Source organism: Desmodus rotundus, chromosome 6 (genome assembly GCF_022682495.2).
Source record: "Desmodus rotundus isolate HL8 chromosome 6, HLdesRot8A.1, whole genome shotgun sequence".
Taxonomy (NCBI): Eukaryota; Metazoa; Chordata; class Mammalia; order Chiroptera; family Phyllostomidae; genus Desmodus; species Desmodus rotundus.
The window spans coordinates 71,802,831-71,947,009 of NC_071392.1; the positions used below are offsets into that span (position 1 = coordinate 71,802,831).

Genomic DNA, 144,179 nt, shown 5'->3' on the forward strand with positions numbered 1-144,179 from the left:
CTCCATTTAGTTAGCTCTTTTTCTGGAGTTTTGATCTCTTCTCTCATTTGGGCCATGTTTCTTTGTCTCCTTGTTTTGGCCGTTGCCCTGTGTTTGTTTCTTTGTATTAGGTAGGGCTGCTTTGACACTGTGCCTTGGTAGTGTTTGCCTAAATTTTTAAAGAATACCTCAGCTGAAAAATAGAAATACAAGAAAACAGTATGCTTGTTTTATTAGTTTCCCCCCTTATCACAGAGAGTAGGAACATATTATGAAGATTATCATAATGCTAAGAGAGATTACTTTTCTCAAGCTGCTTAAGAAAAACACCTTAATTCTGCTAGGGTTTCTCCTCATCTAAGCATAGTAAAATGAGTGAGTAAAGTAACAAAAATGTGTTTATGCTTTAGTCTGAATATGAGTTCATACATGATCCTCACAGGATTCTGAAAAGTACAGATGGGTTCAAAAATGCACAACTGTTAGCATTCGGACTGGTTCTGCCTGTAATTTTTGGCCTGTGTATGACTGTGAGGGGAGGGACTGTCTTTGTTTATGCTGCTTTCCCAGTTTTCATCACAGTGTTCACAAAATGTGCTTGTTGAATAAATGTGTGTACACACACACTCAGTGGGGTCAGAGTGCATGAACGTTGGGCCTGGAATTCGTTTGCTGACTCCAGGTTGGTGAGAGGTGCACCAAGCAGCCTCATCTTTTAGCCCGGCCTACCCTTCCAAACTTCTTCGAGGCTGGTGCCACACCACTGCAGTCTGTGAGCGGTGATCTTTGGAGTTGTGCAATGCGGTCCTTTTATTCTTGTTCTTGGAAACCCTGAAGTCCTCTATCTTCAAGAAAATGCCACTTAAGATTTTATACTGACTTTAATTATTTGTAACATCATAAAGTATGTCTTTCTTCCAGACTTATTTGCATTTTATGAAAGCCTAATTCCAAACAAGTGAAGCTCTTCCTAGGGAGGTTCAACCTCTTACAAGGTGATGTTTTCGCAGAGAGGAACTTCTGTTAGACAGCCAGTGACTAAGGCAAGAACGAAGTGGACATTAACTTCTGGAAATCACTGATCTATTTAGAGTGGATTGGGGTAGTCCTGCTACAAATGGCTTCCTTGTAAGGGCAGTAACTGAACTGCGCCATGTGATTTAACCTCCTCTGCCATGACCCTTCAGGTGTACTCTGGTTCTGAAAGATGTGTGTTGTCGCTGTCTGAGGATAACCAAGCATTGCATCATGAAGGCAGGAATACGTGGAAGCCAGGTTTCAGTAAATTTTAAGTACCTAGTATGTGTTATCTCTGTAAGAATCAAATCTTATTTTCTGAGGCAGATAAATTCTGATGTGTCACATGCTTTTTTTGTGATCCTAGAGTAGAAAGTAATTTTGCACATTCAGTATTGGAAATCCAATGCTTTCGAATAGGTGTCAGCTATGGCCCGCAGAACCATAAAATAAGCATTAAAATATCTCACCAATTATCCTGACATAAAAATGCATTTTGATTTGCATTTAGATTTAACTAAAACCACAGGGATTTGATACTACTGGTGTATTACATCATTATTCTTTGTTTAAATCTCTATAATAATGAGACAAGTACATGGAATCATACAGCTCATTCCAAAATTAAATCCTACCAAATATTAAGAAGAAACTTTCTTGATGACTGAAAAACAACTGATGGCTAGTGAATAACTTACTAAATATAACCACTCTTGAGTGACATAAGCATTGGGAAATTCATTGATTTGTATTTTAGTTTTAAGTGATTGAAATGAAACTGAAGAGACTATACAGATTACATTGCAAAAAATTTCCCCATAATATTTACATAAGACTTTTTCTTCTTTTCCATCAGTGTTTTAGAGCCGTGTTTTTAATCAAATATTTTTTTTTTCTCAGTGCTTGCACACTGCACTGTTTTCAGATTCATCTCCTTGCCACTTAGTCAAGCTATTCCCTATTTCAAAATGAATAACAGCCCTGCTGGTACATGACTGCTGTTTATCTTGAGTTTACTTTTCTGTATTTTTCATAATAAGAATGAAGTAGTGAGAAAATGGGATTTGAAATAATGAAACTATCCAAGATAACCAACCACCTTAGGAGAGAGTTCTTTGGTCAGTTGATCCAGTGATAGGGCCCCATTCCATGCCCACTTCTGTGATGGCCTCAGCAGACTGGGCCTGAAATGACCCGGAGTGAGCAGTTGTTTCCCTGGCCACCACTGCGGCACAGCTTGCTGGGGCGATGAGTATAAGGATGAATAAACTCCAAATCTTCTTTTAAACAGAATAGCAATAAAGATTAGTTTTTGTTACCAAAGTATAATAGTATATAATCCTTTATGGGGGTGTCCTATGTGCCAAGTTCTAAGTGTTTTACATATCTTATTTCATTGAATACATCTTGCATCCCCTCCATGGTTCTCTGAGGACTCTGAATATTCTCAATTTTCAGGAGAGGTTAACAACTTGCTTGACGTCAAACAAGTAGTTTGGACTGCAGACAGGTCGAAGCCATGCATTTTTTCTTTTTTAAATGCCGCATAATGCTTTATTGTTTCTAAATTGTCCACAGCATGGGAGAGGGTGGTTAAAAGGATGCTTAGTGGTAGCAGGGAAAGGGTTAAGCAGAAGTCAGACACCAGGGGGGTGCAGAGGAGTCCTTCCAAGGTCTCTGGGCTCTAAAGGCTCCTAGTCATTTTAGAGGGTGAGCTTGTCAGATACTTGCCCAGCCCTGCCCAGGGGGCTGGCCAGCCTGCAGAAGTTAACCAGGTGGTCACTTGTTTTCTTGATGAATTTCACTTCTTCATCCAGAAGTGGTTCTCCAGGTCAGAGAAATGAGGGTCTGTGTGGGCAGAACCCAGGGCCAGCAGGTCCAAAGGGCTTGGGTCAGGTTCTTCTCCAGGACCTGGGTGGCCTCCCTGGCATCCTGAGGTCTAACCCACTCATCTTGGACGGCTTCTGCACGTCCTGTAAGAGGGAATAGCCGCCAGGCTGGTTTTGCGTCTTCAAGAGACACTGGGCACCTTCACATTTCTCTTGGAAGAAGTGCCGCATGCTCTCCAGAGCCACATTGTCAGGGTGGAAACAATTGTAGAAGCCCTGGGAGAGGTGGGTGTAGGAGGCCCGCTGATGCAGGCTGACCAGGCGGTTGACAGTGGCCTCCACCTCAGTGGAATAATTCAGATGAATTTGGAAGCTCACGGTTCTCCAGCAATAAGGATTTAAGCTCGAAAATCCATGTTGGCTGGTCTTAGGGCTGAGGATGGCTTGAGATGTTTCCAAAGGTGGCCACTGGAAAAGAAGTCAGAGGGTGCTCGGGGGCTGGAAGAAGGGGCAGTTCTGGGTCTGTTCCATCCAAACACTGTTGAAGCAAGAGGCTGATCAAGGGTCTGCCACAGGCACTGCTGATTCCGTGCAGTCTTGACCAAGAGCCCAGAGGGATGCCCCAGCATCTCATGCTTTAAAGCTCCCTCCCCAGGTGATTATACTATGAAGCCAGGGTTTAAGAATCATTGTCTGCTTCAGATTCTAGATTAAGGCACTTCAGTTCAAATGGGCCAGGCAGGTGAAATTCATGAAGCAGGCAGATACAGTCCCCACACTTTGAACAGTTTCTAAAATAAGGGTTCTGAATCTTTTAGCTAAAAGGAGTCATCAGGGGAGATTACTAAAAATGCAAATTACTGAGCCTGAGCTCCACGCATGCACTGTTCAATCTGCATCAAAAATTCCCAGGTTTTATTTTTAAGTGCAAATTTCTGGGTCCTGGAAATCATTTTAAGGGCTAATATCACTTCAGGTGCTCTAAAGTCACTTAATTAGGTACTAATACCTTATTATTAGGTACTAATAAATTCTAGAATTCTCAGATTTTGAGGCTGGACTCTTAAATATTTTATTCATTCCAGAGATATTACTGAGCACCTATTATATGCCAGGAATTCAGGCACTAGGTAAACAGCAGTAATCAAATCAAACTCCCTGCCTCTAAGGAGCTCATGCTCTGTTGGAGGAGGAAACATACTATGAACATATAGGTCAGGTGGGTAAGTGCAAGGGAGGAAATATGTCAGGGGTCAGGCACAACAAAGTGTGATGGGGTAGACTGGTTTTTTAAATATGGTCAGGGGTGGCCCTTTTGATGGTGACTTTGGTACAGAGGATGTGAGGGAGTGAGCCCAGGAACTTGGAAGAGCTCAACCAAAGTAACATCAAGTACAAAGTCCTTGCAGGGAGAGTTTGCCTGCAAGGCTGAAAAAGCAAGGACACCAGTGTGTGGAGAGGAGTGAGAGGACGAAAGTGATAGTAACGGAAGTCAGAGAGGCAGTAAAGAAACCAATCACATCGGGTAGTGAAGGCCACGGTCTCATTCTGTGTGACATTAGAAAACATTGGAAAATGGCAGTATCTGTTGTACCCTTGCATGGATCAGCCTGGCTGTTGTACGGAGGACATACTGTGTGGGGCAACTGTGGAAGCAGGAAGGTCAGTTAGAGAGCTGCAGTTCTTCTGGTCCTGGCAGAAGTTGGCAGTGAGGCCAGCACAGTAGCAGAGGGGTGGTAAGAAGCAGGCCAATTCTGGGAATATTTTAAAGAGCAAGCCATAAAGATTTCTCAACTGGGCTGTGAATGAAGGGAATGAAGGATGACAGGATCTAATGTTAGGGCATTCAGAGTTTAGCCAGTCTGGTGTCAGTAAAATGCTCTCCCAGCAAAGTCCCAGGTGGGCACTGGCGTGAACCTTGTTTACTTAGGATAGAGCAACACCTTCCCTGGAGCACTGATCTCCCAAATGACTGTGACTCATTAAAACCCTCTTCCTGCCCGACCGGAGACACTGAATCCAAGGCACTTTTTATTTCATTACCTGTACTAGAAAAGGTAAGAAGAGTTCATTTTCTCAGTGATATTTATATCATAGGGAATTGACTTTTTAATTTGCTCCTGTTGTAATTCACTAAGGCTTTTCTAATAATTCTTGCATATGCTTTAATCATTAATAAAACCAAAACAAAAAAAGTACTTCAAATAAGAGTCAAAGGTGGACAGCCAACTGAACATTCCCGTGCTCCGTTTCCTCCACCTTCTGATCTTCTCTCTCACCATTCTGGATCAAGTTTTTGCATTTTCACATAACTATTACTAATCACAAAAATCACTGTTATTTAGTGTGCTTAATCTAAAAATTCACATTGTTACTCCTTATTGAGATAAAATGTTTTTATCTTCTAATAACATAACTTTTATTTAATAAAAGTAATGTAACCTCTTGCATTTTCATGTATAATGCTTCATTCAAAGTCTGTAGCATCCCATAGGCTACAAATATTGACTTGTTTTAACACTCCTTTTGATTTTTTAAATTTGTCTCCTGTCTTCTTGCCCTATTTCTAAAGGTTGTGTCTTATGTGTCTTTTATTGTAAACACCAAATTCTTTTCTGGAGAGACGCTGATGAATAATGAATGCAAATGTATTAGTAAACTTCTAAATACCTATTTTGTACTCTGTATTCTTTATCTTAACCTCCATTTAAGCTTTGATCATTGTACAGAAATATTTGTCAATTATTTCAGTATTTAAGAACAAGTTTATCATTCTAGAACCTTATCTAATGGAGAATAAAATTAGCACACAGAATTTCCTATCCAATCAGATGAAACCACAAGCATGCCTATCTACTACAAGCTATGTTTGTACCTGACTCCGCAAGTTAATAACTTAGACTTTTTAAAATGTGTTACCTTTTCTATGTACTGTTATAGAAGCTTGGGACAGAAAGTCATATAAGATGCTGTTAAACTAGGCAAAAGATTTTAAATTTTAGAAAGACTTTACCCTACAATAGAGGACAAATGTCAGCTGAGGAACAGTTCTATGAAATGACAAATTGGCTTTATCTGGGAGTTCATATTTCAAAAAGGAAAATCATTCTAAGGGTACAGAAAAAAGGGATACATTTGAACTTTAAGATTATACATGTAAAGTTACTTGTTTAGAAAATGCAACACTTGATGGAGTATTTTATGAATAGATGATAAAAATATTTTCAATAAACACGTACTCCAAATCATCAAGATATTATGAATAGATGAAGTAAAACTTTTCACACAAGTTAAAAATGTCTTTTTTTGGCTGTTGTGGATTAGGCTGTCAAGTAAACTACAATACAGTATCCTGCAAAGTGAACGCAAAGCAGGGAATAAAAGCAAGCAACACACACACACACACACGCACTACCAATGTGCCCTTGTGGCCTAGATTTCAAGGGGAAAAAACAGAAATTCATTAAGACATTGCCATCATCTAAAAATAGCGGAGGAGTTTCTGAACTACCCATATTACACCAACGGGCTCATCTGAGAGCTCCCATATACATTGATGCATTATCCTTATCATGTAATTGATGCCTAACACTTCTCAACCCATCAAATGCAGTTCTGAATGGACAGGACATTAATCTCCATGTAAGATGATCATCACTTTGAAACCTGAAGTGATCTCAAATTTCCTAACAGCTTAAATGACAATACTGCAGGGAAAAATAATACATGGTGTACTGATTCATTTCCTGACTGCCAAAAGAAGATCGTATCTCACATAACTGAACACGCTGGTGAGCTCCTGCTTAGTGAGTTCCGATGCTATTTCCAAGTACCAGAGGGAGGAGATCATCATGTCCAGATTTCACTAGCTGACTAGTTCTCTGCTTTCCAGGAGTAGCACGAGGCTTAGACACTATCCAGAGATCCTGAGGGGACTGCATGGGAATATTTTTATTTCCCTTAAACTGATGTTCTAGTAATTTCCATGTGACATCGTCACCTTCACAGAGCATGAATTTCATGGTGAAAAGTACTACAGAGGGCATTTTCCCTTCTTACAGTGACATAATTCTTTTCACAGTGAGTTCTTTAAAGTATGAAAGAGTATTTCAAGATAACTATGTCATGGCAGATTTTTAATCTGTATTAGGAAGTTTGGACAGGCTGTCAAAATTCTCATCACCTGAAAACCTCAGAAAATATTGTGAAATCTAGATCCCAGGGGCTCCAGATTTATTTAAAGGGAAAATAACACCAGATAAAATACAGACTAAAATAATAATAATAATATAGTATTACAAGTAACTATAAGGTACTAACGTTAACAAAAGAGGTAACAGGAATAAATTCTTACAAAAATGTATTGGCACAGTAAGAAATAGAACACTTAAATAAAGGAAAATAAAACCATGAGGAGTTCTGGCCAAGATGGAGGCATAGGTAGATATACTTCACCTCTTCACACAACCAAAGGAAAGAAACCAATTTAAAAACAACACCCCCCTCCCACCCCAGAATGGCCAGAAAATTGAACTGTATGGATGCCCGACAACCAAGGAGTTACAGAAGAAACATTCATCCAGACTGGTAGGAGGGGTGGAGGCGGGCAGCCAGGGCAGAGAGGATGCACAGCAAGGCAGCGGCTGGCAGGCCAGGTGGTCCCACATTTGCATGTGGGTAAACTGGGAGGAACAACAGGGAAGTGAGACAGACCATGCAACCCAGGGTTCCAGCGTGGGGAAAAGGAAGCCTCAGAACCCTTGGCTACAAAAACCTCTGGGGGTTATGGTGGCAGGAGAGACTGCCAGTCTCTTCAAGCTGGGTGAAGAGCAAGTGGCATTGTTCCTGCTCTGACCCTGCCCCCACATATAGTACCACAACGCAACAAACTGGGTTTCCCCACCCTGGGGAATATCTAAGGCTCTGCCCCTCACTATGTGACAGGTGTGCCGAGATAAAGAAATATGGCATAAATGAAAGAATAGACCAAAACTCCAGAAAAAGAGCTAAGCAATGAAGAGACAGCCAACCTATTGGATGCAGAGTTCAAAACACTGGTAATCAGGATGCTCACAGAAATGATTGAGTATGGCTGCAAAATAAAGGAAGAAGTGAAGGCTATACAAAGTGAAATAAAGAAAAACATACAGGGAATCAGCAGTGAAGGGAAGGAAACTGAGACTCAAATCAACGATTAGGAACAGAAGGAAGAAATAAACATTCAACCAGAACAGAATGAAAAAACAAGAATTCAAAAAAATAAGGACAGGCTTAGGAACCTCTGAAACAACTTTAAACATTCCAACATTAGAATCATAGAGATGCCAGGAGGAGAAGAAGAGCAAGAAATTGAAAACTTTTTTGAAAACCAAAAGGAGAACTTCCCCAATATGGCAAAGGAAATAAGACTTTCAGGAAGTCCAGGAAGCTCAGAGAATCCCAAAGAAGTTGGACCCAAGGAAGCAAACACCAAGGCACATAATAATTAAGTTGCCCAGGATTAAAGATAAGGAATCTTAAAAACAGCAATAGAAAAGCAGAGAGTTACCTACAAAGGAGTCCCCATAAGACTTTCAGCTGATTTCTCAAAAGAAAACTTGTAGGCAAGAAGGGGCTGGGAAGCAGTATTCAAAGTCATGAAAAGCAAGGACCTACATCCAAGATTACTGTATCCAGCAAAGCTATGATTTAGAATGGAAGGTCAGATAAAGTGATTCCCAGATAAGGTCCAGTTAAAGGAGTTCATCACCACCAGCCCTTATTATATGAAATGTTTAAGGGACTTATTTAAGAAAAAGATAAAAAATATGAACAGTGAAATGACAACAAACTCACAACTATCAACTACTGGACCTACCCCCCCCCTCCAAAAAAAAAAAACGAACTAAGCAAACAACTATTCAGGAGCAGAATCACAGAAATGGACATAACATGGAGGAAGATCAGTGGGGAGGGAGAGAGGGGAGAAAGGGGGAAAAGGTACAGGGTATAAGAAGCATAATTGGTAGGTACAAAATGAGGAATGGAGAAGTGAACTTATATGTATGATCCATAGACATGAACTAAGGAGTGGGGAATACAGCAGAGAGGCGGTCTCAGGTGGAGAGGCAAAAAGGGGAAAAAAAGAATGGGACAACTGTAATAGCATAATCAATAAAATATACTTTAAAAAAGTACAAAAATAGAAAGTGAAATAGAATCCCTCACTAAAAACTTCCTTATGCTGTGTAATTACAAACAAGTTTCTCCATCCGTTTATTGACATTAAAAAATGCCAATTCTATAAAGTGAAAAAAGCAAGTTGCAGAAATATATTTATAGACTGATGTTTTTGAAGTATATAAACACATATATTTACATGTCTGTAAGAAAACAGTTGAGAAAACTATTTGTAGTACGATGCTATTTTTAAAACCTTTTTTTTTTATAGTGACATACTAGACACCAGACTGTGAAACGTACTTTCTCCTCTGGGGTGCTACTTAGAAACAGTAATGAATTCAACTTTACATAGTTTACGCTGTTTCAAATTCTTGGAAGTCCATGATACTTTTATTAGAATGGGGACAGACTCATAGATGGAGAGTAGGATGGCAGCTGAGGGTGGTTGGTTAGGAGTGGAGGGATTGAGACAAAAGGACAAAGACCTCATGGACGTGGACATCAATGTGGTGACTGCTGGGGGTGGACGGGGGGGGGGAGTTTAAGGGGATTAAAAGTTAATGGAAAAAAACACAATAAAGATTAAAATAAATACAAAAAAGAGAAATTTTTTTTAAAAAAACAGTCAAAATTGGTGGATTTTTGTACAGCCATTTTAATATTGAAGATGGGAGAAAAATAAGCAACATTTTCAGCATAGTATGCTTTATTATTTCAAGAAAGGTAAAAACACAACTGAAATTAAAAAAAAAAAGATTTAAAAAGATCTGTGGAGTGTATGGAGAAGGTGCTGTGACTGATCAAATGTGTCAAAAGTGGTTCGGAAATTTTCATGCTGGAAATTTCTCACTAGACAATGCTCCATGGTTGGGCAGACCAGTTGAAGTTGGAATCAATCAAATTGAGACATGAATTGAGAACAATCAATGTTATATCACTCGGGGGAGAGCCGACATACTCTAGATTTCCAAATCAATAAAGTTATTGGTGAAAATGAAAAAGTATTCTGTATAAAAGAAAATTTTAATGAAATGCATGGTCAAATTCAAGCCACTGAAATAATCAGAAGAATCTAGCTTTCCCCATATACCAAGGAAAGCTTACAGAAAGTGTAGAAGAGAATTGGTTGGCCTGAGTCACAAGTAGTGACAAAGTCATGCCCTGACTTTGGCAACAGAATGGCAGTCAGCTGGGAAGTGAGCTGGGCGGAGATTATCGCCCGTTTCTGTGACCTGCACGTAGTTACAACACAGGATCCGCACTGATTTGCACACTGGGCAGCCAGTGAGTGCCCTACTGTGTGAAGGCTGCTTTCCCAGGTGGACAGGGATGTATTCAACTTCTTCAATTCCATCAACACCAGTCTATGTTCACTTAGAAACAACCCCCAACATACACCATGCCCAGCAGTAGAAAATAAAAAACGGGGAATGGCGCACTGCACCTGGGCACGTAGAGTTCCCTCTGAAAAAGCAGTGTGATGAGGGCAGCCACAGAAAGAGCCTGCCAGCGGTGCAGACTTCATCACCAGGTGGACACAGACACATGTGCCTTCTACATAAAGAACAGTGCAGGCGGTTACAGAACAACGCAGGAGTGTCTAAAACAGGGGGTGCTGCAGGGACTGGAAACCGAGGAAGAGGCTTTACAAACACTACTTTCTTCAATCAGGTAGTGGAGATATGACAGACTACAGTATTCACGTGGACAACAGAGGGAACAGAGCTCGAATCTGGGCACAGTAAACTACCATCGAGTTGCTGCTTCAGAAACAGGATTCTATTACTCTGGGGTCCTGGTGAGGGCAAGGCGCATACACCACCAGTGAGTAAACACTAGTGTTGATGTAACTCATCTTGTTCAAAACTGAAGTTAAAAAACAAAACAAATGATGACAATGTGGGGGTTTACAGAAAAAGGGGAACAAAAGAGAAGTAGCCTATCATCATGAAGATTCACACGAAGAGCTTCCCTTTACTACTCTGGACTCAGCACAGCCTGACGCTGTGAGTCTGCTGTCCCGTGTGGCCCCTGCTCTTCTAGACTGGGCGCTTCCTGAGGAAGAGAAAATGTCTCTCCTCTTGGTGATCCAAGCATAACAGCAATGCTGAAACATATCTGTTCTATTTCAGGTTTTTAAAAGATTTCCTTGAATATGTTTTGAACCAAGACTTTAAATCCCCAAAACATCAGCATCAGTCTTTTCTCATTATCTCAAACGAGGTGATAATTCAGTGATGGGGAGGGGGGTAGTTCGATCTGGAAATATGCTAACATACTTAGGAACTAGAACTTAAGATTTATTACAAGCAGAGGAAATCAGACATTCAATTCTTTTTACCATCAAGCTGTTAAAAGCCTTTTGGTTAGTATAAGAAAACACATGAATGACTCTTACTTCCAATGTTACTTCAGATATTTAAGGCAGGACTCATTTGCAGAAAGCCACATGCTCACTTTGGCTCCAGAATCCTGCAGTGGTGAAGAGTGGAATCTCTGAACAGAGAGTGCCGCCTAGTACTTAATAATTGCATGAATTTAGACAAGTCAACTCATCAATCAAGACTCACGGAGGCTCTGACCAGGAAAATGGGTTGTTGTGGAACTCCAATACTTCTTAGGTACCTAGTGTGTACACAGTCCTAAATACCTGCTATCATGATATACCTGCTTTGATTCTCTTCCTCAAATCATGCCTCAGCTCAAATAAACAAATGAAACAGATGAACTGTGTGCCTTTATTCACAATTGAACTAGAAAGATCTGCTTCTCTCGGTCTCTAGCAAAGAACATACATAAATCTCCATATATATATACAGAAACATAGAAGTATTTTTATAAAACTGAATATTCATGATTTTAAATTTGACATGCTGTCAGGTAAAAAATGGACTATATACTGAATTAACATCTCATTTAATGCTCTACCTAAAATATATTTTACATAAGACTATTAAAAAAAAGGATAATGTAAGTCACTAACACTATAAATCTGACCACTTCATTAAGTTGAGGTGGAATGGAATAATTTCTAATATCATGAAGAGAAATAAGCACTCAAAGCATATAATTCTGGTCCAAAAAAACGGCTCAACTGGTAAATGTCAGCAGCCAAGGAAAGCAATTCTACCACTTCCACTTAAAGTACACTATAGCTCACTTGAACAAGCATTTCTTTCTTAATTGTAATCTTCTTTATTAAATATTTTATTTATTTTTAGAGAAGGGGGAAGGGAGGGATAGAGAGAGGGAGAGAAACAACCATCATTTACCTCTCAGACACGCCCCAACCCAAGACTAAACCCGTAACCCAGGCATGTGCGTCCTGACCGTGAATCGAATGAGCAAACTTTTGATTTTCAGAAGGACGCCCAGCCGAGCCACACTGGTCAGGGCTGGAACAAGCATTTCCTTGATGAGTATTTGTTTAAGTAGATCCCTCTGCACAAAGACAAAACAAAAGAAAACCACTAGCCACTCCATACCTTGCACTCAGTCAAAGCTCAGAGATTTAAGGCAAGGACATCTTCTAAACCCATAGTCATGCCAAAATCATCAACATTGCAGATATAAAAATCTAGGCAAGAGAAGCTCAACCAGGGAAGATGGATGGCAGAGAAATCAGTGGCAAAAGCAACAGGGAAGGTGATTTTAGTGTATGGTAACAAAACAGCTTCTCTGAAAGGAACAAAGAGTAAACAAAAACAGTCTTTATTTATTCAACCTTTCTTTCTTTTAGAACCCCAGCAGCCATTGTATTGGATATTTTTGTGCAACAGGAACATTTTTAACTTACAAGAAGGTGTTAAAGTAACACACTGTCCATTAAAAAAAATTTAAATAGTGGTTAAAATGGAAAACGAACTATTGAGCTAAATCTTTTATGTGTTTTATGGCAATCTCATAGAAAATAGTAAGGATTTCAAAAATTACAATATTTACATATGCTAAGTTGAATGTCAACATTAGATAACATCATCTGCGACTGTGGTGTCAAAAATCTGATAGCAAATTTGCTGCTCCGTCCCACTTGTGACATTATAGGACTTGATGAAGCATTCCAACCATGGATATGTATCTACAATCCAAAAGAAAACGTTATTTAACCATTAAAATTAAATAAATAACTCTGGTATATCTAAGCATAATACTTAGCTAGAAAAATTAACACTTACTTTGAAGCTTGAAAAGTAAATAAATACACTTACCAAATGTAACATGATCTACATTTCCAAATTATACTGGATTCATGTTATTGTTTCACAGCAATTCTGACCAATTTGAATTTTTTCTTAACAATAGGAAAAAGTAATTAAATGTGGGGTTTTCAGAATGTTGGATAGTGGAGATAGTAAGCTACCTCATTTCCAATTTTTTTTTCCTTTTTTTCCTGCTAATTGCTTACTGATCTCCCTATTTTACTTATTTTTTTTTCTCTGGTTGACTGCAAAGAAACTGATCCTGAAGTTCGAATGAGCTGAACCCCTTCCATTTGTCAAGGTGAAACTACAGGGACCAAGTACTGAGTCAAAGCAAAGCTGGCAGCCATAGATGCCATTTCTAAGCTCTGCTTACGACCACAGTAAATCTATCACATTTATAACATCTAGAGAAGTTTCTTAATGTTTCTTTTCTTCATGTTTGAGTTTAAAAGGCATTTAACCTCGTCCTCAATATCAGCAAGGGTCAAACAAGACAGACACTCTCCTACACCGCTGGCAGAACTGTAAATAGGTGAAACATTCTTGAAAAGCAATTTTGCAGAATGTATCAAAAGTCTACCAGGGCTGTGCTTTTTCCATACGACACTTTTATTTCTAGAAGTCTAGCCAAAAGAATCCAAATAGCCAACAAAAATTAAAACTGATATTAAACAAAAGTATGTAAGTTAAACTTTGTTACAGATGTATAAAAACTACCTTTTTAGAATGGTTATGAAATGCCTGGATTGACCAGGGGAAAATAAAGCCTAATTAAAAATAACCTATAAAAGTTAAACTAACAGTTAAATATGCAGCTGGTAAAATCTGTTACTGATGAAAAATTGTTAGAAGAGTCAAACTATTTTAATCTAATTTAGATTCACAAGTCTCAGCATAAGTTCAGACAGTGGGCACAGAAGGAAAACAGAGGGGAGCAGGTGAAATCTATATACAATCTGACCTGAAGGGCGGTGGATGAATAAATGTTACACAGAAAACGACTAAAGCTGCCAAAAATAATTACTACAATAAAAAATCGTAAAATCTGAAACTAGTTAATAATGAATAGAAAATTCATCAATGAACTAAACTAGCTAAATGGAGCTTGTTATAGAAAACGTTTCTGATCAACATTTCATCCCTGTTAATTTCAAATGTTATTATACATAAACATAGTATCAAATGTGCTTGTGATCAAAGCTGCTTACCCTTTATTATATTTCAAAATGTTAAAAAAATCTTTTCATTTCAGGAATTATGATTCATACCCATTTTATTCCTTCCACTGTTTAAACCAAAGGTAGATTATACAGTAATCTAATACTAATTAGCAATTTATTTGGATTCATATTTCAAAGTTTTCATACCTCTAAAAGTCTATAGATTAGATATAAACTAGGTGCTATTTTAAAAAAAACAATGAATAGAATTAATTAAATATTACTGCCTACCAATTTTTACTCCTGGAGGGCAAAACATATTCATGATCACGTCCATACTTTCCTGAAGGTAATCGTTGGTTAGGATTTCTGATGCTGGAATATGGAAGAACTTGTCCTTAAAAATAGTATAGAAGAATGATATTAATCTTTTATTAAAATTATAATTAATACAAAAGTAAAGGGGTGGGCAAAAGTAGCTTTACAATTGCGTGGTGACATTCTTTTGAGTTAATAAAACTATTGTAATAGTCATAACCTATGTGTCTTTTTCAATACAAACCTCTGTAAACCTACTTTTGCCCACCTGTGTATTTTAATACTATCTAATTAAATTACCTAGGCTACGTCACTCTATATCAAGATTACAAAATTCATAAACTGCTAGTCTGAACTGTAACATCTGATTTACTACTTTAATTTAAAAACATCTTTGAGACACATGGACAAAATCAAGGGGGAGGGAGGAGGGTTCAGCTGGGGTGGGGTGGAGGGATGGGGAGAAAAGGCACACAACTGTAACTGAATAACAATACAAAATTAAAATTAAAAAAAAATCTTTGAGATATAAAGTCAAGTTAAACTGCTTTGACTTAGTGATGACAAAAATAATGATCATAAAACAGTGAGGCTTACTATTCTCTTGATACACATATGTTGAGTACCTGCGATGTATGTGTTAAATTTAAGAGTATAACATAGTTTTTTTCCTTCTACTAGATTATAGGGAGAAAAGGGATTTGGCTTGCTTTGTTCACTGCTGCATCTTTATCACAAAGAATAGTGCCTGGCACATAGATGGTGCTCATTAATCACTTCATACCTGGAGAGTCCTTGTTTGCCTGGGGACATTGGGTCACACTGGGTAGTTTAACAATGTGACTTGGAGTAGGGAGTTTGCATCCTGTAGCCTGACCTCTGGGAGGGGCTGAAGACTGAGATCAGTTACATGTACATTCAACCATGACTACACGATAGAGCTCCAGTAAAAACCCTGGACACCCAGGTGCAGTGGAGTTTCCCTGGTTGGCAATACTTTATGTGTGTGGTCACACACTGTTGCCAGGGAAGTAACGTTGTCTTCTTCTCTACAAAAGAGGACAAATGAAAGTGCCACACTTGAAACTTTCCTGGACTCTGCCCTCTGCACGTCTTCCCTTGGATGATTTTAATCTGTATTCTATAGCTGTAATAAACTGTAATGGTGAGTATAATGACTTTCAGTAAGTTCTGTGAGTCTTTCCAGTGAATTATCAAAACTAAGGGTAGTCTTGGGGACCTCTGAACTTGCAATTGGTGTCTGAATAAGGATGGTTTTGGGAATCCCCAAACTTGGAATGTCGTCAGAAATAAGGGTAGCCTTGTGGAAAGCTCCCTGGCTTCATCCCATGTAACTATCACCCTATCAGAGTAACTTTGTTCCCTCTAATATGAGGGAACAAATAACATGAGACGGCTCACCAAGCCTACTGAAATGCTGATAGCTCACGTGTAGAGCGTGTGGCCATACCTCTCTGCCTTTAGCTCCTGGAACACAATTTCTGTGTGGTATAAAAATGACTCTCTCCTAAAATTCCTGTTCCTCAATTTTTCATTATTCAGATATTAAGATTTACGTACAGTATAATATCAAAAGAGACATAAACACAATTTAAGATCTACACACTCATATTTTGTTTTTCTAAGGTGCCTTAATTCTTCTTAGTAATAAAGTAGGTATGAATATATTAACATTCAAAAATTTATTTTTAGCTAAAAATATTCTCACTACCTCTGTTACTTACAGAATCCATGAGGTAAGCTTCCAATACTCCTGTTCCATCATCAAGAGTAAATGTCATCACAAACACATGCTGAAGGGGTACAATACCCAATACTAGTTTAGAAAAAAAGATTAAACTGTATGAATCTTCTGTTCCTTGTAATCAAAGTAAAGTAAAAATTGTTTTTGGGTAGTATGTACCTGTTAATTGTTAATTTTGTCTATTAAAGTAATTTAAGAGAGAAAGAAAAACTTATACATATGCTTTTTTGTTCCCTAATAGTAACATACTAAGCTCATCTTAGCAGGTTCACTTTGGAACATTACACTGTACCTACACAGAGGCAAAACCCATAAACAGCTGCATCTTTTTTGATTAACTATTAATATATCTTTAAAATGAGTACATCTTGATAGAAAACATAAAAACTGATTTATGAAATATAATACACTGAATGTTGGTCTTATGAAAGACAAAATTAAAATACCAGAGTGCTCTAAAAAATGGCATGCAGTTCAATATTTATGATTATGTAACACGTCTCTGCCCTTTGTAATGTAAGTATAGGGATCACTTATTTTTAAAGAAATACTATCCAGCTGAATGGACAAAAATGTCAGAATCTGGGACTTCATAATTTGGTAAGATGAGAAAAAAGGAAGAATTTAAAGAGATAATATATCATTTGAAAATTTATGTTAAGTGAACATCTTTGTGTTTGGAAATGGAAGACATTCAATATGTTTATAGAAGGGAGTATTTTTTCCATTTGTGGAATCAATATTTAAACAAACTAATACGGGGGCAAGTAAGAAGAGTAAATTAGGGCATAAAGATATGACAGAAATTGTTAATACAGAGAATTGATTTTTAGAATTTAAGAGGTCTCAATAGGTTAAAACTATGAGCTAAAACCAAAAAATATGATCGTAACACCTACTCCGAGGGACCACACAGATAGACAGATAACTACATTTGGAATAGGATAAGGAGACCAAGCTGGAGAGCGAAAAGCTCATGTGAAAGTAACCTGGAACTTTATTGGCCCACAAACAAAATAGGAGACAGCAGTATCATATAGCCGAATTAAAAGAAAAGGAAAGCAAAACCAAGCATACAGATTAATATCAACAGGTTCTTGGAACTGCAGTGAAACAACATGTAATGAAACCAATTTTACCAGACGTTAATTAATAGAAACAAGAGTTAAGTTCCCAAGGCATCTTATCAGTGTTATAATAAAGTGACACTGAACAAAACGAAATGGCATTATTCAAGAACCTGCTGTGCGATGAAATTTTCAGGCTAGTAGAAACAGTGTGTCCAATTTTAGGGAAATAGAAGTTTTGCTCATATTCTGAGTTGGCCAATATTTGCAGCCCTATTTCCAGATTTAATGGCAAACTTAGGGGAAAACACTGGTAATGTGAAATGTTTACTATAGAGGAGAAATAAAATACGTGTAAGGAACATGGGAAAGTAAGTACCAAAGGAAGTGAGATGCCTGCTTGGAGAAATAAGGACGGAATGCAGGTTCAACAGATATCCTCGAAGGCATAAATCTGCTGACCTTGCAGAAGAGGGAACAGATAGACTCTAATTCTAGCAAACAGAATGTGGCCCAGGATAAAGTTATAGATAGGCAGAGATTGCCTCACGATTAAAACTTCCTAAAAATTAAGGGAATTTGTTGTTGCAACGTAATGAGTCCCCTGTCACTGAATGAGTTTTAAGGCAAGGCTAGGTGACCAGTCAAGATTGTGATATGAAAAGATTCTTGTTCCAGCTAAAAGACTTGTATTGGGTAAAAAGTTGTAATTGCTATTTCTAAACCTCTGAAATCCCACAGTACTATGAAGTGGAGAGATTTTTCAGAAGCTGTACTTGTGATTAATGCTGAAATAAATTAAAGAACATTAAAATATCAGTAAAGATTAAAAGACACTGGCAAGTGTTTGAAAGTCTCCAAATATTTTAAACATTTACTTTATAGTTTTACTACAGTGACTGTGAATGGTTTTGCATAAGGAAAATTAAACTTTTCTCTGGTTTTACTAGAGGCACAAATATTCAAATATAATCAGTGAAATCACCTTACACAAAGACAGTTGAGATTACAGGACACAGACATTTAGCTAACCTTCTGCCACAGAAGAAGGAATCCATAATGTTTTATCCACTAGGTTATTTAGATTTTGTATTGGTCTCAAGGTAGAACACTTTTTACATCTGAAATTAATAAAACAATAAAATATTTTAAAATAATTTATCATAACTCATTTGACATTATAGCTTATTTTTGCTGTTCAAATATGCACGGTTTAGAAGTAAATTAAACATAATACTACCTCCTATACTGTAATATGCATATTACTAACAGAATTATTTTAAAAAATAAGCTTTTTACAATAGAAGCAATTAAAAAGAGTATAGTTCAGGATAAACACCATTAAATTGAGAGCAAGAGAGAGGTTTCAGGTCCAGATTATTAATTAATTTGGCTGATTTCCTTATTTGGTCATGAAAAAGTTTAAACAGATAATCTCTAAGAACTTTTATTTATGGGTCTGTGAACAGTAAGTAATAGCCAAGGTCTTAATTCAACATGGCTACTATGAGGACATTTTTCTGACTAAAGAAGGTAGTTCTAGCAATATTTGGGGTAAAATATTCAGTGAGCACATATTTAGAGGTTTATAGTGTATGATGCCTAATACTATAGATACTCTTCATAATATAAATCAATTTAAAACTATACAGTATACTAAAATATACATTATTTAGTATAGGTATTTTGATTTACTTATATACAAAAACATTTTAAGCAAATTTTTAAATACATAACATCATAATGTTTACGAGATAATAGAATATATACTTAAATAACTATATAAAAGTCAATATTCAAGAGGTTCATGCAGACTCCTTTTCGTTTGCATTCTGGGGAAAAATAGAGGGTAACTATAACAAATGGTATCCTTTCCCATTCTTCAAACACATCTAAATTTTTTTTAAACAGAAAAAGGTAATTAAAGGAAGTTATTATTGTCTTTAAAAAGGCAATATTAACTTTAGACATTAATAAAGCAAGCATACAAACTAAAAATTAATATACAAATTAAAAATTACAGGTAACAAATACAAATTAAATAGAGAATTCATAACTTCCGAAGTAGTAAAAAAAGGAGAAAATTAAAAGTATTTGTTACATCATTTTATTTTCATTGTATTTTTCCATTACCAAGAACATTTTTTTTATAAATCAATTCCACACCAGACTGAAGAAAAAAGTAAGCAAAATAATAATGAAAAATAAAGAAGAGGTAACAGTAACAGTATGTGAAAAACAACATAAAATGTAGAAATAAAACCTAGCTGTATCAGAAATTAACACACTTTAAACTCATCTATTTAAAAACCACTAAAACCTAGGTATTTATTCATGAGACTTATTAAAATACAACAGCAAATGAACATGAAAGCAAAGGGATGAGGATGAGAATAGGATACTATTCTTTTGGTTCGTAAGCGATTGCGAACCAACCCCCCCCCAACAAATTCTAATACAATAATAAAAAATAAAAAGAAAACCCTTAGGGCAAAAAAACATGATTAGAGATAAAGTGATTACAAAAGAATATACCAAATAACCAATTCACCAGGAGATGAAATGCTGAGCCTACACAAACCAGCCGAGAGCCTCCAGATACATCAAGCTCACACTCACCGAATAAAAAGGTCACAGACCCACAATCACAGGGGACATTAAGCACACTCTCTAAGAAGTGAGTAAACAGTTAAAGTTACAAAGGAAAATAAAAGTTTTGAGCATGATTTGTAAGCCTGTCTAATGAAAATAACTAAACACTAATAAACACTAAACATGACTATTAAAGAATATATATTCTTTAAAAATTTATGAAACTTAATCAAAATCTGAACAGACATATTCTAGGATAAAGCAGCTAAACAAATCTCAAAAAATCATTATGAAATGAATCACAGTATTTGGTTAAAAAGTCATCTAACCAAAATGCAAACAAAAATATAGCAACTGAAATGTATGTGTAAAAATTTGAAAAGAATTCATGGGCCAAAGATATCATAATGCAAATTATGAAACATTTAGCAGTGACAAGAAAAGCACTACATACCAGTCTTGGGTTAAAGCCATGGCTAATTTTTGAGGGGAAAATTATAGACTTACATATAAATATTAAAAATATATTAAAGTTAATGAATTAAGGTAAGTTCAATGAAAAACATTTGAAAAAGAAAATCCAAGGAAACCCAATGAAAGTAAAGGAAGAAAATAAAAATAAGAACAATGAAAAACAACACAGAGCAACAACAAAAACAAAAGTTTGTTCAAACGGAAGGAAAAGGAGATTTTATCCCCACTGCCTCCTTCCAAACATAAAACTGTTTCTAGAACCCAGTATGTTCTGATCTGTTCCAATTACTCAGTGGCAACTAATTTGTAACTTTGTGCCACAGAAATTCTGAAATTCAGTCACTTTTACTAGGATGTGGCTTTCAACCTTTCTCTGTAAGTAATAGCTAAATCCTCATGAAAGAAAACAAATTATAATTAGTTCCTCAGGCAGCCTTATATCTAGCACATTGTAGGTATTCAAAATAATGCTGTCAAAACAATAGGTATATTTATTTATTTAAACATAAATTAAAATAATAAAAATATAAATAAGTAAAATAAATAAATCTAGTACATAGAAATTGGGACTCAATAAGTATCCACTGACAATACAGTAACAAGTGGGATAAAAGTAATTAAAGTAAAAATTACTCTTAGAGCGTGTTTAATCCCGAAGGTTCCCAGAACTAAAAACACACCCGTAGTGATGCACTTTATCTTGTATGAGGAACGGTGCTGACAGGTCAGACAGTTCCAGGTCCTCGTGGCCAGACCTCACGGGAATCACACTGTGAAACTTGTTGGCAAGTTTGTGGATCTCACTGAGTGTGCCGCCTATTAAACCGGAACAAATGACCCTTCAGGTTAGTACAAATACAATGCAGGCAAAATAAAGTGCCTGTCAAATAACACGTGAGGTACAGTAAAAGACTAAACTGACAGAAAAAGACAAAGCCGTGAATTTAGAGACTTAATATGTTTATACATTTATTGTGAAAGTAATGATTTGTAAATTCAGGATCCTACACACTGATAAAAGAAACCACTACCCCAAAATGCTGAGACTTGAGCTAATTATAAGGCTTGTGAAATTTTAACCATCTTCTTAAATTTATACAAGATGCTCTTTATGTCAGGAACACGATAGTTCAAAGAACAAAAGAATAGAGTTGTGAGGCAAAGAATGACAGCATTCTCATTAAATCAGCTATGTACCACTAACATCTAGGCAAGTTTAGTCTGAGTTTGAAATAAATCTTTTAAACTTTCAGGTCAACACTAAAGTTAAGTATATATGCAAATGAATTCATGTATAGTGTTTGTTCATTTTTCTGGGGAAAACCATCCCAATTACCCCAATTCTGTGACAGAGTGGGCATGAAGACAGCACGCCCAGTGGTGTACCGTTACTACACGGCAGCGTTATCTGGACGACTCAAACCTACTGGTACCTTTTCTGCTGTACTTTTTATTTATACTGATAATTCTTCCTCTCCAGGGGAAGCGAATATGATTTATAAAAGTACTTTGGTGTATTTCCTAAAATTTGTATACCATTTGTAACATTAAAATTGCATTGTGAGGGGGATGCACTTCTAGCACAGCAGACCAAGGACATCCAAAAATACACTTTTCCAGAAAAGGAAAAGCACTGGCAAAATTTGTCAAACTCAACTTTTTCACAACTCTAGGAATTAACCTAAGGCTCCCAACAATCCAAAGATATTTTTTTTTTTTAAAGTGAATGAATACATTTTGGTAAGAACAGCAGCTGTGTGGTATTTTAACTTGGTTCCCACCCCTCTTTCTGTGGCTCTGGGACAACTGGAAATCCCACTTCTGCCACGCCTCACTGCAGTTCGATCATACCCTTGGGTTCGTTAGGGGATAGCACTCAGAAACCTAATAAAATAGAATATTACATTTTGATGTAACCCAGTGCTTTTAAATTTTAAAGTGCTTTCACATACACTTTCATTAAAAATCTCTAGATGAAATATTGTGTTGGGTGTACTTAATTATTCAATAAATATTTACTGAGGGCCAGTCATATACCAGGTATACCACGCCAGGTGCTTAAGACGCATACATTAAAATAAACATGGATACTGTCCTTAGCGAGCTTAATAAGAAAACAATTCTATAAACAGACAGATAAAACACAAATATAATACCAAAAGTGCTCTATGGAGGTTTATACAGTATGTAGTCTTAAGAACCAGTCAAATCTGCCTGCTGAATAAGAAAAAAGTGCTTCTTACGTACAGGTGCTCATTAAATATTACACATGAATTGCTAAAGAAAAGAAATGATCAAGTTTACTTCTGAAGATGTACTAGAGCAGAAATTCTCAAGAGAATAGCGATGTAATGGCAAAAAGTCACAAAGAAACAAACAGGGTTTAGGAACTGCCACCAGTTCAGTAAGGCTGGAGGATGGGATGCCGATTGTAGGAGATGAGACTTAATGTTTTGGGGATGACTGGTAATTAAAGATAGGGTCAAGAGCTAATGAGACTTTTTAATTCAAGCTTCTCTGTACCCTCAAGGTCAATTTGGCTTCAGCACAGAATTCTGTGGGAGGCAGCATAACACAGGACGGCCCTAAGGCACATGTGACATCCTCCTAGTTGGCCCTACAAGGGCAGTTCTTATAAAACCTCATAGGACCACAGCTCTGTTTTATTTTTACAGTCTACAAATACTCTTACTCCGTATTTTTTTTAGACTTTTTTGTTTATTTATTCTTAGAGAGGGGAGGGGAGGGAGAAAGAGAGGGAGAGAAACATCAATGTGTGGCTGCCTTTTGAGTGTCCTCTATTGGAGGCTTGGCCCACAATCCATGCTTGAGTCCTGACTGGGAATCAAACCTGTGACCTTTCGATTCGCTGGCTGGTGCTAAATCTATTGAGCCACACCAGCCAGGACTCTTACTCCATTTTTTGTATGCGTGTGTCTGTGTGTTTTTGTTTTTAAATCTATTTCCTTGTAGATTAAAATATTGCTAAGGAAATAAGACATCACACTTCACTCATCAAAGTGGCCATTATTTTTAAAGTGCTAGTATACGATGACAAGGGTAAGGGAAAGGATAATCTCATAGGCTGCTAAAGCATATGCAGACTAGGATAACTTTACTAAAAAGGAATTGGGCAACATTTACTTAATTTCTTGTGTTCCCACAATTACACTTCACCCAAAGGGTAGATACGTTCATCACAGGGTTACAATTCAATTCCACTACTTAACACCTATATTGGGAAAGGCATGGGAAAAAAATCTGTGGCACCATACATTACATAAAAATAAAAAGTGGAAAAGCAATGCAAAAATAAATATGAATCAAAATTTTATTTTTAAAAAACATGTCAAATTATCTTATTTCAATGGTCCCTTCCTTGATTTAGATAGCAATAGATGGTATCTAGCCCTGGCAGGGTTGCTCAGTTGGTTGGAGCATCATCCCATATACCAAAAGGTTGTGGGTTCTATTCCCAGTCCGGGCACACACACTGATTGTAGGTTCCATCCTCAATCAGGTCACTACTGGAGGCAACCAATCAATGTTTCCCTCTCACATCAACACTGTCTGCCTGCCTGTCTCTTCCTCTCTCTCTTTTCCTCTCTAAAATCAATAAACATGGAAGAACCAAGATGGCGGCATAGGTAGACACACTGTGCCTCCTCCCACAACCAGAACTGACAGAAAATTGAACGGCAAGGAAGTCCCACACCAAGGAGATAAAAAATAAACATTCATCCAGACCGGTAGGAGGGGCGGAGATGGGCACCAGGGCGGAGAGGACTCACATGGCCGTGGCGGGACCAAGACTGGCAGAGTGTGGGACGAACAGGGCAGGCAGTCTGACTACTAGCAGACCCTGCGGCCCCACATTCGCGCACAGATAAACCGGACAAATGGTGGGGACCAAAGCAGACGGCGCAACCCAGGGCTCCAGCTCGGGGAAATAAAGCCTCAAATCTCTGATTGAAAATGGCCGTGGGGGTTGGGGCGGCAGCAGGAGAAACTCCCAGCCTCACAGGAGAGGTCGTTGGAGAGACCCACAGGGGCCTACAGTGTGCACAAGCCCACCCACTTGGGAACCAGCAGCAGGGGGCCCAGTTTGATTGTGGGTAGCAGAGGGAGTGATTGAAATCCGGCAGAGAGTGGAGCAAGCGCCATTACTCCCTCTCGGCCCCTCCCCCACGTACAGCATCACAGCGCAGTGACCAGCGTTACCCTGCCCCAGTGGACACCTAAGGCTCTGCCCCTTTAAGTAACAGACGCTCCAAGACAAAAAAAAAAAAAAAAAAAAAAAAGGCCCAAATGATAGAACACTTCAAAGCTCCAGAAATAGTTCAACTAAGCAGTGAACAGATAGCCAACCTATCAGATGCACAGTTCAAAACACTGGTAATCAAGAAGCTCACAGAATTGGTTGAATTTGGTCGAAAACTAGATGAAAAAATGAAGGCTATGCTAAGAGAGACAAAGGAAAATGTACAGGGAACCAATAGTGAGGCGAAGGAAACTGGGACTCACATCAATGGTGTGGACCAGAAGGAAGAAAGAAACATCCAACCAGAAAAGAATGAAGAAACAAGAATTCGGAAAAATGAGGAGAGGCTTAGGAACCTCCAGGACATCTTGAAACGTTCCAACATCCGAATTATAGGGGTGCCAGAAGGAGAAGAGGAAGAACAAAAAATTGAAAACTTATTTGAACAAATAATGAAGGAGAACTTCCCTCATCTGGCCAAGGAAATAGACTTCCAGGAAGTCCAGGAAGCTCAGAGAGTCCCAAAGAAGCTGGACCCAAGGAGGAACACACCAAGGCACAGCATAATTACATTAGCCAAGATGAAAGAGAAGGAGAGAATCTTAGAAGCAGCAAGAGAAAAGGAGACAGTTACCTACAAAGGACTTCCCATAAGACTGTCAGCTGATTTCTCCAAAGAGACCTTACAGGCAAGAAGGGGCTGGAAAGAAGTATTTGAAGTCATGAAAGGGAAGGACCTACATCCAAGATTGCTCTATCCAGCAAAGCTATCATTTAGAATGAAAGGGAAGATAAAGTGCTTCTCAGATAAGGTCAAGTTAAAGGAGTTCATCCTCACCAAGCCCTTATTATATGAAATGTTAAAGGGAGTTAGCTAAGAAAAAGAAGATAAAAAATATGAACAGTAAAAATGACAGCAAACTCACAGTTATTAACAACCACACCTAGAACAAAAACAAAAGCAAACTAAGCAAACAACTAGAACAGGAACAGAACCACAGAAATGGAGATCACATGGAGGGTTATCAACAGGGGAGGGGGAGAGGGGCGAAAGGTACATAGAATAAGTAGCATAAATGATAGTTGGAAAATAGAAAGGGGGAGGGTAAGAATAGTGTAGGAAATGTAGAAGCCAAAGAACTTATAAGTATGACCCATGGACATGAACTATAGGGGGGGAATGTGGGAGGGAAGGGGTGGGCAGGATGGAGTGGAGTGGGGGGGTAATGAGACAACTGTAATAGCATAATCAATAAGTATATTTAAAAAAAATCAATAAACATATCCTTTGGTGAGGATTAAAAAAAAAGTGTTATCTATTTCATTCTACTTTTATGGAACAACAGTGACATCCAGTGGTCAAGATAACAACAAGTATTCATCACAAGCAGTCTTAATTATTCCTCAGTTTGATAATCAGCTTGGATCTGATTAAGATTACATGCAAAAAGCCAACAAAATGAACAAATGCACACTACTTAGTTTAATGTACAATTTCAAAATGTCACTGAGATAAATTTATGTATGTGTGCATATGTTTGATTCTTGTTGTTATAGATAATATATTCCATGTTACAAAATTTAACAATATTTTGACTTTACGTGTCCAAGGTTGCCCCTAAAATATATTTAACAATACTCAGAAAAAGACATAAGCAAAGCTGTAATCTAATACAACAGTAACTTAAATATCTTACCTTCTATCAAAATTAGACAGTCGTTTGAAAGTGGGAGAATACCATTGTTTTTCACAAAATGAATAGCTACTTTTCGTTCTCCCTGATCTTTAGTTGTCCAGACTTTCGAATCATATAATGGTGTATTTTGTAGTTTCATATCTGGAGTTTTAACTGCATTCTCTTGCAAAATTCGATCCAAATCACCTTCATGTGGAACTTCCTGCCTAAAACCATCATCAATGAAATAATACAAAATCTTAGAAATCCAATTTTACAAACTACAATTACAAAATTGTTTATATGCTGATGAGCCAACTACTTAAAAGACTCTTATTCAATAGTAAGATATTTGTATTTCAGGGCTAAGTAGTTCCCTCTCAATAACTGTATTAACCATCAGCAACTTCCTTGCTGGGTTTGGTGACATTGAGGTTACTAATTGTAATTATTTCTAGCACCCATTGCCCTCTTCTGTAAGGAGCGCTGAACTTTCCGGTAGAACAAGAAAATGCAGCAGCACCCCCCCCCACACCCCGACTTCTCTCCAGTGAACAGCAACTTACCACCTAAGTAATCTCACTGTCCGGACCATCTATGTTACAAACCAGTTCCTCTTAAAACGGCATATGGTAAAGCACCATAGAGTAGAAGTTGCATGATCTGGGTGATCTGTGAAACTTTAGGTAACACCTCTTAACCTTTCTGAGGCAATTTCCTTATTTGTTCAAAAAAAATGATTATAGAGGTTTTGTCTCACAAAGTTATGAGATTTTACAGCATCTGACAAAACTATAATTTGACAATACTTCTTTACCTAAAATCTGTATTTTTCACTCCAACTACCACTGTAAATTAAAATAAGAGTCCCTCCTTTTATTTAAGGAGATTTGGTGATCAAAAATCTCCACAAACAGTAGCATACTGAGATTTTAGAGGGGGTACATGTATATTAGTGCACACAGAAACATAAACACAACATATGAGCACACAAATATAATGGAGATTTGTATACTGGAGTGGGCAAAAGTAGGTTTACAGTGGTGAGTACACAAGTTTATTATTACTGTGGTATATTAATTGCCATATTATTAATTGGCATATTAATTGGCATATTATTTTTGTATTACAACTGTAAACCTACTTTTGCCCATGCCTGTTTTTAAACACTATATGTTTAGAGGAAAGACTGTGGAGCTAATAAGTATGCATTCATTCTAATGTCTTATAAATTTATATATTTATGTATTAGTTGATATTTAGAATAAAAACTTTGAGGTACTGAGAAATTCTCGATTACTAGCAAGAATTTAAATTATATTTACTATATTGTAATTAAGCAGGACAGAAATACTCATATTTCCAACAAGGCTTTCTTCTGTTTTTTCTGGAATGATTTTTATTATACAACTTCTTTTAGAAAGTTAGTAAGTTTCCATTCTTATTTTATTTTTTATTTTTATTTTTTTCCATCACCATTTATCCCTTCTATATACTCTTCTACCTCCTCTCACCCCCATTCCTGCCCGCAATCACCACACTGTTTTCCAACAAAGCTTTCTATATCACTTAATTCAAAATTTCAACTAACCAGAAGTCTTTTCTAATTTAGGAATTTTAGTTATTTTGGCTATTCAAGGTCTTTTTTGGCTCCACACAAATCTGATGATTTTTTGCTCTATTTCATTTTAAAAATATCATTGGATAAATACTGTATGATCTCACTTGTAAGTGGAACCTAATCAACAAAACAAACAAGTGAGCAAAATAGAACCAGAAACGTGGATACAAAGAACAAGCTGACAGACCAGAGGGGAGGAGGGAGAGGGACAACAGTGGGAAAATGGGGAAGGGGCAAGCAACGGGACACGAATAGAGGATTCATGGGCATGGTCAATGGGGGACTGACTATGGTAGTGGGGGAGGGATGGGGCAGGGGAGAGCAATGGGGGAAAAAGGTGGGCCAATTATAACTGAACAACAATAAATTTAAAAAAAAAGAAAAAAATGTCATTGGGATTTTGATGGGGATTACATTAAATCTGTATATTACTTTGGGTAAAATGGACATTTTAACAATACTGACTCTTCCAATCCATGAATGTGGGCTATCTTTCCAATCCACTGAGTCTTCTTCAATCTCTTTTAACAATGCTGTGCAGTTTCCAGCATATAGGTCCTTCACATCCTTTGTTAAGTTTATCCCTAGGTATTTTACTCTTTTTTTGTTGCAATTGGAAAAGAAATTGTTTTCCCCATTTCTTTTTCTGAAATTTAATTATTATTAACATACAGGAGTGCAGCAGATTTCTGTACATTGAATTTTGTGTGCTGCAACTTTCCTCTATTTGTTTATTGTTTCTACAGTTTTTTGGTGGAGTCTTTTGGGTATTTTTACATGAAAAAAATCATGAAAACCGCATAATCTTAGTAACCAATGAAACCCCGAAAAATTTAATTTAAAGAAAGAATTTTAGTTATTAATGGTTTATTTTTAAGAATGCTTTTTGTGACAAACATGCAAGCCTTCCCAAATAATTTCATAGTTTATTATTTGTTTGCATTTACCAGAGCTACTAAATTGAGTTCCATTTTAAAAATAGACCCTCCTTTTATTTATTATAGCTAAGAAATATCAGAAAGATTTACTTTCTAATAATTTAATATTTTCTTAAAAATGTTACCATTCTATCAAAATATAATACATAAAATCACAATGTGTTCATTGCTAGGACTCAAACTGACACATATAAAACATATATACACAAATACTATGAAGTGAACCTTGTTTTATTACAGAAAACACTTACAGTGAATGACATTTAGGACAATGAAGTTTAACAGACTGGAAGAGTCTCCTGGGCTTGTATGACCTCAGTTTTGCTCGGATGCGATACTGATGAGGAGCTTTTTGCTTCAATATAGCACATATTGGGGTGTTCTCCAAATACTGATGGTCTGTAAGTACTACAAAAAGAATTTTTAGATTAAGGTACAATAATCTACAAGAAGAGTAAGTACATTCATGACATGAATCCCCTTGAAAATTTATACAATAAAGTCCAATCAAGTTGTACTGTCAACCTTATTAATATTTTGCCACATTTATCATCGTCTCCATCTGCCTTTATCTTCGCCTCTCTCCACACTTATGTAAACCTTACAGATACATAATTCATTTACATGTGCATGTATGTGTATACACATATACACATGTATATATGAATCATTTGGGAATTATTTCCAGACATCATGCCCCTTTATCCCTAAATATTTTAGCGTGTATGTCATTTAGCAAGAAATTTCATTGACATAATACAGTACAACTTTCAACATCAGAATTTTTAATATTGATGTAATATTATCACTGAATCAACAGACTTTAATCAAATTTCTCCAACTGTTCTCATAATGTTCTTATTCTTCATTTTATTTCCAGGTTAAGGATCCCATCCTGAACCCTGTATTTCATTGGCTTTTCCTGTCCCTTTGGACTCCTTTCATGCAGAAGGGCTCCTCAGCTCTTCTTTGTTTTTCATGATATTGATGTATCTGAGAGGCCACTTACTTGAGTGTTCCTGGCTTTGCTCGTGAAAAGATACAAATTATGTACTTTTGGCAGGGACAGTATATAAATGGTATTGTGGTCTTCTCAGTGTATCCCCCAGAGGCATTGGCTTTCATTCCTGGGGATGTTACCTCTGCTCAGTTGGTTAACATGGCGTTCAAGAAATTTCTCCAATATACACTTATTTTCTCCCCTTTTTAACTAATAAGAGAGTAACTGGGAAAATATAAATATCCCCACCTTGTTAAACATTAAAGATCCTGCTAGTTTAGGACACATTGGTGTTTCACAACTAAATAAATTATTACTATTAGGGTTGCAAAATGGTGTTTTTTCCCTAACTTCATCATTGCTTTTACATGTATTAGTTGCCATTTTATTTTAATAAGAGCTTTCCATTCAAATTCATTTATTCATTTGTTTTGTTCTTTTACTTACTATCCACACAAAATAACGGATTGCTACATTATTCCATATACTAGTTCTATCCCATCACTAGTATTTTTCATTTTCATGCTTAATTTGTACAAGATTTGATATGTTCCATTGTTAACTGCGGATTTCTTTTCTCTCTGGCACAAGATACTCCAGAACCCTGGAGTCTCCTATTCTTCCTAGGGACTCGGATTCCTTTTAAGGGGAAATATTATTTATAAACCAAGATCTAAGCACTGAGTGTGTTCACTGCCGTGGGTACCACTGTTTCTATGGCCTGCTGTTGATAGAGCTAGGACACACATGCACACACGTTCATACCATACTTACAGACATCACCTGCGTATAATATATGTAGGAGTATGTATGTGAGTGAATACACATACACAAATACACATCTGTATCTATTTTTGCATCTATCTGTAAAACCATGAATTCACACTGACACCTCCAATTCCAATACAATACCACAAACTTCTTTCTTCTGGCCTTCCCACATTTCACAGTTATATATCCTTTCTCCAATAATGAAAAAAATATTTTATAGTAGTATATTATAGAGCATTAAGAGACTTGTGCTTAAAATTTGTTTTTAATTTTTAAATCTTAGCTGAATTGAGAGAAAGAGGGCATGTGATAAATTAACATCATTGTTAACATTAAATTACAGTTTTGGGGCATATTGTACGGAGCTGTTTTATGGATGCTCCTAAATGCACAATGTGAACTGATTAAAATTAATGTCATATTAAGATATTTTACATTCACTAAAAATAAGCCCCACTGTGCTATTAAATAGTATATGTTTTATAAACCTTACAGCTATCTAACTTTAAATACATATTTAATGTAAAAACGTATCTTTCTGGGTTCCGTTTTATGTGAATTAGAATGAGGTAAAGGAATAAAAGAAATATCAATATATGAGTATTTCTGTGCTCACGGATATCTGCTTTCAGTATCTCATGGAAATGAATTAGTTGATATGTGTAAGAACAGGCTGTATATGCTCACTACTGTGCTCGTATTTCAAAAATGAAACATGGTCTTACTTGTCGCTGACAGCTGTTGACATCTCTCTATCTCATACAATGACACTGACCCGGAGCCTACAGGAGGTAGAAGGTAAAGGGAATTATACAGTTTTAAATCTATTAAAATTCAATGTTGTACTGAAAACTATAAAACATTGCTGAAAAACTGAAAATGATCTAAACAAATAGAAAAATATGCCACATTAAGGGATGGGAAGGCTCAATATTGTTAAGATATCAATTCTTCCTCAAATAATCTACAGATTCAATATTACCCTAATCAAAATTGCAGAGAGTTAACTGCAGAAAGACACAAGCAGATTCTATCACTTAGGTGGAAATGCAAGAATCTAGAATCAATCTTGACAAAGAACGAAATTGGAGGACTTATAAACCATGACTTAAAGACAGTATGGTACTAATTAGTGAACATCAAGTTAGTTAATGATGCTCATTCTGAAATGTGTAGGAGGTATACTTATATCTACAACTTACTTGAAATGAATTAAAAAAAGATACAATAGATTGGTAGACAAAGAGAGGTAAGTAAGAGAGCACACAGAGTAAAAGGCCAATTGGAGAAACAGGTGATGAGTATGTGAGCGTTCACTGTAGAACTGTTTTAACTTTTCTGTATGTTTGAAAATTTCTATCATTTTGGAAAAATAAAATGTGAAGGAAATAAAAGACAGAGGAAGACAAAATAATAAACTTAGTAAATTTAATAGGATGACTTGATGAACACCATAAAATAGAATTTTACTTTAACAAGAAAGCGAAAGTAGTGAGCAGGGCAGTAAGTTTTAATAATGCTTTCTAAAATGAAGAATTTAACACTTTAGAGAGTATCCATATTGTAATTACTTTACCTTACATTCTATTATATAGACATACAATAGTATATTATGTTTTTATCGGCTCTGGGGCATTATATGCAAACACATACATTATTTGTCTTTCTCAACACGACTAATACACTGCATAAGAATCTACAGCAAGAGATCATGAATGGACATGTGAAGCTGGCGAAGAATAGTTTCAATGAATCTGATTACTTAACACGTGCCATTCTTCATAAAGTGACAACAATGGCAAAAACTTTAAAATTAGTCAAATAATGAGAAAATACGTGTAAAATATATACACAGTCTCCTATAAACAGATAAACAAAAAGATAAAGAACATGACAGAAAATCAAGAGTTGACAATTCAAAGGAGTAAAAAGAGCCGATAAATATATAAAATTTTTAAGTTTTTAAGTTCATGGGGAAATTAAATATCACTTTTTGCCTGCCAGTTTCTTAAAAATTACATATATTGTTAACCTCCACTGCGCTGTCAGGGAAGGACATTCTCCCACAATGCTATCTGCATATGAATCCTATGACATTTTGGCATATGATTTGGCATAATTTATAAAAACACAAATGTGCTTACCCTCTTATCCATCAACCTCACTTTTAGGAGTTTGTTTTAGAGAAGTAAAATCACGAAAGTACAACTGTTCAAGGACTTTTAGTAAAGCACTATTTGTAAGAACAAAACACTGGAAATAACCGGATATGTCTATCACATGGAAAATGGCAGAATTAACAACATTAGATTCTTATTATAAAATACAATGCAATTATTAAAAGAGTAAGTTTGAGCTATATAAATACCCCAGAAAGAGGTTTATGAAATGCAACTGGTATAGGAGGGCTCCATTTTTGTAAAAATTTTAAACAGAGGGAAAAAGCCTATCTGTTTATGTACTAGGATACATATTTGTATAAACATGAAGGCTTTGAAGGAATCACACTACACTATTAACATTAACTCAGGAAGTGGGCCTAACGGCACAGGAAAACTACGTGACTCGATATTATGACTTGTATTACTTTTGTAATTTAAAATTAATTTTAAAGTCCTTTTAAAAGGAGGAAAGAGATTTCAAAGTGTAATTACTAATTATACTATCTCCAAATGATCGTCAATTGAGCTAAATTGGCCCCCTAATGGTTGTGCAAGTAATCATAGCTCAGGCTAAAATGCCATCATCAAGGTGCTAGCAAATGTGGAGAGTTTTGGCAGAAAGAAAGAAGGAATAAATTTAAAATATATGCAAAAAAAAATTTAAATAGCCTGCACTGGAATCTGACTGTCTTTGCCATCAGTTAAAAGCGAAGTAACCTAGGGCAAATTATATGACATCCAACCCTGCTTCACCCAAAGCCTCAGTTTCCTTTCTGTAAAAAGAAGAAAAGAGTGTCAGCCTCATAGGAGTGCTGTTAGGATTAAATAATAATGCATGTAGGCACTTACTAAGTGTCTACCAAGCCATACATGTTAATTTAGTGCTTACGCTTACTGGTATGGAAAGACAGTAAAATGATTCTGGACCATAGCAGAGGAATTAGACTCTAAAATACAACACATATACAAGATAAAAACACAACATAGATTCTGGGTCCTAGAATGTACAGAGAGCTGTTAAGATAAAGTGGTAAAAAAAAAAAATCTTACAAACTCAGAGTTTTAAAGTTTAGAAATTTGAACAGTCACCTATTCAGGTGGACAATAACATAAATGTATAACCAAGTGTTTATTAATATCTTATAACCAGATATTTGATTAACTCAATGAAGTCTGGAAATCATGTATGCATCTAAGATATACGATGAAAAAAATTCTTAGGCTGTTTGAAATAAAGCAGCAAAAACAACCTTTGCTCCTTTTAGATACTAACATACAAAAAAATAGTTGCCTAAGGAATTAATACAGATTTCAAATTAATGAATAAACAGATACGCACATATATACATAAACACATATGCAAAAAATATTATATATATATCACAAATCAAGTAATCCCTATTACCCCTATTTGAAAAAAAAAAAGAAAATCTAATTATACAATTAAGGGAGGGACAATGTGTACCTTTTTGCATAGGCAAAGATAAAGATTTAGTTTGTTCCTTTACAATGAAACGGGTTTAACAAAAGACAAGAGACAGAGATAGGAAGATATTAAAATGGAAAATTAATGATGATAAAGCCATCTTACTTGGCAGAAATTAAGTCAATGTTAAAAATCGTCCTTACTTGTTGGAACGCTGTCCTCACATTCTGATTGACATATCCCATCTGAACACTGATTGGCTGTCAAACCTGCACATTCTAAAACCCTACAATTGAAAGAATAGAAGTTCAAACTGCATAAAGCAAAGTCAATACAGTCAATTTAGTTTTATGCACAGAAATCAAGAACTCACTAAAATTGTATAAAAGATTCTGTTTGTGTGTACGCATTCCTCGGTAAAAGGTCTATATACCTGGAGTTCCAAGGGCTCCCAAAATTTAAAAAAACCCTGAGTTTAGAAAGATACAAGTGTAACAGTGGGATGATGAAATACTGTGGACAAAAATAAGTTGGTAATTTAATGGATTACATTCTCCTAACAACCTCACTCTAGATTCAAGAAGTAAAATATCATGCTGCTATATGTTACAATATGGGGAAGTAGTGAAACTGATGTAAGATTATTAAAATAGACTGTTAAAATAGCTAATTTAATTGGCTTTAGTCACTGGTTTCAATATATTAAAATTTAGAAAATATCTGTGTCATTTCAATATACTGAAAGAAATATTTTCTATATTTCTTTTTTTTAATTTTCTATATTTCTTTGAAGATAGGTGGAAGATATATTTTTCTTTCCTTAGAATACTGATAAAAAAGTTTCTGTACACAGAGACCCTAGAAATACATAGGGGAAAAGAACTGCATGTATAGTAAGATTTAAGATAATATTTACTCTCTGGAAACATCTGAATGTTTAAAAAATATGATACCATAAACACTTCAGTTACCTATTTCATCAGCAACAGGCACTTTAGAAAGGCCAATATTATCTTTCACGGCAGGATCACGTATGTTTGGAATGCTAGATATGTACCGAGTTTTCCAACCTTCAGCTAAGCTCCAGCTTCTCCTCTTTGTTGCTGTCGCCGGGGAATGTGGCAAATGGCAGACCAGCATGAGTGCAAGAACAGTCCTGAGTACGTAAGCGGAGACCTTAGACTACATCCCTAGCTCTGCTACTATTTAGCTGTTTGAACCTACAATCACTTGATTTCTTTCATTTGGTTGATCTCACTAAAAACAAAATGAATAATGCCACAGAAGGCTGTGAGGATCAATTACAAGGAACCTCTTAGACCCCCCTTGCCATCCCAGAACAATCTTATCTTGAAAATCAGTTTAATTAACACTTTATTTACACTTTTGAAATAGGTATATAAGCAGCTTACTTTTTCAGTTGATCAACATCGGAGTTGCTTTCCAGCAAGACTCTGATCCCCCGACCGTAACTGGTGCCTCCATGGAGATGAAACTCCAGAGCTAATGATGTCGACTGGTTTGCTGAATTCACTGACTGAAGTTTCGTATGCAGGCTATAAATTCTAAGGAAGCTTCCAACCTAAAAAGAAATTATTATCTTTTTCAGAAAATGGAGAAAAATCAAACAAATGCTGGTACTAAAAACATTTAACAACTGTATGGGGTACAGCCCAACGACGAGGGGCGCGGACCAATCAGAAAAGATACTGGTGTGGTACACTGGTGGGGTGTGTACTGAGTATCAACCCCAAAGACACTGCACCAAAACCAAGATGGGTGTGTGTACACAAAAACATATTCGAAAGTGAGACATGTTTCTACTTCAGAGATCCTAAAATATGAAATAAGATTCAGCCCTAGATTTGGAAAAATACAGCAGTTAAGAAATCCACGACCTAAATCAAGTCGAAGCCCTCTATTTGATTCATAACTTTGATTAAGGTTTCTGAAAATAACTTGTGTTAACTACTTTAAGGCAATATTTAATTAAATATGATCACTAAAACTCTCATTATAAGATTAGAAAATAATTTAAAATCTGCTACATATCAAAACAATACATCCCACATTTATCTACCAGTTTATGAAAACTTTTATAAAAAACAATTTGTGTCTGTACATTATAATGTGAACACGTTCTGTGACTTCAAATATAGGATTAAACTATAGTTTTGAACTAAATGTTCTATAGTTAATATCTATAGTTAATTTTCACTAAACTTAATCTTAAAAATACCTTTAGTTATAAAGTATTTAATATGCTTTTAATGTACATGACTTAAAATGAGGCAAATGGAGATTGTTTATCAAAGAAATTGACACCTACTCAAAAGAAGAAGCTATATAACCTGAATCACATTTATTTTTATGAAGAGTTATAAACAAAATGAGTTACTAAATAGAAATGTTAATTTATTTGCATAAGGCAGCACTCTTCACTGCTGATGAGTGTGGGAATACAATTCTCTTTTTTCCCTTCAAGGCCAGAAATGAGTTAACAGTGGGAGATTCTATGCAACAGCAAGCTATACAAGGGGGAATACAAAAAAGATGAGATAATAAACCAACCTCCCACCTCTGCTTATTGCTGTTTCAGTTAATTGTATTTCTCCTCGCCACTCTCTGGATTTGACGGAGGAGAGAAGTGGGAGGAAAAAAGTAAAGGGGAATAATCCACACTCCCAGATGCTACTCATCTTCATTCTCAAGGGTCTTTTCCCGCCCAATCAAGGATTTTGTGAGGGGAGCTAAGGCAGTTATTAGTGTTTTCTTCTCTGACTTCTTCCCTAACAGCTACATCATGGAAGGGAACAGGGTGGTCAGAGAAGGAAAACACACACACACACACACACACACACACACACACACACTCAAAGACAAAACTGATTTTCCTCACAGTATCCAAAGTAAGAAACTAAAAGAAAATATAAAACAGTCTACTTCCTTTTACTTTTACCTGACTTTTCTGGACATTTACTGTAATTGGTGATTCTTTTATACAGAATATACAGAATACAGCCATACAGTACATGTAAGTCCCACAAAGGACTTCAAGAAGGCATAACCCAAGGAGGGAGATATCATATTCACAAATAAAAAGCTTCACCATTATGAAGATAATTTCCCCTTAATTAATCTTAAAAGTCAGTGGAATTTTGATCAAAATCTCCAGTGTCTTTCATTAAATTTGAAAAGCTCCTCTGAAATGTATATGAAAGTAAACAGTGAATGCAATCTCGAAGACTAAACTGGGAGTGGGGCCTTGACTTAGGGAATATCATTTAAAAATAAGGTACAATAATTAAGACAGTCTGGTATTAATGCAGACACATGTATGAATATAAATGAAGTCTAAAAATATAATGTCAAAGAACAAAGCATGTTACAGAATGATACATATATGATATACATTTTCAGGCAAAAGTACATAAAATATAATAAACATGGGTATACATACCTACATATTAGAATATGTAGAAAAAGGATATTGGGGGGCAAAAAATGAGAATATGCAGAAGTACAAAAAAGGTTCAGTATGTAGAGTTTTATTTCTTAATAATCAAAAGTACCTAAAATAAGTGTGGCAAAAACATTGAGAAATGTTAAATGTGAATGCCAAGCACATCAATGTTTATTACAGTATCTTCTCTACTATTGCATTTCAAAATAAAACAAAATTTAAAGGCCAAGAGAGAATTTATTTATGTAAATAGGCTATGAAGATAATGAATTGTTATTTCCAGAAATTCCTTTTGGAGGCCCGACTGTATATTTTCAAGCATGTTAAATATGCCAGGAAATATGCCAGATACTGTATTATACCAGACAAATACTGCTTAGCCTTGTTGGTAATGCCAGATTCCAGAAATACAAGGAGGGAGTCTTAACCACACAATTATAAAAACTACTTTAAAAATTGTTACAAAAGCCCATTTCAATGCAGAAACATTAAAAATAAAGTAAGGCAAATACGGGTATTAAGAAATCACTCGCCCTTTAGAAATAATTTAAAGATTCCACATAAACTCTCATGAATTTCACTTTATGTTTAATATTTTTAAAGACCTCTACATGTCCAAAAAGAACAAGTCAAATTATAGCTCTTGGGTCACTAAAGGTGAAACATAATTATTATCACATGTTTTATAATTACTTTTAAGTTGTGTCAGGATAAGACTGGGGAATGAAAATACACCGCTTTAACCTCTAGACAAAAGGTTTTGTGTGTCTGTGTGTAAAACATTTCAGCAAGGAGAAAACTTAAAAGCAAGATTTAGGAAAAACGTTACAGGCAACTTTGGCTGTAAAATGTATTACATGTATGTCAATTATATTTACTTCATAATTGCCTTAACTGTTCTTTATATTAAAAAAAACACATTTTTTCCTGTTCCTGCACAATAAAAATATGTTCTATGTATTTTGGTAAAATAATGCAATTTTAAACAGCTGTCTTCAAGTGCTGATAGGAATTTATTTGTATCACTGCCATCTGCCTCCGGGGCATCTTAAATTAATATGAAACGGTTGAGATAGAGGTTGTCTCAGAAAAATAAAATGTGATGTTCATGTACATTAGAAAGCCTCCAGTTATATTACTTTTACACAGAGAAAATCCTTTTAATTTTTCTATTACGTTGCAGATATGTCCTATCTTTAGAAAAAAATTAGGCACTCTGTATTTTAATTGTGTGCTCACAGCACCCTCTAGTGGGTGAGGTGAAGCAGACAAAAAGGGAGATGGAAAAAATCCTGAACAAAAGAAATCACAGGACTCACTGACTCACTCATTTACCAGGAGGTATTATTTACTTCACCCTACTGCACGGAAAGCACTGTGCTGGCCGCTGTTCAGGAGTTGGGTAGGGAAATCAGGACAAGCTAAGGGAACAAAAAGACATATAGAAGCAACACAGGGAAAGGGCATTAAATAGTGAACGTAGATCTAAAATGTAAATCTTTTTCACTTATAAAAGAAACCTACATTTTTAAAAGACTTTGGAACTAGCTTCAACATTACTTCAAAATAAACTAGTCAATATAGATAAAAATCAGGGAAAAACATCGAAGATATACCTTCAACAGTCACCTTTCTCGAATGTGTCAGGACGCGTGCTCGCACACAGGCAGAAAGAAGTAAGAAAGTGCAGTTATCGCCTTCCCAGATCCTAACTTCAAACTAATTTATTGATTTGGGTTTATTTAACACAATGTATAAATGGAAATATTTCCTCCTCCAAGTACATGTATTTGCAAAGGAAAACTGGGTACTAAAATTCAGTTGTAAAAAACTGCAATTAACTTTTAGTTTCCTTCCTATAAGTACGTTGTATAATTTCCTATAAGTAAGCTGTATAACTAACTCCCTAAAGGTGGGACGGATCTATTTGCAATAAAGAAAATCATTTCTTTATACTGGTTAAAAAAATTGGCTCTGGAAACAGACAGTGTAGATTCAAATTCTGGTTTCACCCAAGTAGCTGTGAATTCTTGGGCTTAACCTCTGAGTGTCTGTTTTCTCATTCATAAAATGGGGGTGATGCTAGTTCCTACTGCACAGGATCATGCTAAATACAGATGAAAGGCTTAACAAATGCTACTATTATTATTGTTATTATTAATGATGTCGTTCTTTGCTAGAAAGAGTATTTGCAATTAAGATAAAATAAAATGAAAAACATTCCTTAAAATATTACTAAGCAAAAAGTACCATATGTAAGCAGTGTACTTTTACCTAAAACTATATCCCCAAAACAGTGCACAGTACATGTACACAAATGAAGACACAATATGATAGAAGTGGATTAATAATTTCTTAAACTAATAAGTACAAAGACTAGATTTTTATCAAGACAAAAATTAACAACGCTTAATGCTTAAATTTACAAATATATTATAAATCATGTCATTGTAAAGCAACACAATATCTTACACAATAAATTTTCTTTATTTTCATAGTATAACTGTGTACACATTTAAGATATTCAGGAAGTGTTCTTTTAAAAAGCTGTTCAAGCCATTGTATTTTAATGCACACGATTTATTTTGAACATGTATTTTACAAATTAAAAAATAAAGGAAATACAAATTTAGAGTTAATTTCTAGACCTCAAATATCATGTATAAATGCGATTATGCCCCAATCTATAAAAATAAAAAATAGCAAACAGCTTGCTACTCAACATCACCTTCAGAGATTTTGCCACTTGAACATGGTTATCATAGACTAAGATGTCTACTGTCAGATTCTGCAGCCGGTGGATGTGACTTAAATCGCCGTGAAAAACAAGGTCTTGAATTAAGACTCTCCAGGACGGATACGGTGGCCGGGTACCATCCCACACCTGCCACAGAGAGGAGAGCAAAGTTTAATCACCTTTTATAAATCTGTGGAGGCTGAGAGAGTTTTATTTGCTGAAAATAAAACTTAAAAGTAAATATCTGCTAAACTTTAAATATGATGTATATACTTTTCTGATTGTAAAAGGCCTGCATATGGACATGTAATATGGAAAATGTAAAGAAAAATGATCAAATTACTAAGACCATAGAAAAAATGTTAACACATTGTTGAACTTTATCTTTTTTCTTCTGTATTTTTTTTTAAAACTGGCATTATATTCTGCTTTTTTGTTTCTTAACATATTGTTGAGCAACTTATCAGGGAATTTAAATATTCTTCTACAATAGGATTTTCAGTGGCTTCATATTATTTTATGGTATTGATACAAACAAATTTATTGAACTAATAATCCCTTTATTGGTCATTTGAGTAGTTTTAAATCTTTCATGCTATTTTAAATAACTTAGTAATTATCATCTTGTGTATAAACTTTTATGAGTATTTCTGCTAATATTCTAAAGTATAAATTTCTAACTTTGAGGAATGTTCAGTTTGTTCTGATTTGGGAAAGGCCTTTAAAAGTACAGCTAGGAGTATTTTGCTTATGAATACAAATGAATAAACATCATGGGTTCCAGAAAAGGAGGTGTGCTGAATCGCTACGGAAGGTGTTCAGGAACAGGGGCACAGGAGAAGTATGTGTGCACCACCCCATCCTCAAGACATGAGCCAGCCGCACTGTGCTAGGGTTTGCAGAGATGACCTGGGCTATGTTGCTCTGTAAAAGCGTATGACAAGACACTTGGGATGAGGTGAGAATGCCTCTGCTTATCAGAAGTTCGGCTGGACAAAAGAAAACAGGCTATTTGGATTTTAAAAAACCACTACATTTTTATAGAGAAGGTGTCTGCCAGTGTCAGATTATGGAGGAAAAAATATTGAATGATGGTGACATTGCTAAGTTACAAATAAATAATTAGGAGTTTGGGTCACTCATTCTGTTCCCTAAATAATTCAAAGAACCCATACAATTACTTTGGGAGCAGTAATATCATATGTCACAAAGATTTTTCTCCACTTGGAATTTGTTCTCTGACTGTTTTTGTGACTTTAAAATGGCTTTACAGACCAATCCACAGTCTTTGGAAGGAGGGAATGAGTGGGCCATGTTGTTATATTGCTTTTTATGTTCCAGTTTTAACTGCCTAAGAATTAAGACTTTTAAAAAATCTTTCTTCACCAATTTGAAATGTTATTTTTAACATGTATTGAATTACTGTAGATATAATACAAGACCGTTCCTGAGGTTCCTAATCTTTTCCATTGGTCAGTCTTACTATAGCTTTAATTATTGTAATTGCATAATATGTCTTAATATCTGACATGGACCTCCCACTTAGTTTTCTTTGGTAAGCCTTTCCTGCTTTATTCCTGATCATTTAATGTTTCTAATAAACTTTAGAATTATAATGAATTAAAAAAACCAAGAATGTGGCTTTAATTAAAATTGAATTTTATTTGTAGACACTTAAGGAAAAAAATCAAAAATCTTTCAGTACTGTAAGTTTTCTTTATAGCTCCTCAATAAAATTTTGTAGTTTTCTTCACAGAAATTCAGGTATTTCTTGCGTGAACTTTCTTATTTTATAGTCACTGAGACTTTGCAAGATCTTTTGTTCAATTATCTGTTCTATTTATTATCGATATGTAGGAGAACCATATTTTACTAATGTTTTAAACTAGTTAGCTCACTGAATAATTTTATTTATCCAGCTTTTCAGTTAATTGTTGGGGTTTTTATATGTTGAGTACTAACTTTTTCCTTCTCATGTCTTTTTCTTATCTTCGTGAATTCCCCAAGACTTCCTGAACATTTTATTTTACTTATTTTTTTAGATTTAGCAGGATGAACAACATTTTATAACAGAGAAATAGTGGCTCTTCTGCCTTGTTTCTGGCATTACTGACTCCAGAATTCAAGCATTAAATATTGTCTACTTACCATGTGACAGAAATGGTTTACTAAGTTAAGAAGGCATACTGCTATTTTAAAAAAATGTTTATCCTATTACAGTTGTCTCACTTTTTCCTCCTTTGCCCCCATCGCCCCAGCCCTACCTTCCCATAGTCAATCCCACACCACTGTGCACCTCCACGGATGACTCGTGTATGTTTTGTCTAATCCATTCACCTTATTTCAACCAGACCTACACCCTCCCATCCCCTCTTATAGCTATTAGTCTATTCTTTGTTGTTGTGTCTCTGATTCTATTTTACTCGTTAGTTTATTTTGTTCCTCAGATTCCAGTTATAAGTGAGATCATATGGTATTTGTCTTTCATTGCCTGGCTTGTTTCATGTAGCATAATGCTCTCCAGTTCCATTCATGCTATTGCAAAAGGTTAGAATTCATTCTTTTTTACTGTTGTGCAGTATTCCATTGTGTAAATAAAATATATCACAGATTTCTTCATCCACTCATCCACTGATGAGTGCTTAGGCTGATTCCAAATCTTGGCTACTGTAACAAACACTGCTATGAACATAGCAGTGAACATAGGGGTGCATAAATTCTTTTGAATTGGTGTTTCAGAATTCTTTGGATATGAACAAACATTTATATCAGTAGCAATCAGAGAGATGCAAATTAAAACCACAATGAGATAGCACCTGACACCTGCCAAAATGGCTATCATTAATAAACAAGCAAAGAACAAGTGCTGGCGAGGTTGTGGAGGAAAGGGAACCCTAAGTGCACTGTTGGTGGGAATGCAGACTGGTGCAAACCACTCTGGAAAACAGTATGGAGTTTCCTCACAAAACTGAGAATGGAACTACCTTTTCACCAAACGATTCCAATTCTGGGAATACATCTATTTCTATTCTGCTAAATATTTTCATAAATAGCTTTTTGGATTTTATTTATTTTGAGAGAGAGGGGAAGGGAGAGAGAAAAAGAGGGAGAGAAACATCAGTAAGTGGTTGCCTCTCATGTACCCCCAACCCCGGGAACCTGGCCTGCAACCCAGGCATGTGCCCTGACTGGGAATTGAACTGGCAACCCTTTGGTTCACAGGCAAGCACTCAATCCACTGAGCCACACCAGCCAGGACACATTTTCATAAATATTTTTTAAAAGTTGTACTTATTTATTTTTAGAGAGATGGGAAGGGAGGGCGAAAGAGAGGGAGAGAATCATCGATGTGAGAGAAAAACAATGATTGGTTGCATCTCACATGCCCCCAGTCGGAACCTGGCCCACAATCCAGGCACATGCCCTGGCCAGGAATGCAACCGGTGACCTTTTGGTTTGCAGAAGGATGCTCAGTCCACTGAGCCACACCAGGTAGGGGCATTTTCATAAATATTAACATTCACTAATATGATAACATAATTTGTAACATTCATGGAGATGGCTTGTATTTCCTGAAATTGAACCATTCCTGATTTCTAAAAATAAAGTTTAGTTTTTATATTTATAAATAAAACTAGGTAGGATGTGCATCCTTATTTTGTGTAATACCTGAGCTCATAATCATTTTAGTAGTTAAGTCAATAACTTAAAATTTTTAAATTAGATTTAAATTTAAAAAATAAAAAATTTAATGTATACTGATTTACAAACATAGTTAAATATAACATTTTATGAAGTTTACACTCCCTCAATATATGTAAATATATATTTGTATCATTCCTAATTTAGAAAATTGTTTCATCTTTTTTACAAATCAGAATAGCCTGGTTTTGTCTCTTACGCTTTTGAACTTATTTATCATATTTTTATGTTTCTTTAAAAAAATCGCCATTAACTATATTTAACAATTCCTACATATCTTATTGTTAGAAAACAGGTACTTACTGTTGGGAAATGGGTACTTTCACACATGAAGGTAAACTTAGCAAGAGCTATCAAAATTTCACATGCACATAATGCTCGAATCAACAATTCTACGTCTAGCAATTTATGTTCACAACTCTATGAGAACCCATGTGGAATGACAAATGTTTAAGTAAACTTCCTAAATGCATCTATAGGACACAAGTATAAAAACATGTCATGCTTCCATATGATAAAAACAAAGCCATTGAATAGTGTTCCCCCTACCCAATTCCTGTCTACATGGAACCTTTGAATGTGATCTTACTTGGAAACAGTGTCTCTGCAAATGTAATTAGTTAAGATGAGGTCAGACTGCATAGAGTGGGTCCTAAATCCAATGTGACTGTGTCCTTATAAGGAGACATAAAGGGATATAAATCCATTTGAAAATGGAGACAGAGACTGGAGTGATGCACCTGGAGAGCCAAAGAATGCCAGCAACCACCAGAGGCTAGGAAGAGGCAAGGATGGATTCTTCCTGAGCAAGGCCCTGCCAAAATCTTGGTTTTGGACTTCAGGCCTCCAAAACTCTGAAATAATACGTTTCCGCCATTTTAAACCACCCAGCTTATGGTAATTTGTTATGGCAGCCCTAGTAAACTAATACAAGGAACTTTTTAGGTGATGATGTAGAAAAATCTTTATGATAAAAATAAGTAAAAAAAAAGCAAAGGCAGAATAGAATATATAGTATGCTATCATATGTATAGAAAAGGAGAAAAGTATTTATATATGAACTAAAATATGGCTCAAAAGAGATTCAAGTCCTAGCTGGTGTGGCTCACTGGGTTAAGTGATGGCCTGAGAACTGAAAGGTTACGGGTTCAATTCCCAGTTAGGGCACATCATGGGTCGCAGGCCAGGTTCCCAATTTGGGGCACATGAGAGGCAACCAATAGATGTTTCTCTTAAACATCAATGTTTCACTACCTCACCTTCTCCCTCCCTTCCCCTCTCTCTTATAAAAAAAAAAAAAAAGATATTCAAGAAACTCACTTTGTGGTTACCTAGTTTTTGAAAGAAGAGACTGAAAAGATGGGGTCAAGAGAAGAACTTGAGGGGAGAAACTTTTCACTACATATTTAGAAATTGTTACTAACATTATATTCTTAACAAACTATAATTATAGTTCATTTCTCTCTGAAACAACAGTATGTGGGGGAATACTGTCTTATTTAACATCCAAGTTTTTGGCTTGTAACACATTTCAATTTATACATTTATTGATTCCGGTCAAAAGAATGTATTCTTTAATGTCTCTTTCTGAGGAATAAATATTTGCAGTAATTTTTCTATGGTAAAATTATTACCTTAAGATTCAAACTGTTTTTGTTGTTAAATTACAAATATCCCATAGTGACTTCTATTTTATTTAAGTTTGAAAAGTAATACACAATTACCAATAAAATAACTTTCAAATTTTAACCCACAATTTTATTTCATAATGTGTTATAATACCAGTGATAGGAATCTAATCAGCTAATTTTTAAAAATGATTTAAATTGATTTTTAACTCCTAAGTCAAGTATTTTATACAAAAAGAAAAAACCCAAAGACCTTGACAAAAATCCTATGTATTAATATAAATTACACAGTAAATTATGGCAGCTTAAAAAAACTTATGATAACGGCTGTGTTTTTTTATATAATATTCAGTCTTGTTCTTAGATTAGTTATATAGCATTCCTCTGCTGTTTCCATACAAGTAACTACCTGGTGAAAATCAGAATAGTCCCTATAATGTAATGATTTTCTGGTTTATGTTATATTTTTCTTGATCTCTAAACCATATTACAAATTAGATACAAAAACTATCCACCAGCTCTGGCTTCCAAATGATTTCTGGCTGTTCAAAAACAAACAAAACACTAAAAAGATGAAGTTGTGGATATCGAAGAAATATAAGGACTTAAAGTAAATCTAATTTAAGAGTCCACGGCTCAGAAAGTAAGTTTGTAAATAGAATAGAAAAAAAAAAAGTAGATTAATGTTAGTAGGTGTACAGATGTGTTAAACCATGATTTTAATGCAAACCATTTGTGTACAATGTCTACTAATTAAAATGAATCTATCAAGGTTACTAACGAAGGGACCAATATTAATATCATATCGAGATTGAGACGGGAAATAATTATCCTATATTCCATGTTGACCAGATTTCATTTGGAGAACACCTGGCTCTTTTTGTTTTCAGACATAATTAAAAAAAATTACTTCTGATTTGCAATAGGAAAATCAATTTCAGAAGAAAAAAGATCACTTAAAATTTAACTTCCCAGAGATACAGAGAGTACCATATTGCTATATTTTCTTTTCAACATATGTTTGCTACGTACATATTTTTAGCATATAAAAGCTGCATTAATCACTAAGTAGAGTAACATGGATATCTATCTTAATATGTATATGCCTACAATGTCATTTTATATTCACAGAGTATTCCATAATACATAAATATTTCAAATAATTCCCTATTGTTAGTACCTTGAGTTTTTTCTAATTTTGTTACTCTAGGAAATATAAGATTAAATATATTTTAAATGTATTTTTCCACATTTTAAATTATAACTGTAAAATAAATTTATGAAAATAGAATTGTTGAGTCAGAGTATAAGAAGACTTGATATTTATTTTAAACTGTCCTCGAGAAAGTCTTATTAATGTAATTTCTTACATTTACTTCTGAATGTTGTATTTGAAAATAACATCTACATGATAGCTGTTTTCCCTGATCTGAAAAGGCTATCTATAAAAATGGGATGGAGACATATGTTTTGTTGCTTTAGAGAGAAAATGTTCATTCAGCCAGGTCAGCTGATTTTACCTCAGAATTTGTAATTTTCTAACGACACAGTAGTCAAAAGATAGCGTATAGTTCTGCGCACAGCAGAGGCCATGTTATTGGAAGTATTCAGTAATCAGTAAAAATGCTCATTTGTTAAGGGCATAACTTTGGGCAGAAATTGTGACTGCTTGACCTAAGTTTCTTTTCTAATTTTGTTGGAATGATTTTATTGCAGTTTTAGCTTCAGCTTTTTCATTCCTGACTTGTTTAACTTTCCTTACAGCATGCATTACATTTTCAGAGTAATGTGTATATAAACATGCAATTTTCAACTTCAAACACTTCATATTGTACTCAGTGGTTTCTATCTTCACCATTCCTTAACATGAGTAAGGTGTAAGTGACAATAATGCTAAATCCCAATATTTGTCTAAGCCCCACTGCAGGCCATTTCTTGTCCTACTGTTCCAAAGAGAAGCAGCTAAAGAAATAACCACAGGTGCCAGGCTGAAGCAGTATTTGTTTAAATGAAATCTGCCTCGGATGGGGAGATGCGGATAACATCAGACAACTATCTTCTCCAAAAGCTATTTATGACTCAATGGGGACAGCTGTAGACAAAGATTAGATGGATCTTATGTCATTTTTTTTATCCCGTTGATTTAAAAACATAAGAGCAATAAACATTTCAAAACTGTGATCTAGCCATGAAGCAATGACATGGGACAAAAACTCAATTATCAAATGGCCAAGAAAGTAAAAGGGAAGAAAGGCTAACATGGCAGGGAATCAGAAATATGCATATGTAGAACTGCAACTAAAAAACAGTAATTTTTTAGTATTAAAATAAGAAATACATACTTTATTAGTATTAAAATGAATGCATAAATAGATAGAACACAAGCTATACTACATTTAAAATATAGATCTGATAATACTATTTTTCTCTAGAAGTATAGGATGAAGAAAAGAAATTCAAGAGTAGAGTTGCATGGATATCCAGGCTTACCAAAAATGGTGAGTTAGATTTTAAGTTCTTAATATAACATGCAGTATGAATAGGCCATCAGAATGCTAAAATATAAGCTCTTCATGAACATGTAGGTGGTGCTAACTTGTAATTCCAAGTATTTAAAAATATCTACCTTTAGAAGAAATGATGCTCCATCCACTTCCGCTTTGCCCAAGAGCTGACAGGTCAAGTCGAAATACTGCATTGGCTGAACATCACACAATTTTACTGATGTCGAAGAAGGTGAAATATGAGTAGATGCCCAAGCACGTAAGGCTTCTACCGTTTTGTGGTCCTCGGTTGTGAAGTTAAAATTCTTGTTTGAAGTACGAGGTATGACAGGAGCCCCCAAAGTTCCCTCAAACGTCAAAGACGCAAAGCCAGAGCTGGTGATACCCTGAGTCTCATTTTTATATACTTGGATCTAAGAAAGTGGGACAAAGTAGAAAACAAAACAGAAACACACAAAGCTGCTTACTGATGCAAACCTTGAGAGATCATAAAATCTTGCCAGTAGAGTTACTAGAGGACATAATTCTTTAATATTTCATTTAATTAGCATATTAAATATAAAATCAACTAGGCGCTATCAAGATCCCCAAGCACCATGTAAACTGTAAAACAAAATCTGTTCCTATTTTTTAAAGAGCTAGGTGTTAGACTCCCTAATCCCATCAAGCTTATTAGTTTTCATTTAGAGAAGGAAAAATAACACGTGACAAATACTTAAGGTAATACAAAAACTAGAACACCTAAAATACGAGTTTGAAGTCAATGCAATGCAGCCGAGAGCTGAGATATGCCGTCTTATCTTTCTGATTTTGATGCTCAGGTATTAGATGCACGTGCATTTATGATGGTTAATCTTTACAAAGCACCCCTTTTTTTGACCTTGTAAAATGCTTCCTCCTTTCTGATCTCTTGTAAACTGTATCTGCTATTAATGTAGTTATTTTATTTTCCTTATGCTTACTGTTTGCTTCGTGTATCTTTTCTATAGCTTTACTTCCAAGTTATTTTCATCATTTCTTGTAGAGATATATTTGATTCTTGCTTTCTTTAAAAAATTATTTATTTTTAGAGAGAGGGGAAGGAAGGGAGAGAGGGAGAGAAACATCGATGTGTGAGAGAGACATCAATCAGGCGCCTCTTGCACACCCGAACTAGGGACCTGGCCTACAACGCAGGCCCTGACTGGGAATTGAACCAGGGACCTTTCGGTTCTCAGGCCGGCACTAAATCCACTAAGCCACACCAGTCAGGGCTGATTCTTGCTTTTTATCAGTCTATTTTTTCCTTGCAAAAGGAGTATTTAGTCCATTTACACAAATGTAATTATTGAATGGTTATATTTAAGTCTATTATCTTACTTGTTTTCCTTACTTGCTTTAAAAAACTTATATTGTTCCTTTCCTGCCTTATTTTGAACATATTAGTGCTCCATTTACTTCTTCTTAGCTATGAACGAAACCTTAACATCTCAGGTGATTTGTAATAAATGTTCTACTACATATCTGTTTTTCATATCCCCATTTTATACTTTTTACTGAAAGTACAATAACTCTTAAAGGTCAGAACCTCTCAGAGGTGTAATTCCTTTTAACCACCCCACCCATCCCTTATGCTGTTGCTGTCATATTTTTCTCCATATTTTACACGCCTGGCCTTTCAGTACTATTCTTTTTCTTTTAAATAGCCATTTATCTTTCAGTAAATTATAGTTAGAAATTCAAAACACTATATTCGCTCATTAACTAACCAATTTTTGTCATTTCCTCATGATCAAGATTCTAACAGAAGCATTCCTCTTTACCCTGAACACCATCCTTTACCATTTTCTTTGCCATGAAGATATGCTAGCTCTGGATGCTCTCATTTTCAATTACATAAAAATGTCTTTATTTTACCCTCATTTGTAAGGTAGGTGAGTAAATTTTTTATCACCACTTAAAATTCGTCATGACTTTGTTCTCCAGGTTTTGTTATTCATGGTAAGTAACCAAAGATGACCGGCATCATTTCCTAATATGAAATGTGTCATTTCTACAGCAGCTGATTTCAAGATTTTTCTGTCTTTTTCAGTGCCGCCATGATTTGTTTAGATGTGCTTTTCTTTGTGGTACCACACAGAGAGAATACCTAGTTTCTTGGATCTGTAAGTCAGTATTTTCCATCAAATTAGGAAAAAATTCTGGTCCTTATTTCTATAAATATTTTTCACATTCCATTCTCTTCTCTTGTATCTCATAGACATGTTTTATCATGTGATATTATTCCACAGATCCCTAAGGGTCTGTCAATTTTTCTTTAATCCTTGTTCTTCAGGTTACATAATTTCTATTGATTTATCCTCTTGTAAACGTTAATATGTCTGATCTGCTGTTTAATCCATCCAGTAGATGTTTCATTTCATTTCATTTGCTTATCTTTTTAGTTACTCAATTTCAACTAGGTTCTTTGTTAGTTTGCACTTCTTACAGGAATTTATCTTGCATTAACCACAGTTTCTGTAATTTACTGAACTTATTTTGCTTAATTCTTTGAAAATATTTATAGCTGCCTTAATGTCTTGTTTTAAAAATGTAACATCTGGGCCACAGTGAAGTTGGTTTGGAGTAATGGGATTTTTTTTCTTGACTATGGGTAATATTTTCCTACTTCTTTTCATGACTAGCATTTTTTCATCTTTACTAGACATTGTGGATGATGCTCTGTAAAGGCTCTGAATTTTGTTACCTTCTGACCAACACTGATTCTTGTTTTTACTGGCACTTCGGTTGTTGGATCATCGCCTTGCGCTTACAAAGGCATGGCTTTATGCTTCATTAGAATGAAGCTGTGGAAAGCTCAAAGTGTCTCCCAAAGTCCTTCTGCCTTGGTGGGACTTATCCTGCAATATTATCTTCCCCACAGAACTTGTTTTAGGCTTTGATAAAAACATCTAGAGTAGGCTTTACTCTAGCATTTGATCCTTTGTGAAGAATCAGGACCTTTTAGTCTCAGCTGAAGAGCCAACATATTAGAGATATTAATAAATTTATTTCTGACTAGGTTAGACCTCCAGCATACCACTGCTACACCTATACTATAGTATCTGTTTCATGTTTAACCACTACATGCAACCACACAGCAGCTCTTGTAATCCTTAGGTAGTCTTATCCTGTCCACGTACAGCCCAGCTTTGTCCAAGTGTTCATGGGCAACAATCCTACCCAGCAGACTTTTGGCCGTCCCCCTCAGTATAATTCTGCCCTCTCTGGTGAACTGTCTTGAAGATCCCAGTTGCCTTGATCTCTGACCTTGGCTGCCTCAGCTTAGCAGGACCACTATTTTCTGTTTGCACTTCAGCACACTATGCAGTGGTTGGAAAACTGGCCCCAAGCAAAGCTGTGATGACCATGTGGCTTACTTTACCAGCTTCTCTTCTCTCTCTGATCACAGGTGCCTGTTGTCCAATGCCTGAAAACAGTTGCCTCATATATTTTGTCCATTTTTGGATCTTTATAGCCGTAGGGCTAGTCTAGTACCAGTTAATTTCTCAAAGACATAAGTTCACTCTGTAGATTCTAATCATACTTGTCCCATAACTGATCAATTAACTTATTTTATACATATTTAAAAAGGCTTTATTATTTATGTTTTTCCTGTTCTTTTTTGATTTAGGCTTTACTTAAATTTCCAATCATTCTTGGTTCTGCGTTCATCTTGGTATCACAAATTCCATGTTCACTCGTCTATACTGTTGACTAAAGTCCACCTCCGCTGACCATTAAGGTAACCACCCTAGTTACGACATCCGAATCTCAAGATTGTAAAACTGAAATAACCTCAGAACAGATCTATATTCATGCCTATTCCTTAAAAACCCATTCACTGCCCACAGAAGTATCACAGTGCTTTTTCAAAATATAAATCAAATCATTCTATTTAAAACACTCTAATGACTTCCCACTGAACAAAGTCTAAACAACTAACTTATCATATGCAATGTGTGAACTACCCTCTATCTTCCTCTCCAGTTTCATCTTGTACCACCTTCTCCTACAGTTAGTTAACTAAGATCCATTATGGCCTTCTTTCCATTCTTCCAATACCAGGCTCGTAACTATCCCAGGACCTTAGCACCTATATTGTCTTCCACCTGCCTGGAAAACATTTTTCCTCATATCTCAACAGAACTTCTCTTCCCCATCATTTGGGATTTGAGTCTTATGCCTCCTCATTAGAAAGGCCTTTCCTGATTCTGTTTTATTTTCTTTGTAAGAGCTATCACTATCTGAACTTACCTTGGCTTACACGTTTACCATATTTTTTGGACTATAAGACCAAATTTGGTCTTTCGTCCCAAATTTGGGACGAAAATGGGGGTGCGTCTTATAGTCTGAATGTAGCTTATCTGGCTTGCAGAGTTGGGGGGGCAGTGGTGGAGTTGGGTTTTTTTTTTTTCCCCTATTTTCCTCCTCTAAAACCTGGGTGTGTCTTATGGTCCAGTGTGTCTTATAGTCCAAAAATACAGTACTTTTAAAAACTGTCTATCTTCATTAAAACAAGACTGTACAAAATAGGCACTCAAAAAATATTTGTTGAAAAAACAGAGACCTTGACTCGTTTTATTTATATTTTCACTACAAACAATGATCTCCAAATTATGATGAGTCAAAAAACCCAAAAACAAACAAAAAACAAACAAAACACACAAAAAAGAAACCCTGACAAGATTAGACATGTCTGTATTTTTAATGGCCTTGTCCAACTTAAAAAAAAAAAACCCAAAAAGAAACTTTTAGGGCTATTCAAAACTAGCTGAGCTATCAAGACAAGGAGTGTAAGACACACTATTAGATCTAAACAGGAACATTTCATAGCAATAAAGAAATCAATCTTATAGGAAGAAATCTTAGCCTATCTATATAGCAACCTCAAAATAGAAAAAACATAAAATGTAATTAAACAAGTGAGCCTAAATCTAAGTAGAAAAAGATAAATCCTCTATACCAGTGGAGTCTTTAAAAGATGTTTTTCAGTAACTCATAAAATAAGTATGCAAAATATCAGACAGAATACAGAACAATATAGTTAACAAACACGGGCTAATTTATATTTACAGAGCATAGTGCCAAACAAGATTCACTTGAGTGTTCACAGATCATTTACTAAAATTAACTATATGCTAAAAGAGTGATTTTCAACCACAGTGCCTCAGGAGGCACAGCGATGTGCAGCGAGAAAGTGTAAAACACGCACCACCTGATTATTTAGTCAGGTCACTGACCTATCTTCCCTTAGGTCGTCAAAAAAGAAAAAAAAGAAAAAAGAAAACTAACACAACGAAAGCCATCCAGTGCGAAAGACTCTAAATTATATCTATTTTTTTTAGATCAGTAAAAAATATATTTTTTAGTGTGCTGTAGATTTTAGTAATCAGTTTATTATGTTTGCCATGGATGAAAAAGGTTGAAAATCATTATGCTAAAGTAAACATCCACAAACTTCAAAATATTAAACATTTCAAAGCCTGTTATCTGACCAAAACATATAGCAATAAAAAGCTGACTATAAAATAACCTAAATATTAAAAATGCAGTTTTAATAAAAATAATTTATAATAAATAATTTAAAGTACACTTATAAAGTATTCATAGAAGTATACTGATTTCAGAGAAACAATCACCTGGAAATTAGAAAATATACTGAACTGAAGGATAATGAAATTGTTACAAATTAAAACTTGTTGACTAAAACTAAAGTAGTAAGTACATAGAGAAAAATTTATAGGTATAAGTGAATATTTTACAAATTAAGAAAGGTTGAAAATCAGAGATTCAGACTTCTATCTCAAGAAGCTACACAAATATTTCTCAAACCCAAGGAAAATAGAAGGAAAACATAAGAAAAATAGAAATATAAATAAAGAAAAATTAAAGTGAAAAGCTGGGTTTTTGAAGAGATTAATAAAAATGATAAACCTAGGAAGACTGATTTGGAAAAAAACAGAAGAAACATAAATTATAATATTAAGACTGCAAAAAAAGGATTTATCATTACAAATCCTAAAATATGTAAAAAATTAATGATATTATGACCAACTTTATATCAACAAATTTGACAATTTGGGTAAAATAGGCACAAACTTTTCAAAAATTAAGTTTATCAAAGCATTTTAACTGGTTAATAAAAACCTATCAAGAAATCGCCAGGCTCAGGCAGCACATCAGTGCGTTATTCCAAGCACTTAAGGAGGACAAAAAAGAAATCTTGCATAAACTCTCCTAGAAGTGAAAATGTGGGGACACTTCCTGTTTTCATGAGGCAGCATAGCTCTAATTAACAAACAAATTAAAAAAAGAAAATTACAGATCTACATATAAGACAGAATAACAATAAATGACATAAAGGAAGACTCAGGAGCCACCTCCGTAAGGTGGAGCAGACAGTTCTTCAACAGGACACAGAAAGCACTGACCATAAAGGATGCATTGTATGAATACAAGTGTTTCAGGTCCCAACAGTGCGTGAGAAATCAGCTACTTAGTTAAGTTTGAATAAACGTGTAACAGAGATTTAAAAAGCTCTACTTTTATCTTCACACGTGCATTCTCTACTGTTCGTCTATTCTTAGGGGAAAAGGAACAGATAGATCAAGGGAGGTGATTCCCACCATATCTAACACAGAACACACCTGGAATATTGCGCTCATTTGTAAGCAGCACGCTGACCATGAGGGGCAGAGACTAACTGAAGTATTAGAAGAGAAAACCAAGATAATGAAGGGGTTGCATGGAAGCCCACGTAGAAAGAGGAAAAAATAAAGTGACGAAAATGCTTAAAACCGAAGGGATTGAAAACAATCAAGTACTGCAAAGCAGAGTTTTAAAAAAATCACATACTATTTAATAGATTTATTTTTATATCAAGGGTTTTCTTATATTTATTTATTTAACTGCTAGCATAACTTTAAAAAAATACCTAAGTTTCTGCTCATATTGTAATACATTTCTCATAAATTATGATCAACTTCTTTTGATTTTATATTTAGTATCTCGATGCTTTCATTTTACCTGAATTAATATAGCAAACAGGAAAGAATAATACAATCTCCCAATACTCCTACATTTCTGTTGCTGTTGACCTAAGGCATTTTTTAAAATTAAGTTCTGTATCAAATTCTACAGGGAAAAGTTTTAAAACATTAATCTGTATTTTGAAGAAAACAGAGTGCAACCAGTTTGAATCATGGCATCTAATACATTTTCTGTGGAAGGAGGGCAGACAGTTGTTCAAGAGATTTCCTAATATAAATTATCTGAAGTCTGATACTACTTACATTTCTCCTTATCTCCTGCAATGCTTGATGTCATGTTCTAACAAAGCAACCACATAATTAGTGCTAACTAGTTTTAGTGAACAATACAGAGTTCTCTTCAAAAATATAAAAGTTCTAGACAGTATGAATTATACCTTCAGCCTGTGAAAGCGAACAATATCTCCATTTTTATAAATTATTGGAAGGCTTTCATAATTTCCACTAAAGAGCAGGCAGGTTAACTTTACATTTGTCTGGTCCACAATTGTAACAACCGAACAATAATCTGGAAAATACAAAAATATTTTACCTGATTGTTAGTATTTCCAAGGATTTGACAAAATAACAATATGGTCAGTTTAAAATATCAAACAAACTTTATCTTGCCCTTCTAATTAAGTCTTCTGAGAATAAGATAAAAACCCCTAAGACATTTTCTTTGCTGTCAAAATGCACTACAAAATTATTTTGCAAGTGTTCCACAAAAACTAAATTTGGTAAAACAAAAAGTAAAATTTTAATACAAATTATCTAGAATGGCAAATGGTAACAGGATTGAGGGTGGGAGGTAGGGGTATGTAGGGTGGGGGAAAGTGGTGATGGGAAAATGGAGACAACTGTATTCAAACATTAATGAAAAAAATTTAAAATAAATTTTAAAAATGTTTATTCATTGAAAAAATTACTTTTTATTACTTCAAAGTTAAAAAATATTATGCAGATAAACATATTCAATATAATATCATTTATAAAATAAATATAAATTTAGAGTGAAAGCAAAACACCCTAAGATATTTGCAACAACTGTGATGATGAGTCAATATATTGCAGAAAGATCCTATGAAAACTGGTTATAAAACCTAGAATTTCACAGTAAATATGTAATTCAAATGAGCAAACAATTCACTGAAAACTATATACATAATAACAAACTCAAATGGGAAAATGACTTACTTGTTACCTCTAAAAGATTAAGATGGAAAAAATTTAATGATAGTTGAGTTGCCACAGTACCTTCAAATACTGGTGGTAGTGAAACTGTAACATATGCTGCCTTTTAATATCCATTTCAGATAATTGCACACAAAAAACTGTGTTGACCTCCTATCCTTCCTGGCAGCCTAGTAATTACAATGTATAGATAGAAAAGAATAAACCCAGATAGGAGAGGAGGGAAGAGAAAAGTAAAGGACAAAAGATACCAACATATTTCAGGAAGATGGGAAAGTAAATGGTTAAGAGATAAAACAAAGAGAGGAGACTGCAAACCAGAAAATATTATAAAACTGCTACTGCTTTTTTGTCTCAGTGGACGGGAACCACTGACATTAAGGAAAGTGAAAAGTAGAGCCAAAATCAGTGTTAATCATAAGTTTACACATAGAACCACTGTCTCAGGGTCCACCATCCTGACCCCCACTCCCTGTGAAAATAACTTCATATAGGCAGGTATAGTATCTTAGTCTTTAACCCCAGGGCTTCCTGGAGCTTATGCTGTTTTCCTTGAGTTTCACTGATTAACTGGAAGTGGTAGCTTCTAATGTGGGTGTTACCACTCAGAATAAATCCCTCCTTCACTGTCACATCAGTGGTCTCACAGTCTGACAGCTCCCCCCGCCTCCCCCCCACCCCTACTAGACTGACAATTTCAATCAACACCCTATGTAAGTACTAATTGTCTCCATTGGATTTGCCATTCAAGGAAGAGATCAAGTTGGCAAAATAAACTTCTTACGTACAAAACAAAGGAAACAAATTTCTAAAATCCAAAATAAACCATACCTACATTTGTAATTTGTAAATGTAAAGACAATTACCAGAAAAGGAACAAAAACGGAAGGAGGGAGGAAGAAAGGAAGGAAGGGAGGGAAGGAAGAAGGAAGGAACCTGGGATGGGGAGGGGAAAGAGGTGAGTAGATGAGAGCAAGAGTGGAGGGAAAGGGGAAAGAAATGGGAGGAGAAAGGGGGAAGAAAAGTAAGGAGGGAAGGAGAAAAAACAGAAACCTGATTCTGTGAGGGGGAAATAATTCAGAGAACATTAAAAAAAACTTGAAAATAAAAACAAAACCTTAATAAGCATCTTCAAAAAAAAGTTAAAAGATAACATGCTCATTTCTTCATAAACTAACAGGATCCACTGAACCCAATTTTAGTTTTTGAGTTTCCTTTTTCAGTAGTTCTAACAATGTAAGGAGTGTTATTTCATGACTTTTTTTTCTCTTAGTAGTCTTCCAAAGATCACTAAAAAACTTAACAAATTTTACTTTTTTAAATACAATAAAACACATTGATATGCCATTGTCACATGGCTTTTACCATACCTTTTTAAAATATAAGATACATTATGGGATCTCAGTCATCTGTTTCCCCACTATATCATGAAATATGTTGTTATTTGATCATCTTACTAATTATTTTATCATTATTCCTATCTATACTAAAAAAAAAGACAACTGATTTAAAAATGGGAAAAATGGTATGAGTGAAACTGATCCTTATTGCACTGCATCACTCAAGGAAATGTAACACAATTCAACCAGACATAAAAGGAATAGGAAGACACTGTCTTTGGAGTTTCTTCTTCAGCTTTATTTAAACACATTTAAGAATTCAGAACCAAAAAAGTTTTGCCAATAGTCAGGGAAGAAAACTGATGGACGATGTCCTTTAACCATTATTGGATGAATAAGAAACCGAATACAAAGACATGGAAGCACTTTACATTCTATTGATAATGATGAGTGTATTTTGAATAAAACACAAACTCTCTGAAGGTTTTAAGTTATGTAAAATTCCATTACAGACAAAACACAAGAACAAAGAGAAGTTTAGCCTAACAAAATCCAACTCAGGTATATATACATCATCAAACTTTTTAAATTTTTTGTTTCTTGATAACTTCTACAAAACCACCTATCACAAATTTATTTGTAATTGTGCAAGCTCACATTTCATATTCGTACCAGAAAACTATTTACTACTTTTATTTACAATGTTATTTTTGTTGCAGGAATTCTACAGTACTTTTCTCCTTTTAAATGCTTCAGAATGAGCCAGTTTCATAAATTGTGGATACAAGTGTACCGAAACAAAACTGCAAATCTAATAGGCATAAATAGTAATAAATTTAAATGTCAGCCAAGATTAACTGACAGAGGCCAGTAATATAAAAGCTCCACATAATTTTTAAGTGTATAAAAAGCTTGAGAACCACTGATTTAGAGCAACATCATACATTATGAAGGTAAAAATTCATAAATACATAGATCACTAGAGACAAGGTCTCGTGCAATTTCTACCACAAATTACAAAAAAGTAAAAAGTGGCCTTTCCCTCTTTCCAGTTCACAATAAAAGCAAATGAGGTTAAAAAAAAATAATGAATTGCTTGAAAGTAAAGCTCTATCAACCTTAATAGGTTCACAATCCCTTAACTTGATCCCATGCAACAACAGTTTCAGCGAGTAAGAATACAAGTGCATTAAAAAGGGTTCCATGTTCAAGTAATTTCAAATGAAAATATCTTAACAGGTTCCCTTACTAAGTTTTCAGAGGTTATGTGAAAATATACATTGCCATTCTCAACAGCTGAGTAAGTATGCAGCATTTCCCACTTTTTCACAAAGTTTCACAGGACTGGTGTTTCTTCCACTAAAATGGGCTTTGTTAAAAGCTTATGTAGATTAGATCTGCAGGATATTTTAAAAGGAGCATTACTGAGAAAGTTGGATAGCTTAAAGCCTCATAAGCCTCATTTGAGCACAGCTATTCAACAGTAGAGTTTAGAGGCCTGAAGACATTCTCTTAGGGAGTTCTTGCCTCTCCATTGCCTACCCTTTTGACAATCTATAGTTAGAGATGTTTGTCTCTTTTTTGCCTTTTTATCTCCCTCTTTATTACTTATAAGAGTGCAAAAAAAAATCAAGAGTAAATTCCCATTTTAATGCTTCATGATGTCAAACTAACTGCTATCTTGACTTCTCCTACCCCTCCTGCAGGTGATTAGAAGAGGGATGGCAGCCTTACTCGCCCAGAAAATGAGCAGGGAGCAACTGCCATCTTAAAGAATGTTTCCCAATTTGCATAACCTATAAAATTAAGTACCCAAATAAACTTTGAAGCAACTGGGTGAGAAGAAAACCTGGATAACATATGTAACCTTATAACCTGTCCTTAGTAAGACAACCTTTACAGGGGCACCCCAAACCCCCCAAAATTGTCTTCTGGAAGGCAGGGCCCTTGTAGTACAGGCTTCACCCGCTAGGAGAATGTTTGAGGAACCCACCCATACCAGTGTACCAGCTGCTGCTGTTGTGGAAGGCTGCATTCTGCTTCAATAATTTTTTTTTATAGACTCTTTCAACACATTGGTGTTTCATGATGGGTGAGTTATGAGTGCACCTGCCCACACCTTGCTGAGTGTTTACCAGTCTTTGACCAAAAATGGTATGACCCGTGTCCCATCCTCCCTATTCACCTGATTTCACCCCAAGCAACAAATTCTGTGTCCCCAGATGAAAAATTCCTCAAACATAAACATGATGTGGGAGAAGTGAAATAAAAGACTGCAGAAGCACTAAAGGGCATCCAAATCAATGAGTTCAAAAACTGTTTCGAGCAGTGGAAAGAAAACATCTCCACAGGTGCACTGCATCAAATGGAAAGTACTTTGAAGGTGACTGAAGTTTAAACATGTAAGAATAAATGCACAATTTTTTATAAATAATTTGTTTTTTGAAGCCCACCCCCCCTCACAGAGCAAAAGCCCAAAGACAATCAGAAACATTTAATATAGTTTCCATCTTCTTTATATTAAAGTTTATAGGTATGTGTTTACAATTTACTACACAAGTTAGTATTCTGAACCAACAAAATAATAAAAAATCAAAGCTTCTAATTTTTAAAGGGTTTAAAAAAGTGTTATGGTATTTGATTATATATCGTTATGGACAAAAATATATCCATAAATTTGTACAACACACTGGATTTAAGTGAACTAACATGAACAAAGTCCCATATATTTCATTGTATGTAATATTTTCCTCAGGAATTATGTATTTCGAACTGTAGCATTGATAGTTATGCTGAAGTATGTAGTGATGATGCGGACTGATATTTTTAATTTACTTTGATGTGTAAAGTGAATCGAAAAATAAATGAAATAATGGGTCCACTAATGATAGTTGTTATATGGACAGCCATTGTAAAATTCCTTCAAATACTCTGTATATTTAAATATTTTTATAATAAAATAACAAAAACAAATAGGGCTTTATATTTTTAATTAAGCAATTTAAGTATAAAGTATTAACAGTAGTTCTTCAAGTTGAACACCTTTATAGAATCTTTTGGTCTGGAAAATCCTCGAAAAATCCTGAATTAACCATGTCAGAATTTAAAATAAGGTTCCATAAACTTATATCTAAAGTAGCAAGGAAGAAAGTAGCTTAACAGTATTATCAAGGATAATAATAAATGAGTAAGTCACAGCTTTGATTTTGGTTCTTCTCTCCATTTGGAGTGTTCTACCTGTAACTCTACATGAATCTTACTTTCAGTGATAGAAGGTAATTGTGGATGATGGTACCAGCTTTTCCAAGGTATAATATACACTGAAAAACTGAGAGGAGTTACCAGAGCCTGCTGTATGCTAAAAACTGATGAACAGCTGTGGATATGGTGACAGAGATTGAAGCAGTACACATCCTGCTTATGATTAGAGGATCAAAACTATTTCTAGTGTTTACAGAAATTCATTTGGATTTTTTGTGGTTCTTATTCTACTGCTGATACATGCTCCCAATAATCTTATGCTTAGCCTAGTTTATATAACACATATAAAGAACAAATCTTTCAAATATTGAGCCTAAATTAGGAGCTTTCTTTTCCTGATGCTTCTGCAAAGCAGAGAATATGTGTTTGGTTTATTATTCTATTCTAAAAATCTAACTCATTATTTTTCAACTAGATAATATCCAAACATATACACAACCCTATGAAGTTCTTATACAGTTATCCAAAAAAAGCAAAATATTTAAAATTGCTAAATGTAAAGAATCAAAGCATAAAACAACTATAAGAAATATTCTGGGCGGGGAACTTCCAGCAGAGATAAAGGTGTAGGTAGATACACTTTGCCTCCTTGCAAAATCAAAAGAAGGACAACAAATTTAAAAACGAAAAATAAGCAGAACTGCCAGAAAATCAAACTGTATGGAAGTCCAAAAAACCAAAGAGTTAAACAAGAAACATTCATCCAGACAGGTATGAGGGGCAGGGATGGGCAGTCAGGGTGGAGAGGAAGTACGGCTAGGCAGTGGCTGCAGGACTAGGAGGTACCTCATTTGCATGCAGATAAACCTCAAGGAACAACTAGGGAGAGAGACAGACAGCACAACCCAAGGTTCCAGCATGGGGAAATCAAGCTACAAAACTTCTGCCTGTAAAACCCTATGTGGGTTTCGGCAGCGGAGAAACTCCCAGCCTCACAGGAGAGGTCTTTGGAGAGACCCACAGGGTCCTAGAATGTACACAACCCCATCCACCTGAGAATCAGCACCAGAAGGGCCCAATTTGCTTGTGCGTAGTGGAGGAAGTGACTGAAAGCAGAGCGAGAGCTGAACAACTGACTCTTGGACCCCTTCCCCACATACAGCACCACAATGCAGCAAAGTGGGTTGCCTCACTGGCAAACACCTAAGGCTCCGCCCCTTACAATGAAACAAGTGAGCCCAAACAAAGAAATATGGCCCAAATGAAAGAACAGATCAAAACTCCAAAAAACAGAACTAAGCAATGAGGAGACAGCCAACCTATCAGATGCAGAGTTCAAAACACTGGTAATCAGGATGATCACAAAAATGGTGGAATATGGTCACAAAATAGAGGAAAAAGTGAAGGTTATGCAAAATGAAATCAAGAAATATACACAGAGAACCAACAGTAAAAAGAAGGAAACTGGGACTCAAATCAACAGTTTGGAGCACAAAAAAGAAATAAACATTCAACCAGAACAGAATGAAGAAACCAGAACTCAAAAAAATGAAGAGAGGCTCAGGAACCTCTGGGAAAACTTTAAACATACCAACATCTAAATCACAGGGGTGCCAGAAGGAGAAGAGGAAGAGCAAGAAATTGAAAACTTATTTGAACAAATAATGAAGGAGAACTTCCCCATTCTGACAAAGGAAATAGACTTTCAGGAAGTCCAGGAAGCTCAGAGAGTCCCAAAGAAGCTGGACCCAAGGAAGCACACACCAAGACACATCATAGTTACATTACCCAAGATGAAACAGAAGGAGAGAATCTTAAAAGCAGCAAGAGAGAAGGACACAGTTACCTACGAAGGACTTCCCATAAGACCACCAGCTGATTTCTCAAAAGAAACCTTGCAGGCAAGAAGGGGCTGGAAAGAAGTATTCTAAGTCACGAAAGGCAAGGACTTATATCCAAGATTACTCTACCCAGCAAAGCTATCATTTAGAATGGAAGGGCAGATAAAGTGCTTCCCAGATAAGGTCAAGTTCAAGGAGGTCATCATCACTAAGCCCTTATTATATGAAATGTTAAAGGGTCTTATCTGAGAAAAAGAAGACTAAAAATATGAATAATAAAATGATAACAAACTCACAACTATCAACAACTGAACCTAAAATTAAAAACAAAAACGAACTAAACAAACTAGACCAGGAACAGAATCACAGAAATGGAGATCACATGGAGGGTTATGAGTGGGGAGGGGGAAGGAGGAGAATTGGGGAAAAAGTACAGGGGATAAGAAGCATAATTGATAAGTACAAAATAGGAGGAGGTTAAGAATAGTATAGGAAATGTAGAAGCCAAAGAACTTATATGTATGACCATGAACTAAGTGGGGGTGGGATTGCTGGTGGGAGGAGGGTGCAGGCTGAGGGGAATAAAGGGGAAAAAAAATAGGACAACTCTAATGCCATAATCAGTAAAATATACTTAAAAAAAAGAAATATTCAAAGACCTGACTGGCATGTCTCAGTGGATTGAGCGTGGGCCTGTGAACCAAAGGGTCGCTTGTTTGATTCCCAGTCAGGGTACATGCCTGGGTTGCAGGCCAGGTCCCCAGTAGGGGGCATGTGAGAGGCAACCACACATTGATGTTTCTCTCCCTCTCTTTCTCCCTCCCTTCCCTTCTCTCTAAAAGTAAATAAATAAAATCGTTAAAAAATAAGAAATATTCTAATTCATAAATTAATTTCAACTGGTTTCTATTCCAAAGCTCAACTTTTTAAAAATCTTCTTTTTTTTAACCCTGAAGAATTTTTTGTTTGTGTTTTCATTCAGGGAAAGGGAGTTAGGGGAGCTGGGGTTACTATATAACTCTAAGAAAATCAAAGGTTTTGAAGAGAGATGAAAGTCTCCTTTTGAGTCATTTAAGTTATACATTTCAGTAGTTTCTATTGTTTTAAAACAACTTTGCCCTCAAATAACTCATACTATAAAGTCAAATGATAACATTAATATATTCATATGCATTATAGTTTTGTTACATAAAACTTCCAACAAGCATTTCAAAATTATTCACAGCAAAGCTTACAACTCCACATCAATGAATTAAAACTATTTTGCCTTATTTAAGTAATCAAAGCAGTGTATACTATGAACATCTAGTGGGGTGACTAAGGGAAGTGGAACATAAATTGCACTCAGAAAGAAATACTGCACAAAGAAAAGATAAAGTAAAAAACCATAAAATTCCCCTGTACATTTATATTGAAGATTTATTTAATTTCTCCCCTTCTACAGTTCTAATTTTGGACCACTGTTATAATGTGGAATTATTTTTCTACCTTCAGGTTTTTTTCTCTCCATATCAAATTACAAACAATTCCATCATGTCACACTCTTATAAAAGAACTTCTAGTGCTACCGCAGTATCTCCTGGTATTTCTGAGTTGTGAAAAACATGAATATGTAAATAGAAAGATGTGTATATAGTTAATTACAGAATTATTAAAGAACTACTTCCTCAGCATCAGGAACTGTAAAAATACCTCGTGTGAAGTTTCTTTGTTAGTACATTAAATCTATCTTTCTAAGTATCTTCTTTGCAGGCATGCCTGCACACTCACACCAGCTCTATTCCATTACTGAACTGAAGGCCCAGACAGGACTTGTGCTAGCAGCACTCTCCAAATTATCAGCAACCTGCTGCACAGCAAGCTCTCTAGAACAGCATAACTCAACAAAGATGTTCTTAGGGTCTCCTATGGTTATCTATAAAATAAGAGTTTCAAAATAAAATGCCATTTTATATACCTTGTTTTGTATTTAAGTATGTATATACTTATAAAAAAGGCAACAGAAATTCAGATTCAAGAAATATGTCATTTTAAAAAGTGTCTACTTGCTTTCAAGAACAGCAAAGACAAGGAGAAACCTAAATGAAACATTAAATGGCTTTTGGGTTCTTTCAACTAGCATTAGATACATGACAGGACTGGAAAGCCAGCCATCCACTTTAACAAACACTATAAATAGAAAGGCCAACTACCAAAATGTGTTTTACTTAACTACTCCAAGACGTGAAGTAATCTACCGAATACCCACATACACCTTCAATAATGACTACACGAAAGTGAAAATATTTATTTCCCATGACTCATTTTTTAGCTATTCCCAAATACAAAAAAAACTTGTGAAATTAGAGACAACTTACAACTTGATAGTTTAATAATAAAGTTAAAAAGCTAAGAAGGTAATTTGATAGACTATTTTTTTGACAGCTATTATCACTAGGAAAGGGAGAGTAAAAAGACCTTTAATAAATCGGTGTTCTTACTTTACCCAGAGTCTATAATCTCTAAAATACATTCAAAGTTTTGATAAAGCACTGACTTTAACCACTTTAATGTATGACTGAGACTTCATATTTAAACTATTGACGAAGTATTTAACTACTTTAACACTTAAGTAATTCTTGCTGTAACTTGATATGAATATGGAAAAGTTAACAAATGGTAAATTAAGCCCATGTTCTGCAATCTTGAGCAATTTACCTAATTTCCTCAGTATGATTAAGTGTAAATTCCCTTAGAGTTTTATTGTAAGAAAAAGCTAGTAGTACATCGAAGCAAGGTCTTTAATCAAAGAAGCATCCATGCATACATTATATAATCCACAAAAACACCTCCATGAAAGCTGCTTCACCTCCTTTTTATCTATTACTGCACTGTTTTTAACTAATTAGTGTTTCAGCTACAGTTTTCCATTTATATAAAAGTTTATTACTAAAACATTCAAGTAAAAGCTTTGAAGGCAAATCACTGAATCAAGGCCGTATTATATGATACCATCAGAACTTTTTAACTTTAACCATCTTAACTGCTTTATAAGGAAACTCACACAAGGCAACATAACAGCACTCTCTCTACTGTGCTGGTGTGAGGTTACATAATTTCCCTTCATGTTTTTATTATATTTCAAAAGATCATGGAAGTTGGAAAGAGAAGAAAGCATAAATACTATGATATATGTCCATATACACACAAACACAGAGGGAGAGACAAATTAAATAAATAGGTAGGTGGGTACACAGATAAATGTTATTCTGGAATTACAAAGACTAGCAATGGTCTCTACCTTCACAAAATTTGTATTTAAAATAAGGGAGACCAAATAACAAGAATATTTTTTAAAACATCTATAAAAGTATATTGATATTTAATAGTAAAAATTGATACCAGCTACAACATGAATGAACCTCAGAACCAGAAGCAAAGGAAAGAAGCCAGAAGCAAAGACCACATGCTCCACAAGTCTTCTATATGAAGTGGCCAGAAAGATACAGAGACCGAAAGCAAATTAGTGGTTGCCTAGGACTGGGGATGGGAAGGAAGACTGACTGCAAACAGAATGAAGACCTTTGGGTATGGTGTTGTTTATTTATGCCTTCCCCACACATCAAAATAACGTTCACTCTTCCTGGTTAAATCAGTTAGCATCAACCATCCAAATGTCAGCACTGATATTTTGTTGGTATACCTCAGAAGATACTATATCACACACAGGGTATCCTGTAAAGTGTAACCAAAAACCACTGTAAAAGACATAACAGAATTTAGTAAATAAGAGCTAAAATATTTAGAGGATGCCCCTGAAGAATACAAATTTCACAGAACAAAAAGGGTAAACACAACTTCAGTTTATTACTATGTTATGTGTCTAAACTCCTTTTATTCTTAATTTTATATTTTAAAAAATATCACTAGCTGGAGATGGGAGTGAAATTAGTCCTTCATAGACAAACTCTTCTTTGTGACTTTAGAGACTTTTATGGTTTAAAAGTATTAACAGGTTAAATCACCCAGAGATCATACCTACTGTGGTAAAAGGACAATTAATAACATTTTCAGCAGAACTTCAGTATCTTTGACCTGGATTAGTATTATACTTATATGCATCCCAGGTTTACAAAAATTTACCAATAATTTCATAAACATAAATTAAGCTATATAGTATCTTTTTAAATAGGCAAATCCAATCAGTTGCTAAATTCCACTGATCCTACTTCCCTATCTTATTTTACAATTACCTTTGCGTTTCTTTTTTTTTAAGGTTTTATTTATCTATTTTTAGAGAGAGGGAAAGGGAAGGAGAAAGAAAGGGAGAGAAACATCATTGCGTTGCCTCTCATGTGCCCCCTACTGGGGACCTGGCCCACAACCCAGGCATGTGCCCTGACTAGGAATCGAACCAGCGACCCTTTGGTTTGCAGGCCAGCGTTCAATCCACTGAGCCACACCATCCAGGGCTTTTCTTTCTTAAGGTCACAGCCCAAATTTAGGTCCCCCCTCTTTTTAAATCTGGTTATTGTAATAATTTAATAGTGTTCCTTTATCTCCATTGCTTTTTACAACACTGTCATACCACCACAACGCTGTTTTCCTGCAGTCTTTCACTCTTCTCCCACAGCGTCTCCAGGTATTTCCTACGTGTACAGAACAAAACCCCAGGTATTTAGCTAGGAATGAGACTGAACGTAATTTGACGCTAATCTCTCTCTCCAAATATATTCTCCACGATTATTCAAGTGCTTTGTATTTCAGACAAAATGAACTTCAAATTCTGTGTATAAATTCTGCGGTGTGTTATGTATATGGTTTCTTAATACACTATGTTGCCTGAATTTTTTCAAGTCAAATCCTAGCTCTGTCAGTTTTGTGACATTAAACAAGCCCCTTAAATCCCGTTTCAGGGTTTTCAACAGTAAAATGGGAATAGCTATAAAAATCTAATACAGAAAGTTTTTGTGAAGATTAAATAATACATTAAAAATACTCTTATAAGTGAGATATAATTACATGTAATCTTCAAGGCCTCACACATTCAGAAAGTCCCTTCTCCCCAATGCCTTCTCAGATTCCCACAACTATAAGTAATCTTCCCCGTTTGACCTCCCTATGGCAATTTTTTGACTTCTCTGACACACACAACACATCTGACATCACCAAGTGGTTCAAACCTTATTGTGGAATTACCTGAGCCACATACATCTGCTTCACAGGAGAATTTTTCAGTTGCAACTGAAATTTGTTTCTATGTGATTACTGATTGATGTCTCCATCACTACACTGAAAGAAAATGATAATGACTAGGTTTCACTCACCATTAATTCTCCACGGTCTCTCTGTCTCCATCGGGGAGAGAAGAGGAACTCAACTTATATTAGTGAATACTGGTTAAATGACTGAATGCAGGAATGCATGACTCACTGAAGAATGAATGAATAAATGTGCTGGAAATACACACACACACACATAACTTAAACATAAATAGTTTAAATACACACATTCAGATCCTTTCTCCCTTAATTAATAGTTTACAGATAGTATTACACAAACTTCAGTATGCCCTATTTCTTTGAATATGGAAGTAAAAAGTTATACTGATACAGTCAAAGTTCAAACAGTAGATTTATTTTGGTCCAGAATTTATCACAAATTAATGATAATTTTGTTAGGGTTAATGTGATTCAATCAGCAGAATGTTCTGATTATTAAACTTGTTTCCCTAAGAAAGATGGAATACCTGGGCCCTAAAATACATACTTTCTTTCCAAAATCTTAGGAAGAAATAAAGCAGTAAAAGATAAATCTGCAATTTCTTGTATAACATTATTTTAAGTCTTTCTTAAAATTTTCCAAATTTTACAGTTATCCAAATAACTCTAAAAACAGGTAAATGGTAATTTGTTCACACATTAAATACTGAAGGCCTGATATATACTAAGGATTATACTAGATACTGTAGCAGGGAGAGAAACTAGTGTCACATGGGTAATTAAATCGCAGTGTGACCAGTGCAGTAACAGGTACTTGAGAGCACACAGGGGCCAGAGGCAGGCCAGGACGGGGCAGGGGCGAATCCAGCACGCTTTAGAGCAGGATTTCTCAACTCCAGCAGTGCTGGCGTCCTGAGCTGGATAATTCAGTGTTGGAGGGGACGGACTGTCCTATGCATCATAAAATAGGAAGCAACATATCTGGTCTCCACCCACTGGATTATAGTTGTGTCACCCCAGCTGTGATGATTAAAATTTCTTCAGACATTACCAAATATCTTCTGGGGGGGCGGAAATCACCCCGGATTAAGAACCATTGTTTTAGAGAAATATCTGTTCTGAGTTCTGAAGAACTGTCACTTAGTAAAGAAGAAATAAAACATTCTAGATAAAGAGAACACCATGAACAAGACCCAAAATAAAGAAACCAAAAGTAAGCAAGGCATTTGCACAGAGGCAAGTATTTCACTAGGGCTACGTAAGTCCAATGTGTTGGATACTAGTCTAAGAAATTTGATGATAATGATCAGTAAGTGGCTAAAACGAGAGGTATCCTTTTATAAGATAATGAACAGCAAAGGAAAGGTCTCCTCAAAGAAACACTATAACATCCCAAACTGCTCAAGTTTAATCAAACTGCTTTTCTAAAAAAAGAATTTCAATGGGATATAGGGTAGAAAAGACAAATAATTTAGGAATAAAGAGCATCCCTGAGGTAAGGTAGGGAGCCATGTGGTAGGGAGGAGCCACGCACTGTGGCACATCACACAAGTCATCTCAGACCTGTAGGGCCTCCAAATTTGGGGAAAGAAAAAGGAGAGGTACACAGTATAAAATGATGACATGAAATGATGATATGCTGACTATTTTCTCCCTTTCTTTGAACTCAAATACAGTGGAACCTCGGTTCTCAACTTAATTAATTCTTTTGAGATGGCTGTTTGAGAAGTGGCTTTTTCAAAAACCGAATTTCTTCTGTTTGTTGCCTGACACATAACTGATCGTAGGGGTATCAGCAATTCTGTCGGACAGCCAAGACATTTTTTCCCGTGAAAAGCTTGGTTGAGAACTGAACTGTTCAAAATGGGAGACGTTCAAGAATCCCAGTCTGACTGGAGAACGAGCACAAACGAGGTTCCCTTTACTCTCCCTCTCTGCTTACAGAGCGAGCAAGCATTACGGTATCGATCAAGCAAGCCTGAACTGTATACAAGTAACGAACCTGGACATGTTTCATGGACTGCACACATTTACCTTATTTAGCAAGAACTGATGATAAGAAAAGAGTAAATGTGTCTCAAGTTTAAAAAAATATTAAGCTATTTTTTCAAATCTGAGACAAAGGTAAAATTAAACTTCTTTATGTGTTATCTAAGAAAAAATGGTATGTTACCTGTGCAAGACAAAGACTACACATCTAACCCTACCTAGACAGTTCTCCGAAGGTGAAGTAAATGTGAGGCTTTCAAAGAAGAAAAATGTTATAAAATCTCAAAATCCTATGAAGGCAGCAATCACCTTGCCTTCCTATTTGAAAGAAGCCATAGTATGTACCCTGATGATTCATTATCAAAATCAATCCTTTTTAAAGACTTTATTTGTTTATTTTTAGAGAGAGGGAAAGGGAGGGGGAAAAAGAGGGAGAGAAACATCCGTGTGACAGAGAAATACGGACTGGTTGCCCCTCATACACACTCCAACCAGGGGCTGAAGCTGCAACCCTGGCCTGCGCTCTGACTGGGAACCTTTCACTTAGTGGAAGGACGCCCGACCAACGGAGCCACACTGGTCAGGGCACCACAATCATTTTTAATAATACAATGACCTTTTCATACATGCTATTTCCACTATCTTTGAGAAATTATCAGTTTTCATAATGAATTTTATCACAACAGGACTGACAGAATTCTGCAAAAATAAACTCTACAACTCCTTCAAGACTGAATACAAAGCTTGGGAAATAAAGCAGTATGCCACAGGTCATATGTAATCATTATTACTAAAGATGAGAGAAAAGTCTTTAAAAATTTTTTTTCAAGAAGGATGTTAAATTGCACCCAACTGCCTCTACCACACTAAATTTAACATTTATAAAACAAATTTTAATTAAAAAATTCTAGCTAGTAGTATACAGAATAAACTTTCTCCATCCATTTAAATTTGAGTGGCATAAAGGTAATTTTCTTCTACTTAAGTAGTTACGTACATCTATATATAACATTTAGATCTGCCTTTACAAAATAATGCAGCTTTATACAGTATAAAAGAGGCACAGCTGTGGGTTGTCCCTGCACATTTCTTCTGGAAGTTCTCAGTGGTGATACCAATAAAGTTGATGATCTCCTGACCACAAAAATCCACGCTATTTGTCTGACTTACTGGCAGCATGTTGAAAGGTGGGTTATATCAACAGAAATAAAAACATAACTACAGTTATGAGGTAGACAGTTTTAAAACTTTTACCATCTTGCTAGTACTAAGGACATCGTACCGTATCTTAACATATACTTTCAAGTTTCAATGAATATATTCAGATAAAAAAGATGACATTTTAATTTAGTATCTCAGAAGAAACAGAAACGTCTCTGTCATAACAGATGGCTTATTACTTGGTTTATTACTAATTTTTTTTATTAAGGGGCTGGATCCAATTAAACATATCTCACAGACATGTAAGATAATTATGAATACACAAAAAACATTATAGTTCAATGCTTTCATTATATATAAAAGATCTAATAACACTGTCAAAGAAAATTATTATGCTAATAACTTAAAATTAATATTGTCAATGTTTTAAAAACAGCTATAATTTCATTCTATGTTACTATCATTTTGTTATTTTTGAAAATAATATATTTGCTGATTAATTTACTGGAACTTTACAAAGTTGAAAATGAATATTATCATCAGCAATGAGGCTTATTCCTGCATTTGGTAGGCCAGTGACAGCCTTCCAGGTAACACCTGCAAATGGAAGAGAATCATCCTGAGCACATCTTCACAGCGAATTCCCAGAACAGGCACAAGTGAGATTCAGGGGGGGAAATTTTTGATACTGGAAAGAAACTACTAAGGGGAAACTATGCAAAAATGTATGTTGAATGGTATGATGGGAATGCAGACTTGGGAAAAGTCAATTAAAAGTATGTGAGAATTACATATTTAAACAAAAATTTCTCTGCTCCAACCTTTATGTTTAATGTTTCTCTTTCAGCTAAAACAGAAATCATAAGGGTTTTCAATTTTCAATATAACATCACTTTGTGGTCTTCAGACGTAGTTACCACCTACATCAACTTCTTGTGTTATATTAACAAGCTGCATAGGGCCGCTTTCACAAGGACTAAGTCTCCGCATTACACATTAACAAAACCGTCTGACCACATGAAAATAAAAGTTTCCCCCCCAGCCACCCCACTAGAGAGTAGACATAAAGTTCACTCTACAATAAAATTTGCATATCTATGATTTAATAATTAAAATCTTTTCAAACTATGAATTCGATGAGAACATCTTCGTGTTCCCAGCGTGAGCTACAGCTTTTGGCAGGCAGTGGATAAAGACGGTGTTCTGTCACCACCACCGCTGCGCATTTCTCACATCGCTCAACTCGGCTACTCTTACAACTGACAGTGAAGCACGGCTCACCTGGAAGCACTCTTCTCTTCTTAATGACACATAAAACAATGCATTTTACACATGATGTTTCAGATTAAATAGAGTGATAATGGTAAATTTAGTTGAACTGAATTAAACCAAGGCGAAAGTATAATGCCTATTAATTCTCAGAAAACTGAAATTCATGTTTTTTGAGTCATTCTTTTATGTTAGTCTGTTTAAAAGCTCACATATATATAAAATAGTATGTCTTTTGATAGGGTAGTTTGTCTTTTTACATTTAAAGTAATTATTGAAAGACAGGGACTTAGTATTGACAATTTAATTGTTTGCTGTCTGTCTGTAGTTCTTCTGTCCCGTGACTCCTCTGTGATAGCCTTCTCTCGTGGTTCACCTGATTCCTTTCTCATTTTCTTTTGTGCTTCTTCTATAGGTGTTTCCTTTGTGGTTACCCGAGAGTTTACATAAAGCCTCTCACAGCTATAACAATCTATCTTAAGCTGATAAAAAATAAACTTGTATCACATATAAACACTCTACACTTTTATTGCCCCATATCTACACTTTATGTTGATACCACAACTTATATATTTCTATACTGTGTATCCATTAACTTATGTTTATAGGTAATTTGTATATTTTTGTCTTTTAAATTCCAAGCCAGAATTAAAAGTGATTTACATATCACTGCTACAGTATTCTGTATTTGTCTATTATTTATGTTTTCTAGACTTTTTTTATACCTTCATTGTTGCCACGTTGCTTTTTAGCATCCTTTTCTTCATTTATTTTTAGAATCTAAAGACCATACTTGTTTGATAAATAAAAATAACAAAAATATACATATACAGTTTGCTGGCAACTGTAAATCAGAATTAAGCTTCTAAAACAGGGTACTGAAGAAGCTGTGTTCCTGAAACCAATAAAGCAGCTCCCGTGAATTGAAGTCTTGGCCCATTTTAACACTTACCAGTTCCTCTGCTTAAATATGGAGGCTTAAAGAACTTCACAACCCCGTAGACATTGACAACCATACCGGCCTTGAGTTCATTCAGGGGTGTATATACATAACGAGTTGCTGGAACCTGAAGAAAGACAGTGACTATATTGATATTAAGTATTTACATTTTGGAATTATGTTATGATCAAAGATGAGTCATCTAATGGCATTTTTTCCCTTTTAAGTGTCTAAAAAGAGGTTGAAATCTTAAAAAAGGAAATACATAGCTTAAAAGGTTGCTATATAAACCACGAGAATTAACTTTTCAAAAAATAACTGATTACAAATGGCATAATTTGTAGACAATTCTAAAAAATGAGATTTAAGAGATTTTGGTTCTGGGCTTTAACCCTAAGTAATATCATTTCAGAACTTGAGGGATATATTTTTTTCCAGTACTGCTATAAAGACTTTTTTTAGGCATAAATAAAACTAGGTTTTGATTATAAATGTTATAAAGACATTAAAAAGGGTAGTAAGAGAAAAAATCTGAAATAACGGTATATAATTTTGTAAAGAAAAAGGAAAGTGATTCACAAGGCTATGCCTGCATATCAGTATAACAATCCATAAAAAGATTCAGACATCTGTTCCCATCACCCTCCCAATATATTATCTTAGTAAGTATCTTCCTAATGTAAAGACAAATGAGGAAGTCCAGCACAACTCAAGGTCCATAACCATTATGGTCATCCCAGTAATGCACCTGTTAACTGGTGGCCAACAAACAACTTCCTAACTGTAACTTGGCTCTGCACGTAAATAAGCCAGTATGTGTGTGCACAGCAGCTAAGTTACACTCTAATGGGTCACAATACCTGGGTTTTTTGAAAAACCATTTTTATCAAGGCTAGAGGCTCCTTTGTTTACTTCTGCCTTGTTTATGGGTTCATGTATCAAATATTTGAAGCTTATTTATAACAATTCTGAGAAATTCTAATATCTACAGTTAACTTTTTTTAAAGTACATTAATCTTTTAATTGGCTACACTTTCTCTAAATCACAAATTCAAATTATACCATTACAGAATTATTAAGAATTTAAAACTTGTATCCAGTAGTTATTGGCGACTAGAAACATAACCTCTGGGCTCTCTCTGTCCATTAGAAACTAAAGGTTTAAGAACACAGCAGAACATGAATTTTAAACTTTATCAATGTATTGGCTTCTTTCTAGTTTCACTCAGCTACAAGTAGCACATCTGTAAAAATGGGAATCTTCCTATTGCTATAGCAAAATTTTACAAAGTATTGGAAAAAATGATAAAAAGAAAAGCAAAAAAAAAGAAAAGTGTGACAAGTATAATAAACTACTTATAATTATATAATTCAATACACAGTAATCTGTTTAAATACAAGCTGATAAAAACAAAAGAAATACACTTACCTGAGGTTTAAAAGTAGTAGAGAGCCCAATGTCTTTACACAATAAAACTTTCAGTTTATGCATGTACCTTACACAAAATAGCAGCAGATATTCCAGGCAACAGGATAGCCAGATATTAATTACTAGGTAAATATATAACTTGAATGTAACATCAGTTATCAGAAAGTAGAGGTTATTTCCCATTGTATTGACACTATTTCAAAATCAGACTATAAAGTAGATTGAATATACATATGTATGTGTGTATCTATATGTGTATATATGTACACATTCTAAATTATACTAAATGTAATCTTACCAAAGACATTGACTCTGTCGAAAAATGTATTACAGATTTAATATAAACCTGGAAAAAAAAAAAAAAGAAAGGGCTTATTTGTATATAAATGACTTCCAATGTGATTACAGACCTTTAATTGCAATAAACTACACACATAACTGTATATAATATTCAGACTCATTAGAATGGCTTACAAATTAAGAGTGACGTGTTCAAAGCTATCTCAGCTAAGCTTCAGTCTAATTCATTAATTTTAATATCATAGGACAACCTCTAGCCCAATAAAGCCCTGTGCATGCTAGGCAAAGACAGGCAGATGTTGGCCTCAGGCACATGGCTTGACCCAATTCTACCTGACAGCCTTCCTCAAATAGGCAGCCTCCAAATATATGTGTGGGGGATGCAGGGGTTAGGATGGAGGAGGGAAAAGATAAGGATGAGCACCTTCATAGCAAATAAAATAGGAAATCAGTTTAACCTAGAAAAGGGACACTTGATCAATTTAAAGTGAAATCAGACAGATCATCAAAAGAGGCTGCTGGTATAACTGCAAAAAGTAAGATGAGGAGTGTCTGTGGAGTTTAACAATATTCATCAATAAACAACTAGCTTTAAGGGATTTTTCTTTTCTACCTGGAGTCAGACTAAATAGTTTATCTGCAGATTTACAGAAACACTACTTCTATTCCATCAACTTAGCTCATTAAAACCGTAACGTGAGTAGAGAGAGACTAAAAGTTATGCACTTACATAAACAGTGGAGTTGAAGTCCTCAAATGCTTTCAAAACTAAGCAATGTTTACCATCTCTGCTTGTAGATGAGGACAAGACAATAAATCCAGCCACTGCAATGGTGTCCTGCATTAAAAAAAAAAAAAGGTTTTAATTGCCAAAATATCTCTAATTGTGTCTGTGAAAGACATATAAATCCTTATTTCTTATTATTTAAAAACAGAAGTCATTTCTATAAAATGAAAAACTGGTTAGCCTAAACTTGTTTAGTGCTTTCTGAATAAAAGGCTGAGCCTACCACTTGCTCCGGAGTATCAACAATGCAGCCACAGACGGGTATAACGTCCCACTTCAGGGACCAGGAAAACACTAAATCATTTGAAAAAAAAAAAATTAATTTAGTGGAACTTCAAAAATCAGTCTTTATCTCAATTTATGTCAGTAAGGTTGCACAAATAAACACAATGAAGGGAAAACTGATGATCCAACCGTATTAAGAATGGAATTTAAATGAAACAATCTCAGAGTTGAGAGACTACACTGAGAGAGACATAAACTCCACATTGTTACAAAGCTAACACATGTGCCTATAAATTCAGGGTATGAGATATATATAAGAAATTTCCACTTATAAACTAATAATAAGAGATTTTCCCCTCTCCTTAGGTTTATAATAGTAGTAAGAAGTCATTCTCCATTTATTCCTATCTCATTCTATTGTTAAATCTCCTTACTTTCCAAATACTGAAACATACCTACATACTCAATGAGTCTGTCTTGCTGATATAAACTTTATACATATATAAATATATATAATTTGTATGTATATATCTTAATTTGTGTGTGCATATACACTTACATATGTATGTATCCTTTTACAAAAGGATACATACACATGTATTTATGTGTATATAAAATATACATATATATAAAAATTATCTTACTCCTCTAACATTACCACCCAAGTCTTAAAACACACAAAAATTCCTGGGCTTTAGGCAGCTTTCTTCAATAATCTTAATCTCTTCCAAGCAGAAGTCTTCTGCACAGAAGGCTTTAGTTTTGCACATATAAGGGCCTGGTGTCAACTCCCAGGATGCACTAGATCCATTAACTAGGCTGTAAGCACCTTGAAGACAGGGGTCTGCGTTGTATTTACAGGGTTCGGCACACAGCAGGCCCTCCATAAGCAAGGGGTGAGTCCACGGAAGCATCTTATATTGCCTTTCTAAAACCCCTGGCCCTATCCAGATTTTTTAGCTCTGCCGATTTCTGCATTTTTTCTTCAGGTGAGACTGCCCACACAATTGTGTCTGTGCTGATAACACTCAACCACCACAACTCTTCATAGTTAGAGGGGAGAAAATGTTACTTCTCCCTCTATGTTTCTACCATGTTTTAGATGATTTTAAAGGGGAAAAAAACAGTAAGAATGCTTCTGGAATTACTTTTACAAAGTGAAAAATATGTAATACTTTCAATTTATGTAGACTAGTATGTTCTGATTTAAATGAAAATTAAGATATTAGTCGAAAATTAAAACTTGCTTAATTGGACCAACACAGGAAGATAAATAGAAGTAGGTGAATCTCTGGCTTATCAGTTCCAAATTCTCTTAAAAGCACACAAAAAATTAACCTACCTCATGTTATTATCTATTTTACTTAAAAATATCTTCAACAATAAATACTATATAGAAAGAAATATAATAAATGCAAATGTTAGGAGTATAGATGCACAGTTTCTATTTTTCTGTATAACCTAAACTTTTCTACAGTATTTCCTTTATGATGGGGAAAACATTTTAAATAAAGGGAATAAATCACTAAAAGCTGAGTGTCAGGATTCATAAGAAAAATTTATTGTACTTATAAAAATGAACTTACAGTTGACCACACATAAATACACTGCAGTGAAGTCCCTCAGTGATCTCATCCCAACCAAGCTTCCCTGTTTCACCTCCACACGCTTCCACTCCACACTCCACACACACATCTCTTAAATGCCTGCTGCTTTTTCCAAATCCACACTTTGCTGATTCTGAGGCCCCACTAATAATAAATAGCATTTTGTTCTTTTACACATACCTGACCCTAAATATCTTTTAAAGACTGGGCTATGAAGACTTCTTCCTTGTAAAGTCTAGATTTCTTTGGCCCTTTCCTGGAAAAATACTTTTTTCCTGTGAACTCTCCTATGTAGCATTTTGATATTCTTAACTTTCTGTGTTATTTAAAAATTATTCTTAATATTTTTAATGCCCTTAACACTCTTTAAGATCCTTGGGACTACGAATCACATATTATCTATCTGTACATCCCATTTAAGTGACTGGCAGAGGCTTCTGTTCTGTTCATAATCAGTGCTCAACAAATACCTGTTGAATAAAGAACTTAACACTAGTAACAACTAAAGTACAGATCGAAACAAAAGAGAGAAAAAATGGCTCTTAGTATTCAGTTTCCATGAATTTACAAATCATAATGGTTTTTAAATTTATCCATATACACAGAGGATAAGAAAGATAAATATACAAAGGGGGACCCACCTAAAAAAGAATTTATTTATTAAAAATGGTATATTTATTCTTATATGTTTGAACTTCAGTAACCTTCAAAGTACTCTCCATTTGATGCAATACACCTACCAAGACATTTTTTTCCATTGCTCAGTTTTTCAACTCATTGATTTTGATGCCTTATAGTGTTTCTGCCATATTTTTGTTTCACCTCTTCCATATTGGCAAAACATTTCCCTTTGAGAATGTTTTTCATCCAGGGAAACAGAAAAACGTTGCCTGGGGCAAGATTGGGTAAATGGGGATGGTGGGGCATTGGGGTCATGCATGCCACTTTGGGTCAAAAACTGCTAAAAACTTAGCACAGTGTAGGCAGGTGCCCTCATAAACCACCCATCATGAAATAGGCAAACACACTGAAAGAGTCTTCAAAAAAATTCACTGAAGCTGAACATAGCCTTTCACAACACCACCAGCTGGTACACTGATACGGATGGCCTCCTAGAACACTCACCTAGCGGGAGAAGCCTGTACTACAAGGGGTCCAACCTCCTGAGATAATTCCAGTTTTGCAGGGTCCCACCTCGCACAATAGGCAGCATTAGTGTCTACAAACACTCATTATAGTTAGTTAAAATTTAGATTTAATATGCATTATTCTGAGTTCTAAACTTCTGAGGAAACACACTCAAGCAATTAAAACAAGAATGAGAATTACACAGGTCAATGCTAAGAGTATATTCTGCTATATCAGAATAGATGTTTTCTTAATTTGCTGGAAAAAAAAAGGTAGGAAACAAGCCTGAGAAGAATACTGTGCTACAAGAAGTACTGAATTGGCCAAAAAGTCCATTACATTTTTTCTGTACAATAGCTCTAGTAGTGCTTAGTTGTCTTTAACTTCATTGGAAACAATTTTGTTAGATTCTGTTGTGACAGCTGTCATATCAGTGTGCATTTAAAACACTTACCAAAATTGGTGAATTTTTGTGCAGCCATTTTAATATTGAAGATGGAAGACGATACACAACATTTTCAGTATATTATGCTTTATTATTTCAAGAAAGGTAAAGATACAACTGAAATGCAAAAAAGGATTTGTGCAGTGTATGGAGAAGGTGCTGTGACTGGTCGAACGTGTTGAAAGTGGTTTGCGAAGTTTCTTGGTACTATTAACATTTTGGCCAAATAATTCTTTTCTGATGGGCTGTATTATGCATTGGAAGATGTTTAGCAGCACCTTTGGCCCCTACCTACCAGAAGCCAATAGCGGGAGATAGCTGGCATACTCAGAATATGCCAATCAATAAAGTTATTGGTGACAATGAAAAACGAGTCTTTTATTTTTATGGAAAAAACCATACCCAGTAATAAGGCTTTGCCAATATATGTGCATGAATTATTATGTGAAAACATCTGGTTTAAGTGAACTCTGAACTAACTTAGGATACTAAGATATCAGCAAATGGGTCATTTCCCTTTTGTTTATGTACTACCTGTCACAGCATCTTAGAAAGAGTAAGCCCTTGTCATTAAAAATTTTCCTAGTTAGTTTAGCCAACAGGAATATTTCTATAGCAAACCAATCTCAGAAAAAATGAACGAAAGCAGTACAAGTCTTTTTTACATAAATGTGTTCTTGAAAAAACAATTAAAAGGCAAGAAAAATCAGACAACTTATTAGCACATTAACAAACACGGTTTTTACAAGCTAATTATCTCCTAATGAAGAATACAATCAGTGATGAAAATAAAAAACCAAATAGGTAAATAACAAAAATGTAAACCACAAGAACAGTGTATTAACTTGCTAATTCTTAATAGACAATATATTAGAAATTCTAAAATTGTTACCATTAATGAGCAGGAAAATGGCACAAACAACATGGAACAATTAATAATCTAAAAAAGAAAAACACTTATCTGAATTTAACAGACATTAAGTAATTTTTACTACATTGACCTTGCAAATTGTCATAGGCTGTCATATTTTAAAACTGTTAGAGAAAAGGTACAGAAATCTGACACCACAGACAGTGTAATGATTGACAGATAATGTTTTTCTAATGTAAAAAATGTATTTTATGAATATTAGCATTTTTTTGGATCATGTAACAGCAGGACATAATTGGAAGTAATACATGTAATATCACAACCAAAATCTTTAAATGGCCTACGAACCATTATAGAATCTGATGTCCACCCACCTCACAAGCCACAAAGTGTGACTTTGGAACCCCACCTTCTCATAATCCTTCAGCATTCCAGGATCTCACTCAGAGCCTCTAAATATGCTGTTCTTTCTTACTGATCCACTCTCCCAGTACCTCTGTGCTCATTCTTTCTGCTACTTTTCTCATTCTGTTATTTAATCTTCTTAGTTACATATTACACCTGGGTAAAATAATTTCCTAACAGTATTTAATTCCACTCTTCTCCACTGAACACTTGCATAGTGGTGAGGTACATAACTGCCTTATTCAGTTAAGAGGACTCTGACATTTGGCATAAAAGACAGAAAACATTCAACAAATGTTTAGACAACCAAATGAATGACTAAATATATGGATATAAATATAAATACAGAGAGAGAATACCTTCACTAAATCTTAAATAAAATAAGCTGTACAACTACTACAAAACTTACTTCATAGCACCTTAGCATTGTACAAATTGAAAAGGACCTTCGTTTTTCAGAAAGTAAAGGCCAGAGAGGATAAATGAGTAGCCTGCAGTCACATGCAGCTAATTAATCATAGATCAAGAAAAGAATCCAGATCTCCTGACTTGCAAGACAGTCACTACTCTACTTGTGCTTTCAGAGTCAAATCTTACAGGGATGGGAAAAATGATTAACAAGGGTCTAACTTTATAGTTTTGTGGCAAAATATTTTTTAAAACTTTCAAAATACTTTGGAAAAATCTTTCATCATATTTTATATCCACATATTAAATATTAAAACTTACTTTAAATGAAAGCTAAAACTAAAAAAAAAATGCCTTATATTGAGGGAGGTTCAATTAGAACATGAGTATTCCAGCAAAATGTATCATTAGTCCAGCAAAGCAAAAATTTAAACTGTTAAAATTTACTTATTAATGTTTTAGGATTTTTGTTGTATTCAAATACAGAGCTAACCTTAAGGGAACAAGCAAGTGACAAGTAAAGGTGGAGAAATTAAAATAGAAAATTCACAGTTTTATGCAAAATGTTTTACCATTGATTTACAACAATCTCTAACCTTAACACCATAAACTCTAAAGGAAATAGCCTAATAGCCTATTTAGGACCTCCCAAAAGATCATCAGCATTTGTGGGTTTTAAACTCAGACAATTTAAAGTAAATTGTGATTTAGTCTACTTACCATTGTGTTTTAAAAAGGAGAAACCTTGACTTACCACTATTAACATCCTCTATTACATGATAAGTACTAATTAGCCAGTATAGTTCCATTGCATTTTAATGAATATCTATTTAAAAAATTGTAATAGAAGAAACTTTTACATGTCAGGTAAAATTCTAATAGCTGATATATTGTATATATTTTGCAGATGCACTGTATGTTTTGCTAATTCATTATACTATTACTTTTATATTGTTTCTCAAATAAAAATTTAGTAAATATTAGACTCTTAAAGTATAAAGATAGAAATGTATTTAAAATATAAACAAACAGATCCCTGACATTCAATACCACATATTTATTTTTAAAATTCTCATTTAAGATGTCCAAGATAAGTATGTTGTGAATAAAAGCAGTTTACAAAATTGGTAAAAAATATACATATACAAGCTTATATATGTGTGTACACATATACACATGAGTATATATTTTACATATAAATATAAAAGCTGAAAGGATACAAAAAAAGGTGGCAGTAGTTTTATCTAACAACAGGACTAGGCGATGGGAGTGCATTCGGGGGGAGTGGGACAGCTTCTGCTTTCTGGTTGTACCTATATTGCTTGAATGGTTTCAAAACTATGACGACACAAAAACAAAATCTCAGCCAAATATATTTAAGACCTGATTCAAGTCCACTATATCTCCTGAGACAGAAAAGAATGTATGTATGGAGACAGAGTAGTTTCTCCACTTACATAACAAACTTTGGCTTAGAATGGCTGAGGAGGGGCTGTGGAGGAAGTGCGCAGGGGTGGGGGGAGTACTTCGCTTCCTCACAGGAGGGTTCACTGGCTGGAATGGCAAAGTTTTGAAAAGCTCCAAACAACAGGTATTTGCCATTGTCTACAGAATTATTTGAGAACTTTAACAACCTGTACGGTCATACACCTGTACATAATGGTTGAGTATCAGCCCTGGACACACTCTTCATATCTAGCACTACTACCTATTACATAGGTAATGTACCTCCCTGGATAAATGCCAAACCCACAAATTCCGCAATTATTAGATACTATACTGACCTCCAGAATCCTATCAGTTGATAAATGAAGAGAGAAAAATTTTAAGGGCTTGTAAGATGACATCAAGCTTGCTTTTTTAAAGAGAAGTACCAGTATTCTGATGTGACAAAACCAGAATGGCCCAAATATTATGATACATTTATGAACAATCCACATATTTATACGCTCATTTGACTATACCAGCAACAAAAAAAGAATTTTGTGATTAAAGCTCACTTTTGGAGGCAACCACTTCACTATAACTTTTATTTTTTGCTGTGTAGGTAATGTGCCACAATATTGCCCTAAATAACTTAGAATATAGAATTTAAATGCTTTTTCAAAAAAAAATCTTAAGAGGTTAAGAAATTATTTCAGGATATGCTGACAGATTTCTTCCTAAAAGTGACAGTAATTTCCTAGGCAACGCATTTCATAGTATCAAATGAATGAATATTAGACACATGCTAAACCAGGTTAACAAAATTTAGAGGGGACAGGTAATAACCAAGTACAGCTGTTTTTATTTAAATATTTACTTAATATAGAAAAAATGGGAGAAATTAGTGTTCAGGAGTAATGCTCTTACAGACTTATGTGATAAGCGTTTTCTCAAAAACTAAAAACTTTTTGCCAACCCACAAACACACATACACACATGAACAAATAATCAATTCTATTGCATTCTACAACTGCTTTAGCTTTGGTCTTTACATATCCATGAGAGTGTCTAAATTACTAAAAAATTGCCAAACTGATTTCCCTATTTCAGTTTCTTCCTGATAGAAAAAATAAACAGAAAAATAATTTATAAGATAATCAGGGAAAATGGAACAATGACTGACTTGATAAATGATTATATAAAGGAATTACTGTTAAATTATTTTAGGTAAAATAATAAAACTGTATACTTATGAATGTGAATGTATACAAATAGAGAGGAAGACATACATAGGTGTGTGTGTATATACATGCAACATAATATTTCATAATCTTAAAAAATTGGGTAATATTTCAGTAGTATAATACTGTTGTGGTATGTACTCATTCGTGTATGTCATATATATGAATAATTTTGGAACATTTTTCTTTTACAGCCTAAAATATTTATGGTTTAAATTATATAATTCAAGTTAGGTGATGTGGAGTCACTGGGGGTCTCCAAGGTGGGTACAACAGTGTCAGCCAGGTTGATGGAATCAGATATGGCACCGTCTCCTGGCTCTGTGGAGGGAGGGCCCAGAAAAGGGACCATAGCCTCTGCTTGCCTTGATGCCAGTCACTTCAGCCTCCCCCTACATGCTCAGCCTCCCCCCCAAGCTGCCACCCCATCGCCAGAGCCCAGAGGGTAGATGAGGGAACTGAAGCTCAGGGAAGCTTCAGAATGTATGTGTAGAGGGTGGGAAGATGGCGGCAAGGTACATGGGAGCTGAATCCACTTGCTCGTGCACCCAACTGTGACCCCTAGGCAATCGTCCAAGGAATAGAGTGAACAGCAAACGACTGCAGCTGACATGATGTTTGGAAGCCAAAGGTTGCAGAGGATGATTAAAAACGGACATGTAAGACAGTAAGACCTGGAGCTGTGACAGACCAAAGACAGATCCGGAAAAAAGTCAGAAGGTGAACACCAACAGCTGAGACAAAGTTCAATCTGCTGTCCTTCAGAACGTGCATTTTACTTTTTTGTTACTTATTTTATTTCTCATCTTTCCATTTAGTTTTTTTGTTTTGTTTGTTTTCATTGCCTGATTGGTTTTCTTTATTCTCCCTTTCATATTGCATTTTAACTTTTCTTCTTTCACTTCACTCATATTCTAATAACACACTACTCTTGGTCTTTTACTTTTTATTCATTTTATTCAGATTGTATATTTCTTATCATACTATTGTTATTCCAAATCCCACACAGCACCCTTCCCTGGTCTTAATCCATTTTGCCATCTCCCTGAGCTTGATTACTGTTGTGGTTAACTTTATTCTCTCACACTACGCCAAGTTTCTATCCCTTACTCTTACTATATCTCAACAACTAACTATGCATAAAAGTGCTCTACTTTCTAAAGTCAGATCACATTCTTTTTCTCTTCTAATAAAAGTCTTCTCTCTTTTTCACCTTTTATAAAAAGTGGCTAGTTGGGTGAAATATCACAGTTTTTGTTGTACTTCTCCAAAAGATTTCCTATCTCTACTTGTTAGTACTTTAAATTCCATTGAATACTTGCCCTCTGCCTTACTCCATTTCACCTTTGCCATGCACCTGATCATATACAACACAAAGTGGGAGCTGAGACTACCAGTAAGCCCGCTGGAGGGGAGAACCCACCACAAGGAGCCACCAACAGGTAAAACCCAAGTAAACACAAAAAGAGCCCACAGAAATGGAGGAAAGGGCAACCCTAGAGCATCCGGACAAGCAGATCAAAGAGACTGCACCACCGAGTCCCACAGAACTCCTACCACAGAAGTTCACCCTATGGACACATCTGGCAAAGCAGAGCATCGGGAATCGCAGAAACAAACAAAAAGAGTCACCTAAAATGGGGAGACAAAGAATGAATCCACAACTGAGAGGAATGGAAGACTCTCCAGTAAAAGAACTAAATGAAATGGAGGCAAGCAAACTATCAGACACAGAATTCATAAGAATGGTGATAAGGAACTCAAAGACAACTACAGGGAACTGAGTGGGAAATAAAACAGCATGAAAAAGGAAATAGAAACTATAAACAAGAACAGGAAGAAATGAAGAATACAATTTCTGAAATAAAAATACACTAGAAGGAATGACAAGCAGGCTGGATGAAATAGAGGGCTGAAATAGTGAGCTGGAAGACAAGGTAGAAAGAAACACCCATGTAGAGCAGCTGCATGAAAAAAGACTCAAAAAAATATGAAGATAGCTTAAGGGAACTACAAAACAACATGAAATGCAACATTCAAATCACAAGAATTCCAGAAGGAGAAGAAAGAAACAAGGGATAGAAACCCTGTTCAAAAAAATAATGACAGAAAACTTCCAAAACCTGAGAGGGGAAAATCCATTCAAGTTAAGGAAGCACAGAGGGTCTCAATCAACATGAACCCAAAGTGGCCTATTCCAAGACACATCATAATTAAAATGGCAAAATTCAAAGACAAAGAGAGAATCTTAAAGGCAGCAAGGGAGAAACAGGAAGTAACATATAAGGGAGCCCTGATAAGACTAGCACCTGATTTCTCAACAGAAACACTATAAGCCAAAAGGGAATGGCAAGAAATATTCCAAGTAATGAAAAGCAAAGGCCTGAAACCAAGACTACTCTACCCAGCAAGGCTCTCAGTTAAAATGGAAGGCCAAATAAGGAGCTTCCCAGAAAAAAGTAGACTGAAAGAATACACTTCCACCAAACCAGCACTGCAAGATATGCTACAGGGACTGCTTTAAAAAGAGGAAGAAAAAGAGCAAGCAAGAGAGAGGAACACAAGTACAAAAGGGGAAAAACGAGTAAATACCTATCAATAATACCTTAAATGTTAATGGATTAAATGTTCCAATCAAAAGACATAGGACAGCTGAATGGATGAGAAAACATGACCCACATATATGATGTCACAAGAGACACACCCACCTCAGAACAAAAGACCTACACTGACTGACAGTGAAGGGTTGGGAAAAAAATATTCCAAGCAAATATGCAGAGAAAAAAAGCTGGTGTAGCAATACTTACATCAGACAAAATAGACTTCAAAACAAAGGCCATAAAAACAGATACAGAGACACTTCATAATACTCAAGGGAAGAATCCATCAAGATGACATAAACATTGTAAACATATATGCATCCAAAAAAGGCGCAGTCAATATATAAGGAAAATCTTGTAGGACTTCAAGAAAGACATAGACAGCAACACACTTATATTACCGGTTTTTAACACCATACGGTCAAAAATGGATAGATCTTCCAAACAAAATAAAAACAAGGAAACTGTGGCACTGAACAATGCCCTAGATCAAATGGACTTAACCAATATAGACAGAACCTTTCATCCCAAAGAAGCAAATTACATTTTTTTCAAATGCACATGAAATATTTTCAAAGACAGATCACATGATAGGACACAAAAAAAGCCTCAACAAATTCAAGAAAACTGAAATCATATCAAGCATTTTCTCTAAACATAAGGGCCTGAAACTAAAAACCAACCTCAAGGAAGAAACTCAAAAACACTCAAATTCACAGAGATTGAATAGCATGCTATTAAAAAATGGATGGGTTAATAATGAGATCAAGGAAGAAATCAAAAAGTTTCTGGAAACAAATGAAAATGAACACACAACACTCCAAAACTTCTGGGACAGAGTAAAGGCAGTCCTGAGAGGGAAGTTCACAGCGATACAGGCCTACTTAAAAAAAAAGAAACAGTTCAAATAAACAACCTAACCCTATATCTACAAGAACTAGAGGAACAAAAACAAACAAATCCCAGAGCAAGTAGAAGGAAGGAAATAACCAAGATGAGAGAAGAATTAAATGACATTGAGACTAAAAGAACAATTCAAAGGACCAATAAATTCAGGAGCCTGTTCTTTGAAAAGATAAACAAAATCAACAAGCCTTTAAGTAGACTCATCGAGAAAAAAAGAGGAAGGACCCAAATAAATAAAATCAGAAATGAAAGAGGAGAGATTACAACTGATACCACAGAGATACAAAGGATTGTAAGAAATTACTACAACTATATGCCATGAAATTTGAAAACCCGGGTGAAATGGACAAATGAAGCTGGTGAAATCGAAGTAGTAATCAAAAAGGCCTGGCTCACAAAAGCCCTGGACCAGACAATTTCATGGGAGAATTTTACAAAACATTTAAGGAAGAACTAACCACTATCCATCCCAGACTACTCCAAAAAATCCAAGAAAAGGGAAGACTCCCAAACTTTTCCTATGAAACCAGCATCATCCTAATCCCAAACCCAGATAAAGACACAACAAAGAAAGAAAGCCACAGGCCAATACCACTGATGAATATAAACACTGAAATCCTCAACAAAATATTGGCAAACCGCATCCAGAAATACACAAAAAAGATCTTATACCATGATCCAGTGGGATTCATCCAGGGATACAAGGATGGTACAATACTCGCAAATCAATAAATGCAATACATCACATAAACAAAAGGAAAGAGAAAAAAATCACATGATCTTATCAATAGTTGCAGAAAAAGTATGTCATAAGGTACAGCACTCATTTATGATAAAAACACTCAACAAAGTGGGAGTACAGGGAGCATACCGCAACATAATAAAGGCCATATATGAGAAATCTACAGCCAACATCATACTCAATGGGCAAAAACTAAAAGCTTTCCCACTAAGATCAAGAACAAGACAAGGATGTCCACTTTCACCACTTCTATTCCACATAGTATTGGAAGTCCTAGCCACAGCAATCACACACACAAAAAGAAATGAAAGGCAACCAAAATGAAAAGGATGGAGTAAAACTGTCACTGTTTGCAGATGACACAATAAGTGTACATAGAAAAACCTATAGACTCCACCAAAAAAATTCTCGACCTAGTAAGTGAATTTGGCAAAACAGCAGGATACAAAGTCAATACAAAGTCATATACAAAGTCAAATTTGATATTCAGAAATTAAAGGCATTTTTGTACACCAACAATAAAATACCAGAAACAAAAATCAGGAAATAATCCCATCTGCTATAGCAACAGGAAAAATAAAGTACTTAGGAATAAACATAACCAAGGAGGTAAAAGACTTGTACTCAGAAAGCTATAGATCACTGAAGAAAGAAATTAAGGAAAACACAAATAAATGGCAAAATATACTGTGTTCATAGATTGGAAGAATTAACATCATGAAATGTCCATACTAGCCAAAGCAATTTATAAATTCAATGCAATCCCTATTAAAATTCCAATGACATATTCCAGATATAGAACAAACATTTCAAAAATTTATATTGAACCATAAATGACCCCAAATAGTCTCAGCAATTTTGAGAAAGAAGGACAAAGTATGAGGGATCACAATACCTGATATCAAACTGTATTACAAAGCCACTATAATCAAAACAGTCTGGTACTGGCATAAGAATAGGCACATAGATAAATGGAACAGAATAGAGAGCCCAGAAATAAAGCCAAGTTTCCATTGTCAATTAATATTCGACAAAGGGAACAGAAGCATAAAATGTAGTAAAATAGCCTCTTCAACAAATGGTGTTGAAAGAGCTGGACAGCTACATGCAAAAAAATGAAACTCGCCCACCAACTTATACCACAAACAAAAATAAACTCAAGATGGATAAAAGACTTCAATATATGTCATGACACCATAAAAGTCCTAGAGGAGAACATAGGGAGAAAAACCTCAGATATCCCATGCAGCAATATTTTCACTGATATGTACCCTAGAGCAAGAGACATGAAGGAAAGAATAAACAAATGGGACGCCAGGAAAACAAAAAGCTTCCACATGGCTAAAGAAAACATCAGGAAAATGAAAAGGGAACCAACCATATGAAAAAATATATTTGCAAATGATACCTCAGACAAGGGTTTGATCTCCAAATTATATAAATAACTCATGCAACTCTACTCCAGAAAGATGAACAACCCAATTAAAAAATGGGCAAAGGACCTGAACAGACACTTCTCCAAGGAGGGCATACAGAGGGTCCAGAGACATATGAAAGGATGCTCAGCATCAGTAGCCCTCAGAGAAATGCAAATTAAAACCACAATGAGATACCACTTCACACCAGTCAGAATGGCTACCATAACCAAATCAACAAACAACAAGGGCTGGTGAGGTTGTGGAAAAAGGGAACCCTAGTGCACTTTTGGTGGGAATGAAGACTGGTGCAGCCACTGTGGAAAACGGTATCGAATTTCCTCAGAAAACTAAAAATGGAACTGCCTTTTGACCCGGTAATTCCACTGTTGGAATTATACCCTAAGAATCCTAAAACACCAATCCAAAAGAACCTATGCACCCCAATGTTCATAGCAGTGCACTTTAAAATTGCCAAGTGTTGGAAGCAACCTAAGTGCTCATCAGTAATACATGGATCAAAATGTATGGTATATTTGCACAGTGGAATACTACGCAGCAGAAAGAAAGGAGCTCCTACTCTTTGCGACAGCATGAATAGATCTGGAGAGCATTATGCTAAGTGAAATAAGCCAGGCAGTAAAAGCAAATACCATATGATCTCACCTATAAGTGGAACCTAATCAATGAAACAAACAAGCAAGCAAAATATATAGTCAGAGACACTGAAATAAAGAACAAATTGATAGTAACCAGAGGGACAGGGGTAGACGGATAACAGGGGACAATAAGGGAAGGATCATCAAGGAACATGTATAACGGACACGTGGACAAAGCCAAAGGGTGTGGGTTCGAGGGTGGGAGGTGGGGATGGGTGGGGCAGAGGGAGTTGAGGGTGGAAAATGGAGACAGCTGTACTTGAGCAACATTAAAAATAAGGAAAAAAGAGAAACATAATAAATTACATAATTCCTGACATTTGCCTTAAAATCATCTGTAGCAGTACAATGAATAAATGATGAAACAGATCAAACAAGATAGCCCATATGTCAATAACTGTTGAAGTTAGATGGTGGGTATACGGATATTCCTCATATAAGTCTGACCAGTTATGCATATGTATGAAATTTTCCATAATAAATAGCTTAATAAATGAAAATGTTCCACTAAAAAACAAAGTTCCCTACTACTTGATGTTTTCCACCAAATCCTCCAGGTAGATTTTGTTGATTGAGGCTGCTATTATAGTTCTATCTTAGTTATCACCATTAAATGATTCTTCCATTAGACTAGAAATAGTGGACTCCTAAAGGCCAAGCACTGAGTCTTATTCATTTTGGTTTCACCAGAGCCTCACACAATGTCTAGCAAAAAGTCAACCTTAATAAATGTTTACTGAACTTAAATAAATGCAAATATTTTTTAAAAAGACTGAGTACAGAGAATCTCATTTAACTGGGAGGTTTTACAGAAACCATATTTTTCTATAAGTTATTTACTTATTGGTAACAACCATAAATCAAAAAGGATTAAAATTATATTCCTAATGTTCCTACAACATTACGTCACTACATCATTGTAGTAAGTTTTAAAATCATGAAGCATGAATCCTCCAATTTTGTTGTTCTTTTTCCAGAATATTTTGGAATTCAGGGCCACTTGAAATTCATTATGAATTTGAGAATCAACTTTCCACTTCTGCAAAAAAGGTCACTGATATTTTTATAGAAATGGCACTGAATCCATAGACCACTTCAGGTAGTACTTATAACATAATATTAAGTCTTCCTACCCAGGAAAATGCATGTCTTTCCATTTACTTAGGTCTTACTTAATTTCTTTTAGCAATGTCTTAGCTTCCAGTGAACAAGTCTTCCATGTCACTGATTAAATTTATTCCTAGGTATGTTATTACTATAGATGCTACCATATATGGAATTATTCTCATATTTCCTTTCCAGATTGTTCATTGCTAGGTTTACAGAAACACTACTGAGTTTTGTGTGTTGATCTTACACCCTGCAGCACTGCTGAATTCATTTATTAGTTTTAGTAGCTTTCTTTTGGGTTTTCTAGGATTTTCATATATAAGATCACATTACCTGAGAATAGAGATGGTTTTACTTCATCCTGAACAATTTAGATGTCTTTTATTTATTTTTCTTACTTAATTACTTCAGCTAGAACTTCCAGTACAATGCTGAATGGCAGTGGTGAAAGTGAGCACCCTGTGTTTTATTCCTAACCTTAGGAAAAAGCTTTCAGTCTTTCACCATTGAGCATGATGGTAGTTGGGGATTTTTCATAATTGTTCTTTATCATGTTAAGGAAGTTCCCTTCTATTCCTAGTTTTCTAAGTGTTTTGATTATGAACAGGTATAGGATTTCATGAGTGCCTTCTGCATCAATTAAGATGATCTTTTCTTTTTTTGCCTTTGCTCAATTACTGTGATGTACTGCAATGATCGATTTTCTTATCTTGCACTCCTAGGATAAATCCTGGTCGTGGTGTCTACTCCTTTAATATGCTGCTGGGTTAGGTTTGGTAGCATTTTGATGAGGATTTAGCAGGCATGTATTTTTAAAACAAGTATAAAAAATATTACAAGCATACAGAGAATTATAGCTCATATTCTTTCTTATTAAGAATTTTTTAATTGAGGGAAAAGTGTACACATCTTTATGACATTCTACTGAGTGCTAAAAACTAAAATGAAGTGAGGAAAAACTGTCCTTTTTTATGTTAAAGTTAAGTATTACTGAGCTTAGGCTTGCTGCAACTTTAAAGATGCTGGTTCTTTAAGTATCATTTTTTACATGACTGAAAGTATATAATGAATCTCTAAAAAATAGGCCTACAGGATGAATATGGAATCGACAATTCTAAATCCACTTCTAAAACAATAAATATGAAAATATTTTACCCCTTCAGAGAAAACTTTTGCACAGTCCTTGGCTAATTTTCCAAAAAATAATACATTGATGGTATTACTTTCTGAATCTGAATTTTCTTGTTCTAGAGAAAAACACACACAGAAAAACACTTATCAGATACAGCAGTTTTATACACACAAGAAAACTGATGGCAACTGCATTCTAAAAACAACAGTTACTTCAAAATGTAATTATAAAGAATAATTAAAATGTTTATAATTCACTTTTAGCTTGCTATAATAATTTTAAAAACAATGAACAGAATACTACTGGGAATAAAAACCAAAATTATAACAAGTTTCAACTAAAACACACTTTATAAATTTCTATAAATATCACATTAACATCACTTAATGACTACTTTCTTTTTTTCCTTCATTTTATAATCAAGAAACTGAACAAGGTATTAATTATTCAACTTTATACAATATTATCACCCTGCAAATGTTTCATTTTTACTGAATTTCTAGAAATCTACAATTACTGATGTATTGTTTTAATCTAGACAAGTATGTTCTTCTCCTCCAGCACCCACATATCAAAGAGTAAAAGAGCTTTGTGTGTAAAGACCAAGCTATGTGTAATTTTGAAAATGAAAATTACTCAGGCATAGAAATGAACATTTTACAAGTAACCTCATTTGGATCGTCTAGGCTTTGGGAAAGAATCTTCCAAAGATTTGGGAAAGAAAAATTTAATCTTCACTCTCCAGAAGTTACTTCTATAACCACTGCAGGTGGACTGAATGCTAAGACTCAGTTATATCACTGTATAAATAAAACTGTGTTTTTGTGTGTATTTATTTATGTGTATATTTACAAGCAAAGTTACCCATTTATAAATTACAGGCAAAAAGTTAAATAGAAATGGTCTTATATACCTTGTAGTCCGATCTTCAAAATAGGTGTTCTGTTTCCACCGTAAGTTAAAGAAGACACGTGTGAAAGTTTTCCCTGAAATAAGAGAACAAGAACTATACAGAAGAACCAAAAGAGCTTATTATAACACCAAAATATAAGTAAAAACTGGAATAACTTTTTGAAGGCAACTACCTTTGATCTTTCAAAAAATTAAAGTAATATGCCCAAATTAGTATTTTTAATACATGAAAGTGATTTATCTAGAGAAAAATGAGAGGCTAAAAATACTTTAGGTTCTTATTTAATTTCTTAAACAATCCTATATGTTAAATATTATCTATTCCTCATTTATATATAAAGATACACTAGCTCAACTTCAGCTTTACTCAGTCTGTAAAATTGTTCTCTACTGAAGAAAAAAATTAAGTTTGCTTCTAGAAAATTACAATTAAAAAAACTTAAAGTACAAAATGATCATCTCATAAATAAGGACAATGTAGACAAATCAATGGACTAAAGCACAAATAACAGTTTAGTCTTTGTTCTGCTTCTGTAACTAGCCAACTCTGTCAGCGAAAACAGTTATTTAATCAGTCTCAGAAAAAAAAATTTAATTTAGATAGTTTCTATAATTTCTTCTAGCTCTAAAACTTAATGATTCTAAGAGCAAATATAGGGCTCTTTGAAAACTTCCACAAAGAAATAAAATTTAATAAAGTTTAAAAATAGATCCTATAATGCATATCTCTCAAACTAATATCTCAGACTTTGAAATGGCCAACAACAAGAAAAACAGCTATGTTCATAACCAATTTTACTTAAAAATTGGGATAAAATGACTGTCAGCCGTACATAATGATTCAGTCAAAAATAAATGGTTCCACTGAGGAGGCAGGAAGCTGGAAAGAACAAGAAAAAATTGGACAATGCACAAATTCAGAATTTTTCTTGGCCCACCAGAGTTGAAGTCACAAGCCCACCAAATAACCAAAACCCTAGGGAAAGAGAAGTACCTCCAAGGAGAGATGGGAGGCAAGTGATCTGAGGTCACAGGGCAACAACTAGCCAGAAACCTAAGGGAAGAGAAGATCTCCAATGGGAGATGGGCAGTAAGCACATGCTCACCTGAGGTAAATAGCAAATGCCGCCTGATATCTGTAAGAAAAATTTATGTAACATTTTAATGATTCACTAAAAGCCAAGTACAGGCCAGTGAAAAGAAATGGAAACTCTGGGAGGTGCAAACACAAGGGGATTCACTCCGACTCATAAGCTCTTCACAAACCTGACAAGATCCAGGCCAGGAGCAGCACAAGAATGGGTGGTAGCAGTTAGTGCAGAAAAGGAAAGAGTCCCTGCCTGGATCTTTCTTCCCTATCTTTCTTTTAGAATCAAGTCGCTATTTGCTGGCAGAAGGTCACCAAATGTATGAATCCTAAGAGCTCTGGTGAAAACCCACTGCAGGTGGAAGGGGAAAACAGAAGAAAACTAATACATAAAACTTTATTTCATCTGGAATAAAATACCCAGGAAAATGGAAAGTAAACAGAAGCACACGAGATAAACAAATGCCTATATGAAGAATATTGATTAGAAGGGCCATAGATGTAGCAGTACTTCTGTTCCTTTTACTCTGGAACTCACTGTACCAATAACCCTCTCACCTCCCTCCTCTCTCTCTCTCCTTAGTCCCTAATTTAAATGTACAACAATGAAAATGAAAAATTCACTAAGTGTGCGTAACAGAATATTGGATACTGCAGAAAAAAAATTCTATTGATCTGAAGACAGATCAACAGAAATTAATCTAAAAATCTCTCTCCACCAAAAAAGAAAACAATACTGAAGAAAAAGGAATAGGACCTCAGAGACCTGTACCACATCAGCAAAGAGCCTAACATGCAAACACACATGTAACTGACATCCCGGAGAAGAGTAATAACGTGGGAGAGAAAAAATTCCATGGAACATTAGCCAATACTTTCCCTAAGTTGGATCAAAAACATTGATTTATGGATCCAAGTAGCTCAATTACCAAAAAGCAGGAGAAACTCAAGAGAAAAACCACACCTAGGCACGTGACAGTCTATCTGCTAAAAACAGACATAACTTTTCTGAGTTATGAAAATTCTTACCTGAATATACTTCTTGCTATAATCACAACCAAGCTGTAGGGATCTGAAATCTACTTTGTGCACTTTTTTTAGCGGCTCAATTTCAGGCACCCCATTGACTTCTTTTATTAATTCAAGTGGCATATCAGATCTGCTTTCCAATGCTGTGCAAATTCAGTCATGGAAATTGGTATCTTGCTGCTGAAAACACACAGTGTTTTATACAAAATGAAGTCAATAATTTGCTTTAAGCTTCTTCGACTTAGTTTTGTTTTTCTTTTCCTTGAAGTTAGTTATCACTGTTAGGGGTGTGGGCAGCAGAATGAATTATGCTATAATTTTATTACAAGGATCAACATGAGCATTCTCCTGAGGCACTGAAACCTAATCCTCTTGTATCTAGTTTTGTATTTTTAAAAAGTACCTCTAAAAGTCAGTTTTAGGGTCTGTGAAAACAGCTAAGAATAGGCTTACCATTGTGCTTTAAAATGTACAAGCAACTGGGGAAGGGAAGACGGGTTGAAAAGTTTTGGTTTCGTCTTTTCAATCCCTTTGACAATTTTAATATTGTGTATGCAAATTGTACACCAGAAGCAAATTACTCGGAAATATATCTGTTGCCTCCTCCCTTCAGCTCCTATACACTGGAAAAAACCGAATACTAAACTGACGTTAACTCGCGCATTATAGATTCAATCTTACTTCTCAAAACTCTCGACTGGGACACCCACGAGTGTCAATACTTAATTTCAGTGTGTGCGCACCAACCTTCCCGTAGACAGCAGAGATCCGTGAGGGCGGGGACTTAGATTAGGACGACGAAGCAGCTCCCAAAACGCTAAGCAACGTGCTGAACACAGCTGGCTCACGAAAAGGACATGCATTAACTACCTGAAATACTGTTCTAAACTAAGTCAGCCTCTTTCTTAACAGTTCAGGTTCAACCCACCTCGTAACCACGCAACAAACTCCAAACCTGGTAAGAAATTCACTCAGCGAGCCGTAGAGCAAAACTGAACATTCAGACGGGCGCGCCTGTGACGTCACACGCACGCTGCTGGCGCAGTTCAACGCACGCGCACACGGACGCTAGCGCTAAATGGCAGCTGTTTCCTTTACCTGCAGGGGAAGTACCGAGGTAGTTTCCTACGTCTAAGATGTCCTGTGAATTTAAAGGACTACAAAGTAGTAGAAGGTGCGGCGCCATGGCAATGGTGGGACAACAGCGCAGTGTCCACCAAGAATTCTCTCCGCTCCCCTTAGCCCCGCCTCCCATCTGTTTCCCGGAGGTTAGGGGCGGAGCACCAGCAGGGGAAGGCGGGAGCTGATGTCTAAACTTGTGAGGAGTCCTGACGGGTAGCCCAGGTGGTTTGAACGTGGTCCCCAAAGGCTGCGAGTTTGATCTCCCTGTCTGGCCGTTCAAGAATCAACCAATGAATGTGTAAATAAGTGGAACAACAAATTGATGTTTCTCTCCTCCATTCATCTCTCAAAATAATAAATAAATTATGTGACCAACTGAAACTATTCCAAAACCAGGGAGGGATTTAAGATTCTGTCTGGTAGACTGGAAGTTCTGGGGAGCTGAGCATTTCTTTTAACTTCCAATTCTACCTCCATTCCCCCAGCAATGACCCAGATGTACGTTCTACAAAAAAATAGTTCCAGCAATGAGTTATGGATGCTCTTTTTGGACAGTTTTGATTAACCTCTTCTCTGGTTTGTAGGGATATGATTTGTGGTATAATTAATGAGACGTTGTTCGCTGCAAACAAAAAGTGGCCCAGGTATTCTTCAGCAAAAAGGACTTATGGGGAGCGGGGGAGGAAGGGTTGCAACTCAGTACCTGCATCCATGACAAGCGCCTTGCAAGAAGAGAGCCAGATAAAATAAGAAGCTCTTTCGTATGGGGGGAAAGGAAGTTGGAGGTGGGAGGGGGAGCAATACCACAAAGTTCAGTTAAAACCATAGAGTTTATGGTTTTGGGTCTGCAGAGCATTCACTACTGACACAGGTTGTGAGAGGCCCTCCAACAGGCCCTTCACATTCCTGGCTTGGTTAAGGTCTCTGTCATAAATTTGGACAAGCTACTGTTAAATGTGAACCCTCTGCTAATTTACAATTCATGACTCTGATCATTTTATTTCAGTGAAACTGAGACAGGCTAAGAAGCCAAGACAAGCAGAATAGGGAAACTGAGACAAACAGCCAGGCAGTTTGCAGCCATCTAGTAAATCGCTGAATCCTGTCTTCTGTACCCAAGGACACTTAAGAGTAAATTTTACGGTTCTCCCCTACCAGAGGGTAAATAACTTAAATCACCCTACTCAGGGAGACAGAAAGCAGAAATCCAATTAGTGCCATTTTGCCAACCACACCCACAAGGACAGATGAAATTAAGGAAATAAATCCCATTTTGGTTTATCAGCATAAAACTGGTAAATATTCTATTGAGATATTCCCCAAGACCTCCCCTAAACCTCTATACTTTAAAAACCCTCAAAAAGAAGGATCCAGGGTATGCTCTCCCTCCTAGGAGCATGCCCACAAGTTTTCCTTTCCCTTCTACTTCTCCCACAGGCGTGTAACTCTTACACCCTAAGGGACCCCATGAAACTTGCAACAAGGGAGCACTGGGGGGGCAGTGGTAGCTCATCCAGGGCTAACCCCCTAAACCTGTCCCCAAGGCCCTCTTTTTCTGACTTCCCAGTAAGCTAAAGCAGCAAGAACAAGGCTCATTCCCATAACATTTCCAGAGAGCCAAGGGAGCGCCGCTTAGGCTCTCCTGTTGCTTCTTCTGTCTCGAAGTCCTTCCTTGTTTCAGTCCTGGACTTTAATTAATGTACTCTCAAAAATCTCCTGGACTCATGTTGTGAAATCTTTTTTTGCGTATAGTCAAGAACTCATGCACTAGGCTAGCCCTAAGCAGACCAACTCAGGGCCTGGTCCCCTTTCTGGTCACAAAACCACCTAGTGCAAGACAATAATAAAGAATTACAAAGCCCTGACCAGTGTGGCTCCGTTCAGTTGGTTGGTCATCTCTCAAAGCAAAAGGTCGCCAGTTTGATTCAGGTCAAGGTGCATGCCTAGGTTGCAGGTTCGGTGCTGGTGGTTGTGGGGGTGTGTACAAGAGGCAACCGATCAACGTTTCTCACGTTGATGTTTCTCTTCCTCTCTTTCTCCCTCCCTGCCCTTCTCTCTAAAAGAAATAAATAAGTATTTTTAAAAGAATTGCATAAATATTTTCAAGGCTGATTTGAACTAAAATATCTGCTGTAGATAACACTTGCAGGAGGAAACAGCTATCTTTAGAGTAACTTTTTGCAGCAGAAAGCATGCAGTATTAGCCTACCTTCCCCTCCAACCCTGTAATCATATACTCTGTATAAACCAGTAGTGACAAGATCTTTTTTTTAGAAAAACTATGCTAAGTAAGGCTTAGATACTCCTCTTCCTAGCCTGGCCTTCCTCAGCTCAGAAATAACTATTCCTCCACCTTGGATCTTGATGCTTTCACTCCATCATCACGTATATCTTCTCTCAACATATTTTCAACTGTTCGTTCTTATTCTTTGCCATCAGCATTTAAACACATTCTTCCACAGTTTAAGCTGATTAAAGGCAGAGAGGAATTGTTTACCATTATTTGCATGGAGCTTCCACTGTGCCTGGTACACTGCAGGGGTTAAATATTTGTTGAATGAGAAAATGCTAAGGAAAAATGTTTCTCTTTCCTCATCTGTGACTTAACCTCTCCATCTCATGACAGCTGCAGCTCACTGTGTTGAAACTGCCTGAGAAGATCACTGAAGGTCTCTTCCTCATGAAGCCAAGAGGATACTTTTTAACTTTTCTCACTAATCTTTTAAAAATTGTTTTCATTTTGTTAACATGTTTAGTTTTCCTCCTATCCTCTATCAACTTCAACTTTTAAAGTTTATTCTTTTCCTTTATTTAGCCTGTAAATCTTCATCTTCTAGTGTAATGAAGACTCTAACAGAAGTGTCTATATTGTCTGTAACTGCTTTTATTGTGATTATTTTCATTTCTCTAGGACCAAAATGCTTCTTACCCATCCAAGTAAATTCCAATCTTGTTTCTTCCTTACAATCTCCTAATCAGTGGCAGAGCTGGGGAAGCATATGGCACGGGAGCCTATACTGCTTTCTTTTGCATTAGCAATTAGTTTCTCCTACAAATTAAGAAAATTGAACGTGAATATACAGTACAATTTAAGATAATAGAAGAAGAAAAAAGAGATTAAATCAACTAGATAAGGCATTAAAGTCATATATTCCAAAACAATCCATTACTATTTTTCTGTCTATTGAAGCAGCATAAAAGCTATTTCAAGACTAACAATTACTGTAATAACTATGACAAGTTGTAATTTTAAAGGTGCAAAGAATAAAGTCTTGATATAAAAGCTACAATGTAAAAGTGTTCAGTTTTAAGAAGTGCTGATTCTCAGTAATAAATAATGAGCACCAGAAATGCAAAACTAGTTTTCTTCAAATCAAATGCAGTGAAAAGCCCTATCAGAGAGAAATCTCAGGGGGCAAACCAAAACTAGGGGGAACGTGGGTGAATGGAAAGAGAAAATAAAAGTCTAAAAGCCAAGTTAGCATAACAGGGAATTTAAATGTGTGAAGAAAGGCACAGACTAAGCAAGAAGAGCCATGATTTTGTTATGAAGAAGAATGGGTCATTTTCCTGACTGGACCATGCTGTTGGTGGCGCAAATTCAATTCTTCCATCAGATCGTGAGAAAAGCGTTTCAAGGACCTACACATGGGAGATTGTGGTGTGGCATGGTTTATTTGTGTGGAGATAGAAGATGCCCTAAACGTTTCCAATGTCTTATTTCCCTGTGTCCCACCATATAAAAAGTCCAACCTTGTCCTCAGCAAGACCAAGACAAAAGCCAGTGTCCAGAGTTTGTGCTTCATATAAAAGTTTAGTCCTTTGGATCTCAGAGGTGGCTGTTCATCAGTTTCAGTCCCCTTTCAGGTAGTTGAACTTGTTCCATTCCTAGGTGTTCTGGTGGCAGAGTCCATGTAGCTGCTCACCATGTGGCTGTTAAGGCTACATGGCTATGGAGAGAAGATGCAGGAGCACATGGGATGAGTGTATTACCAAGAGGGTAAGAGAGAGAGAGAGAGAGCTTCTTTGATACCCTGGGGTTATAACCAGGAGCCTGGGTTGCAGATGGACCAGGTGCTTTCTCAAAGTGACTGATCAACTTCCCAAACTTTTGTGGGCTTTGATAGGTCCACCCCATATTTAGACTGACAGGCCTCTATGGTCGAGCACCTCCCCGTGGGGTCCCTAATAATCCAGTACCAAAGAAGGAAGGGAAGAGTGTTTATTCCCTTGGCAGAGCACAAGGCTGTAATCTGCTGCGGTGCAAAGCTGTAGCTTCTTGACTAGCAAGCAGGCTTATGTTCCCCATTTTATTAAGCTCAACGTCTAGTTCCCTTTGTTCCCCTTTTCTAGCTAAATACCAATGCTATGAATGCCACGTGACACCTGGTGTCTCATAGTGTGTAAAAGGCACAGGCTTGAGATAGGCTGTCTCAACAGAGATAACTTTTGATTAAGTTACGCCAAAGATATAAGTTAAGATGAAAAAAAACTGCATTCACAAACAGGAGTGTTAATTCATAAAACGTTTCTCTGATACGCTTATAGGAAAACACCAAGACTCCCATGGAAAGAAACACATTGCCTAAGAAAATGGTCGCTTCTTCAGGTTTCTCTATAGAGGTGGGGAAGAAATAAAAATTGAGGGGAATCATCACAAAAACCAAAGCATATGCATAATTATCAGAAGAGATGTCACTCTCTGATGCTTGTGCTGTCTTCCATTCACCCATTCCAAAGAGAGACAATCTTTAGCAATGTAAAGTTATTGCTCTCACAGTAAGAGAGCAAGGAATTTGGTTTATGATTAGATAGATACAAGAATAATTGAGGCAGCATACACAGAGAGAGATGGAGAATACTAAGAGGAAGAGACTTGCTAGGTCAAACAGGATCTTTAAGCTTCCCTACACTGCAGAAGTAGGGCTTTATGTCTTAAGTTTAGAGTCCTTTTTTTACTTGACCTACATTTTATACCATGAGACTATGTCCTGAAAAATCCCACAATAACACTCAGGTAAGAAACCTTATTTCTATGTAATCTTAGGCCAAACAATTGTGTTCATGGTTCGTTTGTTTTGAAAAGACAATGGTCCAGTTCGAAATGATAGAGGGCAAAGGGGCATACAGTGATTTGTTAGTCTGATATTCTTCTCTTTCTTTTTCTACTTTTTGTGTGAGAGATAAAAAATAGACACACTTTAATACCTTTATAATGGTCTTAAATAATGGAAAAGAAATTGGGAGGTTGCATGTTATTTAAACTTATCATCATTATTTGGAATATTTGGGAACATTTACTTTAGGTTCAAAATGCATTTTTTAACACAGAAAGACATTTTGTAATTTTGTTGGATGTTTCTACTATTAGTTTAAATAGACTCTGCTTTTATTCACTATGTTCATACATCTTTTTCAGGAAATAGAAAAGTCAACATCACAGAGTTCTTTTGATGAAAAGTGGAGGATTTTATACATTTTTCCACTGTGTGTGATAACAGTGAGATTTTCTATGTTTAAATGACAGTTTGTCTTTTCTGTCCACAATTGCCCATCAAAGATCTCATGTTGTTAGAATGATAGGGTTATAGTTACTGTACTAATTAGAATGAAGGGAAATGGTGAAAAGAAAATTTATTCTTGTCTTTCCTGACATCTATATCTGAGCATCAAGAGATTTTTATGTATGCCAAATCATCTAATTTTACTCATATTATACTTAGAAATACTAAATATTAACCTTGATCAATCTCCTCCTTAATTTTTCCTTGTATTAGAAATGCCTCTTTTCTTTCCATTTCTCCCAGGTCTTCCTTATATCAAACCATTTATTTCTCCATCAGAAAACCCAATCTTCTCTGCTACAGTTACAGATTCAAGAATGAGCAAGTGACCCAATGCAAACTGAGGAGTGGTGAAGAGATATTTCCTGGGTCTTCTGGAAAATTTGTTTTTCTCTCTGTAGAGATGACAAATCGGCCCCTGCTCTTCCTAATATTAAGAAAAAAACGTATTTAAGGGAATTCTGGTCAAGATGGAGGTGTAGGTAAATGTGGCTCCCCTCCTCACACAACCACAGCAAAATTACAACTAAAATATAAAACAACCATCACTCCGGGTCATCAGAAAATTGAAGTATATGGAAGTCCGACAACTAAGGAATTAAAAAACACACATTAATCCAGACAGATTGGAGGGATGGAGGGATGGAGATGTGGAGACACGGAATCAGGTGGCCCCAAATCCACATGTGGTGGATTTAAAATCGAGGGATATCGTGGGAGCCAGGGATCCCACCCCAAAACTAGACCAACCAGCTCAGGGGTCCAGTGCCAGGAAGATCAGTCCCTGTAACTTCTGGTTGTAAAAACCATCTCATAATAGTCCTCAGTTCTTTGCACTACCAGTTATTGTTTTAATGCATAGGTATAATCTGGCCATTTTTCTACCATTAGGGCCCATATAAGCTGCCTCTTCCCATAAATACATACAGGAAAACATTCTACAAGTGACAAATTCCATCACAAAAATACCACTAAAATAACACCCCAAATTTCTAGAAGAGATGAATCCATACAGATACTGCATTACCTTCTTAGGAATGTTTAACCCAGGCTAGAGGGAAAAAAGCACATTTCAAATCAGTAATCAAAAAGCACTGAACAAGGGCATTGGATGAGGATGGCAGATAAAACATAAGAAACATCACCAACCCAAATCACGTTCATTTATTTTTTAAAAAAGGTTTTATTGTTTTTAGATAGAGAGGAAGGGAGGGAGAAAGAGAGAGGGAGAGAAACATCAATGTGTGGTTGCCTCTCACGCTCCCTACTGGGGATCTGGCCTGCCACCCAGGCATGTGCCCTGACTAGGAATTGAACTGGCGACCCTTTGATTCATAGGCTGATGCTCAATCCACTGAGCCACACCAGCCAGGGCCCAAATCACCTTTAAATAGCCATATACATCTTACAAAATAATAAATCTAAAGTGGTGATGGTAAACTAGAATATCTTCTCATCAATTAGTCATATCATTTGAGGAATTTGTTAAATACAGAAAACAGAAAAGAGGCTCATGTAAACCACAGGCCAAAAGGCATACAGAAGAGGATTGGGCAACATGTGAATGTCCATAAAGAACTATGCTAGTTCAGAGAAACACATTCAAACAGTTTGGGAGGTCCCCAGAGAAGGGATTATTTGGGTAAGTGCACGTGGAATAACTAGTGTTCTCTCCTTCCTTGGCTATCAGCTGCATTTGCTCTCAAAGCAAAATTGCAAGGATTAGTCCTCACTTCCTTGAAGCCAGACATAATCAGAAAGAAATTTCTGACATAGTCCAACAGTATTGTGCTCCTATAATCTCTGAGGCCAGCTCTGGTGTCAGAACATACATCCACAGCCAGGAAAACAAAATTATCAAACAAAAATATGAGGAGCTAGCAAAAATATCACCAAAACTTTGAAGAAATTATGCTTTATTGACATAAGTCACCAAACCCAATTTGACAAGAAATTAACCTCAAGTTTTATAGAACAAACAGAAAATTTAAAACCTTCAGAGTAAGTGAAGATGACATATTATAGATGTGGAATGTTAAATGAGATATAGATGTGACGTTAAATAAAATAATTGGTGCAAAATTTACACCAATAAGATTTAAACGCTAAATGAAACACATACATTTCTAGAGAAATATAAATTGACTCTAAAGTGACAAGAACTGTGAATCAGAGTGATTATAGATAAGATGTAAATGACAGTAAAAAGTCTACTGAAAAAAATGCACAGTGGAGACATTCACTCAAAATGGAGGAGGGACAAAACCTATGCCTGCTTCTAACAAAGAAAATGAGAAGCAGAAATTGAAATTTAATCTTAGGTATCAGCACCAATAATCTTAAACTTTAAAACATATTAATAAAGGAGAGTAAATAAATTGAACATTGGACTGCTTTGAGAAAGCTGGGCTGATGGCCAGCTACTTCAGATCATGACAAATCTGTCAGTGTTGCAGGTGGCCAAAGTGGTTGGCACCACCCAATGGAAAAAAGATCTCTGTGTTAGACATAGGGATTGAGTGTGTGGGTTGAAGAAGCCTTCCTGATTCTTCTCTGTCCTTATGGAGTGGCCAGGGAGCTGGAGTTGAAGGAAAACAAAATCTATATATATTCATTTTGTTTCCAACAAAGCAGTTTAATACACTCCTTTTGTCTTAGCCTAAAGTATTGTTCTGGTCTTTGTCCACATTAAATTCTGTAAATAACAAGCGCCAGGAAGAACTTCTCACATTCAGAATTGTGCAGCAATGGAAAGGAACATACAGCAGGAAAAATCATAAAAGAATGTTAAAAAGTAAAAACTAAGATGGCAAACAATGTATTTTAACATGGACTAGATAAAATTTTGGTGAAATATTTTCCTATGAGATTAAAGAGCTTGGTTTAAAATGTATGAAGATTTCAAGACAGTGATATAGGAACCCAGAGGAGAATAATACAATAAAAAGAAGTAGAGCCTTGACTGGCATGGTTCCATTGGTTAAGCATTTCCCATCAGGGCACATGCCTGGGTTGCAGGCCTGGTCCCTGGCTGGGGCACGTTCAAGAGGCAACTGATTGATATTTCTCTAATACATTGATATTTTTCTCACACATCAATGTTTCTCTCCCTCTCTTTCTCCCTCTCTTTCCCAACTCTCTAAAAATATATAAATAAATCTTCTAAAAAATTAAAAAATGAAGTGGAATAAATATAAAACCACAATGGAAGCATTCATACCACTGAAAACAAATCTTCCTAAATGAAGGACAAATTTTTAGCATATTGAACTAAATGTAATAAAAAAGAAAAAGCATTTAAAGAATTAGAAGAGAGAGACGTGAAAGTTTGTCAAAATCAATACATTATACATATATTTGGGGTGCATGTAGAACAAAATAAAAGAATTATAACAGAAAATACACTTAAAGATATTAATTAAGAAAAATATTCTGAAATAAAAAACACTTGACTCAATTAGTTGAAGGTGAATTTGAATTCTAATTAAAGTTGGCTCAGACTTATTAATACTGTGACATTTGTGCATACATCTCCTGGACTTAAAGCTAAAGAAAGATTTCAGTGGTGCCCTGGCCGGGTACTTCAGTTGGTGAGCGTTGTCACAATATGCCAAGTTACAGGTTTATTGCCTGGGTTGGGGCACGTACAAGAAGCAACCAGTGAATGCATAAATGGATGGAACAACAAATCAATGTTTCTCTCTCTCTCTTTCTTTCTCTTCCCCTTCCTTTCTCTCTCTCAAATCAATAATACATTAAAAAAAAATTCAGTGGTGAGCCAGCCACCCAAACTATATAAAATAAAATTTCTACTCATCTTAAGAGGCATGTGTCAGATTTGTTTTAACCTTCTTTACAACACTTTCAATAAGAGAAGGAAGTAAAGTAATTCTAGGAAGTCAAGTGAAGAAAATACGACTCAAATATTTTGTACAGTTCTAAATCTCTGTTCATAGAGAGGCAACAGGTGGCTGACTCCCTTGCTATAGCCTACTCTGAAAAAAACAGGCTGTTAGTTCTCATTTGGATAGTCTATGTTATTTACACAAAAATTAAGAGTACTTCTTAAAAGCTGGACTTCAGAGTGCTTGAAATACGGAAATGTGCCTTGTGAACCTCCAACACTGAAAGGCAAATACGATGTTTCTTGAAATCATGCCAACATACATTCTTCTTTTCTGTGAGAAATTCCAGGAAATGGCTTGTGCAAATTTTGTACAAGTCTCCCCAGTGCAATTCTTTTTAACTTGTCAGGTACCTTCAGAACAATAAACAATAGAACCTGGACACAAATGAAGACAGTTTTCTCTCTCTCTTTTTTATTCATGTTTGTAAGCATAATTTTATTGGGCTGAACTTTTATTAGATGTAAATAGTAAACATTTCTTAAGATTTTAGACTATACTATATTTACTTTTTTCTTAATGAAAATTGCAGAACTTAATATCACTCATTTATAAGTATAGGCATACCTTGGAGATGTCGTGGGTCTGGTTTCAGACCAGCACAATGAAGCAAATATCACTATAAAGTGAGTCACACAAAGTTTTAGTTTCCAGTGCATGTCATAGTTATGTTTACACTATACTGTAGTCTATTAAGTGTGTAATGGCATTGATATTGGCATGGTGCCAGGAGGAGAAGGGAGAAGCAGGGGAGGAGGCTGCCCAAGGCAAAAATAACGAAGCTAGTCCTTGCTGGACAGATCTTCCTACCCCTGGGGCAGAGACCTGACAGAAGGAGATGGTGCCGGAATTTTTTCCTGGCTAGAGAGGGTGATTGACAGAGGAAAAATCCCTCCTACCCCCTTCCAGAAAATAGCAGCAGGGGGAGGTGCAGACCTGTCAGTTTAGCCCAGCAAGAGGACAGATTGGCTGGGAAATAGGATGCTTCTGGAGCTCATGGAAATTTGGGCTGGGAGATTTAAATGGAGGGAGGGCAGAGATTTGGCCTTTTTTTCTTCCTTGGGGATTCCACTTAGATGATCAATCAAGCAGAGGCCTCCTGTGGTTCCCAAAGGATGGTATTTTTAACTGAGAGAAGGAATTCAGGATGCAGCCTTGAACTGGGCTGGTAGAGGGTGGAAGAATTTTTCTCTTGGTGTTCTACAGGGGATGGGTTCTGAGGCAGAAGCCTGCCATTCTTCCAAAACTGTGTAGCCTTTGAATAAAAGAATCCTTTCCTTTTTCAGCAAATCTCTGCTTCCAGAATTTGCCTATGGGCTGCGGTCAGCAAGACCACATCTCTGTTCATTAACAGCATTATGTCTAAAAAATGTATGTAACTTAGTTAAAAACACTTTATCGCTAAAAAAGTCCTAACTATTATCTGAGCCATCAGGGAGTGGCAATCTCTTTGTTACCAGAGGATCTTAACTTCTGTTTGTAAAAATATCAATATCTGCAAAGTTCAAGAAAACACTGTATGCCTGTAGTTACAAAACAAGTATCTTTGATTTCTCTTTTTGGCCACTTGTATTTTCTGCATCTTATGGTATATGAGACTTTCTCTTTGCTTTTCCACTTTTCATTTCCAATTTCTCCCTTCCCTTTCATGGGCAAATATAAATTAAAAATAACAGATAAATCTCTAAATTGATAAAAGGGGAAGAAACTCACCCTCGCCCTTTTGCTTAGAGAATTTACTTTAAAAATCTTGTTCTTTTTCTGCCTCTTTGAAATGTCTGTAGATCTTTTTAGAAGCAAAATAATCCTTTTACCAGCTTTCTGAAACAGGTATTTCTCAGGTACCTGGGAACCATCTCTTTTACTTATAATCATCAAGGAATACAGCATCCCTATCTCCCTGTTTCCATGGGCGGGTTGAAAGCTTTAGTTGGGGGAGGCCTTCCTGTAACTTGCAAAACTACTTCACATCATCAATATATGAGAGGTTTGTTTTTCCTTTAAACACAGCTAATTAGCTAAGTGAGATAGTCATGTCAATTATCAGAAAAATTGAGAATGAACTATGTGTGACAACTGGTGCTATGCGGTTCTCTTCCGTGCATGCTACTGTCTGTCTTGAGAACATGTGTGTAGTGGATTGTATCTGCATGTCTGTAAAACATGTGAGATTGCCCTATGTCTTCGATCTCTAGGGGATTTCTCACACTGCACGTCACATTCTGATAATGCATTGTCAATAAAAAAAAGCTATTTTCTTTCTCCTATTTTTTTGTGGAGTAGTTTACTGAGTTGGAAGAAGATTTTTTTTATTAATTACATGGTCTGTCCAGAAAGTATCCAACCATGTACTATGAAAAATACAGACATCTATTGACAAAGAGACAAGATACAAGAAACATTGTACATAGGACAATAGTACCCCAGCCTCCTTCAAAGTAGGTACCTGGGACCTCACACAGTTCTCCCAATTGCCATGAGCTGCCCTGTTATATTTTCCTGAATCTCATTGACAGTCTGAAATCTCTTCCCTTTCAAGGTGATTTTAGTTTTGGGAAAAGCCAGAAGTCACAGGGTGCCAAATCTGAGCTGTAGTGGGACTGAGTCACCTGGGTGATGTGTTGTTTCACCAAAAAACTTTGCACACGAGGTAGTACAAGAGTGGGTGCATTGTTGTGATGAAGCTGCCAATCAGCAGCTGCCCACAGCTGTGGCCTTCTGAGTCGTCTGAATAGTTTCTGTGGAGGAATGTTCAAGCTTAACAAAAACTTTGATGCAGGTTCATTGCTCTACTCACTCAGTCCTTTTGAGTGCAAAGGCCACACAGTACACATGCTCACTCAACAGCGTCAACCACCCCCACTCACTAGTAAAATGAAGTTGTCATTGTTCATGCACACACATTCAGTCCATTCTCCTTGGCTGCCAAGTTACATCGATGTCACGCAAAATGTTCTTGTTATATTAACAATGCCTGAAATTTTTCTGGACATACTATACATTTCCTCAACATTACTTTTACCTCAAATGATGTTCCTAGGTGACTTAGGTGATGCTGGAAACCTTGGGTTACCAGGCTGTAGATTATTACCCTTAGAGGCAGGACTGCAGAAAATGAATGGGGGTATCATTTAAAAAGAACTGACAGATGTTGCCTGAGAATCAGTGGGAGAGAGTAAAAGTGCAGTTTCGGTTGTATGTTTACAGGTGTATAGAGCATAGTTATCAATGGCAGAGTACATATAGAGGAAACGGAACTTTCTGAACTCCTAGGAGAGTAGAAGGAAGAAGAGGTGGACAAGGAAGAAGCAAGAACATGAAGATGCTGGGTTTTGGAGAAAAGGCAGGAGAGAGCTTTAAAACAGAAGAGATTTACATGCTGTAAAGAGGATGGAAAGAGGAGACTTGAGAAACCTGTCACTGGATATGACAAGTGCAGGACAGAAAAAATAATTGTCCCCACATCCTTCTAATGTCTTGGCTGAGACACCCCATTAATAAAAGACAAATCAAACAGGAGAAAAACAAACTGAAGATTAATAATTGTATGAAACTGTTAATATTGTTTGCCTGTGCACATCAGAGCCCAATACAATGTGAACAGGACTGTTCAGCAAAGAAAGCACAGGTTTATGTAAGGAGATTGTGCCAGGCCAGAAGACACAAGTGAGCAAACGTTCCAAAGCCTGGTTCCTCAGTGGCTCCTAGGGGATGGATTATATGTGGCAGAAGTCATGAATCACGATGATCAGTGTAGGGGGAGCTGTTGGCTCTGTGGATTGGTTGGAGCCCGGGTAGGGGGCAGTTGATCATTTGTTTCAGGTCCTGATGTCGGCTATGGAGTCATTCTGTCTAGTTTGGTGAGGCTGGGGCAGGTAGGGTCCTTCCATCTTTGTAGGCCTGCGGGCTGAAACAGAACTGAGGTCAAGATGTTATATTTAGTTGGACTGGAACTGTGTTCCTTTAACCAATAGAACTGAGGTTTTATTCTTAAGACAGTTTGACCCTGACCATAACCAGATGTGCTAAGGGCTTAATGATAAGGAAGTGGATGTGCAGTATGTGAAAAAAGTAGAAGAGTCTGGTTTAAAAGAGGCAAGTGAGTCGTGATGTTATTAGATTGGACAAAGTTGGCTTGAATTAGGAAGAAGTCATGTTAAACAAATGAAATTCCTATGCAGCTACAATAACATGTATACCTCCTTAACACATGGGAGAAACCAGAAAAACTGAGCAATTCTTCAAAATGCCTCAAGCCATCACCTTAAATACCATCTCCAGCCAAAGACAAAAGATGTGTGTATGTGTGTTGGGGGTAGGGAGGGGGTTACCAGTTATGGGAGGTTGCCAGTAAAAGCACCATAAAGGAGGGTGTGGTTGTTATGCACTTTTAACTCACTGCCTTCTCCATTGATAAGAGCTTCTAAAGATTTTGTCATCCTCTGCTTCCTGGTAGACAGAGGGAAATAGCCTTAAATGGAAATTATCCCTGTAAATTTAAATTTATCTTCCTAAAATGTAATGTCTACTTGTGTTTACAAGGCTTCTTCTGTGTCTGCTGTGTCTTAAAAATGAACAACTCAAGATAATAGTTATGCTAAAGAGACATTCTGGGGTGGCCAATTCTGGTCCACTTCACAAGGAAAAATATTCAAGTAGAGAAAAAATGTGTCAAAACAGTAGGTGTTTAAGCATTTTGAAACTACTTCTGGTCTTCAAATTAACAGGATCAAGGACTAGGTTTCTTTAAAAATGTTATAGATCTTAAGATATTGAAGACAGCTCTGACATACTGCTGTATTCTTCTTTTTATACTAAACTGCCTTACTTACTTCAATTGTCCCATCATTACTTAGGTTCCATTCTCTAATTGTCCCAATTTCTTCCAAACATACTTCAGCTAGTTCATGCCAACTTAAAATATACTCTCCGGTGTTTTTGATATTATAGAAATGCTTAGAACTGTCCAGATTACAGTGTGATTTTTTTTATGAGACAGACACTACCTAGTTATTGGTTTACTCTAAGAGAAGGGAAGACTCCGAAGCTCATTTTATGAGTCCAGCATTATCCTAATTCCAAAACCAGAGAAAGACCCTACAAATAAAGGAAACTATAGGCCAATATCTCTGATGAACATAGTTGCTAAAGTCCTCAACAAAATATTAGCAAACCGAATATAGCAATACATCAAAAAGATCATACAGCATGACCAAGTGGGATTTATTCTGGAAATGCAGGTTGGTACAATATTCACAAATCAATAAATATGATTCACCACATAAATAAAATGAAGGATGAAGACCACATGATCATATCAATAGATGCAGAAAAAGCATTTGATAAACTCTTGCACCCACTTATGATAAAAACTCTCAGCAAAGTGGGAATACAAGGAAAATAAAGGCCATAGATGACAGGCCCACTGCCAGTATCATACTCAATGGGTAAAAACTATAAGCATTTGCCCCTAAAATGGGGAACAAGACAGGGCTTTCACCACTCTTATCCAACATAGAGTTACCGAACAGTAGTGTGGGTTCTGCTGCCTGCTGCCTCTCCCTAGAGAATAATCCAGGGGTAGAGGTTTGGTAAAAAAGGAAAGAGGTAATTTATTCAAAAGCTACACAATTTTGGGAAAATGGTAGACTTTTGCCTTAAAGCCCATTCCCTCTTAAACCCCCAAAGAAAAATAACCCCAACACCCTTTGCCATATTAATTTAAGGCTGTACCTGGAGTTTTTCTCCCATTTAAAATACCATCCTTTGGGAAGTTCAGGTGACTTAACTTGTTCCTGGTAGCAGTTCAGCTTCAGGCATCTTTCTGGAGTCTGCATGTGTGTGACCTGTGCAGCCCCACCACTGCTGCTGCTTCCTGTTCCTGGGCCTGGAGCTGCTGCCAGACCTGTGGTTTCCAGGCTGGGCTAGTCCGTGAACGCTCTGGCCCGAACAGGGCAACCAAGGGGAAGGAGAATGGCAAAGTCCCTGCCCTCCCTCCATTTAAAAATCTGGTCCCAAAATTCTGTGTGCTCTGGAAGTGTCCACCTTACCCAGACAATCCATCCCTTTACTGCAGGTCTGCACCGTCCCCCTCTGTCATGTTCCGGAAGGGAGTGCAGAGTTTTGCCTGCATCAATCCTCCTCGCCATCCTTAGGCAGACTCCTTGCCAAGTCTCCTCCTGCCGCATCTCCACCAGGGGTAGGGGATCTGTTGTCATGCAGTCGCTAACTTGGTTGCCTGGGCAAAGTGACACTGCTGCACTGGTTTATTTGCCAGGGGAAGTTAACCTCTCACTCGCTGCCTCAGCCAGGAGACAGACAAATCTGTCATGTGTGGCTTCCATCCCACCACCTCTGGTGTTTCCTGTGCCCCCTCCCTCTGTCAACCCTCCTCTGCCTGTGGTCTAGGAAGATCTACCTGTGTAAATAGTACAGGAAGTCCTAGATATAGTAATCAGACAAGAAGAGGAAATAAGAGGCACTCAAACTGGAAAAGAAGAAATAAAACTGTCTTTATTTGCAGATGGCATGATCCTGTACATAGAGAACCTTAAGATTTAGCCAAGAAACTACTAGAATTGACAAATGAATTCAGCAAAGTACCCAGATATAAAATTAATATCCAAATTTAGTTGCATTTTCATATGCCAATAATGAACTATCAGAAAGGGAAATTAAGAAAACAATCCCATTCACAATTGCTTCAAAAAGAATAAAATAAAATGCCAAAGAATAAATCTAATCAGGGATATAAAAGATCTGTACTCAGAAAATTATAAGATGTGGAAGAAAGAAATTAAAGAAGACACAAATAAGTGAAAGCATATACTGCATTCATGGATAGGAAGAATTAACATCATTAAAATGTCCATACTACCCAAAGCAACCTATAGATTCAATGCAATTTCTATCAAGATATCAATGATGTATTTCACAGGACTAGAACAAGTATTTCAAAACTTTATAGGGAAACACAGAAGGCCCCAAGTAGCAACAGGGATCTTGAGAAAGAAGAACAAAGTTTGAGGAATCACACTACCTCATATCAACTATATTATAAGGCCATAGTAATCAAAACAGTATGGTCCTGGCAGAAAAACAAGCATATAGATCAACGATTAGAGTAGAAAGCCCAGAAATAAACCCACACCTTTATAGTTAATTAATATTTGACAGATGAAGCAAGCTCTTACAATGGGCTAAAGATAGTTTATTCAATAAATGATGTTGGGAACATTGGACAAGTATGTGCAGAAAAATGGAACTAGATCACCTTCTTATACCACCAACAAGAATAAATCAAAATGGATTAACAACTTAAATGCTAGTCCCAAACCATAAATATCCTAGAAAAAAAACATAGGCAGTAAAATTTTGGACATTGCTTGTAGCAATATTTTTTCTGATAAATCCCCTCAGACAAGGGAAACAAAAGAAAAAAATAAACAAATGGGACTACATCAAACCAAAATGCCTTTTCACAGCAAAGGAAAACATCAACAAAATAAAAAGACAATCCACTGAATGGGAATAACATTTGCAGATAGATGTAATAAAGGGTTAATATAAAAAATTTACAAATATCTTATAAAACTCAACAACCACAAAAAAATAAAAGATCCAATAATAAAATGAGCAAAGGACTTCAATAGACACTTCTCCAAAGAAGTCATACAGAGGGCCAACAGACATGAAGATGCTCAACATCACTAATCATCAAAAGAAATGCAAATTAAAACCACAATGTGATATCACACTCGTCCAAATGAATCGTCAATAAATCAACATACAATAAGTGCTGATGAGGATGTGGAGAAAGGGAATACGTTTGCACTGTGGGTGGAAAGCAGTTTGGTGCGGTTACTGTGGAAAGCAGTATGGAGATACTTCAAAAAATTAAAAATGGAACTGCCTTATGACCCAGCAATTTCACTTCCAGGAATTTATCTGAAGAAACCCAAAACACTAATTTGAAAGAACATAAGCACCTCTATGTTCATTGCAGCATTATTTACAATCACCAAGATCTGGAAGCAGCCCAAGTGTCCATCAGTAGATGAGTGGATAAAACAACTGTGGTACATTTACGGAATGGAATACTATTAGGCCATAAAAAAGAACATTTTACCTTTTGTGACAGTATGGATGGACCTGGAAAACACTGTGCTAAATAAAATAAGCCAGTTAAAGACAAATGCCATATGATTTCACTCATATTGGAATCTAATGAACAAACTGGACTAAGAAGCAACATAGAAACAGCTCACAGATGGAGAGCAGGCTGACAGCTCTGGGGTGGGGGTTAGAAAAAAGGGAAAAGGACTTGTGGACATGTTCAACAGTGTGGTGATTACTGGGTATAGGGAGGTGTAAGTGGGATAAATGGTAATAGAAAATACAATAAAAAATAAGTTTAATAGTTATTTTGGGGAATTATAACATGGCTGTTAAATTTTGAGCCTGCCATTTACTAGTACTAAAAACAAAATTGCAAGCCCAAAATGGTATCATTTATGCTAAAGCCCATGCAACCAACCTAGATGTAAAAGCTGACCTAATTGCTGCTTCACTGTCTTCCAGAAACAAAAATCTTTGTTAACAAGTCTGGAGTTTACTGATGAAGCACAAGTAATCTGTCTCCAGCACCATCTTCATCCCCCCCCGCCCCTATAGTAAGAAGACACAATATGCATGTTAAAAACCTTTGCCACCTGGTTTATTTCACTTGCTCTTACCTGTAAGTGGGACCTAATCAACAAAACAAACAAGGGAGCAACATATAACCAGAAGCATGGAAATAAAGAACAATCTGACAGTAACCAGAGGAGAGGCAGGGAGGAGATGATGATCAAAGAAAGAAGGGAAGGGTCTAGTCAAGGAACATGTACAAAGGACCCACGGACAAGGACAATGGGGTGTGGGGAGGACTGAATGTGAGAGATGGGGGTGGGTAGGGCGGGAGAGAGTGGGTAGGGTGAGGGAAAATTGAGGACAACTGCAATTGAACAGCAATAAAAATACATAAATAAATATGAAAATAAAATTGAAAATATTAAAAAAAAACTTTTGCCATTTTCTTCCCCACAAAAGATATCCTGATCTAAAAATAATTCTTTCTCTCTTTCTCTCTCTCTCTCTCTCTCTCTTTTTTTTTTTTTTGGTTAATAGCTCCTTTGCCCTCCCTTCTTCTTATAAAAACCTTAACATTTTGTACAACCCCTCAGAGAGTCTTTCTAGTTGCCAAATGGGATGCTGCCCAATTCATGAATCACTTAATAAAGCCAATTAGATCTTCAAATTTACTCAGGTGAGGTTTGTTTTTTAATACTAGAACATAGAACTTCTGGTAAACCAAATTCCTCCATTCTAACTAGACATTTTAATTTTAAATATGTAAGCATAGAAATTTATTTTTCCTGATTTAATTTTATCTGGCTAGAACCAGCTCACTTTTTTCTAGCAGGTCTTCTTTATGAAGATGTGCTAGCTGAACTATTAGCTATGCTCTCAGTTCTACATTTTTAACAAGTTTGGTAAGTATGTCTTTTATTTTTCCTCTGGATGAGAGAGTAACTTGTATTAGTTATTTTCTAAAACCATCCAATTTCCAACAGCTGACATTACACAATTGAAAATGATTTTTATGCAACAACACATGATATAATAATACATTATTAGACCAAGTATTTTTTGAACTCGTGTATAGTATGTTAAAGGCAAGGAAATGAGACAAAAATGGATTTGCTTATGCTAAGCTCCAAGTCACCAAACTGAGGCTTAATTACAGTTTCGTTCTCCCAGCAATGGCTTCTTAAATCAGTTAATCAGAATTTTCCTGATCAGGAAGAGAACCACAGAAATGGAGATTACATGGAGGGTTATCAACAGGGGAGTGGAAGGGGGAGAGAGGGAGGAAAGATACAGAGAATAAGTAGCATAAATGGTAGGTAGAAAATAGACAGGGGGAGGGTAAGAATAGTATAGGAAATGTAGAAGCCAAAGAACTTATATGTATGACCCATGGACATGAATTATGGGGGGGGGGGGGGATGTGGGAGGGAGGGTGTGGGCAGGATGTAGTGGAGTGAAGGGGGGGAAATGGGACAACTGTAATAGCATAATCAATAAATATATTTTTAAAAAATCTCCTGATCAGCGCTAGTTAAGTAATCTGCCAGACAGACCTCTCCCACCCCCTATCAGGGGTGTCCAACCTTTTGGCATCTCTGGGTCACACTGGAAGAATAAGAGTTGTCTTGGGCCACACATTATATACATTGTGACACATTATCAAAAAAAATCTCATAATGTTTTAAGTAAATTTATAATTTTGTGTCGGGCTGCATTCATAACCATCCTGAGCCTCATGTGGTTCCTGGGTCGCAGGTTGGACACCCCTGCAAGGAAAGTAACTGCAATAACCAACCCACTTGTTTGCCTAGCATAGCTTCCTTCTCTCTGCTCCCTTCTGCCTATAAAAGTCTTTTGTTCTATACAGTTCTTCAGAGCTTTTTTCCTATCTGCCAGATGGGATGCTGCCCAATTCAAGTTGATTTTTGCTCAAATAAACTCAAAAGTTTAATGTGTCTCAGCCAATCTTTCAACAAGTATTTATATGTTCCAGGGACTGTGTTAAATGTAAATATCAACCCAGTTAACATTTATCACAGCTCTGTGAGGTGGGCCGTTATCATTCCCTTTACAGGTGACTGAACTGAGGTACAAAATGGTTACATAATTTATCCCTAAAACCTTTTAATAGTAAATAGTACACCCAAGATTTCAACTGAGAAAATTTCACACTAGACTCAGGGTTTCATAACCAAGCCAAATCCTATTCCATCCCAACATATAACACTGTAGTAACACTGTAGTTTTATTACACGATGGACCAATTCAATGATTATTGTTATTACTGCTACAATTTTTGTCAGTATTGTGAAATATTTTTTTGATTTTATGCTCAGAAAGTTATTTTACTAATTATCTTTATTAGTTCTGGAGAACCCTTTTTCAAATATAGTTGTTAAATAGCAGAATCTAAGGCTGAGAAATGAAAAGTGATGTAATTAAGTTTCCATAACTGAATCTGAGCATTTTTATTTTGGAATAAAACTGCAAGCACTTAATTATTTTGAAGTTAACACTTTATTAAGATAAATAGAGGAAATTCACGCCCCTCTCAGTGCTAAATTGTTCCAGGCTCTCTGGCTTCAGAACAGTGTACAAGAGGCCAGTGGGCTGACATTTAGCAGGGAGGCTGTCTCTGCGATGACAGAGGTCAGCTGTTTTATGTTGTTGGTAACTTGGATCTGAAAATGTGAAAGCAGCAAAACCGACGGTGAAAAAAGTATTCCCTCCCAATCTCATGTGAAATCTAAAGTAATCTGCTGAGAAATAAAGGTGTTTTTAAATAAAAATGTCATATTTATTCTCAATTCTTATGTTCACCCGTTATCTAATACCGGTGGTCAAAACTACTCTGTGAATGCACATATTTCAGAGAAACTGCTAGTTGTAGTATCAATGAGAACCTCCCTAGAAAATTGAAATGTAACAAGTGACAAGAACATACATTGTATTTGTACTTGTCATTATTCTTGAAGTTCTGCTAATTTGTTAAAAACATTTTCCAGAGTTATTTTAGGACTAATTTATAATCTGGGTGTCTAGGAAATTGTCAACATTTTCAAAATCTCTATTGGTATGGACCAGAAAATTAACTTTGAATTGTTAGCTCTCAAATATGAGAAATACAAGTAGTCACACCTTTTCCTTTACCTTAACAAAAAAATTTCTGAATAAATATAGTGAAGTTTTTTTTGTTATTTAGGAGAGAATGACATTTTTTACTTATCATAACTGAGGCACTGTTGTATCTTATATATCTTTAATGAAAGCCCTTATATTTATTTTATGGCATCATTTTAACTTGACATCAAACAACCCAAAGGAAACAAATAATGGATGATATAAAAGCAAATGGGCTACGGAAACAGAAATGCTAAAAATAAAAAATTTTACACTTTCACCTAAATGTGACAATTAGATTACTTCCACAGGGGGGAAATTGTTCTTTGGAAGTTAATTAACGTAACAATAAAGCACCCCTTCTAAAGATTTTGAAAGACTGAATTTTGAGAAAATAAGATTGACATCAGTTTAGGCATGCAACAGAACAAAACAATTCCTTATGAAATAAACTCATGCAGCTAAGGCATCTGTTTAAAGTTTCATTCCACACTATCACACCTATAGAATTATGATTGGGAGAACAGAGTTTGCTATCCAAATATGCCTCTTGGGATACTGATTATTTTAAGCTGGCTACTTTTAAGAAATGAAAAACTTGGGGAGAAACGTTGATCTTTTTGCTTATTGCCTAAAAGAATGTGTTGTAGATACAGGACCTGCTCCAGAAAGGGAGCTATCATCATAGATAACTATAGTTTAATATAAATTATGTGACAGGGAGGAACCTAGCAAGGCCCGTTTGACCAAAGTCCTCTCAGTGTCCCATTGTTACAGGTGGCCCAGCAAACACTGGTTTACCAAACATTTGCTCTAGACCTCCATGTGAATTGCCTTCCCACCCTTTTAAGTCTCAAATGACAATTCTCCTTTCTCCTAGCAAATAAGCCTCAACTGCCCTGTGGTCCTCAAATTCTTATGGAACCCCTCTAGGTACATATGTTATTAAATGCAGCTCATGGTGAAAGACAAAATACCATATGATCTCACCTATAAGTGGAAAGTAATCAACAAAACAAACAAGCAAGCGAAATAGAATGAGAGACTTGGAAATAAAGAACAAACTGACAGTGACCCGAGGGGAGGGAGGAGGGGGATAATGGGGAAAGAAGGGGAAGGGGCAAGCAAAGGAGCTCAAATAGAGGACTTTTGGGCACGGACAATAGGGGGGATTGACTGTGGGATCAGGGGCTGGGATGAGGTGAGCAATGGGGAAAAAGGGAGGACAACTGTAACTGAACAGTAATAAAAAAAAAGTGGTTTTCTCCAGTTAATCTGTCTCATGTCAATTTGATTATTAGACCAGACAGAAGAACTTCAAAGGATGAATGAAAATCATTTTTTCTCCTCTACAATGCAAAACCAAATATCTATTTTAATAAGTTGGAAATACAACTACATTAGATCAATTTTCACACAAAACACAAATTAAAAGAAATATAAAATAAAATAAAGTTTTACATTCTGTAGACATATTGATCTGCTCCTGTCAAAATGTGTTATACAGTATGGTACCTCTAGTTATGAGGTATATATCTTAGCAATTGCTCTACTTTATGGAGTAAACCACATTTATAAACTCACACATACACGGAGCACATTCTGTATCTTGGTTTTTGCTTGTCTTCTTTCCTGAATAACTCCCATAGACATTTAATATATACCCAACTTGCTAGTTCCCTCACCAGGTAAAATGCAGGTAATCAAAGCTGTGTGGTAAGAAGATATTTTTAGATCTATATGAAATCATTCATGTTTTGTAAGAAAATGTCTGATTTGTAATAAAAATTTTCTTGAAACATTTATTTTAAAAGAATCAGTTTTGGCATTAAAATACTGATTTCTTATTCTTAAAATGTATTTGACAGCATATAATATGGGGAAACACTTCCCAGAAACAAAGACATTTTGACAAGAAACATATTAAATGTTTAAAATTTTACTTTAAAAATATATTTTATACTTGAATTTTATGGTAACATTACCACCACTGTGAATAAAATCAACTTTAAAAGAGCTTTAAAATGAAACTATTAGGATTAATTGTTTATTTTATTTCTCCTTCATTAGAAAAAAGATGGATGGTCCATCTCAAGAATTAAAGGTAAGTGTTCTCACGACGATCGCGGTTTGTCACATCATCTCTGTGCACTGATAATTACAGTTCAGGAGGTCCCATAGCTAATTATTTTTGCTGTAAAATTGTTAAAATCTTCTCTAAAACCTTTTCGTTCTGAGACCTTAAAAATCAATTAATTAAATCATGCACTTCCATTAATGTTTCATTGCAGTGAGGGAGACAGAGCACTGAGAAAGTGATTGATTCACTACAACATACCCTGCCTTTATGTTTGAATAAATGGTTTTGACTTCAAGTAAATAGAGCCTTACATATAATATAAAATGATGACACTGATTTCTTTTATTTCATATCCATTTGGAGCTCTAAGTGTATTTTGTTTCTATGAAGACAGTGATACTAGAGTGAGCATTAAGTAACACCCAAGGTAAATCACAAATACATATAATCCAATGTATAACTGAATAATAACAGTATTAATACAATAATTTCAATTATTAAGTGGCTACTAACATATTCTAATTACTAATACCTTTGCTTGGACTATCTCATTTAATCCTGATAATGACTTTGTACATTCAATTATGTAAACATTTTAATGTGTTCATATTAATAGAGTTTGGACACTTATGTTCTTGTTTCTGTAGGAGACTATATTTCATATTTATACTTTCCAACTGTATTTGAATTTTTAATTCAGATTTTTAAAGTTGTTAAACAAAAACAAATCAAAATATTTGAACTCTGCTTCTAGCAGTTTGTAGCAAAATACGTCTATCGTCATAAATACTTAGAAAAGATGGATACACCATAGCTTGAAATAATCTACATGTGTAAACATGTTTACACATATCTATAGATATGTTTACAATGAGCAAATGAAAATTTAAAATGTTTATTTAATTTATCTTATTTAAACATATCTATACATATAGATATGTTTACAATGAGCAAACAAAAATTTAAAGTGTTTATTTATTTTATTTTTTAAAGTATTTTTATTGATTATGCTATTAAGTTTTCCCAATGTTTCTCCCTTTATCCCTCCCTTCACCCTGCACCTCCCAACCCTCCAGCATTCCCCCCACTTTAGTTCATGTCCATGGGTTGTACATATAAGTTCTTTGAGTTCTCTGTTTCCTATACCATTTTTTATCCCTCCCTGTCTATTTCATGCCTACTAATTATGTTTCTTCTTCCCTGTACCTTTTCCCCTTATTCCTCCCTCCCCCTCCCCACTGAAATCCCTCCATGTGATCTCCATTTCTCTGATTCTCTTCCTGTTCTAGTTGTTTGTTTAGTTTTTGTTTTTGTTGTTTTTCTTTTCTTTTAGGTTCATTTGTTGATAGCCGTGAGTTTGTTGTCATTTTATTATTCATATTTTTGATGTTTTTTTCCATAGATAAGTCCCTTTAACATTTCATATAATAAGGGCTTGGTGATGATGATGAACTCCTTTAACTTGACCTTATCTGGGAAGTACTTTATCTGCCCTTCCATTCTAAATGAAAGCTTTGCTGGATAGAGTAATCTTGGATGTAGGTCCTTGCCTTTCATGGCTTCAAAAAATAAAGAAAAAATTAATTAAGAATACAAGTTGATGCTGTAAATCTAGGAGGTGATTGTCAATTCGGATATGGAGTACAATGCTCAAAGACTGGAGTTTTAATGTTCAGGCAGAGACAAAAGGTGAGACATTTGGGGCAATTAAGAGGTGAGTTGGAACTAAGGTCCATATACACACCTGGAGTCCTCTGTTTTTTTACCTTTGGTGAAAAAGGGTTACAAAAGGCTTCTGGTGATCTAATCTAAATCAAGTTATCATGTGTCTGTTAAGTTCTCTGGGTAGAAAGCATAAATATTTCATGAGAGTCAAAAGCAAGTGTGTTCCATGCATGGGTTTGAAGCCTGGTCCTAGACTATTAGTTTATATGTGTGAATTTTGTCTGTGTGAATCCTGTATAGAAACATAAGTATTAATATTGGCACTTCTGTTATAAAGATAGATATATAGAAAATGGAATAAAAGGAATAGAATTAAAAGTTCAAGAATAAACCCATAAAATTATGGCCAGTGATTTTTGGTGATGGTGCTGTGTTAGGGTTCTCTAAATAAAGGGTGTGTGTGTGTGTGTATACACAAATATATGGGGAAGGAGAGACGGTAAAGGAGAGAGAGCAAAAGAGAGATTTTAAAGAATTCATTCACACAATTGTGGAAGCTTGGCAAGTCCAAAATATGCAAGGTAGACCTTCTCCTACAAGCTGGAGTCCCAGAGAAAAGGAGCTGTCCGAGTCCAATGGCAGTCTGCTAGCTGAATTCTTTTTTGCTACAGGTGAGATTGTCTTTTCTCTATTTAAGCCTCCAATGGGCTTGATTCAATGAGGTCAATATGCAGGGTAATCTGCTTTACTCAAGGTTCACTGATTTAAAGGTTAATCTCATCCAAAGACTCCTTCACAAAAAAATCCATAATAATGCTTTACCAAATATCTGGGCATTGTGGCCCAACCAAGTTTGACACATAAAATTAAATATCATAGATATCAAGGCAGTTCAATGAACAATGAGGAGTATAAAGATATTGATTAATATTAGACTTTGTCAGGCTAAACTACATATATTAGAAATTTAAGGGGAAGCACTAAAATACAGAAAAGCATATGCCCTCTAATAACTTAGAGAAGAAAAATAGAATGAAGCACATGCTCCATCCACCTGTAGATCATGAACAAGAAAAATGAACGCAAAGCCACAAGGCGAGGGAGCACGAATGAAATGCTACAAAGCACAATAAGGAGAATGTAATAAACGACTATTAAAAAAGGAAATTACGACTGCATTACAACTTTCCACCTATAAGCTATTATAAAAGGCACATCTAAAACATAATGATGTGGTAAATTCGAAAGGGGAAGAAAAATGTCGTATTTGACAAATATGAATCAGAACAAGTTGGTGTAGCTACATAACGCTCAGGGAACTCAGTTTAAGTCAGAAAACAATAAGGTTAAAGACGGTCGTTTTAAAATGATAAATTAAAAATTGTTTACTGGGGAGATATAAGAAATAACCTAGAAATCCATTTTCTGAGTATTTATGCATGTATAATTGTCAAAAGGTTTAAAACTAGATTAGTCCTACTTCAGCAAACTCCCTTTTTTTATTTCTTGACATCTCCCCTTAAAAGTTTAGGACACGTTTCTCTCACTAAGCCTTCAGTATTGATTTTTTCCAACCCTTTCTACCTGTCCTTTTGCTGTTACAAAGTGTATTGCATGTTGAGTTTGATAGAAAACCTCACCGGAGCTTTGTCTTTTATGTGTTTGTAAGTACCATGTATCCTTACACCTATTATAAATAAATAATAATCTTCATCTTGGGATGAAAACAAAACGTAAAAATGTCAATCTTTCAAACAAAAATGAGTTACCTTCCTCTCTTTAAATATACCTTAGAGATGCATTCTTGTAAAATTCTAGAAACTCTTTCAAATATGTATTTAAGTTAAAAAAAGAAAAAAATAATAATGGTGCATCTGTCTAGGTTGAACAAACATCCTAGTTTGCCTGATTTTAGCACTGAGAGCCCTGTTTCCCAGGAAACCCTTCAGTCCCAGACAAACAGGAATAGTTGGTTGCCTGATAATATTACACTCCTGTTAATATCACAGCCTCAGGTAAAGAACCAGAGTCTTTAGAAACCCACCAACCCTTCGGCACCAGCAATGCTGCTATGAACTTGGGATTTAGTTTCTGACTTTATATGGATTGTAGAAATGATGAGCCCAAGCAACCTTTACCACAAGAATGCTCTGTCCGTGTAGATCTGTGCTTTCCCCACGCTTCCTCGTTATGTGAAGTCCAGCTCTCTGAGAAGTCCACCCAACACATTTATGACCCAGCCCAATAAAGATGGAGAGGCAGTGTGTGTGCAGAATATAAGGGCCGATATTCCTGCTGTCATAAGTGTCTGCTTTATAACCAAGACCTGAAGGGAATGATCATCTCTCACCTGACCTGGCCTGGGCAACTTGCATTTGTAGCAATTGCTTTGACAGAAGAGTTGGTAGATTTTGACAATAATCACAAAATTATTATGTTTCAAGGTATTACCATATTAACTCTTGTAAAACATGGCATTAAAATGAAAAAAAAGGGCTACTTCAATGGTAGTGCTAATAATCCACAGTCCTATTGATGCTTGTACTACTTTTTACCTTCTTCACTGTTAGAGTCTTCATTTATGGGGTGGGTGAAAGATTTCAAGATTGTCACTTCTCTCTCATGCTTTAAAAGAAGCAGAAGGGTCTGTTCAAAATGAGTTATCTTGGTTTTGCACCCAATTATCCCTTCCTTTCATTTAGTTTCGGTGCTATCATTTTACTATCAGATCACATTTAATTCAATTAATTTTATTTCCACCCAATACCTTTCTATAAAAGCGAACAATAGCTTATTGTTTGTTTTCATTAATAATTTGTCATAGTAACTGCTCTTATAGGCAGGTGTAGCATTCCTTACCTTGAAAGATAAAAAATACTGTACACATACACAGACATGTAAACACCAATCTGTTGATAAATTCTACCAAAAATTGCTTTCTCTTCACTGACAAATTATTTTTTAAAGATTTTATTTATTTATTTTTAGAGAGAAAGGAAGGGAGGTAGAAGGAGCATTGGAGAAATATCAATGTGTGGTTGCCTCTCACATGCCCTCTACTGGGGACCTGGCCTGAAACCCAGGCATGTGGCCTGACTGGGAATTGTAACAGTGACCCTTTGGTTCACAGGCCGGCACTCAATTTACTGGGCCACTCCAGCCAGGGCACTAACAAATTATTTTATGAACAAGTTTTTATTACATAGCTTTTTGTATGTCTTCAAGGACTTTCTGAATGAAGGAATACAGTGTAAGTGTATGAGATTTTTTCAATACAAAGCTAAAATTGTTTTTAATACATTTTCACTGAGCATTTAGCAATATAAATATTTACCCTGATTATTTCTTTATATGATATTTTAAAATAACATGGGACTATATAATCTGTGACATGACAGTTTAGTAGCCAATTGAATTCTGAAAATTGGTGTTCTTTTAAAGGTGAAAGGAACAGGCATGGGAGAAGCATTCTGTACTGGGCAACATGTGGGGGATGCTTGTAAGGGCACGTAGAGTTATTTTTGTGAATGCAATTTTACTTCCAAGTGCTGGCAGAAATATTACTGTATCTGTGTAAAAAGAAACTCATACTTGATAATATTTTTAAAATTTTCCCTATTTGATGTGGATTTGTTCCCAAATGTGTCCTAATTCTCCCGGTGCATCTGGATAAAGGCATTTGCCAAGAAGATAAACAGACATGAACCCTAAGACAACTAGTATTTTTGGTCCACAGAGGAATGAAGTGTATTAATCTCCCAACCACTCATTCCCTGTGTTTGGAGAATTCTTGGCTCTCCTTGGTTATTGTAAACATGCGCTCAGGATTGGTTTGATGTGGGGAAGGTAGGAGTCTCCTTAGTCTGCGTGGCTTTAAGATATTCATTCTGGTCTAGGCATAAATCTCAAAGGCTGAGAGCACAGTTTCTTTTTTTGTCTCAGTGGGAACAAAGGCAAAGACCATGATAATGGGAATAAAGGGATGGAAATGAGGGGGTAATTTGAGCATAAATGGTGAACTTCAGATTTTGAATTTTTTATTCAGATTTTATTTTTAGAATTAATGTCTAACTTTGACAATTTGGACATAGGAAATTCATGAAGGTAAAAGTATATCCATAAGCAATACTCTAGATCTTAATGCCAGAAAAAGTACATCTTGTCATAAAATATAACTTTTGAAGGATAAATTGCACTTTTAACTTTGAATGGCTTACCATGTCCTGTTTCAATATGATCTGATTGTTATGGGGGATGGCAAAAAGTGTGATTAGTACTTTGGGCAGGTAGGAAAAGCAAGTTTACTGTGAATATTATTAAATATTATGAATATTCAGAGTTTATGGCTTAATTGTTCACAAGAGGAAAAAATATGGAAATAACCCAAATGTTTAACTCTTGCAATACAAGTTATCTGTTATAGATGTATACTAACTGGGCATTAATAAATATGCAATCCTTTGGAAAATGTTCATAATATGTTAAGTAAAAAAATCAAACTATAAAAGAGTAACATATAGATATGTCCTAAATACATTATATAGGTGAAATGGGAATGATTTCACCTACATAATGTATTTCACGGATTCCACCTTCCAGGATAGATTTGTTGCTGAGACACAGGGAGTGTGGTTAGCAGAGAGCCCCCAGCAGTTACTTCCTTCTTGGGAGAGCTGCTCTGCCTGACTTCACTCCCTTCCTGGTGCAGCCCACATACAGTGTCTGATGCAGGTCAGGGCATAAGGAACCTGACACAAAAACACTATAAAAAGTAATACTTGTTTTAGATATTCTTTTTGGGTTGGTTGAAGCTTTGTCACATCTGACAAAGTTTGACTTCTGTTACCCAACCTGTTTTTCCTTTCCCTTTCACAGGTTATATCCTGAAAACATCTTGCATCCCAAACTCAATCTCAGCTTCTGCTTCTGGAGAACCCAATTTGAGTAGAATGCCCCCCAGATATGTCCATGTTGTAATCCCAGAGACCGGTGAATATGCTACCTTATGTGGCAAAAGAGGCTTTGCAGATGTGATTAAGTTAAGGGTCTTAAGAAGATGATTTGGCGGGCCCAATTTCATCACCATGGTCTTTATCAGAGGGAAGGAAAAATATCAGAGTCAGAGGAGAAGATAAGACAAAACAAAATAAATCAAAACAAAACAAAACCACATTGAGATAACACCTCACACCAGTCAGAGTGGCCAACATAAACAAATCAACAAACAAGTGTTGGAGAGGATGAGGAGAAAAGGGAACCCTAGTGCACTGTTGGTGGGAATGCAGACTGGTGCACCACTGTGGAAAACAATATGGAAGTTCCTCAGAAAACTAAAAATGGAACTGCCTTTTGACCCAGCAATTCCACTGCTGGGATTATACCCTAAGAGCCCTGAAACACCAATTAAAAAGAACCTATGCACCCCAATGTTCATAGCAGCACAATTTACAATAGCCAAGTGCTGGAAGCAACCTAACTGCCCATCAGCAAATGAGTGGATCAAAAAACTATGGTATATTTATACAATGGAATTCTATGCAGCAGAGAGAAAGAAGGAGCTTATACCCTTTGCAACAGCATGTATGGAACTGGAGAGCATTATGCTAAGTGAAATAAGCCAGGTGGTGAGGGACAAATACCATATGATCTCACCTTTAACTGGAACATAATCAACAAAAGAAAAAAGCAAACAAAATATAACCAGAGTCATTGAAATTAAGAACAATCTAACAAGAGCCAGAGGGGAGGGGGGAGGGAACAGTGGGGGGAAGGGTTTTAGGAACCACTATAAAGGACACATGTACAAAACCAAGGGGGAGGGTGGAAGCAAGGAAGGGAGGTGGGTTTGGATGGGGTGGGGAGAAAATGCAGACAACTGTAATTGAACAATAATAAAATAATTTGAAAACCAAACCAAAACAAAACAAAACAAAAAACAACGGTAAAAGCCAGAGAGAGATTTGAAGATGCTAATCTGCTGGCTTTAAAGATAGAGGGTGGGGCAATTAGCCAAAGAAACCAGACAGCTCCGGAACTGGAAACGCAGAGGAAATAGATTCTTTCCTAGAGCCTCTAGAGGGAGCATGGCCCTGAAAACAACTCGATTTCATCCCACTGAAATCCTTTTGAGTCTTCCAGAACTGTGAAATTATAAATTTGTCACGTTTGAAGCACTGTGTGAAAATTTGTTACAGCATCAATAGGAAACAAAATCACCATTCAACATCTCTTTTTTTTTTCAATATGATATCATTTTGGTAAAAAATTATTTTTCTCAGGAAAAAATAATGGGAAAATATAAGGTATACAGTATTTACTAGTGAGTGATATTTTCCTTATATGATTTTTTAGATTTTCTACAATATATATTTATTCTATAAAAATAAATTTTTAAAGAAAGGAAAGAATGGTTTTCATGATTTCAGTCAAAATACTCAAAGTAATGATGATATATATGCATTCCACATATTTAATAAAGGAAAATTGAGAAAGGACACTAGTGTTTATTGTAATAGAGTAATCCTTTGCAAGCAGAATATTGGATTAAATAATCACTCAATACAAACTAAATTAAATTATTAATACGTTGTATTTCATTCAGGCACCCTCTGTTGATGATATTTATTCACCTACTGTTTTTTTTCTTTTTTTGCCATCATTAACAGTGTTATTATAAGTATCCTTGTACCTAGATTTTTAACTACTAGCTCTTTATAGCTTTTAGGATAAATTTTTCAGAAGGGAATTTCTGAGTAGGTAATTTATATCTTTTCATTTTTAATAGATGTTGTAAGATTGCTCTGTAAAGTGGTGTTACAATTCAAATTTCCAGGAGCAATGCATAGGACTACCTATTCCCCATGGTGCTGTGTTAGATGTCTATAGATTCAGACAAAAATGACATGAGGGGGCGCTTAGGGACCAGACAGAACTTGCAGGAAAGGTCACTTAAAACTTGAGTCAAGATTGAGGCTGTTGGCTACTCGCTTGGGACTTACATTGTGCCACCTTTCCAATCCTACCTCCAGTTAATTGCTTTAGTTTTAATCCAATCGCATAAGGACAAGCTCTCCTTGCCCTTCTTTAATTATCCACAATTTTATTTTTTTCTGCTTGGAATGTTATTATCTATTTTCATATTTGTGAGAGGGTGAAATCACAGAATTTAAAAATTCTGGGGACAGGATATACAACCTTCCACCTAATCCAGTATTCATTGCTCTGCTTACTTATCCTTTAAGATCTAAACTTAAAACGGTATTTACTGGAAAGCCTTTCCTCATACATTCAGCTGATGTCATTTTTACCTGTATTAGAATCTTCAATGTTTCATTTGTATCTTTTTTTCCCTAAGCGGTTTAGGACAGTAAGCACCTTACCATTTAGTCTTTGTCTAAATTAAATTCCCTGCAGGAGTAAGTTGCCCTTATATATCCTGTTGCTTCTAAAATGGTATTTTATAATGAAAAAAAGTAATCATTGAATAAAATGTAAGCCTGTTGAGACTATAAATATGTAGCTATTTGCAATATAGAAAACAAATAAAACAACTAAATTCCATGAATATATATAAGGCATTAAGATTTTGAGGGGGTTTTTTTTTTGATGAAAAACAAAGGCAGAGAAAGCCAGCATATCTGAAGGCAAAAATTCTAATAATTTTAATAGTCCTAACTTTCTTCTAACACACTTGACTGGTCAGCCTATAACTATTTGTTATGGATTTAATTGTGTTCTCCAAAAAAATACGTTGAAGTTCTAATCTACAGTACCTTAGAATGTGACTATTTGTTTATGGGGTTGTTACAGATATAATTAGTTAATATGTTGTCATTCTGGAGTAGTGAGGGCTCTTAATCCAACATAAAAAATTGTCCTTACAGTAAGAAGAGAGGACACAGAGACAGAGACACATCGGAAGAACACTATGTGATGATGGAAACAGAGATTGGAGTGACGTGTGGCTTCGGCACCAGTGTCCGAGGCCCTGGCTACGTTGCCTTGACAACCAGGGCAACACACGCAGGGCTACTGCCTGCAGGGGATTCTGGGGGCAGTCTTTAAAAAGCAGAGCTCGTGCATACTTTGTAGTTCGTTACACTAGCTAGTGCAGTCATCCCCTGGGGGGTTCAAGTTCCTGGGTCAGCCCGGGACTGCATGGTCTGGGGAGGGTGCTAGTGACCCTCTCCCAGTGCTCCACCACCTGCCTGGATCACAGCAGGTGCTAGGAAGGGGAGAAGATCTGGGCTGGTGGGCACTGGGTGTCATGCAGGTCAGTGGCAAGCACTGCCCTCTTCCCATGCATAGGAAGCATAGGCGGCAGTCACCTGCCCATCACCCGCAGCTGCTCCTCCAGTTGCCGCTGCGGCTCCATCAGCTCCAGCTCAGACAGGCCCTTGGACCCACCACATGGATGTATGGGACAGTTAGTGCCTTGCACCCCAGCCATCCCTGGAAGCCACGTGGCTGAGTGGCTGGTGCCCGGCCCTGTGGCCTGCATGACAGAGCCACCGCACATCTGCCACAGCAGTCAGCAGCCGCCTTGGCTGGTCCTGGAAGCTGCCTGGCTGAGCACAGTTGCACTGGGGAGTCCACGCAGAAGAGATGGGGAATAAGGGCTGGCTCAAAGAGCAGAAGCTGAAGAAGGTGCAGCACACATGGACTCCAAGGGATGCCTGGAGCAGACCAGGACCAGAAAGCTACTGCAAGGTGATGGTGATTTGGCCCCTAAGAGAGAAAGCCTGGAGTTGGAGAGACAGAGACCAGTCTGAGTAACAACCTCAGGCTACAGATAAGCAATAATGGGGAACTTCTGGGCATGGATTTGGACTTCAATCTTCGTGGGAGTAGCTGGTTTTCTGTGCTGTGCAGATGAAGCCAGCTCAGAGCAGGAATGCTCCCAGCCCCCTCAAAATGAGTACTCTGTTAATAAAAACATTTCCTTCCCCACAAATCTTGGTGTTATGTGTGTATATGGAGACGAGTGGCCAGACCCCAGACTGCCTTCTTACATTTACAGACCAGGAAACACCAGAGACTGCCAGCAACCACCAGAAACAAAGAGAGAAGCAGAGAACCAAGTATTTCCTTCGGGGTCACCAGTAGGAATGAGTGCTACTTACTCCTTGGTTTGGACTGCCAGCCTTCAGAACTGTGAAAGAATGCATTTGTTTTTTAAAGCCCCCTGTTTGTGGTAATTTTTTTGTTATGCAGCCCTGGAAAACTAATATATCATTCTTCTCCCTTGTCCGTTTTTCACAATAAAAGTTAAATTCAGTGATTTTAATGACCTGAGTGATAACGGGTATTTGGGACAAGCTGAGAAGAGGAAAACCATTGTTTGTGATTGCATCTTCAGGTAGTGGGTAGAGAAGCCCCTGGAAGAACTATAATGAGGGAAGCAGAGCACAGGTGAATGTGGTATGTCCAGGCAAGAGAAGTATCTAATGTTGGGTAAGCAGATAAAGGAGACAGAACAGAGCAGGAATCTGGGTTCATGTAAGTAACCAACAACAGGGCAATCTGAAAAAAAAACGGAGCAGCAGGATGAGATGGATTGGGTAAAGCATGATGAATCAGAACTCATCAACTGAAGGAGGAAAGACAATGTAACCTGAGAACAGTGGTGCAGAGCCACAGTAATGGAGAAAGGAAAAAACAAAAGAAAAAACCTGAAGCTGAGGCTGCTATCCCACACCCAGGGCACATTCCTTTACCTTTTGTCTCACACAGACGAGTTTCAGTTCTGAGTAACTCTTGCTTGGATGTCTGTAGGTAGTAGAATCTAAAAACAAATAGCCGGGTGCTGTGGGATTTTTGGAGCAGGGTGCAGACACAATTTTCTGGCAGAGGTAGTTCTTATATTGATCATTTAAGCCAGCCTGTTCATAAAATATTAACGTTACAAGGCTTAGTTAGAAGATGTTAACTGCTGAGAGCCTCTGGTGAGATCTGAGTTCATGTGGAACTGTAACTCCAACATTACACTTTTCTTTTAAATCAGTAAACACAAAGATGCTCTTATTTTTCACTACATAGGAAAATTCAGAATGTTATTGTGGAACACCCTGCAGTTACTGCACAGTAAAAAAAATTCTCATTTTAACCTAGCATCTGAAACTGCATGAAAATGTAAACGTGTGTAAGAGTTATTTTCAGTATCTCACGTCTCCAGCTTCGCTTTTCAGCATCCCGAGCTCAGTCTGTGTGATGTTTTGCCCAGATTACTGTGGTCCCAAATGAGAAGAAAATGCGTAGTGCTGTTGGGCATGAACAAAGGAGTCCCTCCACCTTTCCTTATCTGCAGTTTTTATTTCTGCAGCTTCAGTTACCCACGCTCAATGAATATTAAATGGAAAATTACAGAAATAAACAATTCATAAGTTTTGAATTGCATGTGTTCTGAGTAGTGTGATAAAAGTTCGCACCATTCAGCTGTGTCCTGCTTGGGACGTGAATCGTCCCTCTGTCCAGTGTCTCCATGCTGTATATGCCACCTGCCAGTCAGTTACTTAGTAGCCATCTGGCTTCAGGTCCACTGTCATGGTATTGCAGTGCTTTTGTTCAAGTAAACCTTATTTTGCTTAATAATGTCCCAGAGTGCAAGATAGTGATGCCAACTTGAAGTTATAAAGTGCTTCTTTTAAGTGAAAAAATGAGAGGTCTTGACTTAATAAAGCATTTCATCACCTCACATCATCATGGGAAGAATGGAGAGTACAATACAATAAGGTATTTTGAAAGAGACCATACTCTCATAACTTTTATTACAGTATATTGTTAAACTTATTCTATTTTAGTATTAGTTATTATTGATAATCTCTGTGTCTAATTTATAAATTAGTCTTTATGATAGATATGTATGTATAGGTAAAACATAGTATATATAGGGTTGGATACTATCCACAATTTCAGGCATCCACTGGGGGGTCTTAGAATGTAACCCCTCAGAATACGGGGGACTACTTTATGTGATGTCGTAGTCAAGCACCAGGAAGTAAATATATAGGGTGGGTCTAAGATGAATTTTCCAGAGATATGTTACTGCCCTAGAATAATACTAAGGTGCTCAAATAACAAAGTAGACATGTAGCAAAAGAGTGTATTTCCCCCACTTATATAAAATGGGAAATCTGCAAGGACCTTCTGAGTATTTTTTTGATAAAGTATATTTAATGTAACATTCTCCATGATTTCATACTCTGTGATTCGTTTAGTTAAATTCCACAAACCTTTCAGATATAAATGGGATACAAAGAGGTTAGTATAGTTTCTGTACTCTAGCAGTACATATCTATATAGGGAGGAGACAGATGTGTCAAATTATAATTTATGGCAGAATGTGATGAGTCAATTCAGGAAAACCAGAAAGTATAATTCTCCCTAGAAAATCAGAGATGTCTTCTTGGAACATACGGGACTTGAATAATTAAACTGAGCCTTAAAAGTTAGGTAAGGTTTAACAGGCAAAGGGAGAGAGCAAGGAATTCAGGCAAAGAGAGTAGCGGCAAAGGCTTGCAGGAAGTCAATGGTAAGCAGCAGGTGAGTTGTCTAGTGTGACTGGAATATAGGGAACAGGGGGACAAGGCTGGCGTGGTACATGGGCCTGAGATCACAGAGGGTCTGGAATGCCAATGTTAAAGTAGTTGGACGACATTCCTTAAGAAAATGCCAAATCATGACGAAGTTTAGTGGGTGATAGAGGTGTTTTGTTATTATTATTATGCTCTACTCAACATATCTACTCTACAACTGTTTCTTAATTTCTTGATTTCATCATTACCAGGATGATAGTTTTAGTCTGCTTCCAGAGAATTGCTCTTATTTTTCTATTTATTGATAGCTTTTCTCTTCTGGTATTATCTTTTACATTTGATTCATGAGCCTCTGAACTACAGTGTTTGTATTGAATTAATTGATCAAGCTATAAATTTGTATTTGTGTATCACTAATATTTGTTTGAATCTTGGAAAAACAAGCCTACCTTGTGGTAAATTTTGGCACAACTATCATTTCTGTCCTGTTAACATTAACTAAATACTTCAAAATCAATCTGAGTCACTTTACTTTAACCTGATTTTTAGCATGAGATCCACAAAGATTATTCATCTGGCACCTAAATGTGATGTAGGAATAAGGTAACTGCACTGACATGTATTCCTTAGAGCAACTCTATCCACTATTTCTTTTTCCCAAAGAATTTTGGCAGCTTGTCAAACATTTTCTTGTAAAGAGTCATGACAGTACTGGTTGGTTCATACCCATTCAGGCTCGAATCATTGTTTCCCCGTCTATTTCTAGAGTTGAGAGTAAGAATTGCGCAACTCAACAGACCCTGAATGGTGACATGGCCTAATGGACTGAGCAACAAAGAGATAAAACTTGGGCGTCTATTTCTTCTTTGTTCCCTGTAGATTTGTAATGTAACTTTCGAGGATTTTATTTCACTTCTGTTTATATTCTCTTGTCCAGCTCTTAAACTCCCCTTGTGGTGCTTTCCATCTGTCATTAAGAAGATGATACTTTTTACAAATTATAATCTATAGAGGAGAGCATTGCTTCTAAAAGCTTTGGGGGAGATAGTTCTTGAGAAAATACTCACCCTATATATTTTTTTCCTGCAGTTTTAAATGCTTGCATCTTGATTCATTGTGCAGCTCCAAATTAAATAGTTCTCATTCACTCTTGTTAAAATACCTATCACATTTGCCTTTGTTTTTAAGATATTAGGTCTATCAAAGTGAAATATTCCATATTACACTTTCAATTAAATTTATTGGGGTAACAATTCTTTGGGACAAAAATGAAATCTAGGGTATTTTTAAAGAAATTGCTTCTACTAGTTCTCTCATTCTCTGTCTTAGTCTCTCCAATTTTCTGTCTCTTTCATTCTTGAGAATGATTACAATAATGTTTACATGCATGAAGCGCTCCTTACCCAATTTTGGACCACACATATAATCTGAGTTTTAGTGATTAAAGACCTATTTAGCAGTTGATTCCAATCTTTGAATATGCACAAAATGGCAAATTCAAAAGAAATTTGAGTACAACTCAATTCTTACTATCATAGATACAATTTCACTTAAGTTTTACATGAATATCAACCTATTTTTAAGAAATAAAATAGTTTATGATATGTCAGTAAGAACGGCAAAAGGATAACTGAAATTAAAATGATCAATGTAAAATTATTTTTCAAATACATGATACATACACATTTTTATTATTAACTATTATCATTTAAAATAATGTTGTTGCAAATTTTTCCATTATAGGAAGAAGTACATTTCAAAACTGGCCACATTTTAGTACTAATTTTAAAACTAGGAAGATAAAAATGAAGAAAACACAAAATGTCACAAGAGTAAAAGGGTCAAAAGTGGCAATTTAGTCCTCTTAACTGAATGATGGGTGGCCACTAGAAATTGATTTGCAAGCTTTATTAAATAATTTTTGCATCAATTTCATCCTTGGTATTTAAGAGAGCTAATGGCAAACACTACTTTTTCTGTAATAATCAAATTATTTCTTTCTCATTACACTTATGCATAATTACACTGAATTTATCGACCTGAAGTAATGTGACTGACTTTTACATCACCATTGAAAAGTGAGACCACTGCTAAGAGATCTGGCCTGTCTTTCTCACTGTCAGTGTTGGAAAACTTGAAAACCAATTCAACTGCTATCTGGAGAGTAGGGTTCAGAAAGTTTAGACACTAAGATTTTCAGGAAATATTTAATGCTCAGGAAGAGGAAAGCTCTTGATTTCCTTTGGAATTGAAACAACTATCACAAAAGAAATCAATAATTGACAACATTTTTGAACACTTCTTTTTCTGTATTTTTATTGTATTGTATTATCTTTGCTTGAGAAATTGATAACTTGTTCAGATTTCAGAATTTCATCACTATTTTCTTTCAAAAGTGGAAATGAATGTCTATCAGCAAATAAAAAAATCTGTCAAAATCTTTGTCACCTCTGAGGTTCTACTCATCACTATCTTCTCTCTAAAATCTATAAAACTTCAGCACAAAATACATTATTCTTTTAGGAGATGACATAATTCATCTTCAAAATGATTCACCTGTCTTGTATTTGAAATGTGCTCATTTTTCTGCATCTCGAATAAAAAAAAATAGGTTGATGGGATTCTTTGTGATCTCTATTACTATTTATATAAGCTGGTCTTTGTATGTAAAATTTCTCTGTTTATATTTTTTCTAAAGTTCCAAATAACTGGAAGTTCTCACAGGATAAAAGAATGATATTATAAGTAGAAAGATCAGCATACCATGAAGACAAAAGCACAATACAAAGAAACTTAGATTACAATGAATTTCTTCTCAAATACTCACCTACTGTTATTTAAAGACCTTAATGCTTATGGCAGTGCTGCATACATATCAGACACTAGATCAAAGCTGGTTCAAAAAATGGATGAACTTTGAATAAAATTTTGCATTAATTTTTAAAACTTTAGGGAATTTAATTTTATATTAAAACATTTTACTACCTCATCAACTGTCCTGATGATTTTATTACTTTGCTGAGAATTTTTCTATAATTACTTTTATATTATAATACTAATAATGAATTGACCATACGTGGAATGCATTAAATAAATAGCAATGCGTATTAAAAACACTAATCAGTTTCTACAATACATCTTTTAAACTAGTCCAAATAGTTTCTCTTTAATTTTAATATTTATTTAATCTACTATTTCAAAAGTCTCATGGGTACTCTGAAGTCTAAGTAAGCAATATTTGTGCTATCTGAGAGGATTATAATGACAAAAGTTTAAGAAACTAATGATATAGAAAAATATTATGTATAAGAAAGAACCATTATAATTAGGTAGTATAAAAAGAAATAACACATCTAAATGATATATCCATTATTTTCTATTCATTGATAAAATGTGTTGGTGAGGTATTTTTCAGTATTGTATTCCATTATATATCTTCTTGTTTCAGTGGTGTTCTTTTTTACATACCCTTTAGTTCAATGATGTTCTGTTATATGTTCCATGAACATGATAATCACTTAAAATTTCAGAATAAATTTACTTTTCTCCAAAAAAAGCTATCAGATTAGTTACTTCACAGAACACAATTAAGCATTTTATACTTTAATAAGATCATCAACACTGTATAGTTTAACTCTTATTTCCTCTCCTCCCTTCTTCAGCCCAGTTTGCATATAAGTAAATTTAGGATGAATTATGAAGGCCATACTATGACTATCCCAATCTGTATCTTTCCAGAATTTGGGCCCTTAAAATATCAGTGTTTATGGTGAGATAAACATCCTCTCAAGGAGTCTTCTATTCGTTTCCTTTCATCTCTGTATGACCAGGAAATCTAGTTGAGATAACAGGCATCCACAAAATTTGAGGGACATGTGCAGGGTTGTGCACGTTCTTCCAGGATCAAAAATCAAACCAAGACTCTATATTCAGTATATCTTTCACTATCTTGCATAGCTTTGGGTTTAAATGTGCATTAAAGCCATATTAGCATGCTGGGCAGAAGGCAAGGAAGTTTATGGCCAAAATATGTACATGAGCACTAGCTGAAGACCACCAGAGCCAAGTGCTTCTTGAATTCTAATATCCCTCCTTTACCCAGTTGTTTCCTTTTCATTGAATATATTGGGATGACACTGGTTAACAAAATTATACCAGTTTCAGGTGCATGATTCCAGAACACATCATCTGTACACCGTACTGTATGTTCACCGCCTCAAGACAAGACTCTCTGTCTATTATTATTTATCTCGCCTATATCTTCCTCCATCTCCGTCCAATCCCCTTCCTGCCTGGCAATCACCACCCTATTTGTGTATGTGAGGTTTTGTTTTTTAAATTTCTGTTTTGCTCAATCCCTCCACCAACCCCAACACAGCCCCCCCCCCCATACACCTTCCTACAGCTGTCATCCTGCTCTCTATCTATGAGTCTGTCTCTATTTTGTTTGTTAATTCATTTTGTTAATTAGTTTCCACATATGAGTGAAGTCATTTGGAACTTGTCTTTCTCTGACTGTCTTGTTTCACTTAGAATTATGCTATCCAGGTCCATCCATTCTGGTGCAAAAGGGTAAGATTTTCTTCATTTTTTATAGTTGAGTAGTGTTCCACTGTGTAAATACACCACAGCTTTTTTTTTTTTTTTTTTTTTTTTTAATCCAATCCTACTGATGGACACTTAGGCTGCTTCCAGATCTTGGCTATTGTAAATAGTGCTGCTAATAAACAGAGGGCTGCATATATTCTTCCTTTCTTTTTTAACTGATCTGAGTTTGCCTACTTTGGTTTCTTTTCAAAAATTTTTATTGTACTTTTTCCATTATCAGTTATCTCCATTATAACCACTACCCTCCCCCCTACTCTTTCAAATTAGTGTTTCATGTTTCTTCAGATGAATTCCCAGAAGTGGAATTGCTGGGTCATAATGCAGTTCTACTTTTGAGGTATCTCCATACTGTTTTCCACAGTGGCTGCACCAATCTGCATTCCCACCAACAGTGAACTAGGGTTCCCTTTTCTCCACATCCTTGCCACCACTTGTTTGTTGATTCATTGATGATGGCCATTCTGACAGATGTGAGGTGGTATCTCATTGTGGTTTTAATTTGAATTTCTCTGATAATTAGTGACATTGGGCATCTTTTCACATATCTATTTGCCATTTATGTGCCCTCTTTGGAGAAGAGTCTATTCAGGTCCTTTGCCCATTTTTTAATTGGATTGTTTTGTTTGGTTTCTTTCTTTTCTTCTTCTTTATTATTATTATTATTATTATTATTATTATTATGGTGTTGAGTGGCTGCTCCTTCTTATTTTACTTTTCTAGTTTCTTCTCTTTGGAAGGTACCTGAACATTTGTGTGCCTCAGGTATCAAACTTTAGCCTTTTTCTCATTTTTCTTACCCTGTCTCCATAGACTTCCATCCAGTCTTGTGGCTCTACATGTCATCTATATTCAGTTGACTCTCAGATTTGTATCTTTAACTCTGAATATTCCAGAACTCCAGATAATATGGTATTTCTACTTGCAACTATCAATGTAGACATCTAATAGGCTTTGCAGGTCTCTATCACATACTCTTCTTTCTTTCATTTTTAAACAACTCTTTAAAAATCAAAATACCTTTCTTAGCTCAAGGGCCATACTAAAATAGGCTGTAATTGGCCTGCCAGTAGTAGTGACCACCCCGGCTTTTTAAGAAGTTACTGGCTGAAAAGAGGTGAGAGAACAGACACAGCCATGAGCCAAGATACTGAGCCACGCTGCCCCCCAGGCCTGGAGGATGAATCTGCAATAACCCCAATATTTCTGTCACATCATTGGTAGTGTCCCACCCAATATCCACTCTCTTTTTCCTTATTAAGATATTGTAAATTTCCTCAGCTAAAAAAGTATGTCCAGTGAAAAATAATGGTCTTCTCAGACTCCTTCGGAGGGAACAATCACATACACAGAATCACAAGAAGATAAATAGAATTTATTCATTTATCTATTATATTACCCTTTATTAAACATCCTTTTATCTATTATAGTATCTGTTACAAGAGCAGCAGATGTAAAATGTTATGGAGTAGTTAACTTAATCTGGGAAGATCAGAGAAGTGGAATGGAAGAGTGTGACAAATGGAATGGAGGATGTTATAGTAAAAAGAAAAGCATATTCAAATGTAGCAGTATATGATGTCCCAGTATTTGGGGTAGGGAGTACTATAAATAATTCAGAATTGCTTGAAGCAGGGGTGATAGGAGATAAGACTAAAGAGAATTCCAAGTCCAAAAGGACCTTGTGTAATGTATCAAGGAACTTTGACTTTATTTAGCTCACCACTGTGATTTACTTTGAAAGAAAATCCACTAGAAAAACACACAAATCCCTCTTGAACCAATTTGAGATCATAGTAACTTGTGCATTCTTCCTCCTGTGGAAATCATTTATATAGACAAAGAGGGTACGTTAAATGTCTTGCACAGCACAGAAAAGTATTTTGGAAACAATAGGGAGGAGCATTGAATGACAGACATGAGAGCTGTACTTGAGGCAGTGGCTGGGTGAATGGGGAAGTGAACAAATTTGAGTGACTTGAGTGCCAGCCATATCAATAGCACTTACATAAATCAGAGCTTTGATCTAAGTTACATTTAAGAGAGAATAAAAAAATTAAAAATAACTATCCCTTACAGTGCTGTGGACATAATAGGTGGAATTTAGATTTAGTAGCACATATTATTTAAGTTTACACATATAGAAGCTGTTTATAGCTCCTTTAGTGAATGATATTTATAAACTTATTAAATAAAGGGGAACAGGGACATAATATTCTTTGAAGCTTTAGAAATCAAATTATAATTGAGGATCCTTGTAAGGTAATATGATGTTAACCATGAACAAATATTTTCAACTGCTTACAAAATTAATAACATATTTGTTCCATGCAGTGAAGGACTTGAAATTACAATGTTTATATTCAAAATTCCTTTTCCATTTTAACAATGACTATGAAACAGATAATATTCTAGCTACTGATAATTGAAATATTAATAAGAAAGGGTCTCTAGAGCCTTTAGTTCAAAAATTTAGCTGGTTATCTATATTCATAAAGCAACTCAAACTTGGCTCAAATACTCATGAAAATAGAGAAAAATAATGCCTCATAAACTGAAGCATACTTTTCAACCTTTCATTGAGACTTTTGACAAAATATGCCTGTTTACTTATTCAGTTTAGATTCAATGTCATATTCATGCATAGTTTTATACTTTCTGAAATAGTTTGATGTAATTTCTGAAAATTGGTTCCAATTTTATACAAATAATACTAGTTTTGGTGCTCTAAAAGACTTTTTGGAACTTGGCTGTGGCCCTTTCCTAATTTTCTTCTAGTCTTTATTTTTTACCTATATTGTAATATTTACAGTTTTGATTTTATAACTTGGTTGGTTAGGTTAATACTTCCCGGTTTCTTTTACATCATGGAATACCTAGAAAATGACATACGTATATATACAGTACACAAAGGCAATAGATAAGCCAGGGGCTCTAGTCTACCATACCCTATCATACCACTCTGAAGCTGGAGAAAATTGCTATCTCCTCACACCCCCACAGCCCATTCACACTGGTTGGTATTCTCTGACTTATGGAATGAAATTTAAAGAAGTCATGCTTATGGGATGGACACCTGCATTGTTCAGCAAGTATTGTGATGTATTTGACATACCATATAGCAAGATGCCAGTTGGTTTAAGGAACACATCCTAGAGGTCACCTGAGGATCTCGCAACACGGTGTGAATCACTCAGGAAAACCTACAGTCATTATGGAAGACACGAAAGCACATGTTATATTGATAAAGACTCAGGAGCCTTTGATAGGATATTATAAATATCCAATACTTTCAGTTCATAAATAAGAACATGAGACTAAATAAACTATGTGTCTTGACTAGAAAGTAAATGACTTGAAGGTTAAATGACTGTACTGAAAACTTTAGAAAGTAAGAAACAAATTGTTCACTGCTATATTCCACAGCTCATGGCAGAAGTTTCCTAAATTTTGTTGAGTGAATGAATTGGCCAGGGTCACACAGGTAATGGCACAGTGAAAGGAGAATTACCGTCTTCTACCTCACAGCCAAAGATTTGATTCATCGCGTATAGATCGTATGCCATATTGTTATCAATGTTCTATGAATGACTAACTCACTATGTGGCACAGGGAACAAAGGTCATGGATGCATGCTAGAATTTCACATTCGAAGGATTTTCTTTTGTTTTGTAGCAGTTCCTACCCATCATATTCATAAACCAAACATGAAGTACTTATTACTATAAAGCTTATATTTATCTTCATATATTTTTTGTAAATGTTACTTTAAAATCAACAGTTTGCCTTTTATAAGTTTTCACAACAATTTTTTTGTCTTTGGTAGTTATAGTGTTTTGTAATTTTCTTCAGTAATAGAATATCTTCAGGTTTGTCTTTATTTCCTATTAATTAAGTGATGAAAGATAAATGTTTACATAATTAATTACTGATGTGTGCTATGGGCAAGCATTAAAATCAGAGAGAGCACTGTCATTGAAAGGTTATGTCATTCAAGAATTCATTAAACATTCATTGCCTCACCTTAGCTAAAGGTGTCCTTGTTTACATATTTGCAGATTTGCATACACATGCCCTGAACAAGATTTCAAAAATGTTTGTGATCCTATGACCACCTTAATTATGAATAGATATTTGTGAAATCCTTACCAAATGTGCTCATTTTTTTCCTATCAGGTCCTTAATATAGTCCAATATACAAGGTGACAACAAAATAAAGCAAGTGAAACTCCAGTTTGAGTACCTCTCTCTCCCTACCCTGAATTCTGATCCAGTGGCTGCCAAAGCCAGAAAGGACTGGAGCTAGGGTACTGGTCATGGGGAGAGCTGGTGTGGTTGGCCTGGCAGATGAGGATATAGGAAGGAGTCACTTTTCCACAATCTGAAAGATATCTTTGCCCTCTTTTTGAGGATTTTGTTTCACAGAGAGACCCCAGACCAGAGCATTTTTAAATTCTTTAATGAGATTTTTGTGAGACCTGTCTACTTGCCTTTGGGTTTGGTGTAAATCCTCCTAGTAGAGTCCCATATCTTTTCCGATTAGTGGTCAAAATTCCAGCAGTGATGGGCAGAGATGGATAAATAGGGAGGCACCTTTTAGATGACAGTGAATTCTTCACTGGAAATCTGATCAATCCTATGTAATACGTAGGTACTGGGGATGTACACTGATTCCTTGCATCATGTCAGGGAGATCATCTGATGCAGCATCACTCTGCAGAGTCACATCAGCATTACGAAGTTAATATTCAGCCTGCTGTTCACAATGTCAGTACCCAGCTCACTCTGAGAGCAAGTGGCTGTGAGATTAATGCCTCCCTTATCCTTCTTCTTACAGCCAGTGTTGGGGGGGTTGGCTGTTCAAGGCAGTGCCAAAGTCTTCCAGCTCGTTTTCAATGACCTTATGTCCTAAGGATTTCAGGATTCAGAGCAATCAGGACCAAGCTATATGTTCAGGACACTCATCTCTACCTTTCCCATCCTTAGCACCCTCACTGATACCTGGGAGATTCAGGAGCTGGATCTTGGCACCTTTGTGTCTGATGACCAGACCCTGTGGTCAGGGTAGTGAAATCATAAGTTGCCACGTCTGAATATAACCCCGCCAAGTTACTTAGTAGTGTTGACTTCCCCGCAGGTGAAAACCCACAAACCCAATTCCAGCATCACCTATGAACATTATACACCCCTAGGTGATGGGCTGTGACCTTGTTCTTTTGAGTCCGGGCCATCTCTGCTTTGTTATCCCCGATCTTGGTTAAGGTGCTGCTCATGGTGGAGCATCATGGGGGATGGGGATGGCTCAGAAGTGTCCACATTGTCTCCAATCACACACACATTGTGGACTTCCCATGCTACTGGGTGCTATTGCACTAAGCAAGCACGTTGCTTCCTACTTCTCCTGAGAGAGCTAGGCGTGTGGCTTTCCCCCTGATGAACAGACAGCATATAGTGTTTTTTTCCTCCTAAGTCAATATTAATTTTTTTAGGGTTTTATATCATTTATTTGGTATGAGTCATGCCATTCAGTGTGGACCTCTGTGTGGGTCCCTGTGTGCACACAGGTATGTGTTGTCAAAAGCTAAACTATACACTAAAACAAAGTAGAAAAAGTGGGTTTATTATAGTGGTTTCCACCTGCAAGCCAGAAAAACTCAAGGCTACAGGAGCAACAAGTTCTGAGTTGCTCAAAAACTCCTTTTTGTGGAGTGAATGCAGGTGTTATTTGGCTATTTCAGTGGATTGATTGTCTAGGGGTCGTCTTCTTACTTGACTAGGGTAGCGCAGGGGAACAAAGAAGTTCAGAGATGGCCGGGACAGACTTGACATCTGGGGGTTTGATGGCCTGGGCTGCTAAATTCTGAGAACTGAAAATCCCTGCCATTTTTTGTTAGGAAAGGGGAGGTCAAACTCTTTTCAAGAAGGTATTTGATTCTTTTGGACTGGTGTTTCAGGGCTCTTAGAGTATAATCCCAGAAGTGGAGCTGTTGGGTCAAAGGGCAGTTCCATTTTTTGTTTTCTGAGGAAATTCCATACTGTTTTCCACAATGACTGCGCCAGTCTGCATTCTCACCAACAGTGCACTAGGATTCCCTTTTGTCCGCATCCTCTCCAAGACTTGTTTGTTGATTTGTTTACGATGGCCATTCTGACCGGTGTGAAGTGGTATCTCATTGTGGTTTTGATTTGCATCTCTCTGATGGGTAGTGATGCCGAGCATCTTTTCATATGTACCCCAATGTTCACAGCAGCACAATTTACAATAGCCAAGTACTAGAAGCATCCTAAGTGCCCATCAGTAAATGAGTGGATCAAAAAACTATGGTACATTTACACAATGGAATTCTATGCAACAAAGAGAAAGGAGCTCCTACCCTTTGTGACAGCATGGATGGAACTGGAGAGCATTATGCTAAGTGAAATAAGCCAGGCAGTGAGGGACAAATACCAT

The 144,179-nt window shown here is 36.0% G+C and overlaps 1 protein-coding gene and 2 pseudogenes across 5 annotated transcripts; all 3 read right to left on the minus strand.

Annotated features, from left to right (window-relative positions):
- Positions 1 to 2,690: 2,690 nt before the first annotated feature.
- LOC139441018 (ferritin light chain pseudogene) lies at positions 2,691 to 3,302 on the minus strand (annotated as a pseudogene).
- A 9,112-nt stretch (positions 3,303 to 12,414) lies between these two features.
- On the minus strand, positions 12,415 to 96,511 carry POT1 (protection of telomeres 1). Of its 5 annotated transcripts, none has more exons than XM_045191173.2 (21): positions 96,431 to 96,511; positions 95,503 to 95,682; positions 94,493 to 94,522; positions 93,388 to 93,460; positions 92,498 to 92,589; positions 76,099 to 76,206; positions 75,367 to 75,414; positions 73,652 to 73,766; positions 55,902 to 56,032; positions 48,577 to 48,867; positions 40,612 to 40,767; positions 35,833 to 36,002; positions 34,624 to 34,706; positions 31,558 to 31,614; positions 29,313 to 29,469; positions 26,524 to 26,729; positions 21,246 to 21,381; positions 18,532 to 18,620; positions 16,413 to 16,504; positions 14,641 to 14,746; positions 12,415 to 13,065 (listed from the first exon to the last, which is right to left on the minus strand). In XM_045191173.2, the coding sequence occupies exons 2-21, from the start codon at positions 95,623 to 95,625 to the stop codon at positions 12,953 to 12,955; spliced, it is 2,376 nt and encodes a 791-aa protein (XP_045047108.1). In that variant the 5' UTR covers positions 95,626 to 95,682; positions 96,431 to 96,511; the 3' UTR covers positions 12,415 to 12,952. The 5 variants fall into 5 exon arrangements, with proteins under 5 accessions (XP_045047108.1, XP_045047110.1, XP_045047106.1 ...); XM_045191175.3 differs by having other exon boundaries at positions 96,458 to 96,491; XM_045191171.3 differs by lacking the exon at positions 96,431 to 96,511 and adding an exon at positions 96,250 to 96,414.
- Positions 96,512 to 142,094: 45,583 nt separating this feature from the next.
- Positions 142,095 to 143,001, minus strand: LOC112299821 (developmentally-regulated GTP-binding protein 1 pseudogene; annotated as a pseudogene).
- Positions 143,002 to 144,179: the final 1,178 nt, after the last annotated feature.

Coding starts and splice junctions, on each gene's coding strand:
- POT1 (XM_045191173.2), bottom strand. CDS start 95,625: ATGCCACTTGAATTAATAAAAGAAGTCAATGGGGTGCCTGAAATTGAG. Junction 92,590..93,387: donor TTTGAAGATCGGACTACAAG/GTATATAAGACC, acceptor GTTTTTCTCTAG/AACAAGAAAATTCAGATTCA. Junction 21,382..26,523: donor CTGTCTAATTTTGATAGAAG/GTAAGATATTTA, acceptor CCGGTTTAATAG/GCGGCACACTCAGTGAGATC.